The sequence below is a fragment of the Microtus pennsylvanicus genome, chromosome 1 (genome assembly GCF_037038515.1).
Source record: "Microtus pennsylvanicus isolate mMicPen1 chromosome 1, mMicPen1.hap1, whole genome shotgun sequence".
Lineage (NCBI taxonomy): Eukaryota > Metazoa > Chordata > Mammalia > Rodentia > Cricetidae > Microtus > Microtus pennsylvanicus.
The window spans coordinates 159,499,540-159,643,718 of NC_134579.1; positions in this window are offsets into that span (position 1 = coordinate 159,499,540).

Sequence of the window (144,179 nt, forward strand, 5' to 3'; positions counted from 1 at the left end):
TTTTGTAATGTGCTCAATATTTTGCTGCAACATAAGTATTAATGATTCATTTTCTTTCTAGCTGGGATCCACATGCAGGATCAGTTTTTCTCATTTTGTCCATTGTTTGCACATTTCACATTACAATTGTTTTAGAGTTCAGTAGTATAAATTATGCATATGCTTCATATTTTCATTTTCTATTAATCACTTGGCTTCTTCCATTTCACAGTTAATTTGAACAGAGCAACAATGAAGCTGGTTTTTTAGGCATTCTTCCTTTTGAGTATAGATTCCTTGTGCTTATGCCCATGAGTGGTACAGGTGGGTCAAAACTTTGCTTATTGGCATCCATTTAAGCCAAGGTTTATTTGTGCTTGATAGCATGTTCAGACATTAACATGTGTCCATGCACAGACACACATACCTAAGACACAAACATTCAAAATGACAAAATGTGAAGCAATATTTTAACAAAATTTTGCAAAAAAAAATCCAGAATGAGAAATAATATATTTCATAAATCAAGATGGTTTCAGCATTTTGGGTTCTCATTTTTAATAAAAGAAAATAAATTAAATAAGAAAGCTTGCTAACTTTACTAATTGTTAAAATTTCATTTTTAAATGAGAAAAATATTTTTCAACCTTCCTGATTTGGAGAAGCCAAAAGAGGTTAAGACACAAATTCCCTTTGTGGAATTCTGTAGGCAGAATCTTCTTATGGTAACTGAGGCATTTGATGCTCAGTTACTGTTGTGGACGGTATGAAGATGTTACTTATGCTTTCCTTTTTACTGTGTCTATAATAGTACCCTTTGAAATAGATTTTTGTTGTATTATAATGATTTACAATACAAAACTACTATAAAAATATTTCGTTAGAGTTTGAAAGAGATCCCAAGTTCCCTCTTAAAGAGTTAAAATATCACATTTCTCTATGTATCCCCATGTTACATTCCAAGCAGCATCATTCATGAATTGTCCTTTTCCTCTATACAAGCAACAGGAATATGAAGATTGTGTCAGATAATTAATTTCTGAGAATAAAAAAACCCAAGATTCTGGAAAGTTCATATTTGTCAATTTTCCACTTGTCTTTAGTTTTACAAACTCCTTAATAGGTTACCCCAAAATCTGAAGAAACATACTGCCGTAAGTTTTCTGTGACAAAACAGCATGGATAGGAACAACTTGGGGAGGAAAGAGCTTAATTTGGCTTATATTTCCATACTGCCTTTAATCAATCATTCAAGAAAGTTATTATTATCATAGGAACTCAAGGTAAGGAAGGAACCAAGGCAGGAACTGACACAGAGGAAATTTAAGAAGTCGGCTTACTGACTTGATTCTAATGTCTTGCTTATCCTGTTTTCATATAAAAGACAAATCAACTTGCTCATGGATGAAACTGACCACAGTGAGCATAGCTCTTGCACTTCAATAATCAATCAATAAATTTCTATGCACATTTGCCAATCCTGTATAGGCATTTTCTCAACAAAGATTTTTCTCTTCACAGATGATCCTAGATTATTTTATGTTTATGTAAAAACTAATCAGATATTATGTACTAAGATACTTTTTTGCCTCCAATGTGCTATTCAGAATGTCTTGTAAACACACTTCTTGAAAATTTTTTGTTTTTGTGAGACAGGGTTTTTCTCTAGCTTTGGAGCCTGCCCTGCCTGGGATTAACTCTTTTAGATCAAGTTGCCTCAAACTCACAGAGTTCTTCCTGCCTTGCCCTCCTTAGTGCTGTGTTGTGCACCACTGTCTGGATCAGTTCTTGGATTTTGGCTAGAAATTCTGCATAAATTGAGAAGAAATTTTAGGCATTCTCTGTGATTTTATGAATTTTATTTATATTTTTCCCAAGATCCATTCAGAGATTATGACCTCCTACCACAAAAAAATAGAGCTATGACTTGCCCCTCAAATGAAAAATTGATAAAGAAAGTGTGGCAATTTATATATTAGAGTACTACTCAGAAGTAAAAAAAAATGACATCTTGAATTTTCCATGAAAATGGATGGAATTAGAAAACACTATCCTGAGTGAGGTAACCCAGACCCAAAAAAGTGAATATTGTATGTGTTCCCTCATAAGAGGATATTAGCTATAAACAAAGGATATTGAGCCTATAATTCATGATCCTAGAGAAGCTAAGTAATAAGGTTAACTCAAAGAAAAACATATATAGACCCACCTGGGAACTGGAAACAGGCAAGATTGCCTGACATAATTTGGAGCATGGGGGCAGGGGGGGAGGAAGGGGAGAAGGGGAGGGTTGAGGAAAACTTGAGGGAATGAGATAGAGGAAGGACAGATATGAGAACAAGTAAAGAGATATCTTGCTTGAGGGAGCAATTATGGGGTTAGCAAGAAACCTGGCTCTAGAAAAATTCCCAGGAATCCACAAGGGTGACCCCAACTAAGACCCAAAGCAATAGAGGAGAGGGTGCCTGAACTGGCCTTGCACTGTAGTCAGATTGATGATTATCTTAAATATCATCATGGAACCTTGATCCAACAACAGATGGAAACAGAGGCAGAGAACCACATCAGAGCACTGGACTGAGCTTCCAAGGTCCAGTTGAAGAGTGGAAGGATTGAGAATATGAGCAAGGAGATCAAGATCCTGAGGGGTTCACCCACCGAAATAATGGGTGCTGAGCTAATTGGAGCTCACCAACTCCAACTGGACTTGGAGTGAACAAACATGGGATCAAACTAGTCCCTCTGAATGTGGTTGACAGTTGGGGCAAACGGAGGGACCACTGACAGTGACACTGTTATTTGTCTCTACTGCATGTCCTGGCTTTTTGGGATCCTATTCCCTTTGGATGTACACTTTGCTCAACCTAGATATAGTAGGGAGAGCCTTGGACTTTCCCTAGGACAGTGTGCCTTGCCCTCTCTTAGCATTGGAGGGGCTAGGGTTGGGAGGGTGTGTGGAGTGAGTGGGAGGAGGAGAGTGAGTCAGAATTTGGATTGGTAGGTATTTTTAAGTAATAAAATAATAATAATAATAAAATAGTATTTGCCATGAAATAACTTCATACACAAGGTTGCTTTTGAACTCCTAATTATCCTAGTCTCACATCCAAGTCCTGGGATTTCAAGAATGTGCCACTATGTCTGAATTGACTTTATCTATTTCAGCAGTTTTTCAACAGCAAGTTATTTTAATGTTTTCTATAATTCTCAGAACTTTTACAATACTAATATTGGTTTTGCTCTCATTTAAGGAGATAGATGCCTCAAGGCATATGAAAATGTGTTCTAATATGATCATATTTTCTCATTTATTTAATTATTTGAAATATATTTATGAATACATTCAACAATGAAATGGCAAACAATTGAAATTTTTATATGGAGATATTTGGTGTAAATCATTACTTTGGAATTTGAGAAAAAAGAGTGTATCCCATAATATTTAAACCTCATTGTCATTCAGATCATCTGGCATGCATGTCCTTCAGCCCATCTGTTAGGTTGTCATGGATCCATACTGAGGAAATGGTAAGCTAGTTTCAAGTAGACATAAATGCCAACAAAGGATTAATTTAGCAGGAGAGATTGTTAAGTGCAAAGTGACATCTCCTATAAGAGGAAACTCTTGACTAACAATGCCAAACTGGAGTCTGGTGTTGCATTGCATGTGAATGCATCTGTTGCCACTTGTAGGCCTAATGCCTTAGGAGAAAATTATTTCCACTCTGAAAGACACTATGGAGAATGTTAGTAACAGAGATAAATGTACAATTTGTGGAGGACAGACCTTACAGTTGCATATTGTGTAAAATTTCTAAATGGGATGTTTATGAAAAAATTGGATAAATTAATATACAATATTTCCCTAGAGGTACCAGTGTTTTATGGAGCTATGGTAGACCACAACACAAAAAAGTATATGATTAATGCTTTTTTAGACAAAAAGTTAATGGATAACATTATATATTCATATATGATCTTTTATAATTAAAATCAGTATGTCAAAACCAAGTACAAGACACATTGTGTAGGAGAAAGGGGTAACTGCAATACAACAACCTTCAAAATGTTTACAATGATTATGCAAATTGGAAGATAACTGCACCTTTCCATTTTCATTACTGAACATCAAGGTTTTACAATAATTTCAAAAACTAAACTTTTAAATAAATTCTTTCAGATTTTCTTAGATCAACCACACTACAGCAGTTATCACCAAGGTTTCTCTCATAATATATGGAGAAAGTGAAAGTGCTGGAAGATTTTTTAAACTTGTACAGGGTTTTCCACTTGATAATAGGTTCCAAACAAGGTAATCTGTGTTCATACACTAAAACTAAATTAAATCTTGAATGGTGTGAAACAAAAGTTTGTTAGCAGACTAAAATAAAAAGCTTGTGTATTTGAATGTATTAGTTAATTGGACACATAGGATAAATGAGAGGTTCAAATCAATATGAAAATTAAATCTATGATAATGAATTAGAGAAGAATTAGGAATTTATTTGGTAGGCTTTCTAGGAAGCTCACAACTGCCAGTAAATGGATCTCTAGTTGAATCATTTGCTTTTCTTCTTGCCTCTGAAGGTACTTATTCATGTATGGCTTATACTCAGATACATACATATACATTAAGAAAAATATCTAAAAAGAATAATATATATATACACTCATATATTTTTTAAATTATACTTCTATTTTAAATTAAAACCTAGTAACATGTGCATAGGACATTTTGATTTCATTGAAAAGTTATTTATCTCAGTCAAAAATTAGTTTTTCCTAATCACTGTATTTAGATAATAGATATTCTTTCACTATATTAATCATATAAGATACTTTTCTAGTAGGCATTTTTAGAGAACATGTTCAAAACTTGAATTGGGATCTACAGAAAGCAAAGCCCTAAATCTGACAGTAAGCCTAGTATTTTCATGCATGTAAGGTTTTCTGGATGCAAATATAAGTCTTCAAGAGCAAACTGATAAAATTCTGGACATTCAGTTATTTACATATTAAAAACAACACAAAGTCAAAATAAAAACTTCCTGAAACAAAAGAAGGATAAGCATATATTTTGGGGAATATAAACTGATGGGGGAAGGTCATTGGCTAATAAAGGAACTACCTTGGCCCTTTTTTTTGGTTAGGACATAGGTAGGTGGAGTAAACAGAACAGAATGCTGGGAGGAAGAGGAAGTGAGCTCAGACTCGACAGCTCTCCTCTCGGGAGCAGACACCTCAGTAGAGACGCCATGCCCCGCTCCTGGGCAGATGCATGCAATGAAGCTCCGACCCAGGATGGACATAGGCTAGAATCTTCCCGGTAAGCGCACCTAGGGGCGCGACACAGATGATTAGAAATGGGCTAAATTAATATGTGAGAATTAGCCTAGAAGAGGCTAGATAGGAATGGGCCAAAGCAGTGTTTAAATGAATACAGTTTGTGTGTTTTTATTTCGGGGCAAAAGCTAGCCGAGCAGGCGGCTGGGGTGTTGGGGGACGCAGCCCCACCGCCGCCCATATTACTACAATAAACAAGAATGCAATAAATTACATTTAAAAGAAAAATTAAATTTGGGAATGTACCTATTGTTATTTGGATTCTTAATGATGATCGGAGAAAATCTTTAATTCCTTCCATATAAGTCAATGATACTTAAAGAAGACTTTTTCCTTTAGAAATGTGAGGTAAGGTAATCATTTACCTTTTATATATACAAAGAAAGTATGGAATTTGCAAAGCATGCTTCATGGAATTATATATACAATGTCATTGAAAAATGAGAGAAAACAGAAAAATCAGATAGTTAAGGCATCAAAGAGGTTATTTTTCTTCAAATTGTGTTTTTCATTCCAGGCCACATACCAAAAAGCCAAATTTTATAAAAGAGCTTAGATGGGATATGAGAGTTAAATTTGTTTCAGTATTAGGAGCTATATCTAGAAAGCCTGTTAATAGCTTGAGTTGGGATCTATAAAGTGTTCAGTACTAAATTAACCTGTAAGTTTAATACCTGGTTCCCATCAAAGTTTGCAGGATACAAGCATAAGACTCAAAGAGAAAACTGATACAATCCAAGAATTCATTTACATTTTGAAAATAAATAGAAATATAAAAGAAAAGATCATCATAGAAAAGGGGGAACATACATAAGAAAATGTGAAGAGGCAAAATCATCTGTAGGATGAATAATGAATGAAGAGGACTGGTGCTATCTAACCAAAGGTTCTTCTGGAAACATGTGATTGACCACTGAAGAAAAGTTTGGAACAGCATGGAGAGTCTGCTTCCTCCTAAATTATCACTTCACATTTAAGCCTAATTCCTTAACACTGTCCTCAATAAAAACTGAAGGAATAAAAGTGATAATGTAGATTATGTGTCCTCTCTCTGGAATAGTTTGTATAAAACACATACAGTAATAATTCTGGAGTACTACCAAAGTAGATAAAATTATTTATCTTTTTCCTACTTTTTCAAGTTAGGCACAGACATAAAATGTGTATTTTTTCTAAAAATGGCATGTAATATGTGCTATTATGTGGTAAGTATACAAGTCTTAATGGTAAAGTCAGGTTAAATATATCATCTCAAGTATTTGTAATTTTAGAGAGAGATTACCAAATCACTTGCTTCTAGGTTCATGAAATATCCAGGGCATTATTACCGATACTCATAGAATTGTACAAAGGTAACTAAATATTTACACATGTGACACGGTTCTTGCCGTTCCATGACTGTATAATTTCACTTAACAGTATAATTTCTAGTTTCATGCATGTGATGATAATATCAATTTTTTCAGTCCTTCAATCTTTTATTAATGGTGTCCCTTCACACCAATAGATCAGTGACTAAATTATTTTGTGATAAATATGTTTAACCAGGGCTCTTTGTGTGACTATTGTTAAAAAATTATCCAATGGAAACTGATGTGACCACCAGTAGGGAAAGGGTTCACGTGACTTCCCTTACATGGGAATCAGAAGCAAATAGTTCAGCTCAAGGTGTAGAGTGTTTTGTGTACTTTCTGATGCATTATCTTGATGATTGGTTTAGTCTTTTGAAGGTACAATGAAGACAATAATAGTTGTTGATTACAATAATTATGTCAACCACAATTAATGTTCAGTTGTCACATATTACAGGACTCTCCCTGTCTCTAGGCAGAGATACTGTACATAGATCAGACCCGTTATCTTATGTCACACATATATTCACATAAGCTGCCACACTGGGTCCCACTTTCATCACGCAGCATACTCATCTGAGGTAATTCAGATTATAATTAAGTTACAAGGAGGGAATGTGTTTTGTCATGATATTGGAGATACTTCAAAGGTTCTACATAAAGATTTCTCTCTTCATGCTTGAACACCAATAATGAGTAACAAAAGTGGTTTAGACCTAAAGCAGGGCACAACTTAGATCGGTGGTAAAGATGGACCTGAATGCTGGGAGAAAAAAGGGTGGAGTCAGAGAGAATCCATAGAGCCACCACCAGAGAAACACACTAAGAAGCTTATCCGGTAAGCCACTGCCACATGGCGATACACAGATTAATGGAGATGGGTAAAATAAAGGTATAAGAGTTAGCCAATAAGAAGTTAGAACTAATGGTCCAAGCAGTGTTTTAAATAATATAATAATATGTTTTCTGTGTGATTATTTCAGGGCTGAGCAATCTGGAACTAACTAGTGGTCTCCTTACAACATATATAAGGCCATTCTTTGACACAAGATCGTCCAGGTTTAGGCTTCAGAAGAATACTGGAAAAATAGAGAAAAAAATGTTTAGGGCTACTCTTCTGCCCAACTTAGTAAATGGAGTAATGATTGATCAGTGTTCTATTTCTGGGAAGAGACAAAATGACCATAACTCTTATAGAAGAAGGCATTTAAGTGGGACTTGCTTAAAATTTTAGAGTTTCAATCCCTTATCTTCATGCTAGAGAGAATGGTGGCATGCAGGAAGGCACGGTGGTAGAGAAGGAGTTTTGAGTTATATCCTGTTCCAGTGGGTTAGAGACTACAGGCCTGGAATTGGGATTTGTAACATTAAAACCAATCCCCAGTGACACACATGCTCCAAAAAGGCCACACTCCCTAGTCCTTTGAAATAATATCACTCACTATGATATTCTAAGCTATGAACCTTGGGGGTTATGAGCCTATAGGTGCTATTTTTACTCAAATCACCAAAAGTTTAAGGTAAATCATTGGATATTTTTTGACACTAAATTGGGTTGTTAATTTCACAGCCCAAGTAATGAATACCGATAACTGTATATTAAGGCCTATGCATCAACTAAAGGTGCTAAAGTATAAAACATGATTCTACCGCATTCAGGCACTCTGTTTCTTGTTGAGAAGTTTGAAATACAATTTAAATACAATGTGAGTAAAAGAATTTTGTGTGTGAGGACAGGTATCAGAGACAATTGTTTTGAATCTTTCTATACTTATGAAATTCATACATTCATATAATGTATTTTGATCACATCTACCATTCGTCCTCCTCCCCCATTTTCTCTTCTTCCACTTTACTACTCTTACCTCAATATTCTTCTTTTTTCTTTTTAAAAGACTATTGAGTGATCTTAGTGCTGCCTGATATTTATGGACGTAAAGTTATCTACTGAGTAAGATTAACCTTTCAGGACTTCATTGGTGAAGGAACTTTACTGTCCCTCCAACAACTCTATCAGTTACCCCCATCCTCTCAGTAAGGGTGATATATCATAAACCATAACTATTGCTAATCTGAATCATTCTTGAACAAGGGATCAATACATTCTTGAGCTTAGGGTAGGTGTTTCCCAGGTCAATGTTATAACTGATATGGTTAAATCTCTGAAATGTTCTGAAGACATGCTGGACTCTTATGCCATAGCTCTCTTGGCTATTCATATGAGCTGTGACTCATGCAAAAAGTCTTCAAAGTGCTTCATCTTTCATGATGGGCCTAGTATGTTTTCTAAGACTAAAATTCATAATAGAATTCATACTCTGTTCCTAAACAACATGAAATTCTTGTTCTACTTTTTTTGTTGGAGGACCCTTCAGAATTCAGTCTAATATACTTTTATCTCTATAAAGTTTTGAATGTTCATCATGCTTTTAAAGAAAGTATATCAATTATTTTATTGTACAATGTACTTTATCCTTTGTCATGGTTTGTAATATAATTTATTTGTATAAATTATATTCAAAAAACATTTTGAGCTATGAACACACCTTACATCTTAAGAATCTTTAAATAAAGGCTTAGAGTGTGCAAAGAAAAGTGATGGAAAGACACTTCAAGAATGATCACATGTAGAGATTTCTGACAATAGTACATCATTTATGTTTGTCAAAATAATGCCTTGTACTTGACCATATGTTAAATGGTGCTCCATTTCATTTTAAATGAGATTTAAATATTATTTTTCTTACTTATATTAGTATGGATATTAGTCTTGTTTAATATATTCTTTCATTCTTTTTTATTATATTATTCATTCACTTTTATAGAAAGAGGACTCTTTTTGGTTTTCTTTTAAGTCAGGAGAAAACCGACATGAGTGAACCTTTTACTCTAGTCAGTTTATTGTGCTTATGATTGACATCTTAGATGTGCTAATTTCCAGTAAGCTTGTTTAAGTATCCATAGTCACCTGAGTATCTGAATGTAAGAGAACAGTTTATGATAATTTTACCAAATAATTTTAAGTATTTAATTTTATTTGTATTTGTTTTGTGTATATGCATGTGCGTATGTGTATTTTAGGTGTCTAAAAGAGTCCAGGAAGTCCAGAAGGCACCACTGTTTTACTTGTGTCTAGATTCAGAGATGGTGAACAGCTGAACATGAGTGCCTGGAAGTGAACTCAGTTCCTCTGCCAGAACAGTATAAGTTGTAGCTGCAGAGGCATTTATCCAGCTCCACAATAAACACTTTAAATATGTGCTCTTAATTCCTTACTATTTTCACTTACTTGCTTATCAATTCTCTCCATATTGCCTGACATTTTTGATGCAAATTTGCACTGTGCTAAGCAGTGCTCTTTAAATCCGTTAAAAGGAATTCCATGGCTACCTTGATCAAATTATTCCTGTTAAAAACAGGCTTGCTGCCTGATAGATTAAAATGTTTTAAACTGAGTTGTTGTGAGTTTGTATAGATGGAGAAACTGAATTTCTAGCTTCAACGTACTTCTTTAAATATCCTTTTCTTTTGGTTGCTTTCTACTGGAATAATAAATTTAATAAATGGTTATTATATGTTTGTTTCCAAAAGGTCCTTATCCAATAAAGATGATTGTTTTCATGTGCCTTCTCTAAGAACACTGTATTAAAATTATTTTTAAATAATGTTATTGCAATCTACTTATGTAAATTCTGTGGAAATTTGATGGCTGTATGTACTATTTCACTGCTATTATAATTTATTTTGTTTTTAATTAAAATTTAATTCCCTCGTTTTCCCCTTTCTATCCTTTATAACTTTTTCCTGTGACCCTTCAAATTTATTACCAGTTTTTCTTTGTCATTGTTTCATATATTTGATGAATGAATATATTATTTCATATTTAATTATTGTTTCATATATGTATAAATAAATTGCTGAGTCTGTTCAGAATTACATATTTGGGGCTTATCCCATGGGAGTGAATAGCCATTAAGAGGGCTCATCTCTAGGAGAGATTAATTCTCACATTTTCAGCCATCATAGACTGCCTGTAGATTTTCATCTAGGGATGGTACCACATGAAATTTCCTTTTTTTTTTCCCAGCTGCATCAGAATCTACTGCTATTTCAGCCAAGAATTGTGGCTCTGCTGTTACAGGCCTGCTTCTCAGGCAGCATCCTGGTAGGACTTTTATGTCCTGACTCCTGCTACTGCAGTAAATATAGTATTTGACTGAGTCTCTATCATTTTATTTATCAATAAAACTTGGGATTCAAAGTCTGGAGTGAAAGCATGCTAGCAAATAAATGTTGAGGAGCAGCTAAGCTGAACTTCCCTCTTCACCAGCATCTCGGAGAGACTATATCTTTCTAGTCCACCAAATTCAAAAAGTCGTACTCACTCTAAGTTGCTTCCTACTACTTCCAGGGCATCTCTCTGTCCAACTTCTAGATTCCTGTTCACTCTATGATTTTTTTCCTATAAATTAGGTGCTGGCTCTGACTCCTGACCCACAGTTGATTTTATTTCATTAATGAAGATGAATACAAGTTCAGAGTGTTATTGAAAATCCTTCAATGTTTTCCATTTATTGTTTATATAAAGTGATTAGTTTTTAACTTTAACACAGTAAAGCTATATAAAATAAGAAAAAATTATCTGTCCCAATTACTTTTGCATTTAGTTACTCTCAAGAAAGTACTCCATTATTTATTTGATCTTGGAGAGTCCAAAGTTTGATACCTAAACTGCTTTCAGTCATAACTTAAAATAACTACCGAAAAATATCTTTTTAGATCTTAAAGCATTTTTAGATAAACAATTTAAGCTTTTATGTCTTTCAAAATTTGCAAACTTTGCATTTCCTTTGTGAGTTGATGTTATGAATTTGCCAAAAAGGAAAACCACAAGAATGCAACTATGTAGTCTGCAGACCCATCAGAGACTAAAACGTAGAAATTATTACCTGAATAAATGGGAAGTACAGAACAAGCAAATTCCAGAACTAGGAAAATGTAAAACACTGATGACTGCCTGGGCAGTCTCCAAAGCTAACTCAAAAATATTGGGGCACCCATTCCTTGCCTACAGGCCTATACCAACTATCAATCTTTTATGTGAAGTAGAAATTTTGAAGGACTCTTCCACCTTGTTTTGGCAATGTTTGGCAATGGACTTTATTTGTGTCCTCCTTGTCCAATTTGGACAGAATACTGTCAGAAGTTGAGGGAAAGGTGGATTCATCCCCAGTGTTGGCTTTGCTACATTGAAAAGAAACTCTATATGGAAGTTCTTTAATGTCCATTACCATCTCTGAAGCAGATAAATGTTGCCAGGAGTAGTTATACCTCCATGCATGAACTGCCTTATGTTATCTAAACATCTTAAATGACATATTCTGTTCATCTAAGAGTGATTGAGGATCACCTATGTGCCTAAAATATATCTCATTTTAACTGTGAAACCATACCTAACAGGACTATATATTTTATAGTTATAGATGAATAACTACTAACCTAAATTTTTTTTTAATTATCCTAAACAGTTTTTGACAATAACCTTCAAGGATAAGAAGATTTATCACATATTTAAATGTGTTCCATAGATGCAATACTTTAGACAAGTAGAATACAGTGATATGTGTATTTTAGCAAAGTTCAGTGGTCAGTTTCCTGTGTTTCCTTCATATCCAACTGATACAACAAACCATTAAGCAATCCAGGCAAGAAAAACTTCTTGTGCAAATGTCTAGCCTTGCCACATTTAAATAAAGCTCCATAAATAGTCTCTTTGATTCCCATCATTTCTTAATTAAATTGGTGCTGCCTATAGCAAATGTGTTCATTGTCATGAAAAGCTTGAAATTACCAAAACATTTTAAATGTCATCTTCTGTAGGTCAATGAAAGTTTTGAATAACATCTATCTATCTATCTATCTATCTATCTATCTATCTATCTATCTATCTATCATCTATCTATCTATCTATCATCTATCTATCTACCTATCATCTATCTATCTAAAATATATATCTGTATGGTTTGAAAAATCATACCTAGCTTATCTAAAAAAAATTATTGTATAGATGACTAACTACTTGCCTGTTTTTCTTGATTATCCTAAATAGTTCATAATAATAACTTTCAAAAACTAGAATTTTACCTTATGATTTATAAAATTCTATGCTGTTAGAGGTGTGTTAAACCATTATGCCAAATTACTCTTTTTCTTGTTACATTTTCTCTTGGTGATTTTTCCTTCTTCTTCAGAGGTATCATTTGCTCAGAGTTCTTAAAATTCCTTAGCTAAATATTTCTATTGTCCTGGAAAGACAAAATCAAAACCCTTCCATAACTACAACTTGTGGAGTTCCTTAATATGGTAGGTTAGATTTTTGTTAAAGCAAGATGGTTTTTGGCAACAAAACAGAATTATTTTTAATTAAAATATTTTCTAAAATTAAGTGTACATTGGTTTGTGTAGATAAATATACCTATATTCCCCTTTCTTGAATGTATGAATTCAAGGTTAATGTGTACTTATTTTTAGATCACAAATGACATCTATTTTGAATTTTGAATATTCTAGTAATGCTAGAGAGGATTATTTTATATAATAATCTGTAAATATTGTTATATTGCTAGTATGCAAGCTTACCAAATAGGCACTGTGTCTGAATTTTTTCTCTGGGTGGTAGAATTAACAACATGTTTACTATATTCTATTATTTAAAATTTATAACTTATAGAGATCCATATGTCTTCACTGTTATTAAAGGAATGGGCTTTCATTGTCATGCTCAAATATTGTATCTTACCTCCAAATCATTCTAACTTTTTGAAATTAAAAAATAAGATTGAATTGTAGTAAACATTGGTATATAATTAAATATTGAAAATATTTTATCTGCATTTTTAATGCCAAAAAACAAAAATATGCTTTTTATTTAAAAAAGTAGTAGAAATTTGATGTCCATCCAAGGAGTTGTGGGCTATCTGGCAACATACAATTTAAAATTCTAATGTGAAATTAGAACATGTAGTTTAAGGAACACATTTTTCCTTCCATACTAGTAAGGCAATTATGCCTTTGGTAAATTATCATTCAAAATATTATTTTCTTTCCTTTTTTTCATACCTGATTAGATGAATGGCATTTGTCAGTCTGTCTCTGCCCCTTGTCACTGCCACAAACTGTCACTTTTGGCTTAATCATTATCTATTTATCAGTAAAACTCAGCGTTAGGGTATGGGGTAAAAGTCTGCTTTCTCAGAGAAGTTTAAAAGCTACTAAATGACCATCTCTCTTCCGCAGAATCACAGAAAGAAAGCAGCCTTCTGCTCTACCAAACTAAAAATAACTTCCAAACTCAAAGTTCCCCCCTACTATTTTATTTGCATCTTTCTGTTTCCCAGACTCTGAGATCATTTTCAGTTAGCTAGTTGCTGCTCCTGCTTGCTGACAAAATATTGATTCTATTTCATCAAAGCAAATGCAAACTCAGGCTTCACAGTGTGATCAAATATCCCACATCCATGTTGGCATAAACTTGTAGATCATCATTATGGTCTTTGCTGTTTCAGCAGTCATATTGATGAGATTTCAGGGGTTTACATTCTCTATTAGATAAATAAAATACAGTGATGCAGCCAATTTCCTGGTCTTAGGACTTAGATATTCTTCCTTCCCCTTTTTCTAATGTTTTATGAGTCTTAGGTGTATGGGTTTCTCATAAATCTATAAATTGGGGGTAGAAGCCCTATGATAATTTTTGCTCTGCTGCTTTACTCTGTCTTTTTCTAGTAGGCTCCATCTGCTGCTAAAAGAAATCAATTTGATGAGGCATGAGAGCTACACTTGTCTATAAATATAAAGATAAATATGTAGAATGAACATCATAGTGTGTTGATAAAGTGGTAATAGTAGGTTCAACGACAAACTCTTTAAATTCAGTGGTTATTGGTAGTTGTTGGGTATATTTTACCAGGCATGATTTACCTCCTAATATTTTATTTTTAGTCCAGTTAGACCACTGCTGATTACTGCCATGAAAAAATACCACTATTGTACCTTTACAGGTATCTTCCAGTGATGGTCATTGGGATGGCCCATAGTTATCACTGTTGGAAAGGAGTTTTGATTGCTTTTCTACTTTTCAGATTTCATAGTAATTTATAAGTACTATAAAATCTAGTTATGAGGCTGGGCGGTGGTGGCGCACGCCTTTAATCCCAGCACTCGGGAGGCAGAGGCAGGCGGATCTCTGTGAGTTCGAGGCCAGCCTGGTCTACAAGAGCTAGTTCCAGGACAGGAACCAAAACCACAGAGAAACCCTGTCTCGAAAAATCAAAAAAAAAAATCTAGTTATAAGGAAGAAGAGTTTTGTGTCAGTTTCAATTTGATTCCCTGGAGTCTTCAGGAAAAATATGTCTGTCTTCAAAAATAAGGATTTACTTTTAACTTCTGAGAAGCAATTAGGAGAAATAGCTATATTCAATATTGTTTGGAAGTCTTGTATTCACCTTACCAATATGTAAACATTAAGTTTCTTATACCTGGTATTGGGCTTTTATTGGTTTACAGATGTTGTAAATACACATATACCCAAAGTCATAAATTAATTTAATGACTATGTATGTATGGCCAGTATTTGATTACTTTTGTTTTGCTAATCTTAGTCATTCTTACTTGTAAAAATTAAATTGCAATGTTATTTTAATTTTTTAAATCTATTTGTTAAGAGTAATAAAGATGTTTGTGGTAATTCCTAAGACATTTTTCTTTCTTTTTCTTTCCCTCTTCTTAAAAATCGGTTAAGATCATTACCCCCCTATTTTCTTGACTGTTTGTTTTTTGACTCATTTATATACATTCTAAATAATAATCTCCTGTGATATTTATATATTGAAGAGACTAATCCTCACTCCTAATTAGGAGGGTTTTCTCTTACTCTGTTGACTGTTTCCTTAGTGTAAAGAGAATATTAAGTTTTTTGAACTCTCTTTATTCAATTGTTTGTCTTATTTTCAGGGGAAATTACATATTATTCAGATATTCTTCCCCTATACCTAAATAATACTGCCTGTATATTTTTAAAGACATTTCTGTGCTTTAGCTTTCACATTTAAAAAAAATTGATTTGGACATGTTTCTTTTCTGTTAGTAATAGATACATACAGGTATAATTTCAATCTTCCACATGTGAATATCCAAAATTTCTACTAACATTTGTTGAAGCTGTGATCAACAGCTTGCAACCAAAGGATATGAGGGTGCCCAGTGTAGTAATATGGAGCGGCGGCAGGGTTGCTTCCCCAATACCCCAGCCGCCCGGCTCCGGCTAGCTTATGGCCCGAAATAATTACACAGACACTGTATTCATTTAATCACTGCTTGGCCCTTAGCTCTAGCCCTTACTGGCTAATTCTGATATCCCAATCAACCCATCTCTAATAATCTGTGGCACCGGTCTTACCGGGAAGATTCTAGCCTAAGTCCATCCTGTGTCGGAGCTTCATAGCGTGCATCTTCCCTGGAGCAGGTAGCATGGCGTCTCTCCTGCGTCTGCTCTGGAGAGGAGAGCTGCGGAGTCTGACCTCACTTCCTCTTCCTCCCAGTGTTCTGTTCTGTTTACTCCACCCACCTAAGGGTGGGCCTATCCAACGGGCCTAGCAGTTTCTTTATTGCTTAGCCAATGAAATCAACAGATTGATATATGACACTCCCACATCACTTCCCCTTTTTCTGTTTAAACAAAAAAAGGAAGGCTTTAACCTTAACATAGCAAAATTACATATAACAAAACAGTTATCAAGTAAAAGTTACAATAATCTTTATCATAACTAAGGAAAACTATAACTATAACTAACTATTCTCAACTCCATCAAAGACTCCAGAAAGATACAATACTACATAAGCAAACAAGAAAAAAGCAACTTTTAAAACTCTAGAAATGACAGAGACATCTCGCTGCCTGGACAGTCACCCAAAGTTCCTCTGTACCGTTGGGGCATCCATCTTCAACCTTCAGGCCCATAGTATCCAGCAGACATTTCCATAAAGCAGGAAAATTCAAAGTCAATTCAGTCACTATCTGTTGTGTCCTGCAGAATGTCTCACAGACTCTTTCATGAATCAGGAACCCCGAAAGATCATCTCACCTTTAGGCGAGTTCAGTAGTCCTCTCTCTCTGGGTTCTCTGTGTCCAGTTTATGCAATAGTCCAGGCAAGAACAGTTTCTTGCCCAAATGGCTATCAAGCTCCATACCGATCCTCTTCGATGCCCATCTTCCTCTTGAAGTAGATTGGTGCTGCCAGGAGCAGAGTGTCTCATTGTCATGAAAAGTCCTCAGTTATTAAAACATTAAATGTCCTATTCTGTAATCTTCGAAAGACATGAAGAATGTCTATCTAAAATATATCTCTATATATATCTAGAAAATCTAACTAACATGACTACAAGCTTTACTATTATCGATGATTATCCATTAACAACCTATATTTCTTAATTATACAGTACATATTTAAATGAACTACACAATTACAATACTTTAATCAAAATCAGAAACACTTATACATATAACAAAATTGACCTTAAAATCATACCAATGCAAATTATTCATACCTATATCATATCCCCCTTTAAATGTAAAAGAACTTATAAACCATATTTGGGAACATGGGCGCAGTTTTTTCTCTCCAAACTGCTTCCTGCTGAATGGGGGCGTCGTTAATTAGGTCTTTCATGGTATAACCTGTGTGCCAGGGTCATCTCAGTTGGCAGTTGAGCAAAGCAATTTTCTGAAGATGTTCACAGCAACCCTTCAGGAGGACGTGGTCCATCATACCAAATCGGAATTGAAGAAATGAACAGGGTCTCATGCTCTACCGACTGAGCTAGCCGGGCTTTGTAGTAATATGGAGCGGCGGCAGGGTTGCTTCCCCAATACCCCAGCCGCCCGGCTCCGGCTAGCTTATGGCCCGAAATAATTACACAGACACTGTATTCATTTAATCACTGCTTGGCCCTTAGCTCTAGCCCTTACTGGCTAATTCTGATATCCCAATCAACCCATCTCTAATAATCTGTGGCACCGGTCTTACCGGGAAGATTCTAGCCTAAGTCCATCCTGTGTCGGAGCTTCATAGCGTGCATCTTCCCTGGAGCAGGTAGCATGGCGTCTCTCCTGCGTCTGCTCTGGAGAGGAGAGCTGCGGAGTCTGACCTCACTTCCTCTTCCTCCCAGCGTTCTGTTCTGTTTACTCCACCCACCTAAGGGTGGGCCTATCCAATGGGCCTAGCAGTTTCTTTATTGCTTAGCCAATGAAATCAACAGATTGATATATGACACTCCCACATCAGCCCAGGTCCGGGATACCACTTGTGGCCATATTGGTGTCTGATGATCATGCTGCTGCTGGGTTCATATTAATCTGTGTAGTTTCTGCCACCACCTCAGGCCATTGTGGTATCTGGAATAGAGCTGCAGCTGAGGTCATATCTGTGTCCATCGTAATACATAGCCGCCAGGGTCTATGTTGATGTCAGTAGTTCTTGTTACCTTTGAAGGCCATGAACATGCCTGGGTTCTGTTCTACCACATGGGTCCATACTGGTCTCTGAGGACCATACTGTGGTATAGGAGAATTGTCTGTATTCTGTCAATCATGTTTTAAATAAACACTGATTGGCCAGGCAAGAAGTATAGGTCGGTCAACCAGACAGGGAGTAGAGGTAGGGCGATGAGAACAGGAGTATTCTGGGAAGTAGGAAGCTCTCTGCACAGTTCTGCCCAGAACACCAAAGAGGCAAGATGTGAGCTACCCCACTGAGAAAGGTACCAAGCCATGTGGCTAACATAGATAAGAATAATGGGTTAATATAAGCTACAAGAGCTAATAAGTAGCTTGGGCTAATGGGCCAATCAGTTTTACAACTTATGGAGATCTCTTTGTGATTTTCTTTGGGGTTTGCCGGCTGTGGAGAACTGTCCCCTCATGTTACAATACTGTCATTGGCCACACTGAACTGAGTGGTCTGTGCCTCCACCTGAGGCTATGGTGACACTCAAGCCTGGCTGCTGTTAAGGATCATGCCTTGGTCCTTGATCATACAATAGTGGAGTTCTGTGTTGAAGTCCATGACTCATGTTTTCCCAAAACCCACGCAGATACCTATGGTTTAGGCTGAAACTTGTTTCCTTATTGGTTTCTGATGACCATGCTGATACTGAAGCCAGACTGATGTGAGTAGCCTGTGCTGTTACGTAAGGTCATGGCATTGGCCAGGCCTGAGCTCCAGCCAAGGGTCATGTCTGGTTCTGTGTCCTTATGGCAGCAAGGGTCTGAGTTGAAGTTTTTGGCCCCTAATACCACCAAAATCCATGAGGATGCCTGGTATCTGTATGCCACCTGAGACAATGTTGGTGGCAAAGTGTCATGGTGCTGCCAGTGCTATAATGAATTGTATTACCTGAGCTGCAGTATGGGTCATGGTGATATCACGGCCTGAGTTGATGATGACAGCCATGTCTGGGTCTATTTTCCTGTTGCAGTTTTCTATGTTGATATCAGTGACTTGTATTATGACAGAAGGACATGAGAACCATTAAATCAAGGGCCAGGCTGATTCTGCCCTGCCTTTTGCTGGCCTTGGGTAAAGGGACCCTGCCCTTACTGGACACTACAGCAAAAGAGCTGACTTGGAACCACATGGGAGAGATGGCCCCTGTATTCAGAAGAGCTGGCCCCAACATTCACCACAGGCATGTGTTGGAGCAGCTGGTACTGATAGCCTGTGCACAGGCAAACTGGCTCTACCCAGCTCCTGAGGGTGGTCTGACCAAATCAAATACAACTAGGCTCACGTCCAGGGCTTTGGCTTGGCTCAGCCTCACATCTATCCCACCAAGGGCCTACAAAACATGTGAAGAGACTGTCATACAGAATGATACTTGCAGTCTTTCCATGACTCAGATCTAGTAATGATGGTGTACCAGACACCAAAGGTCATTAAATAGATCAATGCCTTATTGTAATGAAAGTTTGTAGGTAGAACTGATAGGAACAAAGGGTATATTGTACAGTACACTGTGGCTTCCAATGCCTCTAAGATGAATGAAGAGGTGTTGGAGAGGCAAAAAAAGATGGAGGAGCAAAGTGGGTTTTGTTTTTGTTGTTTGTTTTGTCTTGTTATACTTTTCTTTTTTTGGGGGGGGGTTAACGCTGCAAGATTGAAGGTCAGATATGGAAGGATTAGGAAATGAGCAGAATTGGAGTGTATGATGTAAAACTCCAAAGAATAATTTAGAATTTAGGCTAAAAAACAAACAACAAAAAGAAAAACAAACAATCGAAAGTCCATTGTTTCTGGAGTGTGAGAGTTATCAAGAGAAAAGTTTGTAAAGAATGCCAGTCACTGTAGTAAAAAATCATAACAAAATAATAAAAAAAAATAGCATGGAGTACTTTGGTATTTAAATCTACAGAATATATTGGAGGAAAGTAGATATGATACAAATTAATCATCTAACTCTTATAAGTGGATTGGATAAAGAAATAGTGTGAAATATTTTGCTATATAATTCAGTCCTCCTAGTGAAAGATTTAATATATTTCTTTTTCACTTCCATTGCATTCAACATCTCATAATTCTCTATCTATCAGCTCTTAAATTGCCTCCATTTTCTCTTCAATGAGTATATATTCAATTTTAAATTTTTCTTCATCACATATAAAAATGTTCTCACATATAAATCTTGCATAGGGAGCAAATTCTCCATATTTTTTCTCTTCTTTCTTGTTCTTGTTAGTTTCTTAATTTTAAAATAGATTTAAATTATTTGAATAATTTCTTCTAGTTTGCAGCTTAATATGGGACATATTAGACTGCTCTAGAAATTTATCAATTATCTATTTTTTTCAAATAATTTTTTGTGTTTTATCATAATTTTTAGCTACTGCTTTTGGTAAAACCTTTGTTGCAATTGATGATAATTTTGGGCTAATATATCATTAAAATATAGTAATACATTATTATTAAATATATAATATATATTCTTATATATAAAATTGAAGTCATCATTTAATATTTGTTTTGACCATAAAAATAAAATAAGTTTCATCAATTAGGCTCGTTTCCTATGCAGACTTTGAAAAATTTATATAACTACGTATAATCATAATAACAAAAAGTACTTAAATATCTGACAGAAGTAGAGCTGGACATCCAGAAATCACATCAAGTTGTGTATCGTTTTCTTAATTTAACAACACAATAATGTTACAATGTGCACATTCTTTATCTTTTCTATTAAGACAATTTTAATTGAAGCACATATAATTAATTTCAGAAATATTTAACTTGTGAAAAACTGTACCATTTACAGGTTTTTCAAAAGATATTGGACCCATTAATTGTCTAAGTCCAAGACTGTCACATTTATATACAAATTTTTACAGTTAACATTATGCAGTATACTTACTATTTTAGGAAGAATAGGTTTGTTAATTAATCTGTGGGCTTAAATGATAAAAAAACACCTTAAAATATGTATGAATAAAAATGAGTTAAAAATCCTAAACAACACAGAGAAATTGTCTATTTTAATTTATTTTATATTTTAAGAACTATAAGAACCTACTTGGTCCAGTGAATGAGTAATGTGGATGATGTCATAGAGCTCTCAAAATATCTAATGTGCAGAATTATAGCTACTTTTAATAACTATGTGCATTAAATGACTGATTGAAAATACAGAAAATGTATTGTTGAAAGAGAAAAATAAAAGTTTTCATCCATTTACATTTCAGTAACTTTATAACTTGCCAGATTGTTTTGCATTTGTTAGTTTCTTTCTTGGTTGTTTGTTTCTTTTTCCTGGTAATCATCATTTGTTGTAGTTAGATATTCTTTTGTTTTTTCTCCTTGTTATCAGTACCAAAGATTTCATATATTTATGGTACCAACTAAATGCTCATGCATACTGCTCAGATTTCATTCTAAAAAAATTAAGTGATATTGACCACTCAAAATACTCAATAATTTTTATTAAATAACTTTTCCAACATTAGGCTGTTCAGGGATAATAAACCATCATGTTTAAAAATAATAATATATTCTAAAAAGACTTGTATTTTCTTTTCTCTGAAATCTTGGGAACATATGTCATACCATTTGTTTTTTCAAAGCCATTAACATATCAATACTTTATTCATATGACTGAGAAGGTCAATAACATATTACAAACTCAGAGAACATAGAAGATACAGAGTTAGGTATATATTACTTTAGTTAGATGGACTGTTGTAGAACAAAACCCTAAACTTCAGTGTTTTGATAAAGTAGAAACTCAGTTTCATGAGTTCACATGTTTCCTACAATAGTTCTTTCAGTGGACTAGAAGTCTTTATTCATTTGACTATACCATACTTAGAGTTCCTTGTTCTTCTATATTTATTTCTCACATTGATAGAAAATTTTGAGGACTATAAATATCTTAGGGACCTAAAATAACATAAAATTACTTAGCTCTAATTCTTGACCAGCATTCAATGACATGGTACTTGCTGAGTGTAAGGGAGACAGGAAAATATTGTTTGGTTCTGTGACTGAGTAGTAATGAAACAAACTTTGTGATCACTCCATGAGCTGTACTTCTATGCATAATTTTTTTTCAAATGGTCCCATCAGGCAGTATATTAAGGAGGTAAAACAAGAACTTGGTAAAAAAAAGCAGACAGCATAAAATTAATAGAAACTGGATATTGTGAAGGTGTGATCCTGGATGAGGCTCTGTATCTTTAGCTGTGAGCATCAATATCTGTGAGAAAGGCATTTGTTGTTATTATAATACACATGCATGAAAATCTGTTCTCAGGCAAGGGCCAGTCTGAGTTCTGTAAACTAAAGTTTCAAAAAATATGTGCAGGTTATCAGATATTTTTGTCCACAAGATATTGTGGATTTGACAAATCATAGTGGAAATAATTAAAACTGGAGGAAAATAAGTTTATGTTGAGAGAAAAACTTTCAATATCATATTAAGGAAACATGTTCAAGGTTGTCTCTAGCCTGTGGAACAATAACTATCAATATGATGAAGATGAGGTATTGAGCTTCAGAATGTGGTATATAAGAACCTTCTAGTGAAATAGTCTCTATATTATTTTTTATTTTTTAAATTGTTTTTAACGAGCTGTGAATTTTTCTGTTCCCCTCCATTGTCCCGCCCACTATGTCTAGCCATTTCAAAGGTCCCCATGATCCCAATTTACTCAGGATATCTTGTCTTTTTCTTTTTCCCATGTAGAGTAGATTTATGTAGGTCTCTATCAGAATCTTCTTTGGACAACAAGGCTTTTAAAAAAGTCTCTCAACTCCAAAAAATCAGTTGCCCTCCTATACACGAAGTATAAAGAAGCAGAGAGGGAAATCAGAGAAGCATCATCTTTCACGATAGCCACAAATAGCATAAAATATCTTGGGGTAACTCTAATCAAGGAAGTGAAAGATCTATTTGACAAGAACTTTAAGTCTTTGAAGAAAGAAATTGAAGAGGATACCAGAAAATGGAAGGATCTCTTTTGCTCTTGCATTGGGAGGATCAGCATAGTAAAAATGGAAATTCTACCAAAAGCAATCTATAGATTCAATGCAGTCCCCATCAAAATCCCATCAAAATTCTCCACAGACTTTGAGAAAGCAATAATCAACTTTATATGGAAAAACAAAAACCCAGGATAGCCAAAACAATCTTATACAATAAAGGAACTTCTGGAGGCAGTGCCCTCTGAATTAAAATTCCTGTAGGGGAATGCTTACAAGGTAATATGACAGAATGTACTTAAGCTTTGGATACACGTGATTCACTTGTAGCTTCTGAAATTTCTCTTCCTTCAAAGCCAATTCCCTCTCACCTTCCACTGATAATTTCCTTTAACTATTTAAGTCCTTGTCACCATCTAAGGTTTTGTTTAAATTAAACATGTCATCCAATTTTATCTCAATAGTGGGCCATATATGGAAAATGTCTCCTAACAATCTTTGAAAGTTATTAAGAGTCTGCAATTGCTCTCCCTAATTTACACCTTTTGCGTCTAATTTTTTGAAAATCTGTTTTATAAAATAAATAATTAATAGAATATCCTTTTTGTAGTTTTCAGGAGCAATTTCTAATCCCAAACGTGGCAATTTTTTTACTTCATCAAACATTATGTCTATTGTATCTACATTTAAATTCGCTAATAAGATGCCATCCATGCAATGAAAAATTATAAATTGAGGTAATTGCTTATTAATTATTTCCAGTGAATGACTTGAAAAATATTGGCAATGGTTGGAATTATTTAACATTTCCTGTTGGATAATATGCCATTGATGTCTCTTAAAGGGCTGAAAATTACTATAAACAGGAACTCTGAATGTAAATTTTTTGTATTTTTCTTGTAAAATAATAGTAAATAAACAGTCTAATAAATCGATTACTATAAGAGGCCACTTTTTAGGTAATAAAGGAAACAGAGGAATAACAGACTGTAGAGAACCAACTGGCTGAATCATCTTATTAACAGCGCTTAGATTTGTTACTATTTTCCTGATTTCCTTTTAACAATAAATACAGGAGAATTCCAAAGATTGGTTGATTCTTCAATACGCTGTGCATTTAACTGCTTCTGCACAAGCTGGGTTTTTTTTTGTTTGTTTGTTTTTGTTTTTGTTGTTATTTTGCTTTTGTTTTTCAAGATAGTGTTTCTCTGTATAACAGCCTTAGCTGTTCTGTAACTAGTTCTTATAGACCAGTCTGATGTGAACTCACCTATCTCTGCCTCCTGAGTGATGGGATTAACAGCTTTTGCTAACAGTGCCTAGAATGTACCAGCTTTTCTAAAACCTGCAGTTGTTCTGTTGCTAAAGGACATTGCACAACCGATATAGGTTTGTCCATCAACCATTTTTATGGTATGGCTGTTGGTGCCTTTTAGAGCTCAACAAATGTTTTGCCCTGTTCTTGTACAAGCTGAATGGTCAGTGACTGTTCTTTATAATACCTTCTAACATCATCCCCCGAAACGTATGTTAATTTATGGATTGTTCCTAAGATTCGGGGAAAGTTAATCTCAGCATTTCATTGCTATAGCAAATCACGTACACATAAGTTTATTGCTATGTTGGCCACAAATGCCTATAATTTAACTTTCTTACTTTCTGGTCTTTCAACCCACCTTGTGCTCTATTTTATCCAGAGAGAGAGAGAGAGAGAGAGAGAGAGAGAGAGAGAGAGAGAGAGAGATTTACCTCTGGAAGACACCAATTTGAATATCAGGATTCTGGTGAAATTATTGTGTTATCCTCACCTATGTCTAAAAGGCCTTCAATGGCAATGTCTTTTATTCATATTTTTAATTTTAGTCTTTTTTCTTTAATAGAAGTCTGTCAAAATATTTTCTTTATGCTTTCAACTGATTTTTTGTTTTCTCCTCTATATCATTTCTATCATCCAGAGCACTATAATTTCTTATTATAGACATTAGGCTTTTTAATTCCCCTGGAAGGTATTTTCACCATGGTTACAAGAAATGATTGAACCAGTTTTGGCACTGGGGCCTGTGAGAGGCCCTTCAAGGAGTTAACGAATGACATAGTATTACCTTGACTATCCTTTGTTGAGCTACATTCATTGGTCAAAAACCTGCCTGTTCCATAACTTCTGCATAATCTGGAAGTGAGACACATTCTGTCTAAACTATGCTTAGAAAAAAATTTTACTGTTTCTAAGAACACCCTGTTTTCAATCCCTTTTAAGGTGACCATATTTGCCAAAAATGAAACACTTGACATTAGGTGTGTGACACCATGCCCAGCTTCTGTGTTTCTTTTTAAAAGACTTTTCCTATCTTTTTTATCTTCTTCCACAAGCCTAAATATATTTCTAAACACACTGTAAACCATTTAGAGATTTGTTTTGTCTGAATCTGTCTTTGCTGTGTATGTGTAATTCTTTTCTGACAAGTAGCAAATTTTAAAATGCTAAGCAGGCATGGCTAGGACTCATCCTGTGGCCTTGCCTGTTGGTTCTACCCTATCCAACATGATGAAGGTATATTCACTACATCTGTAAGCCATGATTACTGTACTAGGTTCAGGGATACAACAGGTCTATATCACGATTAAGTACTTAATTGAATGCTGCTCACAAACTCCATTTAAATGCTCTGTTGCAGGACCTCCTGAAATAGTCAGAGCCATTCATACTGCCATCATGAACCATAGAGTTGTCTCTTAAGGAAAAATCACCTCTGCTCCCAGCCAGCAAACAGAGACTATGTGGAAAAATGTAGCAATAGAGAATCTGCACCATTTGTAGATTGAAACTGTATTTTCATTTCCTAAGCTGCCCAGACCCAAATAATCACACAGAAAATATACTAATTACCACTCTGATCAATGGCTCAGGCATATTTCTAGCTAGCTCTTACATCTTAAATTAACACATTTTATTAATCTATGTATTGCCATAAGGCTATGATTTACCAGTAATATTCTGGCATGTTTCTTCTTCATCAGCTACATGGTGTCTCCTTGACTTGGTCTAGTCTTTCTCTATGAGTCTATTAGAATTACTGCCTAACTTTACTCTGCTTAATCACTGGCTAAAACAGCTTTATCCATCAACCAATAAAAGCTACACAGATACAAAAGGATATTTCATACCATAAGATGGAATCTCAGTCATTTTGATTTGTTTTTCCATGCGGGCTAAGGATATTGAGCATCTCCCAAAGTCTTTCTCAGCCATTTGAGTATTTTTTTGTTAAGAATTATCAGTATACGCTCTTGCCAACCATAAAATGGCTCCCTTAATTAAGATATATACTTCCTTGCTCCCATATCCATCCTTCCATTATCCCAACCATCCCATTCCCCCAAGTTCTCCCTATCCTCCCCTTCTCACTTTTCTCTCCCCATCTCCCCTTTCCCCCATCCCACCCCACCCCACAGTTCCCAATTTTTTTCCCAGCAATCTTGACTACTTCCAATATCCAGGAGAGAATAACTGTATGTTTTTCTTTGTATTCACCTTTTTATTTATCTTCTCTAGGATCTAGTGAATTATAGGCTCAATGTCTTATATTTATGGCTAAAATCCAATTATGAGTGAGTACATCCCATGTTCATCTTTTTGGGTCTGGGTTACCTCACTCAGGATAATGTTTTCTATTTCCATCCATTTGCATGCAAAATTCAAGAACTCATTGTTTTTTACCGCTGAGTAGTACTCTAATATGTATATATTCCATACTTTCTTCTTCCATTCTTCCGTTGAAGGGCATCTAGGTTGTTTCCAGGTTCTGGCTATTACAAATAATGCTGCTTTGAACATAGTTGAACAAATACTTTTGTTGTATAATAGGGTATCTCTTGGGTATATTCCCAGGAGTGGTATTGCTGGGTCCTGGGGTAGGTTGATCCCAAATTTCCTGAGAGATGTACCCAACTACGTCCTTGGGCAGCTGAGGAGAGAGAGCCTGAAATGGCCCAATCCTATAGCAATACTAACGAATATCTTGCATATAACCACAGAACCTTCATCTGGCGATGGATGGAGATAGAGACAGAGACCCACATTGGAGCAATAGACTGAGCTCCCAAGGTCCAAATGAGGAACAGAAGAAGGGATAACATGATCAAGAAAGTCAAGACTGCGAGGGGGCACCCACCCACAGAGACGGTGGGGCTGATCTATTGGGAGATCACCAAGGCCAGCTGGATTGGGACTGAAAATGCATGGGATAAAACCAGACTCACTGAATATGGTGGACAATGAGGGCTGCTGAGAAGCCAAGGACAATGGCACTGAGTTTTGACCCTACTGCATGCACTGGCTTTGTGGGAGCCTAGCCAGTTTGGATGCTCACCTTCCTAGACCTGGATGGAGGGGGGAGGACCTTGGACTTCCCACAGGGCAGAGAACTCTGACTGCTCTTTGGACTGGAGAGGGAGTGGGAGGGGAGTGGGTTGTGGGGAGTGGGGGGATGGGGAGTGAAAAGGGAGGCGGGGAGGAGGCAGAAATTTTTAATTAAAAAAAATTTAATAATAAAAAAAGAATTATCCGTATAGATATGTACCCTTTTTAATTGGATTACTTGGTGTGTTGGTGTCTAGTTTCTTGAATGCTTTATAAATTTTGGAACTCAGTTCTGTGACAAATTCTTATACCCCTGTTGTTAGATTGTTAGTCTACCTAGAACATAGCCTGTAAGCCATTCTAATAAGCATACTGGGTAACTCTGGTTATATATTTTAAAGTATTCTCATGAAAATTTCTTCATTGTCCTCTTATCAAAAATATATTTCTTTTTGTACAAAGTATTCTAATTACAGTTTTCCCAAGACCATGAAAATATCTTTTGGAATCCTGGAATGTTCCATCTTCTATGCACTCTAAAAGAGTTAAATAGAGTTAAAATAAAGCCACACAAAGATAGAAAATACACATAGAATCTTGATACTGTATGCTGCTATGCTCTCTTTGAATTGTTTGAATGATGAGAAAAGAGCAAGAGCTGCTAAAAGATATTTGTTTATAAATGCTGTTGAACTAATCCAAGATAGATATTTTGAAAATGCCTTGACTTTGAAATTTGGATATAAGGACATGATGCTTTGGAAAGGAGTTTCTCATTTTGTTTTCACAGAGGGTGAGAGCCTGTGGTTCTATCCCAATATGGTATGATGGACCACACCCTCCTGAAGGGTTGCTGTTAACACCTTCAGAAAATTGCATTGCTCAACTGCCAACTGAGATGAAACCAGCACACAGGTTATACCATAAAAGACCTAATTAACGATGCCCCCATTCAGCAGTAAGCAGTTTGGAGAGAAAAAAACTGCGCCCATGTTCCCAAATATGGTTTATAAATGTTCTTTTACATTTAAAGGGGGATATGATGTAGGTATGAATAATTTATATTGATATGGATTTTTCTTTAGTGATTTAAATTTAAGGTCAATTTTGTTATATGTATATGTGCTTCTGATCTTGATTAAGGTATTGTGATTGTATAGTTCATTTAAAAATGTAATGTATATAGGTTGTTAATGGATAATCATTAATAATAGTCATGTCTATAGTTATGTTAGTTAGGTTTTCTAGATATATAGATATATCAGCTAGATAGGCATTTTTCATATCTTTCAAAGACTATGAAATATGCTATTTAATGTTTTAATAACAGGGTTTTTCATGACAATGAGATATGTCTGCTCCTGCAGCACCAATCTACTTCAAGAAGAAAATGGGCATCGAAGAGTATCCTTATGGAGTTTGATAGCCATTTGGGCAAGAAACTGCTCTTGCCTGGACTGTTGCATAAACTGGACACAAAGAACCCGCAGAGAGAGGACTGCTGAACTTGCCTAAAGGTGAGATGATCTTTCGGGGTTCCTGATTCATGAAGGAGTCTGCAAGACATTCTTCAGGACAAGCAGATATTGACTGCCTTTGAAATTTCCTGCTTCATGGAAATGTCTGCTGGCTACTATGGGCCTGTAGGCCGAAGATGGATGCCCCAGTGGTACGGAGGAACTTTGGGTGACTTTCCAGGCAGCGAGATGTCTCTGTCATTTCTAGAGTTTGAAAGTTGCTTATTTCTTGTTTCCTTAGGTAATATTGTATCTTTTTGGAGTCTTTGATGGAGTTGAAGAATAGTTAGTTATAGTTATAGTTTTCCTTAGTTATGATAAAGATTATTGTAACTTTTACTTGATAACTGTTTTGTTATATGTAATTTTGCTATGTTAAGTTAAAGCCTTCCTTTTTTGTTTTTGTTTAAACAGAAAAAAAGGAAATGATGGAGGAAGGTCATTGGTTAAAAAATAAAGAAACTGCTTGGCCCTCATATGTTAAAACATAGGTGGGAGGCATAAACAGAACAGAATGCTGGGAGGAAGAGGAAGTGAGCTCAGAGGCCATGTTCCCCTCTCCCAGGCAGACGCGATTGATGAAGCTCTGACCCGGGATGGACGTAGGCTAGAGACTTCCCGGTAAGCACACCTAGGGGTGCTACACACATTATTAGAAATGGGATAGTCCAGGTGCGAGAGTTAGCCGAGAAGAGGCTAGATAATGGGCCAAGCAGTGTTTAAGTGAATGCAATTTGTGTGTTGTTATTTCGGGTAAAGCTAGCCTGTGGCTGGAGCTGGGTGGCGGAATGCAACCTGCAGCTGCCACAACACTGGTCTAGTCTTGCCACCTAAGATTATTCTTCCCTCAACTGCTGGGTTCTAGCCAGGGCTCCATACCTTGCCAACAACATAGACCTCTCAGTCACACATTATAACCAACTTTTAAGTACAGCCAAGTATTTCTAGAGGCTACTCTACCCAGAAAACTGACCTTTCACTCAGATACTATTCTAAAATTATATATATTCATATATACTACCATAATGTCATAGATCTAGAGGCAGTGGGATCTGGAAGAATGGTGCCCATGAATAAGGTAGACTAAAATGGCATAAATAGCCAACTTCATTTAGAGCATCAGACAATTTATGATTTTAAAATTGAGAAAGGTAGTAGGAGTAAAACCATATGAAATGAGTTTATACTGTAAACATTCTAAATAACAACAGAGAACAAGAATGGGGAATTGGGAAGAAAAGCCACTCTGATGTTGGATGTCTCAGGAGAGAAACATCCATTTACAGCACTCCTATCAATTATACTTGGGAAGAATATGAAAACACATTCCAAGAACAATCAATCCTGTTTCTTGAAGGAACAGAAATATTAAGACTTGTCCTGTACTTTTGTAATGTTCTCCCAAGTACTCTAAATTCTCCTCACATAAATCAATTCTTAGAAACATCTGACATCTCATTCTAGCATGGGCTAGGATGTATATCATCTCTATCAGCTCACCCTTCTGAATCAAGCTGACACCAATCTACTTAAGACACAATAAAAGTTTCAGGCACAACATGTCCTATGAATCCTCTGCTCCGTTTATGCCTTCTGTGCCCCTAAAGTGCACAAAACTAACAAAGTTTTTCAAATGGCCAGATCTCTTCAGATGAATACAATCAGTACAAAACATCAGAGAAAATAAGAGGGCTTAAGTAAAACACAATGAATCATTCAGTGAACTTAAAGAGAATAAATGGCTGAGTGATTTCCCAGAAAACATAAACAAAATATTTAAAGGAATGACAAAGTTTTCAAAATAAGATTTTAAAAATGAATTCAATGAAAAAATGGTAAATTTGAAGAGATCTCAAGCTGAAATAAACATAGAATAGAAAAAAAAACATAATAAACTAAAGCAGGTTAGAGTAAATACCAGTAAATTTAGGGTAAATTCAGTAATTGAATCAAACTGAATTTTAAATATCATGATACAAAGATAAAGTACAGTAACTAGACCAAACAAGCCAAGAACTTATTAAAAAAAAACATAGGAAAGTAACATTCTTGAAAATATAGACTACAATAAAAATCCCAAATTTTTGAACTATAGAAAAAAAGTGTGGAATAAGTATCCTAACTAAATGGGATAGAATATATTCTCAACAAAGCATAGAGCAAAACATCCACAAACCAAAGAAAGATATAAATATAAAAGTACACAGAACACTAAGTAGACATGACTAGAAAACAAAATTCACAGAAAATATGTTTGATAAAACAGTAATAAAATAGAGCAATGATAGTGCATTGGAAGCTTCAAGAGAGTGAGAAAAAACATATCATATATAAAGAAAAACCCATTAGAATAATAGCTGGTTTTCCTGATTTGGTAAACATTGAAAGCCATAAGAATCTGGAGGAATGCTTTCTGTTTCATAGAATGTAACAGTGGACAAGCAAGACCACTGTGATAGTTTGGATGGGAATAATACAGATACACTAATGTGTTTAAATTATTGGCTTACAATTGGTGGGACTATTTAGGGTAAGATTAATAAATAGGTGGCCTTGTTGTTGGAAGAATGCCTTTGGGGGCAGGTTTTGAGGATTTGAAAGATGAGTCTCATTCCCAGTGTGCCTCTCTGACTACTCTTTGTGGATCAGGATGAGAATTCTCAGAAGCTATACATAACACACACACACACACACACACACACACACACACACACACACACACTTGGAATGAAAATTTGTTATTGGGCTGGAAATGCTTTTTCCTGAAATTTTAGATTATTTAAAAAATATCTCAGTTCTAAGTAAGAGAAATGATACATTACCTAAAGTTATTGATAAGAGTACCCAAAGATAGTTTAAAATATAGTGGTAATCTTTACTGTCTGTGAGAAAAGGGAACAGAAAGCTAAGTCAACATAGCGAAAGATAAGATGTATTTTTGACACAATACCTGGAGGATCTGAGCTACCACGGACTTGAAAACTTTTACTCATTAGCAGTAGCTATCATGGTACCAGAAAGTTTCAAATGAGAGAAGCAATATTTATTCCTACCAAACTTTGTTTCAAACATTTGAACTTCAACAACAATAAATATGGCATTGCAATACTAATATGCTAAATATGCACAATACCTACATCTATTTACCTGTACGTAAATATATATGTATATGTATAAACATATATATGTAGCAAAAATTAAATAGAAAATGCATGAAACTGAAAGAGAACAAAGGGAAAACTGGAAGGGATTAACAGAGAAAAGGAAGAGTGAAAGTGATGTAGCTGTATTATAATTTCAAAAACATATGAAATATTGCTTGAAAAGGAAGGCATTGCTCTTGCAATAGTAGAGCTCTTAATTTATTCAACATTAGAAAGGACAATGCAGAAAAATTGAGATATTTATCAAGAACAGAAAAAGTAACCCATGAAATCTATTTAGTACATAGTCTGATATTGGACATAGTCTGACATAGGACAACATTGTTTGAATATATTCATTAATAACAGATACCTATTAATAGCTTAAATTAGAAGTAAGTATTTATGTTGAAATAATTGTATGTACAAAAGTTATTGAGAGGTTGTTAGGGGTATATGCCAGTAGATGCTATACCAGGTTTGTATTGTATATTTATTTAAATACTTTGAGGGTTCTTTATGTTGTTTTAAGTGGCAGAGCTCTTGCATTGAGAGTATAAGGCATGTTTGATTCCCAGCTCCAGAAAACAGTTACGAAGTTTTGATATTTTTCTCCATTTGTGTCTTTGTCAGCAAGAGTTAAGCTTACTGAGTTAAATTTTCACTTGTGTAAATGTATATTGTAAATATCATTCATGATATACACATTTGTCATAAAACTTAACAATGCTTTAATATTAACTTCTGCACTGGAACTCTCAACATCCCTGAAGTCATATGGCTAATAATATATTCTGTTTAGATAAAGTCTAATCCTTCATATTGTCCTCTATATGTTGTAACCTTTTCCTTATGATAGTGATAATATGTTTGGTGGAAGGTTGTCTGAATGATTCTTAATTAACATTAGTTTCTATATTGCCAGTTTTTTATTTGTAGCATTTATTTACAAATAATGAAGAAAGCCGAGAGGAAAAAGTTAAATGCATATGTTCTTATAGTGAAAGACAGAAAAGATAAAATATACAAGCCTAACCCTGGCAGTTAAAGGTTGGCAGAGATCAATGAGCTTTAGACACTGGAGGACAGAACCTTGCTTTTGTGTTCTGAACACAGAGAGGCCCTGGGTGCATGAATATTATAAAGATAGATGTACTCTACTAAGTGCTGTGCACTCACATTTTTGATAGCCAGCACTCCAGATTAAATGTCCCTTAACAAAGAACAGTTCCATCTTCAGAGTAGATGATGAGAAAAACATGTCCATCTATGATAGGCAAAGTACAGCTGCTGCCACCTGCTTCTAACAGCATTTAAATTCTAACTTGACAGACCACCCACAGACAGATAGTGACTGAAATGTCTGAGTTATTCTATTTTTTAATTCATACTGTATTTTTAATTGATGTGAAGTCACTTGAAGTATTACTTTTCTTGCCAATTCTTCATAATGAGGGCTTAAGACTTGTTTATTTTCTTCCATTATATTGATCAAAATATTTGCTTCTCAATGTAAATATACATAAAATACTTTCCCAGTTTGGAAAATGATACACTTGGGATTTAGTGTTCTCTAATTATAATTTAAAAGGTATCATACTTCTTCTACAGAAAGGAATTAGTTATTATTTTTCTCTGTCTCTCCTGTGAATATAGAAAAGTTTCGAATTAGATTGTTTTTCATTAAGCTCTTTCTCATTCATACATATATGTGAATATATGTGATATATATGTTATACACCTATTGTGATATATATCAGATATATGGAAATATATGTCTAACATATACATATCAATATTACCTCTTTCTATATACCCAAAGATATTTCTATAATTATATATTTATGCTTACACATCTATATTAACTTTGTTTTCACCCACTTTGGTAATATCTGTGTGTGTGTGTGTGTATACACTTTTGTCTACCTCTAATTACAAACATATCTATATTTACGTCTCATCTTTATTTATATGTCATATAGCTATTTCTATCCAATAAAGTCAATATAAGCGATATAAAGAAAGCTTACTTAAATAAAAATGCTTACTTACATAAAAATGCTATATGCTTTTTCAGAGGAAACAAGTTCAATTCCCAGAAACTGGCATCCATCTATATATAAAACAAGTTTTAAGTCACACTCTGCATACTTCTATGGACACTGAACACATATAGTTCATAGACATACATACTTGGAAACTACCTAAACAAATAAATGATAGATAGGTAGATATAGATAGATAGATAGATAGATAGATAGATAGATAGATAGATAGATAGATAGATAATAGATAGATAGAAAGATAGATAGATAGATGATAGATAGATCTCAAAACTTTAAATCTCACAAACCTGATTTTTAGAAAATTTTAATATCATCTTCTAAAATTCCTGTGATTAATCAAAATTTTATTCCAAATAGCAGAAGGTACCTGATATCCCAGAACTACAAAAAGAAGAAACCATGATACAATCATTGTCAAACATTGAAATAAAATTCTTCATCCTCTGGAGGGATTTCAGACAGTATTTCTTTAAATAAAATACAAGTAAATCATAAGTTTTTTATGTCAGTGAGATTTTATGACATTCGTGCATAATTCAAAGAAAATTCTATATGGCATTCCAACAAAGTCCTCATTTCATTGTATAGTCATTAGCAAAATAATTGTCAATCTCTCACCCATTATCCATTTACAAAGACCCGTTTTGACTAGTAATTTAACATGAGTGAAATGCTACAGCTTTTAAGTATCTATTCATGCTTTTCTATCAAACAAAATGCTGTTAGAGTTAATGTTTCATGTCTCCATATTTGCTTGCATTTATACTAAATAATAATCAAATATTTAAAATGTTGTTTATTGTAGATGCTAACTAGTATCTATATGTTGTGATTTTTCCCAGTTCTTTAATGTAATAATGGGGCATTTAAAATTTCCAATAAATGGGATAAATCCGGACTAGCTGAACATAGCGGACAATGAGGACTACTGTGAACTCAAGAACAATGGCAGTGGGTTTTTGATCCTACTGCACATACTGGCTTTGGGGGAGCCTAGGCAGTTTGGATGCTCACCTTACTAGACCTGGATAGAGGTGAGCGGTCCTTGGGCTTTCCAAAGGTCAGGGAACCCTGATTGCTCTTCGAGCAGATGAGGGAGGGGGACTTGATTGGGGGAGGGTGAGGGAAATGGGAGGTGGTGGCGGAGAGGAGGCAGAATAAATAAATTAATTAATTAAAAAAATAAAATAAAATAAAATTTCCAATAAAGATTTTTAGATATTTTTTAAGAAGGTCAAATTAATTGACAATAGATAACAACAGTAGGCACTTAATTTTTAAATGAATTCTTTACATGTTTGGTTATAGCAGTTATACCATATTACATATAAAATAATTTTCAGTTCCAATTATTCAGTGTCCATCAATGTAATTGAGGTGTTTCAATTTACTATTTTTATTTTAGTTGAAAGAATACTCAATGTTGACTTTCATTTTGTTAATAATTAATCATGTTTCTTTGTGTTAAAGATTACGGAAACTGCCTAGATATTTATTGGTTGAAATATTGGGTCTATCTTCTTCTTCTTTTTTTGGGGGGGGGTCTATCTTCTTATATATATTTTAAAGCAAGACTCATATATGTAACCAATGTTTTTATTGACTTGGGAATCCATTGTACAGTCTGTGAAAACATTCTTTGTCCTATAAATATATGGCAAGATTTGTGATCTTTCCATTTTATTTTCCTCAGGGATAATGGGTATCACTGTTGTGCCTGCTGCCCCAGCTCCATATTGAAAGTTTTTCAGAAATAATCATTGGTATAAAGATCTAATTTATGTAAGATTCTATCCTTTTCTAAAATGATCTTTCTTCAGAAATAGTAGATGAAGGAATTCACAATAAAAAGGATTGCTAATCCCCAAGATTCAGGCAAGATTTTGCTATGCTTTACTATTTCAGTCAGCTTCTTTCCTGGGAATGCATGCTTTGATCTCTTCACTTCCCTTTTTATTAATTCAAACACTTGTAACTAAGCTTCCTATATATTTTATCTATTCCTGGTATATGTAATAGATGCCCAAAAGTATAAGACATGTCAACCGAAGCCAATAGGGAGTGAATAGATTTGAGTTACTTGACACATGGTTGGTAATTAAAATATATATATTAATTAAAGTCACTTAGATTTTCATTGGTAGAAGGTAAATTTGAAGATTAACTATTGCCAAATGGAATATTTGTTGACTGGAAAGGAAAGGATTCATTGGCATAGTAATTTTTCTGATTTGGAGGAAAATATAGCTATGACAGCAACTGCGTTGAGTGATGCAGTAGAGACAGTAATAAGTGATGTTTTCTTTGGAGAAATGTTACGTAATAAAACTGTGAGAGTCGTTTCTTCTTAACTGAAATGTAAATATGAAAACTGATCAGCTTAGAGAACAGAGCTTGTTAGTTCAGCTTTCTGAAATTTTACTTGTTGCTTCTTCAAAATACTAAGATGTAAGCAGAATATAAATTCTGTTTCATTGCATCATTCTTTCTTTACCTATCAAAGCATTGTTCTGCTATACCAGCCATATTATTGATCAATATGAAATTGCTAGTATGGATTATAGCATTCATTTAGTCAGTATGTGTTGCCAATAGATAAAATTATTTATTTAAACAACAAAGGTGTTAAAATTAAAGTTATAGTAAGATTTTATCATACTGCAGTAAGAATAGCTATCTTTAAAAAAACTAATATTTCAATAACATTTTAGTTACCTTCAGTCTAGTGGTGGATGAATGGATCAACATGATAGTCACAAATTACATGATATATTCAACTAATCAGATGTAGAAAAATCTTTGACAAATTCTAAGACGATTTTATGATAAAATACTGAAATATGCTAAAAATTGAAAGCAGCTATCTTAAATTAAGAGTTTTAAAGACTACATAGACAATAAATAGAAGCAAATATTGCATAAAAGCAAGTCATTAAACATTTGCTGTAGTCTTGATGAGAAATGTACCCTATAGGACACTTTAAACTCCTTGCCACCAGTTGAGAGTGCTGTATAGAGAGTGTACAAGGTGGTGCATCTTTCTGAAGGAAGTACAAAATTGGGGAGGACTTTAAGAATTTGAAATCTCACGACATTTTCTTATTTTCTCTTAGCTTAGTGCTTATGGTTCAGATGAGAAATTTCAGAGTCCTCCAGCTACATTCTTGATGCTTGTTCCATGCCTCCTCTCCAGCATAGAATCTTACTTTTCTGTAATTATATGCCAAAATAAACTCATTTATTCTTTAAAAATTAGGAATGCTATTATTCCAGCAATAGAAAATTAACTAGTATAACAGTGATGGTCGTAATGCAAGGTGTACAGCTATTATTGTATCCGTTACTTAAACTACCAATATACACAAAGAGGAAGATGGTAAAGCGACACAGTCTGAGACAATGAATGGGATTGGAACAAGTGGAGGAAGGTAGAATTGGATGGAGTAGGGAGCAGAAATGTTGAAAGTACATGATGTATCTGTTAAAAAATTATCTTCATGTAACAAGTCATTTTTTTGATGTTTGCCAGGTTTCTTTTAATGTCAACACCTTGAGCTCTACACCTCTGACTGACTTTAGTACCACCATGAAAAACACTGTCTCCATCATCAAGAGGATCCCCACATCTGCTTTACCCCATTCACAATCATTTTGTGCTCACACTGTCTCGATCATCAAGAGGATCTCCACATGTGCTTTATCCCATTCACAATCATTTTGTTCTCACACTGTCTCCATCATCAAGAGGATCCCCACATGTGCTTTATCCCATTCACAATCATTTTGTTCTCACACTGTCTCGATCATCAAGAGGATCCCCACATGTGCTTTATTCCATTCACAATCATTTTGTTCTCACACTGTCTCCATCATCAAGAGGATCCCCACATGTGCTTTATCCCATTCACAATCATTTTGTTCTCACACTGTCTCGATCATCAAGAGGATCCCCACATGTGCTTTACCCCATTCACAACCATTTTGTTCTCACACTGTCTCGATCATCAAGAGGATCCCCACATCTGCTTTACCCCATTCACAATCATTTTGTTCTCACACTGTCTCCATCATCAAGAGGATCCCCACATCTGCTTTACCCCATTCACAACCATTTTGTTCTCACACTGTCTCGATCATCAAGAGGATCCCCACATGTGCTTTATCCCATTCACAATCATTTTGTTCTCACACTGTCTCGATCATCAAGAGGATCCCCACATCTGCTTTACCCCATTCACAATCATTTTGTTCTCACACTGTCTCGATCATCAAGAGGATCCCAACATGTGCTTTATCCCATTCACAATCATCTTGTTCTCTACTTTTGCACATTTGCCATTTCAAGAAAGCTATATAAGTGAAACCAGGTCATTTAATATTTTGAATTTGGATGACTTTCCAGAAAATTATGCCAATGTGTTTTATTTCCTTGAATGGTATTTCAGGAAAAGTATATAATACAATTTACAGGTTACCCATTTACCCATGGAAGGACGTTTGGGTTGTCAGTCCCCCCCCTTGCTATTACAAATAACTCTTGCATAAATATCTATAAATAAGTTTTTGCATGAACATAAATATTCTTTGCTTTGAGATAGATATCCAGGAACAGGTCATATTATAGTTGCATGTCTAATTATTTAGAATAAACTGTCTATATTTTTCAAGAGTAGTTATTTTGCATTTTCAAGAACAGAGTGTGAGTGATTCAGTATTTCTACTAAACAAGTCATTTCTTTCAATGAACGCATACCCATTCAAGAGTAACAGTTTCTTACCCAGATAAAGAGGAGTGTTTATAAAAAAATATGGGAAAATATATTAGCAAAACCACTAGGGAAATCAGTCAAAAGCAAAAACAAAACAAAACAAAAAACCCATACCATTTTACAGTTTGTAACTGCTGGTTCCTAAATCAGCAAACCATAATATTCCTTATATATCTGGTCTTATTTACTCATGTCGCTAGAGAGCAACCAAGGTAGAAGAACAGATCAAGTGTCTATAAATAAGAATGATTAAAAGAAATTATATCTATATTCATTCATAAATATGTGCATATATATTCTTATTTTCTTTTTTGGTATCCATTAAAACATCTTTAATGAGAAGACAAACCAACAAACAACAACAAAAACAAAATAAAACTGATATTATATACAATGAGACAAGGTTATTTTTTTCAAAAGTACACAATAATCATAAAATTTATATAAATAATGATGAGTATGAACATAGTTATTTTAAAACTGTTTGAATTGGTCTTAACTCAGTAATTTGTTTGATATTAACATAGCCACTGTTGTTTTTAGTTGTCATAAGACATCATCTTAAATATGTTTTTATTTTAATTTATTAAAAAACCCTATTTTTTCTCATTTTACCTGTCAAATCCATTTCCCACTGCCTCCTCTCCTTCTGATTCCTCCACTTTGCCTCTCTTCCACCTCCATTCCACTCCCCATCCACTTCTCAGAGAGGGTAAAGCTTCCCATGGGGATGCAACAAAGTCTATCACATTTCTTTGAAGCAGTATCAGGCCCCTCCCTACTATATCTAGGCTGAACAAGGTATACCTCCAGCGAATGGGTTCCAAAAGGCAGAAAAGGCAGTAGGGATAAATTCTGGTCTTACTGTCGTGTCTCCACAGTCAACCCCAATCATACAACTATCACCCACATTCAGAGGGCCTAGTTTGGTTCTATGTTGGTTCCCTCACTGGAAGGTTTCCATTAAGTCGGGTAAGCTGTTTGAATGGATATCCCCATCATGGGCTTGACCTCTTTGCTCATATTCTCACTTCTCCCTCTCTTTGACTGGATTTTGGGATCTCAGCCCAATGTTTCACTGTGCTTCTCTGCATCTGCTTCCATCAGTTGCTGGATATAGGGTTTATGATGCCATTTAAAATAGTCATTAGTTTGACTAAAAGACAAGGCCAGTTTAGGCATCATCTCCACTATTACTTAGGGTCTTAGCTGGGGTCATCCTTTTGGATTTCTGGGAATTTCTCTAGTGCTGAGTTTCTAGGTAGCCTCATAATGGCTCCCTCAATCACGATATCTCTTTCCTTCCCCCATCTTGACCATCCCATTTCCTCTACTCCTTCTTCCACTTCTCTCCTCCTCCTCCCCTATCACCTTCCCTTCTACATCCACACTCAGCTCCTAATTTTCTCAGGAGATATTGTCTAGTTTCCCTTCCCAGGAAACTATGTATGCTTCCCTTTGTATTTTCCTAGTTACTTAGCTTCTCTGGGGTCATGCACCTATGAGTGGGTACAAACAATGTTCATCTTTCTGGTTCTGGGTTACCTTACTCAGGATGGTTTTTCTAGTTCCATCCATTTGCATGCAAATTTCAAACTATCATTTTTTTAAACTCATTTAAAAAAAATGTACCACATTTTTTTTTTTTATCCATTGTTTGATTGAGGGGCACTTAGGTTATTTCCAGGTTCTGGCTGTAACAAATAAAGCTGCCATGAACACAGTTGAATAAATGTCCTTGCAGTGTGGTTGAGCAACCTTTGGTTACATGCCCAAGTGGTATTAAGGTAGGTCGAATAGTTGCATGCATGGGGCTAGGTATGAATCTATTTGTATTATTCTACATTCTGACATCCAGTTCTTAGAGTACCATTTGTTGAAGATGCTTTCTTTTTTCATGTGTAATTTTAGCTTATTTTACCAAAAATCAGACATTCATAAGTGTGTGGATAAATATCTGTGTCCAATTCAATTCCAGTGGTCAGCCTGTCTATATTTATACCAAGACCAACTGTTTTCATTAATGTAGCTCTATAATAGAGCTTGATGTCAGAGATGGTGATGGCTCTGGAATTTTCTTGATTATACAGGATAGTTTTGGCTATCCTGAGTTTTGTTTTGTTTTGTTTTTCCATACAAAATTGGATATTTTTCTTTTGAGGTCTGTGAAGAATTGTATTGGGATATTAATGGAGATTGCTTTGACTCTGTAGATTACTTCTAGCAGGATTGCCATTTTTATTATGTTGATTGTACCTATCCAAGAGCATGGGTGATCTTTCCATTTTCAGATGTTTCCTTCAATTTCTTTCTGCAAAGACTGAAAGTTCTTATCAAACAGGTCTTTCATTTCTTTGGTTAGTGTTACCCCAAGATATGTTATATGTGGCTATTGTGAAGGTATTGTTTCTCTTATTTATTTCTCTCCTTATTTATCATTTGTATATAAGAGGGCTACTGATTTTTTTTTGAGTTGATCTCATATCCTGCCACATTACTGAAAGTGTTTATCAACTATAGGAGTTTCCTAGTAGAATTCTTGGAGTCACTTATGTATACTATCATAACATCTGCAAAAAGGAAAAGTTTGACTTCTTCCCAATTTGTATCCCTTTACTCCCCTTCTATTGTTTTATTGTTCTAGATAGACATTCAAGAACTAAGTTTAATAGGTATGGAGAGAGTGTGAAAATTTTTCCTGTTCCTGATTTTAGTAGAATTGCTTTGAGTTTTTCTCCATTCAATTTGATGTTGGCTGTCGACTTGCTGTATATTGTTTTCATTATGTTTAGATATGATCCTTATATCTCTAATCTCTCAAAAACAGTTAATATCTGTGTTTGAGGTGTGGTGTGTTTCATGTTTATCATGAAGGGGTGTTGGGTTTTGTCAAATGCTTTTTAAACATCTAACAAGATTATCATATGTTTTTTTCTTTTAGTTTATTTATGTAGTTAATTACATTGATAGATTTTCTTATGCCAAACCATCCCCACATCTCTGCAATGAAGTTGACTTGGTCATGGTGGATGATGTTTTTGATATTTTCTTAGATGTTATTTGCTAGTATGTAATTGAGCATTTCTGCATCAATGTTCATGAGGGAGATGGGTCTGCAATTCTCTTTCTTGGTTGAGTCTTTATGTGGTTTTGGTTTCAGGATAACTGTAACTTCATAGAAAAAGTTTGGCAATTTCCCTCTGTTTCTATTATGTGGAACAATTTGAGAAGTAAAGGTATTAACTCTTCATTGAAATTCTGAGAAGAATTGAAATTTCAGAGTCTGGTAAGGGAGAGTAATAGGACTATATGAATTTGATCTACAAAAAATGACACATACCATTTTATTTGGGAAATAAATAAATAATAAAAATGTACATTGATCCATGAATGATGTCTAAAACCTTTAATCCCAGTACTTGGGATGCAGAGGCAGGTAGATCCCTGTGTATTCAAAGTAGCCTCTTCTGTATAGTGAGTTTCAGGATAACCAAGGCTGTTATGCACAGAAGTAGTGTCTCAAAAAAGTACATTGTAAACACATGTATCTCAGGAAATAAGTGGATTTGTTATTCTTTTTGATTAGTAAATTCACAATCCTGTGGGCAACATGAAACAAATATCCTCTGTGTATAATATTTATTACATAAAGGGATAATCCACTGACTTAGGTGTAGATGCTACAGCCATAATAGGTGTATGGCTTTTTATAAATATAACATATGTTGAGATTTATGTGTGAAAATTTTTGGTTGTTATCTTTAAAAAGGTAATTTTCCAAAATCTATTAAAATGCACATAGCATGCTTAGTATTATATACTCAGAAATTGATGAATTATAGTAGAATGCCCTTGTTAATCTTTATTTAATACTTCTACCTAACCACATTTTTATGTGTAGGCATCAATATGATGCTATATTGCCTTAATTATGAGTAATGGTAATAATAATAAGGGTAACAATGGGCATTTCATTGCTTAGTGTAATCAAATACTGCATCTTTAAATCATCACTATTATTTTCCAATTAAAAAATGTAAATGGTGATGTTTCAAAGACTGAAGAGTGTTGAATAACTGTGTTGACAACAGATGGATCAGCAAATAACAGATGGTATATGAGCAGCTCTGTCATCTCGTGTTTAAAATGCTTCACATTTGAAAATTTGGCCTCTGCTCTCATGCAATCAACCTGCTATTAGGCACATTCTCTCTCTAAGTTTTGTGGGGATTTTTGTTTTGTTTTATTGTTGTTGTCTTCTTTGTTGTTGTTTTGCCAATTTTATTCCCAACATTCTCTGATTATCTTGGATAACCAATTACATCTTCTGCATTCACAAATATTCATACTTCTTTCTTTAGTAAAGAAAATATCTTATAAAAGGTATTTTCTTAGTTAACTAAATAAATTAAATTCCTGTTCAGTTTTTCATCCTTCTTAGTTTTATACTCATATTATAGTTCTAGTTTGTATATGTGTATTTTACTGAAATTTATTAATATACATAAACAGACAGATTTATAAAGTTTATTAACAACTTCTTTTTTGGGTGTTTTGAGATAGTTTTTCCTTGTTGTCACAGAATTAGCCATCCTGAAACTCATTGTGTAATACAGACTGGCCTCATCCTCACAGAGATCTGCCTGAGTGGTGGGATTTAAGATTTGAGTCACCATCATCTGGCTGCTCAACAGCTTTTAAAATGAAACACAGATTCCAATAGTATTATATTATATTTCAAACTTTTCTATTATTTATACATGCATTTACATATGTATACATGTCCTTGACTCAAAGTAGCATATAGCTACACACACACACACACACACACACACACACACACACACACACACACATATATATATATATTTACATATACATACATACATATGGGCTATGATTTTCACTGTTGTATCTAGTCTAGAATGTTAATACAATCTATAATCATCTTATTTAAAAGAAATGTGCACTTTATGAAATATTCTAATAATTATAATATGGTTTGCATTATCTTTATCTCTATTTTGACACTACTTATTCAAAGGAATTTAAATTTTCTTCACTGAAGGGTTATAGTGACAGTGACATGTGGCTGAGGGACTGTTGTCTTGATGCACACTTGTATAGGCTTGATCATTGAGAAAATTTGGATGGTATAGAGCTATTATTGAATAGCCCTAGTCAAGAAATTTTACCCGTTTGCCTTGTGTTGTGTAACGCTTTCATTGTAAAGATATGAACAAATATCTACTCAACTTAGATAGGAAAGCAATAAATAGGTATCGCCAAAGTTCAGCCTTGTGAACTGATAAGTTTCCTGCCATTAATTACAGAATTCAGGATTATAGGTTATTCTCATGAGCAGTTTTGAGGTATGGACTGTTCAAACAAAAGTTAGTAAATTTAACCTATGAGTAGTGTCAGAGAATTGTTCCCACCTATTGCAACAAAGAAGATTTAATGAAACTTCTCCATCATCTAAAGTTTCCAGTATTTACAAGAATAATTGAAATTTATGAATTTAAGTCTAAAGGGTTTCATTTTCATTCAGTTTTAACTCTGAAGTAAGCCATTTACATATTCTAATACCCTTCCATAAAATTCATCTTATTAATTTGAGCATTATTATACTCATATTTATACTTTATCTAATCAAGAATTTGTTTAGCTATGTGGAATAAGATACAGAAATAATACAGGCCACTTCCAAGGGTGGTCATTTATTTTTTTATTTTTTATTTTTGGTTTTTCGAGACAGGGTTTCTCTGTAGCATTTGGTGCTTGTCCTGGAACTAGCTCTTGTAGACCAGGCTGGCCTCGAACTCCCAGAGATCTGCCTGCCTCTGCCTCCCGAGTGCTGGGATTAAAGGCGTGCGTCACCACCGCCCGACAAGGGTGATCATTTATTGTTTCATCATTCTTGGGTGGTTATGACACTAGCCATTATTATATAATTAATAAAAAATATGGTTTGATTCTGTGTCTCAGCTGTCAATGCAGTTCAAATAACCATCATCTTATGATAGTCTATGACTATACCTTAATTTTATTATTCATTTTAGTATGTATTGAGTAAAAGTAAACTTAGATCACTTTCCTCTCTTCTCTTCACTACCTCTATCCTCTTGCGGCTAAACTCATACAACCACTATCAGGTCCTTTCCTCTTAAGCTGAAATTTTAATTTTATTATTATTATATACATATGTGCATATATGTCATATAACATATATACTTATATGCATATGTGATGTATAATATATATACAGTATATAATATATATACAGTATATATTCAGACTGAGCCTTCTGAATCTGTTTTTGGTGTTTGTGTTTATATGGTTTTAAAACTAAGCACTTTGCTTTAGTCGGTCAATAACCAGGTTCATCCTTTGGAGAGTCTACTTCTCCTCCCATTAGTAGATGGCTGACTATAATTCTTTGTCTAAGGGTAGATTCCAGTGAAAATTTTCTTCTGTGTCAACACATACTTTAATATTAGCATATTGTCATTGTTTTTATCTTGTTTCTGCAGTCATTTCTAGGAAATACTATTTTATAGAAGACATCCTAATATTCTGGCTCTTCAATCATTTTTTGTCCATCTTATTTATGAACAATTCATAATATTTGCTTATAATGAAATAATAGATACAATCATTGCTTTTTTATTTGTCTAACTTTGCCCAATATTAAGGAAGTAGAAGATAAATTAGAGAAAAATTTACCAGTCTCTATACATGGATGTTGCAGGGTTTATTGATATCAATAGTGTTATTTTAATAATCTCTTGTGAAAGAAACTAATTGGAAAGAAAGATTTAAACTTACTGAAGGAAAGAAAAACAACTCTCATAACGTTTTTAGTGTATTACACATTATCACAGCAGTTGTCTGCTTTTGTCAGAGCAAAGGAAGAGAAAAGGCTTTTGAATATGATATGGAAAAAGAAACCTTGCTGTATTACAATGTCATTCCTTCAATTACTACAATAATTCACCTTATTTTCTCTTTGCAATCTTAATCAATTTAATCACCTCCTCAAAGAAGTCTTCTAGAAAGTAAAAGATTACATTTTTGTAGTAGCCTTAGTAGTCACATTACTACAAATATATTCATTCTAGATTACCTCTCTCCCTACCTGACTCTGAATATCTATCTGTCTGTCTGTCTGTCTATCTATCTATCTATCTATCTATCTATCTATCTATCTATCATCTATCTATCTATCTATCTATCTATCATCTATCTATCATCTATCTATCTATCTATCATCTATCTATCTATCTATCTATCTATCTATCTATCTATCTATCTATCTATCATCTATCTATCTATTTATCTATCTATCTATCTATCATCTATCTATATCTATCTATATCTATCTATATCATCCATCTGTCTATCTATCATCTATCTATCTATCATCTATCTATCTATCATCATCTAGTCTCTCTTAGAAACCAAGCCTGATTGTCTCTCTTAGTCAGACAAGTGATGTCAACTTGAAGTACTCCTCTTGAAGTCCTGCTCTACCCCTTACAGCCTAGATCAAAATGAAATTTAGTCTTATTAAGAGTACCAAAATTGCTTCTAAAATGTAGGATAAGTCATCTATGGAATTAACCTATGTCACGACTCAAAACTTCTGAGTCAGAAACTCTGACTTTTCTATAGAATTTAGGATCCTCCCCCCACATGACCCTTCATGAAACATATGCTATAATGGTGTAATTCTCCGGATATCCTAAGAACTCAGTGGAAACTGATAAACTGAAAAATCTTTGTCCCAATAAGACCTCACCACAACTATCTATGGCCAGGATTCTCCCCCTCAGCCCATGGTCTGTTACTTCAGGGCCATGAGCCTATATTATTCCTATAAAGCTCTGGTGGACAGTACCTCAAATTCCTTTCTAGTCATTTAACCTTCAATAAAGTTACCCTCTAAAATTCTAAACCAATTAAATATGAATAACCACTTCAAGAAGATCCTCAAACTTGACCACCAGCATAAAAATCTTGACTACCTTAGAAAACACAGCCAAGAAATGAAGGCCTGATATTTATAAATATTCATGCAACTGGGAGATTACTATGGCCACTTCATATTCTACTTTCTATACCAAGAAATTAATCTATTTTGAAGCACAGTCACATTACTACATTTCTTCATTGTAGTTCCAATTTTACATTACAACATTTTACATATAATAGTATTATAAAAATAAGCCATCTTAATACAATTTTATAATTGATGTTATTTTCATGCACTGGCACAGCCTTTCAATTTTTGGAGATAAATTGGGTAAATCTAACATTTGAATACATTTCCTAGACTACTGTATGCACATATATAATCCAGGACTAAACAGTTTTATGGTCACTTCCATTCAACATATCTTTTAGGTCTTTTGCTTAGTCTTTGAAGTATATTTCACCTTGAAATCTTTCAAAATTTTAACTAAGAGCTAGGCTTGAACAAAGTAGAAGCAGAAATTATTAGATAAATGTTTACAAAATTCATTAGTTTGTAATAAAGATTATAAGGACAAATAGAAAATAAGCTAAAAGCACACATGGTGGGAACAGCTCTGATTCTAGTGTTCCAGTGCTTAAAACCCTTGGAATAAACAAAAAGTAATTTCGGAATCTGTCTAACACAATCAGCTGCTATGACGCTTCCTGAGGGCAACATATCTAATCAACATATTTACATAATATAGTGCATATCATTTAAGTCAGTGGAAAAGAGCTTTTAATATTAAATTTGAAGACATTTTATTATTGAACATATATATGAAAATCTGTATGCACATATTTCTTTTTCAAGCATTATAATACTTCATAATTCCATGGGGAGTTTCTAATTTCTCTAATTGATCATTTTCCACAACAGCTTTATGATTAAAATTCTATAAATCATCTTTTGGTGGTTGGTGCATGCACTTTAACATTTTATCTACAATAATGCAGCTCCTTTTGTAACATTATCCTATATTTGACATAAGATCTAATTCAAAATTCTAAGTAAAATTAAATGTTCTGATTTTGTTAAATGTACCACACAAGGTATGCCAAGGAATGTATAACCTTGCAGCAAATTTTGAGCATATATTTGAGCATTTTTTATCCCAAAAAATGGTGGTAGTGTATTGAGGGTGATCTTTCATTCTGAAAAATGATTACAGCTGTGCTGTCACTACAAATTGGCAGTGTACTGGCTGTTAAATAGCAAGAAATTCAATAAATTCTAATTGCATTATGCAAAATAATGAGATTACTAAGACTCTTCAATGGTTAATTTACATAGTAATTTTTCAGAAACAATTTTTAAGCAAAGTAATTTTTTAGTAAAAAGTAAAATACACAAATTATGAAATTTTTAAGATTGGAATTTGTTTAAAGAGACCAATGTCAGAAGATATTACAAGGTCTGATTCTGATATTAAAATTCTGAATATGTCTAGATAATTCTAGTCTAGGGCTGTTGCATATCATGAAATTTTAAAATTAATGTATAAATTAAAATAAATAATAAGTAAATGATATTACACAGATGAAGTGCTTCCAGAAATCTATGAGATAATATTGAATTATATGATATAGATGTTTTTCACAAATATCATATTCTTGATGATCAAGCATCTTCTATTCTTCTTCTTCTTCTTTCTTCTTCTTCTTCTCCTTTTTTTTTTTTTTTTTTTTTGGTTTTTAGAGACAGAGTTTCCTATGTAGCTTTGGAACCTGTCCTGGTACTCACATTGTAAACCAGGCTGCCCTCGAACTCACAGAGATCCACCTGCCTCTGCCTCCTGAGTGCTAGCATTTATGGTGATGCCACCATGGCACAACTGCATCTTCTGTTTTCAAACATGACAAAACAAAGGAATTTGTGACTTAATACCAACATCAAATTATGTTAAAATATTCATTGTGACAAGCTAGTGGGTATTATATAGTCTGAATATGCCATGTCTTCTATGGGCTCTGAATGTCTGGTTCCTCGCCTCTATTGGTATTTTTGGTGATAGATGGCTTTTTGAGATAAAGAATGTAAAGTCTTCTAGAAATAGAGCCAAAGTGGAAAACATTTGTTAATTTTTTGCTCTTTATGATACTAATTTATTTACTTTAGTTTTTTAAATAATTTTCACAAAAATGTTTCTTTTTAAATATTCTTTTATTTTGTTTATTGATTTTTCATTCCATGTAACATATTCAGATTAAAAAAAGGATAAGAAAGACATAATTTTATTTTATGAAACTCAAAAGCAATTTAGACAATTTTGTATATATTCACAAATCAAGGTAAGTTAGAACCTGAGATGATAGATATAACAAAAATGTATTGGAGTTAATTTTTAAATGAGTGGAATGCAGTAATGGGCATTTAGATATTTTTTATACTACCCATCTTATAAGAAAGAACATCAAAATATATTTGACTTTAGTTATGTTTTATATGGATTACAATTTTTAGTTTTCTTCCTCTCTACTAAGAAAAGATTCTTTTCTTATAAAATACATCCTGGTTATAGTTTCTTCTTCCTCTACTCCTCCCAATTACTTCCCACCTTCTCTCTCATTGTATCTACTCCCTTTCTGCTTCTAAGATATAATATTAAAAAATATACGAAAATAAAATGTAATTACTTAAATCAAAAACTATCACATTAATCTTTTATACTTTAAACAGACAGAAGTAAAATATCTCAATAGAAAACACAAGAATTAGAGACTTCTAACATACTAACATGTTCCACAAAAATCACTGGGTTGGAAGCCATAATAAATATGCAGAAGACTTGATCCAGACTCAGAAAGCCCTGTGTATGTTGCTGCAGTCTCTGTGAGTTCATATTAACTTTGCTCATGTTGACTTAGAACACCTTGCTTTCCTGATGTCTTTCATCCTTTTTGGCTATTACACTCCATCCATCTCTTCTTCCCTAGAGTTCCCTAAACTCTGAGTGGAGGGATTTGATGGAGACACACTATTTAGTGTTGAGTGTTCCAAAGTCTCTCACTTTCTTTGTAATGTCTGGCTATTGGTTTCTGTATTTCTTCCTATTTGCTGTAGGAGGCAGGTTCACTGATGATGACTGAATGAGCCACTGATATAGGAGTATAGAAGAATATCTTAAAAGTCATTTTATCACTGCATTTTTATTTTATTTAGTTTTCTTTTTTAATACCAGCATTATTTGGTATTAACCTAAGTTTCTGAATTATCTATTCCCTAGCTCTTGGTAAACAAACAATGTCACATCTGGATTCTATCTCACGGAATGGACTTTATGTCTAATCAGTTACTATTATTGGTTTATTACCACAAGGTTTGCCAACATTGCTCTAAAATATCTTTTAAAAAGTACAATATTATATGTCAAAATATTTTGCCTTACTTGAAGCTCACGTTTTTTTCAGTAAAGACTAGCTTCCCATATAAAAGATGCTATAAAATAAAAGTAAAGCTTCCTTGTGGGCAACTGTTTGACATCCCATGTGAGTTGTCTAGGAATTGTCTCCAGCAACAGTGCCTTGCTGGCAGTTTATGGTGAGAAACCTTTAGTCTTGGCAACTACTGGAGTATTTTTGGGTATTCCTGGGGGCCCCTTTTAGCAACAACGCAATTAGATGTAACCTAATCACTGGACTGGCAGCCCCCATGGTTACAAGTGATGTGCAGCTGTTACTCTGTCTCACCATTATTTGGTGATTTCTTTTAGATTGCCTTCATATCTATCTATCTATCTATCTATCTATCTATCTATCTATCTATCTATCTATCTATCTATCTATCTATCATCTATCTATCTTTCTATCTATATGTGTGTGAAACTTTTACACTGTAGTAAGTTTCCATACTACCCACCCAACAATGATGCTTAATTTGAATTATCTTGCCACACATTCCCTTAAAAAAAAACCCTCTTCAGTCTTTCTCCACACTAGACCCTCATATTCTAGCCATACACCTCTTTAATCCATAACTGTATATTCTATTTACGCTTACTAAGGAGATCTATTTGTTTCCTGTAGTCCCTTACTCTACCTACCCTCTGTGAGTCTATGGACTATAATATTGTTATGATTGATTTCAGAGTTATTATATATGTATAAGCAAATATATGTCCTATTTGTCTTTCTGAGTCTAAGATACCTCAAAGGGATTATTTTGTCTAGTTACATTAATTTGTCTGCATATTCTATAATGTCAATATTTTTACTAACTGAGTAGTACTCCACTGAATAAATGAATCATATTTCTGTTACCTATTATTATGTTGGGATACATCTAGTTTTGCTTTCAAATTTCAGGCTTTTATGAAGAGAGCAGGGATAAGTAAGTCCAAGTACAAGTGTCTCTGTGTCAGAGTGAAACAACCACTGGGTATATACCCAAACGTCATATGATTAGATATTTTGGTAGATTGATTCCCATCATCCTGAGAAACTATCACATTGATTTCCATCATAGCTTCACAAATTTGCACTCTAACTGCAAATCAATAAGTCTTCCCCCTACCTTAAATTCTTGCCAGAATAAGTTGTCACTTATGTTATTGATCTTAGCCATTCTGAATGACGTTAGATAAGATCTCAAAGTAGTTTTGAATTGCATTTCTCTGATGGCTAAAGATATTGAACATTTCTTTTTATTCTCAGCCTTTTGAGTTTCCTCTATAGAGATTTCCTTGTTTAGACTGGTATGTCATTTTTAAATGGTCTTCTTTGTTTGCTTAATGTGTAGTTTCCTCAGTTCTTAAATATGTTGAACATTAGCTGTCCCTCAGATGTGTGGTTGCTAAAATTTTTACCCACCTTCTAAGTTGTCAATTTGTTCAAATGACAGTGTCCTTTCCCATACAGAAATTTATTCCAGTACTAATGGAATAAAAAGTTCTCTATGGTGACTTCACACATAATCTGAGGGTCATGCTCTTTACTCCTGTGTTCTTTGCTGTTTTCTATTGGAACGTTTCTACTCTAATAATTCTGTGCTACTTCTAATTCTCCCTAGATTCTTTCAGCTTCTTTTTCCTCTTCAGATTTTTTTTGCATTCTTTTTTTTTAACATTTCTGCTAATTTCTCCCAGCTGCCCCATCCAGCTAGTACCTCTTTAGTCTTGTCTCTTAAAATCTCTCTTTCTCCAGAGGCTTGAAACAAGATTCACAGAGTTAGCTGTAGGGGAAATTGTGCCCAGTAAGCAATTAACACACTGTAGTAATGTTGGAAAAATCCCCAAACTCCAATGTGAGGAAAGAGCTCTTCACAAAGAAAATCTTCAATGAGGACAGCTAACATGTTCAGAAGGCAATATACCTTATCATCCTGCTAAATCAGGTATCTCCAGAAGATGTGCATCTCTTGCGACAGTATCACTTATAGCCTTGTTAAATAAGGTCTATCTCTATGAGATATACCTCTCTAATGATTGACTTCTTAAGTACTTGCTGAGTTCTCACTGCATAATTCTGCAGTCCAAAGCACATACCATTCTCTATTTATTACTATAATGTTTGAGTATAAGCTCAAATTTGGGATAGTGACACCTTCAACAGTTCCATTTTTAATGATTACCTTAGTTATCTTGAGTGTGTGTGTTTGTGTCTTTGTGTGTCTTTGCATCTGAAGCTGAAAAATGTCCTTTTAGGTTCTGTGGAGAATTGTGTTAAAATTTTGAAGGGGATTGCTTTGATTTTGAGTATTGATTTTGGTTGTGTGGACATATTTACTAATCTTTCTGATCTGTGATCAAAGTAAATCTTTCCTTCTGATAACTTCCTTAAATTTATTCTTTAATGACTTGAAGTTTTTATTATGCAAGTCTTTCATTTGCTTGGTAAAAGATGCCAAACATTATTTATATTATTTGAAGCTATTGTGAAAGTTTTGTTTCTAATTTCTTTCTCAGAATGTATGGTATGTATATTGGAAGGCTATTAATTTTTCTGAATTAATTTTGTATCCAATTACTTTCCTGAAAGTGTTCATCAGCTCTAGGAGTTTCCCAATAAAGTTTACAAGATCACTTTTGAAATGTAACCTATCATTCACAAATATATGTACTCTACTTGTTCCTTTCTAATTTATTTCTCCTTTACTTGCTATATCATATTGCTCTAGCTAAGATTGCAAAAAGTATTTTTAGTAGGTATAGAAACAGAGGGAAAAATTTTTTGTTCTTTATTTTAGTGGGATTCCTTTGAGTTTCTCTTCATTTAATTTGATGCTTGCTATGGAATTTCTTAGGTAAGTCCCTTGTGATTATAATTTCTCTAGGACTTTTATCATAAAGCAGTGATGGATATTTTCAAAGAACTTTTCTGCATTTAATGAGATGATAGTGTTTATTATCTTTCAGATTGTTTATATGGTGGATTACAATCATTGTTTTATGTATGTTGAACAACCCTAACATCTTTGGAATGAAGCCTACTTGATCATGGTGGATGATCTTTTTGATGTGTCATTTTATTGTGTTTAATAAGTATTTTATGGATTATTTTTTCACATATGTCTATTAGGAAAATTGGTCAAAATTTTTCTTTATTTTTTTCATTCTTTCATTCATTTTACATACCGACCAAAGTTTCCTCTTCCTCCCCTCTTCCACTTTCCCCTTCACCCTGTATATCCCATTCATTTCTCAGGGAGTAGAATTCTTCCTATAGGGGGTCAACAAAGTCTGGCATATCAAGTTCAGGCAGGATCAAGCCATCCCCACCCATATTAATTCTGAGAATGGTATACAACCATAGGGAATGGGCTCCAAAAAAACCTATTAATGCAGCAGGGATAAATCTTGGTCCAACTGTTAGGTGCTTCACAAAAAGAAAAGGCCATACAAAGGTTACCCAAATGCAATGAACCTAATTCAGTCCCATCCAGGCTCACCAGTTGTACTCTGGAGTCCAGGAGCCTGCAATAGCTAAAGTCAGCTCTCTTGGTGGATTTTCCAATGATGATCTTGAGTTATTTTCTCATATAATCCTTCCAACATCTCGTTAATTGGACTCTTTAAGCTTGACTCAGTCCTTGGCTATGGATTACTGCACCTGATTCTATTAGTTACTGAAAGAAGATTCTATAACAATTAGGGCAGTTACCAGTCTGATTACAGGAGGCCAGTTTATGTACCCTCTCCACTAATTATAGGAGTCTTAGATGGGGTCATCCTTCTAGGTTCCTGAGTGTTTCTGAAGCCCAGGTTTCTCCCTAACCCCATAATGGTTCCCTCTATAAATTAATCGCTTTCATTGTTCTCCCTCTCCGTTCTTCTCCCAACTTAAACAACCTATTCTCTCATGTTCTTATTCCCCTTCTCATACCCTCTCGAACCTCCTGCAGACAGTTTTCTCAAGGACATCTTATCTGTTTTCTCTTTCTCACCCCAAGTTCCCAGTTTTTGCCCGGCAATCTTGTCTACTTCCCATATCCCGGCGGATGACTATATGTTTTTCTTTGGGTTAACCTTATTATTTAGCTTCTCTAGGATCACAAATTATATGCTCTATGACCTTTATTTATGGCTAGAAACCAATTATGAGTGAGTATATCCCATGTTCATCTTTTTGGGTCTGGGATACCTCACTCAGGATAGTGTTTTCTATTTCCATCCATTTGCATGCAAAATTCATGAAGACATTGTTTTTTACTGCTGAGTAGTACTCTAATATGTATATATTCCACACTTTCTTCATCCATTCTTCCATTGAAGGGCATCTAGGTTGTTTCCAGGTTCTGGCTATTACAAATAATGCTGCTATGAACATAGTTGACCAAATGCTTTGGTCATATGACAGGGCATCTCTTGGGTATATTCCCAAGAGTGGTATTACTGGATCTTGGGGTAGGTTGATCCCAAATTTCCTGAGAAATCGCCACACTGATTTTGAAAGTGGTTGCACAAATTTGCATTCCCATCAGAAATGGATGAGTGTGCTCCATACTCCACAACCTCTCCAGCAAAGGCTATCATTGGTATTTTTGATTTAGCCATTCTGACAGGAGTAAGATGGGATCTCAAAGTAGTTTCAATTTGCATTTCCCTGATCACCAAGGAGGTTGAGCATAACCTTAAGTGTCTTCTGGCCATTCAAATTTATTCTGTTGAGAATTCTCTGTTCAGTTCAGTGCCCCATTTTCTAATTGTGTTAATTAGCATTTTAAAGTCTAGTTTCTTGAGTTCTTTATATATTTTGGAGATCAGACCTTTTTCTGTTGCAGGGTTGGTGAAGATCTTCTCCCAGTCAGTGGGTTGCCTTATTGTCTTAGTGATAGTGTCCTTTGCTTTACAGGAGCTTCTCAGTTTCAGGAGGTCCCATTTATTCAATGTTGTCCTTAATGTCTGTGCTGCTGGGGATATACGGAAGTCCAACCATGTTCCTCTTAGGGTATATGTTTTGAGCTATCTTCTTTGGGACTGTGGGTTGTTGTAAAGTTGTCCTTTGATTTAATTCTGTTATCAGCTTACAAGTGAGTACTTATCATGTTCTTCTTTCTGGGTCTGTCTTAACTCACCCAGGATGTTTTTTCCCATTCCTTCCATTTGCCTACAAATTTCATAATGTCATATTGTAAACCAGTGAGTAATACTCATTTGTGTAAATGTATCATAGTTCCTTTAGCCATTCTTCAGTTGAGGGGCATCTAGATTCTTTCCATGTTAGGGCTATTATGAATAATTCTGCTATGAACAGACTTTAGCAAACATCCTTGTCATATGATTGAGCATCATTTGGATATCTGCCCAAGAGTAGCATTGCTGGGTCTTAAGTTAAATTAATTTCCGAATTTCTGAGAAGTCACCATACTGATTTCCAAAGTGACCATACAAGTTTGCATTCTTAACAGCAGTGGAGGTTTGTTTTCCTTATTCAATATTCACTCCAAGATAAGTTTAGGCATCCTTGCCAATGTAAGATGGTATCCCAGAGTCGTTTTGGTTTGCAATTCCCTGATAACTAAAAGTGTTGAGCAATTTCTTAAAAGTCTTTTGGCCATTTGAGATTCTTCTGTTGAGAATTCTCAGAAATCTGCATCTCCTTTTTAAATTGGACTGTTTAGTATTTTGATGTCTAGTTACCTAAATTCCTTTTTTCACTTTGAAAATCAGTTTTCTATCAGATGTAGGGTTAGTGAAGATCTTGTCCCATTCTGAAGGTTGTTGTTTTGTCCTATTGACTTTGTTCTTTGCCTTACAAAAACTTCTCAGTTTCAGGAGATTACATTTTTTAATTGATGCTCTCAGTGTCTGTGTTACTGGTGTTATATTTACAAAGTGGACTCCTGTATCAGTGTTCAAAGGCACTTCCCATTTTCTCTTCTATCACAATCAGTGTACGTGGATTTATCTTTGAGATTTTTGATCCACTTGGTCTTGAGATTTCTGCATAGTGATAGATATGGATCTATTTACATTCTTCTACAGGTTAATATCCCATATCCATTTATGTCAGCAGCATTTGTTAAAGACTCTTTTATCCCTATTGTAAAATTTTGGCTTCTTTTTCAAAAATCATATGTTCATATTTATGTGGGTTAATGTCAGGGTCTTTGATTCGATTCCATTGAATCACATGTCTGCTTTTATGACAGTACTAAGTTGTTTTATGTCTATAGCTCTATAATAGAGCTTGAAGTCAGGACAGGTGATGCCTCCAAAAGTTCCTTTGTTCTACAGGATTGTATTGTTTATCCTGAGATTTTTTCCCCATATAATGTTGAGTATTGTTATTTCAGGGTCTGTGAAGAATTGTGTTTGGATTTTTATAGGGGTTGCATTAAATCTGTAGATTGCATTGGGTAAGATTTCCATTTTTACTGTTAATCATCTCTATTCAAGAGTATTTGAGTTTTTATAGATGGAAGCTGTTCATTTGTTTCCTGGCTGCCCATGACAAAATAATCACACAGAAACTATATAATTACAATACTATTAGACCATTAGCTTATTTGTATTTCTTGATAGCTCTTACATCTTGAATTAACTAATTTCTATTAATCTATGTATGCTATGATGCTATGGCCTACCATTAAATTATGATCTTGCATCTGTCTCATTCAGCAGCTATGTGGCATCTCTTGACTTCTCCTACTCCCTCTATATATCTCTGTTAAGATTTCCTGCCTAGTTTTACTCTGCTAAGCCATGGGATGGGTCCAAACAGCTTTACATATACAGCAACACATATACAGAAGGATACCCCAAATCATTTAAATTTTATGATATCTTCAATTTCTTTCTTCAGTGACTTACAGTTCTTGACAAACAGGCCTTTAACTTGTTCAGTTAGAGTTAAGCCAAGATACTTTATATTATTTGTCTCTATTGTAAAGGATGATGTTTCTCTGATTTCATTTTCAGCCCATTTATCATTGAATATAGGCGGGCTACTGAATTTTTTTAGTCACTTTACTGAAGGCGTTTATCAACTATAGGAGTTGCCTGATATAATTTTGGTGGTCACCTGTCTGTACTCTCACATCATCCGCAAATAGTAAAGTTTGACTTTTTTTTTTCAATATTTTTCTTCTGATCTTATTTTGTAGTCTTATTGCTCTAGCTAGAACAAGAGTAATATTGAATGGATATATAGAGAGGAGACAGTCCTGTCTTGTTCCTGACTTTAGTGGAATTGATATGACTTTCTTTTGATTTAGTTTGATGTTGTCTGTCTACTAGAGCTCATGGGAACTTTGTTAAAGAGAAGACTGATGTGGGAGTGTCATATATCAATCTGTTGATTTCATTGGTTAAGCAATAAAGAAACTGCTTAGTCCTCCTAGGTTAAAACATAGGTGGGAGGAGTAAACAGAACAGAAGGTGGGGAGAAAGAAGCTGAGTCAGGAGTCATCATGATTCTCCCACTCCAGACAGACGTAGACTCGAATCTCCCTGGTAAGTACAGATCATGGGCTACAACAGATTATTAGAAATGGGCTAGTCCAGGTGCGAGAGCTAGCCTAGAAGAGGCTAGATAGAAATGGGCCAAGCGGTGTTTAAAAGAATACAGTTTCCGTGTAATTATTTCGGGTAAAGCTAGCCGTGGGGGCAGCCGGGTGCTGGGGATGCAGCCCCGCCGCTTCTATTTCAACAGAAGACCAAAGACTGCAATGACCAGTGACAGTGGAAAACTACAAGGAAACAAGAACTACTAGACATAACTGAACTGATTAATGTACAAGTTAAAAGAGATCATGACAGTGTGCACAGGTCTAAACAAATTAGTATTCCAGTGCCAAGTGGGAGTTGACATAAGGTAACATTTTCAACACAAAATCTATCTCCAATGATAAACACTTACAAAGAAAAAATTAGTTTTTTTTCAATGGGGAATCTCAAGAGGCATACATTCCCAACATGTAGATGAACCACACAAAATAAATTGAATGTTGTTTATGTGTTTCTTTGTTTGTTTTTTGGTTTATTATTTTTGTCTAATTATGTTCTGTCTATTTTGTTTGTCTGTTTTTGTTTTGTTTGATTGGTTTATCTTACAAATCTTTTGCTGACATATTAAGGTTCCTGATTTTGTGTGCATGTATGTATGTGTTTTTAACTTAATTACTTTATTGATTGCTTAGGAATTTCACATCATGCATCCTAATATCACTGACCTCCTAATCCATCCATATCTTTCTCTCATGCCTACAGTGAAAATAAAAAAAAATCAAACCAAAACAAAGCAAACATCAAACAAAACAAAATAAAACTTCTTTGCTCTTTCCTCTTTCCTGCCTCACCAATACCTCTTCATTCATTCTTGTGCATTGGAAAAGGTGTGTCACATTTTAGACTCTTTTGGCTCAATCAGCTTTACTAGCAAGTGTTCACTGCAGTGAGTCACTAGTTTACTGCAAGGCCTTGGCTTTCTGATAAATCCTCATTACTGGATCCTTATCTATATTCTTCTTAGATATACCATGCTTTCCTTGAGTTAAAGAGACCCTGAATCTATTCCTAGTCACAAAAATCCTGTAGGTATGAACACTAGTCCTTTCAGGAGCTCCAGCAGGTCCTAGATGGGGTAAATGTTAGGGTGGGTCAACCCAAGGTCCTGGATGTGGCCTGGCTGGTAGCTAAGCTGGTTAGTGTAGGCCACTGGTTCCACCTAATTCATGTGGAGGTGGTGGGGCTTACCAGCTCCCCTATGCCCTTGCTATCAGGATCATTCTCCTTCCCCTGGTAGTGAGGGATGGGAACCTGTATCCTAGGAGCTGGGGTGGGTAGCAGTTGTTCTGTGATGCTTAGGGCCAGCTGTCTTGCTGCAGAGGTTTTGTGTCTGTATATGTGTCAGTATGTGTTTCATCAACTTTTTTTTTTTTTTTTGGATATTTCTTTTCTGTTAGTTTTGTCTTATATTCTGATTATTTTCTTTTTCCTTGTATGGTTGTTTTCCTTCTGTTTTCTAATGAGAAAGAAAGAGTTGTGCTTTGTTGATTGGGGACTATCTAGGAGTGTTTGAAGGAGAAGAAATCTTGGACACATATAGCATATATCTTTTATAACAACATTCCATATTGTATGAAAAAGTTATTATCATTAAAGAACATGTAAAATAGTTTCTTCTTGATTTTTGAAACATGCAGTATATTTTATTAGATTTGCCCTTCTGTGCAATAATGCTGCAGGGCTCCTTGTTTTTACCTAGATTTCACCCATTGATTTTTATCCTTCTCATCCTACTGACCCTGCATGGTTTTCCCTCTAAACTTCTATGAGGGCAACATTTTGTGAGACTACACCAGGGTAATCATGAATTACATTGACAGAACCACTTGAAATATACCATAATTTTTCTTATTGTTAACCAGGTACATTTATATGCCACTATAATTTTAAGTTTAAAAAAGACAACTTTTAATAATATATTGTTACTACAGTACTCATACTGTTGTTTTTCACTCAAAATAACTTAAAGATTCCAATCCTGAACCTGTATTTCATTTGATTTCTTACTATCTTTGGAATATCTCATTATTGTCAACAGAAATGGTACAAATGTTGACAGTGATATTTTGGCTCATTTTATCATAGTTTCATATCATATCTGATGCCCTAAAGACTGTATATATATCTCCCTGTCAGCAGATTGCTAAGCCACTGACACTTCAGCATAAGTAATTTGAAGAATACTACATGACCACAGAAAATAATTCTACACACCATGTATGCACAGATCAACCAATTTGTTCAGATTGAAATGCAATCAGCAAGGAAACGAGAAACTTCTGAGAAAATGAGAAACAGAGTTATGTAATCATTTTAAAATACATGCGAAGTAGTTGCAAACCATCAAAGCAATGCACTGCATTTTCTAGGTAAAATAGTAATTATAAAAAAAAATATGAGAGTTATATTCATTTTGTTCAATCCCATTCCATCTATTTTTGGTATTTAAGATGTTTTAGAAAATTACAACAAATGTTTTTTTTTCTCACATATTTGTAATTTCATATCAATATATCAAGTTTCCTATAATAACTATATTAAAATCCTTTCAACCAAAACACACAGAGAGACAAAACCAACTCTCCTAATTAACAGAAAGAATAAAATCACTCCTTCAAACACCTTTCGATTGAAATTCAAAATAAAATGTAATTTTACTATATTTTTTTCTAGTGGAGAGTTTACAGGACAAGTCATTATAAACCACATTTTCAGAGAAAGTGCAGTTAAGCAACATTAATTACATATAGGTAAGCAAAATACCTTTATTGATTTTTTAATAAATACATGGGACAATCCTTATTGTGAAAATCAATTGGATAGAAAAACAAGGTTACATAGCTGGGCGGAAGTGACACACGCGTTTAATCTCAGCATTTGGGAGGCAGAGGCAGGCAGATCTTTGTGAGTTGAAGGCCAACCTGGTCTACAAGAGCTAGTTCCAGGACAGGCTCCAAAGCTACAGAGAAACCCTGTCTCAAAAAAAACAAAAAACAAAAAAAAAAAAAAACAAAAAAAAGGCTACAAAATACTGTTTTATGTTTAAATTATGCTAAACTGTTACCTAGACTGATCTAGAGTATATAAGAAAATTTGTTTTTTTTTCTCTCCTTTTATCAATAAAAAAAGAAAATATTCATAATCTTTAAAAATATGTAAGTATGAAATTATTGTTAGCAAGATGATGTATTTTACTTCTTATAGTATCTTACTGTAAAAATATTATATTAGAAGCCAAGTGGTGGTGTGACACACCTTTTATCCCAGCATTTGGGAGGTATTGATAAGCAGAATACAGTGAGTTTAAGGCCAGCCTGGCCTACAAGAGCTATTTCAAGGAAAGCTAGGGCTGTTACACAGAGAATCCCTGTCTTTAAAAAATTATATCTATTTATCTATCCATCTATCCATCCATCTATCTATCTATCTATCTATCTATCTATCTATCTATCTATCTATCTATCTATCTATGAATTTCAAGCGATATCACCTTCAGCACATGAAAGACTCAAGTAATTTTTAAAGGCAGTAGGTATTTCTTTGTATGATAAGGATAAAAATTTAGAGCATTTGTTCATCAAAGATATTGGGCCAAAAAAGAGAATAGTAAGTTGCATGATGTTTTTTCTTGTATTTATTTGTGTTGTTTGTTTAACCTTTTGGGTAATAGAATATTTATAAGGATAAAATATCAATTAAGTGACAATTTTTCCAAATTCCTAGTCATCCTCACAAAATAAATTAGTATGAAGGGTTAAATATCCAAACTAGCATGAGAAAAATTTAATACATTTATAAAAGAAGGATTGTAAAGGAGTTGTTATTTCATATTATTTTTGAGATATTTGAAAATATGCCTCAATTAATAAAATCAGTTTTCTTCCTATGATGGACAGTAAAATATGTGACTTTAATTTCAGTAAAATGCATTTTTAAAATCTAAATTTTTCTAATTATGTTTACCCCAACATTAATGAGAGTGTTGTCCAGTGCACTAGTATGGCAATCTGTATTTGGAATATCTTTTATGCCTGCATGCATCATGCTCTGTGAAATCACAGTAATGCTACATGATTAGAGCTGTCAACATTTTATGGGCCCTTTGGAATTTATAATTTTCCCTTTTTAACTTGACAAGTGATGATTCTTTTACATATCCTTAAGACATTGCTGAAAATATTTATATATTAACAAAATCCCACACTCGCTCACACATTTCACAAATGATGAGTACACAAAAGTGACACCATGTTTGAAGTCACACATCACAGCAGTTGATTCAGCTCTCAGCCCTTGTCTTGACAGGTGCTGATGGTTTGTTAGCTATCTTGGTAACTGCTGCAAGCTGTCACATCTCCTTCCAATTAATATAGATCTGTTACAGACCAGCAGCTCTAACAAATGCAAAATTACAACATATTTCTTCAAATTTCACTTATCAGGTGTTGCTATGGTTTCCCATTTAGCAAAAAAAAAAATGCCACACAGCATATGTTGACAGGTCTATTGTCAATTATTAGCCTTACATGTTCTGCTCATTGACAAGGGGTTTCCACATAAAAGCAGGACTCTGGTCTTTGGTGAAACACATTTTAAAACGGCCGGTATAAATTTGTAAACATACATTATTTTTCATGGCTAGATAAACATGTAAGTTGATTTTTGTAAAGTTCTTGTTTTTTAATGTATTATCCATTCTAGATTTTTGGATTTTTAGTTATTTCCTCTAGTTTTGAACTTACAATGCATTTCCATCATTTATGACTATTTTGACCACTCTCTAAAATCCTTCCATATGTTCCTGTTTTCTCAGTCATGTTTGTTGCTGCTTTTTTCCACTACAGCTAGAAAATGGAAACACCCAAAATGTCCGAAACATGTGTATATATAATTAAAATGTCATAGATTTATACTACAAAATAATATCTGCTTAAAAATTGAAATCATGAGGCAAGAAGTGGTGGCACATGCCTTTAAACCCATCACTCAGGAGGCAGAGACAGGCAGATCTTTGTGAGTTTGAGGCCGACCTGGTCTACAAGAGCTAGTTCCAGGACAGGCTACAAAGCTACATGCAAACTCTGTCTCAAAACAACAAAAATAAATAAATAAAATCATGAGATTTAAAGGCAAATGAGATGAATTATAAAAGACAACAATAAAAGAGTTTATTCAGAAAAACATCACATGAGGTTCTAACTCCCAAATTTCATATGTGAGCAACATTAGAAACAAAAAAAACTTTCTTTTGTTTGAAACTTTGAGATTTGAGGAAAAATGTCATATTTTCACAATTTATAATAACTATACATTTAAAACACTAAGACAGAACTAAAGAGATAACTCAGTGGTAAGGAGAATATATTGTTCTTCCAGAGGACCAGAGTTTTGATTCCAAAAGAACACATGTCAGATATTTCAGACACTGCCATAGGATCTGACAAATTTTCATGGTCTCCAAGACTGTACATAGACACAGAGACAGACACAGAGGAACAGGCAAAGACACAGACACAGGCCCTGGTACTCGTACAGGCAATCACACAGACACAGGCACAGGTATAGCCATAGGCATAGGAACAGACATAGGCAAAGACACAGGCACAGATACAGACACAGGTGCAGATAAAGACCCAGGCGCAGATACAGACACAGGTGCAGATACAGACACAGGTGCAGATACAGACACAGGTGCAGATACAGACACAGGCGCAGATACAGACACAGGCGCAGATACAGACACAGGTGCAGATACAGACACAGGTGCAGATAAAGACCCAGGCGCAGATACAGACACAGGCGCAGATACAGACACAGGTGCAGATACAGACACAGGTGCAGATACAGACACAGGCGCAGATACAGACACAGGCGCAGATACAGACACAGGCGCAGATACAGACACAGGTGCAGATACAGACACAGGTGCAGATACAGACACAGGCGCAGATACAGACACAGACGCAGATACAGACACAGGTGCAGATACAGACACAGGCACATCACAGACACAGGTGGAGACACAGGTGCAGATACAGACACAAGCTCAGATACAGACACAGGTGCAGACACAGACACAGGCACAGATACAGACACAGGCGCAGATACAGACACAGGCGCAGATACAGACACAAGTTCAGATACAGACACAGGCGCAGATACAGAAACAGGCGCAGATACAGAAACAGGCGCAGATACAGAAACAGGCGCATCACAGCCACAGGCACAACCACAGGCACAGACAGTGGCACAGACAGAGGTAAAGGCACAGACACAGTCATAGGCACAGGTATATCCATAGGCACAAGCACAGACATAGGCAAAGACACAGGCGCAGATACAGACACAGGTGAAGACACAGGCACATCACAATCACAGGAATAGACACAGGCCCAAGCACAGACACAGTTAAAGGCACAGACACAGGCCCTGGCAATAGTAGGGGCAATGGACACAGGCATATGTACAGGTATATCCATAGGCACAAGCACAGACATAGGCAAAGACACAGGCGCAGATACAGACACAGGTGAAGACACAGGCACATCACAATCACAGGAATAGACACAGGCCCAAGCACAGACACAGTTAAAGGCACAGACACAGGCCCTGGCAATAGTAGGGGCAATGGACACAGGCATATGTACAGGTATATCCATAGGCACAGGCACAGACATAGGCACAACTATTGACACAGACACATCACAGCACAGCTATAAACAAACACACAGCCAGAGGCACAGACACAGGCACAGACACAGGCACAGCTATAAAGAAACACACAGACACAGGCACAGCTATAAAGAAACACACAGACACAGGCACAGCTATAAAGAAACACACAGACACAGGCACAGGACATGTACAGGCACAGCACAGGCATAGCTATAAATAAACACACAGCCAGAGGCACAGACACAGGCACAGCTATAAAGAAACACACAGACACAGACAGAGGGCATGTACAGGCACAGCACAGGCATAGCTATAAATAAACACACAGACACAAACACAGGCACAGCTCTAGACAGACACAGGCATAGACAAAAGCACAGACACAGACAAAGGCTCAGGCACAGGTACAGGCACAGCTATATCCACAGGAACAGTTACAGACAAAAACAGAGACAGGAACAACTCTAGATACATGCACAGGCAAAGACACAGGCAGAGTCACAGTACAGACACAGGCACACATGCAGACACAGAAACAGGCATAGGTACAGACACAAACACAGGAGCAGACACAGAAACAGGCATAGGTACAGTCACAGACAAAGGCAGATGCTATAGACAAAGGCATAGAGAGAAACACAGGCATTGACACAGGTACAGTTATAGGCATAAGCACAGGTACAGGCATAGGCAAAAACACAGGAAGCGATATAGATATAGACACAGGCTCAGGTACAGGCACAGACACAGAAACTGACAGAGGCACAGACGCAGACACATCCACAGACAACAGACACAGTCAAACAGTCACAGCACAGACACAGGTAAAAGCACAGACAGTCATAAGTGCACACAAGTCAACATGGACTGAAACAGACAGACAATGATACTGACAGACAAAGGAACATACATAGACAGGCAAATTCATAGATAGACACATACACATAACTACACACATACTTAATAGGATTTTGTAAATATATATTAAGATCTATTACAATGCTGAAGCTATTAAATTTGAACTATCATGAATTCAATATTAACTAAAGTTATCAGGGATAAATAGCTATAAGAATAAAATTTTGTTAGTTTTTAAGGTTTACAATAATATCCTAAGAAAAACTATATAAGTATGTTTAGATTCTATATATTTATGCACATACAGTTTCAATATTTTCTAATGAGCAGATTCTTTTTATAATTCTTAAATCACTGTGAATGTCGGGCGAGTTTCTTCAATTACTGACTAAAATCCTTAGAATTATAATGAAGAGGTCTGAAAAATTTAGATGAAAATGACAGTCTCTGTATTCATTTTAAAACTAATTATTCATTTTAATATTTTAATGAAAGGTGACCAAAGTCCATAATGGACAGTTTTGACATATTTGTGTCTGTAAACAATGGAGAAAGATGGAATGGTCTGATTCACTGAAAAACAAGAGAAGCCCAGAAAAATACTAATTAAATTTGTCTTCCCCTGGTGTCAGAATCAGCAGATAAGCAGAAATAACTCTGTAGGAGACAAGTTTCTGTCGGTTAGGTCACCTAAGTATGTGAAACTTTGAAAGATAATGTCTAGGTTTTCTGTACAGTTTTGTAATTGACAATATTTGATTAGACAAATAAATTAAAAGTGAAAGAATACATTGAATATGAAGAGAATGGAGATAGAGGAGAATGGTCATAAGAAAAAAGTGAATGTGGATCAGAAAATTATGAATGTAGATATTTTTAATTAAGAAAAGTGATATAAGTTTTGTTCTGACTGAATCTCTTCCATGGTTTGTGTAACAAAGTGAACTTAACTCAAGTGGTGGGCAGCTTAGACACATTGAGTGTGTGCTTCTTACTTCTCTTTTTAGAAGCATTTTAAGACAGAACTATATGACAAGGCCCATGAGTAACACTGTGCCAAGTGGCATCAGAATCTAAATAACAACTCTACTCATTTATCCAAAAGTGGCATAAATTCAATTCTAGTATACACATTTTGGAAGGAGGAATCAAGGCTATTATAATATACACATTTTGGAAGGAGGAATCAAGGCTATTATTAGAATATCAACCTTTCATGTTAAAATGCTTAAGAGGTATTGAGAAGTATGAAGGGGTAAGACAGAGCATTAACTTTAAAAATTGTATTTCTTTTACTACCTTATATATAATTACATGATTCTTGCTTCCTCTTTTACTATTCCTTCAGGTCCATGAACATGAGCAAACCAAGGCAAACAGAAATAGGCATGCTAACTTGGACTATGGGAAGCCCTATATTCTTAGCTTTTAAGCATTGTTGACTGTTTAATGTTCTGCTTTCTCAAATGGCTAAATTCTTTCATGGGTAAATAGATACATGGACTTATGAGTTTTTGGAAAAGGTGTTATTTATAAAAGTGACTCTGTCCTGAGACTTCTATATATTAACCTTTGATGCCTTTAAACCTTTCTGTAATGATTTAATGAGCATGAATTTTCTCACGAAATAAAATCCCTAAACTATGACCTTCATTGCCTCAATAACTGTAGTATAATTCATTAAAATGATCAAGCCTGATGTTTAGTAATATCAAAATAACAATTGTAATGAAATAATAAAACAAGAAAATTAAAGTGTAAAAGACTATGTTTTAATACTGAGAGGAAAATGTTGATTATGTATGCTAAGAAATAATGGAGAATATTAACTGGGGTATTGGAAAACATAACAGTGGCTTCTTTCTCAAAGAATGATATTCTATTCCTTGGCAATAGCAAATAGTCAATATCTCTTTAGTATGGAAGAGGACCTTAAAATCATGGCCTCAGTGTATCACAAATAATAAGAACCCAGAGACAGATATGGGGTTCAAGCTGAGCATAAGGAAAGCAAAATCACCAAGTCACTAAAGAGTTATTAACTCTTCCAAACTCAAAAAAACAAAGGGATAATCATGTCCTTATCATGACTGGAGACTTGTATGCTTTTCACCAGATCTCAGACTGCAATGTGCTTTTATCACTTCCTATCTGATATACCTCTCTCTATGCAGCCATATAACTCCTGTCACCACCTCCCTAGTGCTGGGGTTAAAGACATATGACTCCAGAGTGCTGACCATACCTTTGTGAGATGTCTATTTCTCTTTTTAGACAGAGTCAATCTCATGTAGTACAGGGTAGTCTTGAGTCTTGGGATTAAATGTGTGTGCTACCTCTGCCTGAATGCTAGTGTCTTAACTCTGCATGCTGATATTCAAGCAAGTTTTATTTACTAAAACACACGTAAAATACCACTGCATTTCCTTGTTTTCTTATCTAAAATAAAAAAGAAGGCTAAAACTCATTTAAGAAAAAATATACAATATATACAGACAATAAGTAATCAACAAAGTCTAGTCCATTTGCATTTGACAAATTCAGAGAAAATACTCCATTATCTTATCTTGGTGAGTTCAAAGTCTGACTCTTAATTTAATTTCTATCATAACTTGCATTACCACCCAAAACTATTTTTTGATATCTCTCAGCCTTCTGCACTTTACAATTCTGCAGTGAAATTCTTTACTGTGTCATTCAAACAAGGGAAACTATAGCAATAACCTCAATAAGCTCAACTACCTGAGAGACACAAGTGGAAAATATTATTAACTGAGTATGCTGAACGTTCGGACAAGGAACATCCAAAAATATGAGAAATGATAGAAGCAGCTGACTGTCTGGACAGTCAAGCAAAGTTCCTCTCCAATATTGGTGCATTCATCTTCATGCTAAAGTCTTAAAACATTTCACAGATTTTTATATGAAGCAAGAATTTTGAAGGATTATTCTGCCTTGTCTTGACAAGGTTTGGCAGTCACTCTCTTCTGTGTCTTGTTTGTCCAATTAGTACAGTATACTGTCAACAATCAATGCAGGGGCGTTCTGGTGCCATGTGGCTTATTTTCGCCACAAAGAAGGTAAACTCCATATGGAGTTTCTTCAATGCCCATTATCTTCTCCAAAGTAGATTGGTGCTGCCAAAAGCAGACATGTTTCATTGTCATTAAAAAAAATACTGATGCTTTTAAAACATCTTAAATGACATATTCTGCAGATCTCTTAAGTGTTTGAAAATGAAATGCTATTAAAAATATATCTGATAGACTTTAAAAACATACCTAAGGGAACTAAGTATAAGTTTAATTGTAGTAGGTGGCTAATTACTAACCTGTATTTCCTTATTATACTAAACAGTTGGTAAAAATTACTTAGAAGAACTATAAATTTTCATTACATTGTTAAATGAGATGTATAGGTACAATACCTTGAACAAAATTATAAATGAATATGTAGTATATCTTTACAAGTTCATTCTCAAATTTCTATTAATATACAAAATTTGTTTACAATTGCTTTTAAGGTGACCTTGTTTGCCATAATTATAGCACTTGACATTTTGATTCTTCCTCAAATCTCTGGAAGTCACCTCTCCTATACAAGTATCATTCTGGTTATGAGATTCAATATTGATTGTATCTTATAGCAATCATTCAAGGATACTGATTTTTCCTTTACAATCCTAATTTTCTTTTGCATTGAGAATTAGGATATTGAAAAGTTATAGATTCTATTACTATTTGTCTATTTTAAAAATTTGATATCATTCTATTTACCATTGAATTTAATCTTTGTAAGTAATGCAGGAAGGCTTTCTTTGGGCCATGTATAACTTTAACCATTGTCTCAATTTTCTTTCCTACTTCTCCAATTCTTTTCCCAGCCCTCAAGGCTGCTGTGCATAATAAAGCCAGGGTGTGGTCATCATATAAATATTGCCTTTCAGTAGTAGCATAATCTCCTTCTCCAGGAAGATTTTCATAGATTTCTGCAGATTTCTCTAGCTTTACACCATTGTTCAATAGTCTTAGCCTCTTCTCTACCCGGTACTCCCTTTTAATTGTCTACCAGACTCTAAAACTGCTTTAGCCTAATCTATCCAGCCTTTTAGGTTAATTCTATTACGTGAGTTTAACAATTCACAGAAGTGAATGTATGTCATATGAAAAAATCCCTTCCTTGAATCTCCTTAAATCTAACGCTGGCACAGGATTTCATTTAGCCCTTAGAAAGCTTTTATCATTTGACAATTCCTGTAAGGTTACTGGATATACTAAGGTTGTTTGTTTGAAACCTTAGGCTGGTCTTCTCTAACTTTGTAATGCAAAGCTCAAAATGGTTCTCCTTTAAATTCCTCTGTCTGTATCATAATATCTCTATGATCTCTTTTATTAAGTTTTTCTACGGTCTGTATCTTGGCAGTCAAACAAAACAACTTCTTAAGAGATAAACCAAAAAATATCAAAACAGCAACAAGGATTATCAAAATGTTAATTAACAGTGCATAAGTACCAGTTAAGTTGATTATCTCTTCATTTAGTGTTTCCATTTTTAAACCATGCATTACATAATAATACAGACACCTAACTCCATCTTGCGTTTCCCATTTTTTAACATGGGAACTTATTCTCTCTTTCTAATTTCTTCCTTAATTATTCCTCATTTTTCTCACCAAATCTTTCCCTGTTGATGATGAAGATATGTGGTTTACTGTTGCCTCAAAGAGCAGCAAAGGACTGATAAACTTCAAGGAAGCTACCTAGTTTGTCAGAAGCCCAAAAAGGGGGTTCATGGAAAGCCCACCAGGAGAAAAGAAAGGAAAGCAAAACCAGAACGGGAGTGATGCCAGCTGTATGTAAGTCTGGCCTATGCCAGTGGCTGTAAACCACAGGCAAATTCCATTTTCATGAATTCATACCACAAAAGTTCGGCACCAGAAAGAGCGTGAATAATAAAAAAAAAAAGACAGATATTGGGTTCAAGGTGAATATCAGAAAATCAAAGCAGCCAAGCCACTAGAGAATTTTTACCTCTACCAAAGCTCAGACAAAAAATGGACAATCCTGTCCTCAGTGCAACTGTAGACTGAAATGCTCTCCAGCAAATCTCAGACTAAACTGAGCTCTTGTTTCAATCTGCTTTATGTACTTCTCCCTGTCCAGCCATATTCATATTACTCATGTCTCTACCTCCCTAGCACTGGGAATAAAGATATGTGATGCCTGAGAGCTGGGAGCACCTTTGTATGAGTTTTATTTCTCTTTTTAGAGAGATTCACTCTCCTGTTTCCTGGGGTGGACTTGAGTAATGGGGTTAAAGGTGTGTGTCAGCACTTCCTGCCCTCTAGTGACTTAGCTCTGCTCTCTGCTCTTCAGGCAAGTTTTATTTATTAAAACACAAATAAAATACTATATTGCAACTATGCCTGAATTTTGGTTTGGTATAATATAGGTTAATATAGTTGGTGTGAGTTCATGAGACCAGTAGCCCTTCGTGTCCAAAAGACAGCATTTTAAAGCTTTTTTCTAAATCTTTCTTCTGCTGGTCTTTCTGCCTTCTCTCCCAAGTTGGTCTCTGAAGTTTGCAGATTTGGAATGTAGCAGTTTCTCAATCAAAAGATAACAGACTAATAAATTGAATAAAAATCAGAAATTGTCTATTACCTCAAAGAAACACTCTTTCTATAAAACAGAACTATACAGTTTTATAGCAACTAAACTCTGATTAAAGAATGAAAACTATGTCTCAAGTAAATCAAACTAGGAAACAAACATGTGCTGTTGTTCTGTTATCTGGACAGACAAGCAATACAAAAAAGGAAATTACTGCAGACGTTTGCCAAAACAATATAGGCCAGAACTGCAAAGTTCCTGCTTCACAGAAAAGTTTGTCAGATCTTCTAGACATGAAGGCTGAATATGGATGCTCTATTGTTGCAGAGGAATCTTGGATGATGTAAGATTCCCCTCTGTACGCTATGATTTTCATTGATTAATAAAGAACTGCTTTGAGCCTATGGCAGGGCAGAACAGAACTAGGTGGGTAAGCTAGGCTGTATGCAGGGAGAAAAGGGGCAGAGTCCAGGTGAAGCCATATAGCCCCACTGGAGACAGACACTGGAAATAGTTTATAGTAATTCACAGCCCTGTATTGATACACAGATTAATGGAGATGGATTAATATATGTGTTAGTCAGAAATACGCTTAAGATATTGGACAAAAAAAAAGAAAAAATAAAAAAAAAGAAAAACCAAACAAACAAAAAAAGATTTTGACCAAACAGTATGGCAAATAATATGGTTTCTGTGTAATTAATTTGAGGTTGAGCAGCCAAAAACTAGAGGCCTCCTACAACAGATGACTATACAGGCAGCCAACTGTCTGTCATTTCTAAAGTGTAGTAGTAGGAGCGGCGGGCTGAGTCCCCACACCCGGCCGCTTGAACGGCTAGCTTTACCCAAAATAATTACACGGAAACTGTATTCTTTTAAACACTGCCTGACCCATTAGTTTCAGTTTCTTATATATTGGCTAGCTTTTACATATTGATCTAACCCATTTCTATTAATCTGTGTAGCCCACAAGCTGGCTTACCAGGAATGATCTTAACCTGCGTCTGTCTGGAGTGGGAGAACCATGGCGACTCCTTGACTTAGCTTCTTTCTCCCAGCATTCCATTCTGTTTACTCCGCCTACCTAAGGGTTGGCCTATCAAATGGGTCTAGGCAGTTTCTTTATTAATAAGAAATCACTCCCACATCATTTCCCCTTTTTCTGTTTAAACAAAAAAGAAAGGCTTTAACTTTAACATAATAAAATTACAGATAGCAAAACAGTTATTAAGCAAGAATCACAGTTACAATATTTATATCTATTTTATCTTTTATCATAACAATGGAAAACTATAACTACCTATCCATTCTTCAAGTCCATCAAAGACTCCAGAAGGATATAATATTACCTAAGTAAACAAGAAAATGACATAGACATCTCGCTGCCTGTACAGTCACCCAAAGTTCCTCTGTACCAGTGGGGCATCCATCTTCAGCCTTCAGGCCCATAGTATCCAGGAGACATTTCCATGAAGCAGGCAATTTCAAAGACAGTTTAGTCATTATCTGCTGTGTCCTGCAGAATGTCTCGCAGACTCTTTCATGAGTCATGAGCCCCAAAAGACTGTGTCACCTTTAGGCAAGTTCAGCAGTCCTCTCTCTGCGGGTTCTCTGTGTCCATTTTATGCAACAGTCCAGGCAAGAGCAGTTTCTTGCCCAAATGGCTATCAAACTCCATAAGGATCCTCTTCGATGCCCATCTTCTTCTTGAAGTACATTGGTGCTACCAGGAGCAGAGTGTCTCATTGTCATGAAAAGTCCTAAGTTATTAAAATATTTTAAATGCCATATTCTGCAGTCTTTGAAAGAAATGAAGAATGCCTATCTGAAATATATTTCTATATATCTAGAAAATCTAACTAACATGACTACAAGCTTGACTATTACTGATGATTATCCATTAACCTATATTTCTTAATTATACATTACATTTTAAAAATGAACTACACAATCACACCTTATTTAAGATCAAAAATACATATACATATAACAAAATTGACCTTAAAATCCATACCAATGCAAATTATTTATACCTATATCATATCCCCCTTTAAATGTAAAAGAACATTTATAAACAATTTTTGGGAATATGGGCGCAGTTTTTTCTCTCCAAACTGCTTTCTGCTGAATGGGGGCGTTGTTAATTAGGTCTTTCATGGTATAACCTGTGTGCTAGTTTCATCTCAGTTGGCAGTTGAGCGAAGCAATTTTTTGAAGATGTCACAACAATCTTTCAGGAGGGCGTGGTCTATCATACCAAATTGTAATAGAAGAAATCCATAGGGTCTGGTCCTCTGTGAAAACAAAAGAAGACCCTCTCCAAAGCATCATATTCTTAGACCCAAATTTTGAAATCGTAATACCCTTATATCCATTCTGGTTTAGCTTGGCAGCCCATGTAATGAAATGTCTCTCTGTAGTTAGCTCCTTTAGAGTCAAAAATTTTAAAGAAAGCACAATGTACATAATCCAGACTCTCTGTGAATTTTTTATTTTTACGTGGCTTATTTTTCTTTATTTCTTTTAATCTCTTAACTATCTGTACTCTGTCTCTTTAAAGACTTTACCTTTTTTTTTTAAACCATTAACTTAATTCTCTATATTCTTTTTCTTCTCTTTCTCAAGCCTACGTACATTTATCCAACAGTATGGTCTTTTATGTCTGAATTTGTTTTATTGTGAATCTGTAACATTTTTTTTACTATCCAGGAGCATTTCTTAAAATGTTAAGCAGTTCTTAAAAACTTAAGTTGCACCATGTACAGGTAATACGGTACAGCCTGTTTCCTGCCCAGTCTAAACCTTAACTGCGCTGTTTTTATGGTAATTACGGTAGTTCCTACCTGAGACCAGCACAGTTCAGCATGGCGGAGCTGAGCAGCTCCTGCCTCAGAGCCATTTGGTGCCCCTGAGCCACACACAGTTCCAGGCACACAGCAGTCCACATTGCCATCAACCAAGCCATAGAGCTTTATTCCAAATGCTCCATTCAAAAGCTCTGTCTCCCACAGGGGCCAGACAGAGATCGCAATGGCGGCACAGCCCAGAAAGCCGTCATTTTAAAACAGCCAGTTTTTTTCCTGCTGCTGTGTCAGGACAATTTCTTTGCGGCGCGCAACCCACAAACAGCAAAAAGCTGTCTTAAATTCTCTCTCTCTCTCTCTCTCTCTCTCTCTCTCTCTCTCTCTCTCCTTTTTAAGCCCTCTCAGGTTTTACGTGGAGTTCATTAGCACGTTGGGTGCCACTCTGTAGTAGTAAGAGCGGCGGGCTGAGTCCCCACACCCGGCCGCTTGAACGGCTAGCTTTACCCAAAATAATTACACGGAAACTGTATTCTTTTAAACACTGCCTGACCCATTAGTTTCAGTTTCTTATATATTGGCTAGCTTTTACATATTGATCTAACCCATTTCTATTAATCTGTGTAGCCCACAAGCTGGCTTACCAGGAATGATCTTAACCTGCGTCTGTCTGGAATGGGAGAACCATGGCGACTCCTTGACTTAGCTTCTTTCTCCCAGCATTCCATTCTGTTTACTCCGCCTACCTAAGGGTTGGCCTATCAAATGGGTCTAGGCAGTTTCTTTATTAATAAGAAATCACTCCCACATCACTAAAGGTTTGTGAGTTGCTTGTATTGTGCTTTGTGTTTAGTCAGGTAATATTTTATAAATATCAGTTCTCTGTTATCACTGAAGGCTGAACAGTTATAGACTTGTAATTATATTTGTTATAAAATTTAGAAAAGAAGCTTCTCAGTATATACTCAAGACATTTATACCTTAATAGAGTGATGTTCACTGGTCCACACTGATTCCTGTTTTATCTACATTTAGGAAATAGACTACATTAGATATATATCATCTAACTAATAGACAATATAAATATGATGCATATACACAAAATACGTCTATTCAGGACTAAAGAAAAACTGAACTCTATGCAAAAAATTTAATTGGAAAATATCAAAAAAAATCCAGATACAGAAGGACAGTATGGTAGTCTCTCATTCTGATATTCCAGCTTTGAATTTTTCAATTTGTTTAATTTATTTGGAGAGAATTTAAGTGGTAAAGAGCAAGATAAAAGCCAGGCGATGGTGGCACATGCCTTTAATCTCAGCACTCGGGAGGCAGAGTCAGGCGGATCTCTGTGAGTTCGAGACCAGCCTGGTCTACAGAGCTAGTTCCAGGACAGGCTCCAAAGCCACAGAGAAACCCTGTCTCAAAAAAACAAACAAAAAAAAAGAGCAAGATAAGAAATGTTGGATATGGATAAAGAAGATGTCTTTAGTTTTACATAGAAAGGGGTGATCAATATTAGATTATATGTGACTTAAGAAACATATATGTTGAGACTATATGTGATATGAAAAGAGTGAAAGGCTGTCTTGTTTGACAAAGCTAGGCAGAGATGTATTGAAAGATAAGAGCAAGGTGAAGAGACCAAAGAATTTAACCCAAATCAAGGACACATAAGAAAACTTGTATTTGTGACCACAAACATCATGAGTTAAATTTAAAAACTGAGTATTAAATATGGTGAGAAATATCAGTGCTACTTATACACTTTTGCATTTTTCTGCATGGAAATTTCCTATACTCTTCTTTATTTGTTATTTCAAATTTTGATACAAGTTACAAATATCTGCTAATGTATATCTAAGAATTAATTCTGCCACCTAGGGTGTCTTAAAAATCATTCTAAGACTATTTTCATAGCCCCCAGAGATTGGGGGTTAGATTTGAGTCACATATCTCGATTGCAACCTTGTTTCTTTTTAAATTTTTACACTTCATTATTTATTGTTAGTATTAAAAAGTGATATTGATTTCTAATGTGTGAAAACTAAAATAGAATGATATCAAGAATAATCTTTGTCCAATATTTGTTTTTTTAGAAACTTTTGCTTTTCTATTATTAAGAATGAACAATTGTCACCATCTCTCTGTAACTGACCCTCATTTACATTATTTTCCACTCCCTCTTACTCTAAGATCAGCATTGTTCACCTCATTACCTCTTCAATGTCTTAGAGGGTCATCTCAAAAAAGCCTAGCCAGAACATCTCTACAAAATTAAAAATCTCTGTCGATTTACAGAGTTCCAAAATCATTTAGGTTTTTCTGTTTTCAATAGAACATTGCTTATCTAGTATATAACATAATTTAGTTATTTACTACATTTATGATTTATCATCTGTAGTATTCTACTAGAGTGTAAATTCTATATATTCTGAATATTCCCTCTTTCTGTTAAAAGTCACTTATAATGATGGTTAATAAAACTTTAATAGATAGTCTTTTGAGCTTGTAGGTTTTTTATACAGCCATTATATCACATGGAAAACAGAAAGGGAAAAGAATGAATTTGTCAAATATAATGACAAATAATATCGAAAGTACAGTAATGTGATTGCTGCTATGATGTTTCTGCATTTAATGCTTTAAATTTATCATACTGAAATAATTTTCAGTATTTGTTTACTCTGCATTGATAGCTTATATTGTTACATTAATTATTTATTTATTGACTTCAAATAATAAAGCTTATGATGGCATATCTGATCAATGGATAAAAGTTACTGACATATTCTATGAATAAGTATCAAAATTATACTGTTGCACAATTCACTGGAGCATGTTCTATTGAGCAAATAGAGTAGTTAGAAAATATGAATTTGGTGTACTTTTGTTTTACAAAGTAAATGGGTCTTTGAAAAATCAATACAAATTGAAATATATAATTTATGATAGAAGAAAATATTTTGCATCTTCTTAGACAACCCTAAATAATAGTTAAAATTTTACTCTCCTTTTTCAATAGAATAAATAATTGTTATTAAAACTGCCATGAAAAATTTTCTTTGCATTTTTACAATTTTTTTTTAAATTTTGATTACAATCATTTATTTATGATAATATATTGTCACTTATTTATTGGTAAACATATAGGTTTATGCTTACTTAACATAATGATATATTTTATCCAAAATAAAAATTAATAAATACAAATAATGTACATTTTTAAAATCAAAGGAACAAAATAAACTCTCCTTTTAAAAAAATATTTCTTCTTTTTTAATGATGACTAAGGTCATATAGTCCATGTGCAATCTTTTTCAAATATATAATATTTTTAAAAATAAGAAGTTCTGTAAATTGCAAGTGCTAGATTTAACCAAAAAGTTGAATGAAGACTTTTACTCTCACTGTTGTGAGGAAAGAATCCCAAATGAGTTCAGTTTTGCCCTAAGCTTTATTTCAGAATTTTAATGTTTGGAGGTTGTAGAAAATCTTGGGAAATTTTTGCCTTTGTAAGAAATCTTTTGAAATCCCATGTACTTTTGGAGATTCTATGGCATGCGTAAGTTAGGAATTTGGAAGAAGTAACAACACTTTAAATTTGTTAAACTTGAAAAATCTTTGATGTTTCAAATTATAAAATCATTAAAATTTTAATATTTAATTCAACAGCTCACTTGGAAACATTGACATTTAGTCAAAGAAAAAATCTAAAGTGTTTTCAATTTGTGCTTCATTTATTAGATGAGCACACGGTTGTGTGTAAGTTTGCATGTATGTGTGTCTGTGTGTATGCATGTGTGAACATGTGCATAAAAATCAAGTATAGATTAGGTAAAACTGTATGGGAAGCACAAATTTGGCTCAATGGCTTAAAGAATATTATGACCCAAAGTTCACAGGAGTAAAAGCAGAGGTAAATCTGGAGGGAGAAAAAATTTTTTAAAATTTAGTTTTTTTATTTTTATTTATTATTATTACAAATTTTCACCTCCTCCCATTTCCCTCTCCCTCCCCACCATTCCCCTTTCCTCCTCCCCCTCCTTCTCCCTCTCCAGTCCAAAAAGCAGTCAGGGTTTCCTGCCCTGTGGGAAATCCAATGTTGTCCCCCCTCCATCCAGGTCTAGGAAGGTGAGGATCCCAACAATTTAGGTTCCCCACAAAGCCAGTACATGGAGTACAATCAAAACCCTGTGTCATTGTCCTTGGCTTTTCAGTCAGCCCTCAATGTCAGCCACGTTCAGAGAGTCCGGTTTGATCACATGCTCCATCAGTTTCAGTCCAGCTGGTCTTGCTGAGCTCCCAATAGATCAACCCTACCTTCACAGTGGATGGCTGTACCCCTGGTGGCCCTGACTTCCTTGCTCATGTTCTCTCTCCTTCTGTTCCTCATTTGGACCTTGGGAGCTCAGTCCAGTGCTCCAATCTGGGTCTCTGTCTCTATCTCCATCCATCGCCAGATGAAGGTTCTATGGTGATATGCAAGATATTCATCAGAGTGGCTATAGTTTAGGGCCAGTTCAGGCACCCTCTTCTCAGCTGCTCAAGGAACAAGCTGGGGACATCTCTTTTGTGTTTTACTTGTCCAATAAGACAACATACTGTGAGAAGTAGAGGCAAGGGCATTTTCTTTCCAAGAGGCTTACTTTTACCACAAAGAAAATAATCCCCAAGTGAAGTAGATTAATGCTGCTACTAGTAGAAATATTACATTTTCATTAATAGTAGCGTATATTATAAAAACATCTTAAATTCCATATTCTGTTTATCTCTGAAGTGTTTGAAGATGACCTTTCTATATATAATATATCTTTGTTTGACTTTGAAAACATACCGGTGCTCCAGTGTGGGTCTCTGTCTCTATCTCCATCCATTGCCAGATGGAGGTTCTATGGTGATATGCAAGATATTCGTCAGTATTGCTATAGGATAGGATCATTTCAGGTTCCCTATCCTCAGCTGCCCCAGGAACTAACTGGGGACCTCGCCTCGGGCACCTGGGAGCCCCTCTAGGTCCAAGTCTCTTGCCAACCCTAAGATGGCTCCCTTAATTGAGATATGTGCTTCCCTGCTCCCCTATCCAAACTTCCTTTATCCCAATCATCCCATTTTTCCAAGTTCTCCCCATCCTACCCTTCTCACTTTTCTCTCCCCATCTCCCCTTACCCCCCTCCCACCCCCAAGATCCCAATTTTTTGCCCGGTAATCTTGTCTACTTCCCATAACCAGGAGGATAGCTATATGTTTTTCTTTGGGTTCACCTTCTTATTTAGCTTCTTTAGGATATCAAATTATAGACTCACTGACCTTTATTTATGGCTAGAACCCAATTATGAGTGACTACATCCCATGTTCATATTTTTGGGTCTGGGTTACCTCACTCAGGATAGTGTATTCTATTCCCATCCATTTGCATGCAAAATTTGAGAAGTCATTGTTTTTTACCGCAGCATAATACTCTACTGTGTATAAATTCCACACTTTCTGCATTCATTCTTCCATTGAAGGACATCTAGGTTGTTTCCAAGTTCTGGCTATTACAAATAATGCTGCAATGAACATAGTTGAACAAATGCCCTTGTCATATGATCGGGCATCTCTTGGGTATATTCCCAAGAGCGGCATTGCTGGGCCCAGGGGTAGGTTGATCCCAAATTTCCTGAGAAACTGAAACACTGCTTTCCAAAGTGGTTGCACATGTTTGCATTCCCAACAGCAATGGATGAGTGTACCCCTTCCTCCACAACCTGTCTAGCAAAGGCTATCATTGGTGTTTTTGATTTTAGCCAATCTGACAGGTGTAAGATGATATCTCAAAGTTGTTTTGATTTGCATTTCCCCTATCGCTAAGGAGGTTGAGCATGACCTTATAATTCTCTCTAGTTCTGGGATTAATGGCATGCACCACTACTGCCTGGTTTCTATGGCAAGTTAGTGTAGCTTCTATGATTAAAGGTGTTTCATTGTTACCTGCTCTGTAAGTCTTACCAGAGTGGTTGTTTTACCTTCTGATATTCAGATAAACTTTATTTACTAAAATACAAAGGAAATGCCACTACAACTACTGGTTTCTCTTTCAGAGACCCCGGGTCAGACTTCCAGCTCCTATTTTATGTATCTTGGCTATATTCAATTTCAAGTCTCAGTGAATCTGTCAACTCTCTCAGCTTCTGGAGTACTATACAGACATTGTGCATGGATATATATGCACGTCATAATCTCATATACATAAAATAAATATAAATAATATCAAATATATTTGTATTATACTAAATATGATTCACTAATAAATCAAACAATACCACCCAGATTACCCTAAATTGAAATGAAGTGAACATGCTCTCACTAAGACCAGAAAAGGGTACTAGGCATTCTGAAGCTTTGGTTACAGACTTTGATGATCTCCTTAGTGTGGGTTCTAATATGAGCCCTACAAGTTATCCTCTACTTCCAGAATTTACATTTCTAAGATTTATTTATTTATTATTTTGTATGCTATTTGCCTTAATATATTTGTAAGTACAAAATAGTTTCCTGGTATTCAGTAAGACCTGAGTATGGCATTCAGTTCCCTAGAGTTGGTTGTTCAGGTCTGATGGAGGAAGGTCATTGGTTAAAAAATAAAAAGAAAAAACTGCTTGGCCCTCATAGGTGGGAGGAGTAAACAGGACAGAATTCTGGGAGGAAGAGGAAGTGAGCTTAGACGCAATGCTTCCCCTCTCCCTGGCAGACGCAATGAAGCTCAGACCCAGAATGGACATAGGCTAGAATCTTCCTGGTAAGCACACCTTGGGGTGCTACACAAATTATTAGAAATGGGCTAGTCCAGGTGTAAGAGTTAGTCGAGAAGAGGCTAGATATAATGGGCCAAGCAGTGTTTAAAAGAATACAATTTGTGTGTTGTTATTTCAGGGCATAAGCTAGCCAGGTGACCAAGAGCTGGGGTGGCAGGAATGCAACCCACAGCTCCCACTACACAGGTCTTTCTTCACCACTGACCTGTTTTCCCCAGTCTTCAGAATTTATTTCTTTTCTGACATTCTGAATTTTCTTGTACATATTCCATAATTTCTTTGTCTTGTGGTCAGATATCACTGTAATTCTGGGCTGTTTATGAAGTGAATTAAAGAAAATGACAAGTTAGAAATTTACAGCAAGTATATATAAGTTCTGACGTTATAGGATATTCTAGAAACAGATTGAGATTAAAAAATATTTCAATGAAGCACTTTCCTAATTGCTCTTAGTAATAAAGCCTTGAGTCAGATAATGGGGTAAAAGCTAAAAGATCAGAGAAGTAAATTAAGACCAGCCACTATCACCTTTTACCTCTCAAACTCCTCTGACTGAGAAGTGTCAAGTTCCTGACTCTGCCATACTTTATTACTTCATCTCTCTGACAAGCCTTATCACTTGCTTTCTGTCTTTACAGAATTAGGAACATCTACAGTTAAATACTGACTAGCTCCACCCTCTAATCTCCATGAAAGTTTTATTTATTGGAACACAAGCAAAATGCCACACTATTTCAAGCTCTTATTTCCATTTTAAATCTTCAATATATATGCATTTCTATAAGCATCCTGGGAGTTAAATCTCTATGAGTCTCAGAGTTCTTTATAAAATATTATTTCCCTGAGTTAGAATTATTTATTTCTTCAAACATAAAGGAGTTTTGAATTGAAAATGCAATGCCAAATTAATTTTATAATAAATTACTGAAAATAAGAGGATATATAATCTGAAAAGGGATATCAACTTGAAAGTACAATAAAACAGAAACCTGTACCGATTTTAAAGATGAATAGAAGAATTTCATCAGGGTTGCATTTTATGCTGCACCTATTCTAAAATTGACAATTTCCCATCTGAATAAAAAATTGAAACAATGATTGAGCATTTATTATTTTGAGGTAATTCAGCATTACATTTTAGATGGTAAATGTCTCCTACAGATTTATGATTTGAGTACTTGGTGCACAACTTCAAATGTTTTAGATGTGGCAATAGGTCACCAAATTGGGTTTCATTATAGCTTACAGCAATGGAATTATAGGTTATGACTCATTTGCCAAAACTCTCTCTCCAAAATATTACAATTCATACTAGTAGTGAAATTAGAGTCAGAAACTTGAAATGAATATGTTTGTGGTTGAAATGAAGATCACCATGACATGAGGAATTGTATTAAATGGTCACACAGCATTAGCAAGATTGAGGAACACTAGGTTCCAGCCCTTTTCTACTTTTGTCCTGAACTCCCTATTTTCTTCCCCATAGAAAGAAACATGGACCAGCGTGTACATGACTCTTCTGACATGAAGCCCCCTGTTTTCAAGTGTTCTCTATCACAATATACTCGATCTTGTTAGATCAGTGGCTAAAGTAGCTTATTCTTGATGTGGGATTCCCCTCTGTATGCTGTGAATACCATTGGTTAATAAAGAAACTGTTTTGGCGTTACACAGCAAATAGAGGTAGGTAGGGAAAACTAAGCTGAATGCTGGATGAAAGGAGGCAGAGGCAGCTCTGTTGGAAACAGAAGTAGCTCTGTTGGAAATGGTTGCTGAAACTTTACCTGGTAAGCCACAGCCACCTGGCAATAAACAGATTACTAGAAATGGGTTAAATTAATATGTAAGAGCTAGCCATTAAGAAGTTAGAGTTAATAGGCCAAGCAGTGATTTAATTAATACAGTTTCCATGTGATTATTTCCAGGTTAAGCTGGTGGAAACTAACTAGGGGCCTAATTCACCATATTTTCCCTTAAAGTTGATTTATACTGAATACTTGGTAACAACATTGTAAAAGGAAAATATTATGAAACACTGGTACTAAAATTTGGGTCATCAGCCATGTAGTGGTGGTGCACATCTTTAATCCCAGAACTTAGGAGTTCAAGGTCAGCCTGATCTATAAGAGCTTCTTCCAGGACAGGGTTAGGGGAATTCTGTCTCAAAAAGTCCTTTGATTCCACTGCTAACAGTAAGCATTTCCAATTCAGTATAATCCAGACAAGCAAGATTCTGCAACTGGTTTTTAGGAAGAAGAAGAGAGAAGTGTTTGTAACTGAGAGGTGTAGAAGTCAAGAATTCTATAAATATCTTCTAATGAGCCATTCTGGTAGATTTGTTGAGGATCAGAAGGTGGCAAATATGTACCATTAGGACTAACCCCAGAGTTTCAAAAGAAAGCAGTCATTTAAGTTACATCATTATTGTGGGATTTCAATCCATTTAGCAATAACTTCTGTGACAAAAAAAAAAAAAAAACCTAGGGTGTGGTCATGTTTGTGTGCAATACCAATTAAGAGCTGAAGGAGAGGGGTCACACTCTCTCTTCCCCTCCCCTGCCCCCATCTCTTTGTTTTAGGTGGTCAGAGCAAGGAGAAGTTGGTCCCTATTTCCCCTGGGCAGAGTAACAGGACACAGCAGCTGGACTGCTGTGGTGTCTAATCTGTTTTGTATCAGTGAGTGTTTTCCACAATATTATAACTAAATAAATTTATGAGACCTTTTAAGAGACTCTCATGGATTAATGTAACAAGAGTAACCAAATGTACTTGAGTCCAATGGTCTATAACTAGTCCATGTACTTGGTTGGTTATAAGTTGCTTTAGGCTTGGGCACTGCATAACTAAAATTAGACTCAGGAATTTAATTTAGTATAGATAAACAGAAATTAGATGAGATAGGATAATATGGTAGATTATTTTATCTGCTTATTAACTAAATTAACAGCTATTAGTTTTAGATAGTTTGCATTGGTATGGAATATTTTATACTGCTACAAATATAAACTTATTTTTCTATTGATGTTTAAGATAATCTGCATACTGGTACAAAATCAAAATTATATTTTTAATATTGTGTGTGTTTTTATATCTATTTTCAACATTTTTATATTAATAAAAATGTCAAATTAATTTGCCATGCTGTATGTGTTTCAACTTCTACTTAAGATATTTTGTGTATTGATGCAAATTAAGCATATTATTGTCATACTTCACTATACCATTTATTACAATATTTTTTATATTGTCACAATTTTGAAATTATTATCCTTCTGATGTATATCTGTTTGGAGATTTTTTTTATTTTTATAGTGTGATGCTTTAGTCATTTAGCTACATAGAATATTAAAAATTACAAGTTAATAGTCACCCATGTTTGTCATACTCAGGGTTATGTTAATTAGGTTAGCTACATGTACAAGGAAGTATTGCATGTGGAAAGGCATTCTTAAAATATTTCAAAGACCTATAGAAGATGGTATTTAAAAGTTATATTAGCTTAGAATTCTACAGACGTAATATGAATATTTCTGGCAACACCAATCTATTTCTGAGAGGACATTGGGCACTGAAGACTCTCCATATTGAGTTTGTTTTCTTCTTGGAAACACTGGCCTATTTGGCAAAGAACTGCCTTTGACTCCATTGTTGACAGTAAGCATGTTGAATGCTATCTAATCCAGACAGCAGGATTCTGTTGTGGGGAGACTGCATGTTCATTCCTTGCTGGTTAGCCCCAAAATAATCACACAGAAACTGTATTAATTAAATCACTGCTTGGTCCATTATCTCTAGCTTCTTATTCGCTAACTCTTACATATTAATTTAACTCCAGTTCAATTAATCTGTGTATTGCCACATGGCTGTGGCTTACCAGCTAAAGTTCCGGCATCTGTCTCCAGTGAGGGCTACATGGAGTCTCTCTTGCTCCAGGTAAATAGTCTATGAGGCCACACCCCTGTAGGTGGATAGTTGTTATCTATACACCTTCCCATAGCACATAGTTTCCAAAAAACTTTTCCATGAAGCAGGAAATTTCAAAGGGAGTTCTGCCAATATTGGCAGTTTTTCAGTCACTTTTTTTCTGTGTCCTGCCAAATGTCTAGCAGACTCTTTCATAAAGCAGGAACCCTGAAGGATCATTTCAAATTTAGTCAAGTTCAACAATCATTTCTATTTGGGCCCTGCATGTCCAGTTCATCAAACAGTAAGGGAAAGAGCAGTTTCTTGCCCAAATGGCTAACCAACTCCATAAGGAGCTTCTTCAATGCCCATCTTCCACTTGAAGTATTTGGTCCTGCTACGAATAGATGTGTCTCATTGTCATGAAAAGTTTCAAGCTCTTAAAACATTTTAAATGTCATATTCTGAAGGTCTCTGAAAGATTTGAAGAATACCTATTTACTGAAATACATTTATATATCTAGAATTCCTAACATGACAACAAGCTTGACTATTATAAATGGCTATTTATTAACCTATCTCTCTTAATTATATGTTACATTTTTAAATGAGGTACACACAATAGCTTAATCAAGAGCAAAATAGACATATAATAGAATTGACCTTAAATTTTTATCAACAAACCAAAATCCATACAATGAATATCTCTATAGAATATCTCCCTTTAAATGTAAATAAACATTTATAAACAATATTTGGGAATATGGGCATAGTTTTCTCCACACTGCTTCCTGTTGTATAAAATTTTTAGGGGGTGTTCAAAGTCACCTTTCAGGTGGTCTTGGTCTATCAAATCACATTATCCTGGAATTTATTCACAAGTTCTCATCCTCTGTGGAAGCAAAAAAAAAAAAAAAAGAACCTCTTTTCCAAAGCTACATATCCTTAGACCCATATTTTGAATTCAAGATACCTTTAAAATATATATGTTTGTTTCGCTTAGCAGTCCATACAATGAGATGTCTCTCTGTAGTTAGCTACTTCACAGTCAAAAAATTCAAAGGAAGCATAATAATATACATAATCCAGACTCTCTGTGTATATTCCATCTTTAGGTGGCTTATTTATTTTTACTCTATTACATTTTAATATTCATTTTATTATTTTTACTTATTTAATTTATGATTGTCTGTACTCTGTCTCTTTAATTTTTTTTTAAAAAATAATATTTACTTCCTTTTATAACTCTCTATACTCTAGTTCTTCTATCTCTCAAGCCTATCTGTATTTATCCAACACTGTGACCCATATAGTGTTTTTATCTGAATTTTTCTTTATTGTGTATCTTTAATACTTTTCTAACTCAAAGGCTTTTTAAAATGCTAAGCACTTCTTATGAACTTAATAAGCAGAATTATTAGGGTATGTGTGGTACTTCCTGCTTGCCCTGAACAGTTCAACATGGTGGAAGTCCATTCCCCACCTCTACAAGCTGTGCACGTTGCTCCAGTTCCAAATATGCAGTGTCTCTGTGTTGAGCCATTAAGCAGTTTGTAATAAGTTGCTTACAAATCCCATTTAAGTGCTAGGTCTCCTGAAAGAACCAGAGGTCGTGCTGGTAGTATAACCCAGAAAGCAGGCATTTCAAAGTGGTGCAGCATTATTTCTGCTACTGCTAAGTCAGAAATACTTCTCTTGAAAATTCTGCAGCATGTTGCCAGCAAGCAAAGCCCATAAGGGAGAAAAACTGCTGCTAAACTTTGTTTTTTAGTGTCTAGAATTTCTTTGCAAACCCTCTCAGGTTTTATGTTTATTTAATTGGACATGTGGGCACCAATTTGTTGTGGTAGGCCGTTTGTTCATTCCAAGCCAATTATCCCTGAAATAATCAAGCAGAAATTATATTAATTAAATCACTGCTTGGCCCATTAGCTCTAGTTTCTTATTAGCTAATTTTTCACATTAATTTAATCCATTTCTATTAATTTGTGTATTGCCACATGGTTGTGGTTTATCAGCTAAAGTTCCAGCATCTTTCTCCAGTGGAGGCTACATGGCTTTTCTTTTACTTGACCCTTCTTTTTCCCAGCATTTAGTTTAGTTTTTCTCACCTAGCTCTCTTCCCTTATAGCTCTGCTATAGGCCCAAAGCAGTTTCTTTATTGACCAATGATATTTGCAGCATACAAAATGGAATCCCTCATCAGAATTTAAGGAAGAACACCTGCTGAATCTTTCCAAAACAGGATAGGGCAGTCTTTCAAATTTTCATACTTCTGAAAATAGTCTGACAGATATGGTAGACCTACAGACAAAGTTTGTTGCCCCATCATTGTAGAGAGACTCTGTGTGATTGTCCAACCATCCAGATGTTTCTTTCATTTCTTCAATCTTTTAGAAGTCACTTGCTTGCACTTCTTTCTTACTCAGGTAACTGTTGTAATATGGAGAGGCGGCGGGGCTGCATCCCCAACACCCCAGCCGCCTGCCCGGCTAGCTTATGCCCCGAAATAATTACACGGACACTGTATTCTTTTAAAGACTGCTTGGCCCTTTGCTCTAGCCCTTACTGGCTAATTCTGGTATCCCTATCAACCCATTTCTAATAAACTGTAGCACCAGTCTTACCGGGAATATTCTAGTTCAGAGCTTCATCGTGTGTGTCTGCCCGGGAGCAGAGCATGGCGTCTCTGCTGAGGCGTCTGCTCCTGAGAGGAGAGCTGTCGAGTCTGACCTCACTTCCTCTTCCTCCCGACATTCTGTTCTGTTTACTCCACCTACCTATGTCCTAACCAATAAAAAAGGGCCAAGGCAGTTCCTTTATTAGCCAATGACCTTCCTCCATCAGGTAACATTGTTCTCCTTCTCAGGTCTTTGATGGGGTTCAAGATTAGATACTTGCAGCTATAATCCTGTCAATTCTTATTGAAGGCATATTAGGTACATGACATAGACTCTCTAGAATAGGACAGCTATTGCAATAATCTCTGTAATTTACAAATTACCTATGATCTGGCCATTTACAATGTGTTTTTTGTTTGATGTTCTTGTTAGTTATAGTTTTATCTTTGATTATATTATTTCTTTTTCTATTTTGAAAAAAACTTGAGTTTTTCTTATTATAGAAAATTTTATGATTAAAACCTTCTTATTTACAAAAAAGGCAAGTTTTATGATATTTTGATCCTTTTTGACTATGATTTCTGAGCTAACAAGTCCTAGGAAATGATCGTGTCTGCCTACATGACCACTTCAGAGCTGAAGGAAAGGGGTCATGCTCTCTCACTCTATCTCTCTTATACTCTCAGAACCAAGCAAGAAGTGATTGGTGCCTATCTCCCCTGCACAGAAGGGCAGGGCACAGTAGCTGAATTGCAATGGCATCTAACCTGTTGTATCAGTGAGTGTTTTCACCTGTTTTATATGTGAATAAATTTTGAGACTCTTTATCAGATTCTCATGAATTCAAATATGATGTGGGAGTCCCCTCTATGTACTGTGATTACCACTAATGAATAAAGAAACTGCTTTGGATATATAGCAGGGCAGAACTTAAGTAGGCAGAGAAGACAAAACTGAATGCTGGGAGAAAGAAGGCAGAGTCAGAGAGATGCTATGGAACTGCTACCAGAGTCAGACATGCTGAAGCTTTGCTGGTAAGCCACTGTCACAGGTTGATATACATGTCAATAATAGAAATGGGTTAAATTAATAGAAGAGTTAACCAAAAAGAAGCTAGAGTTAATGGTCCAAGCAGTGTTTTAATTAATACAGTTTCTGTGTGGTTATTTCAGTTCTGGGAGGCTGGGACAAAGAAGCATCTCTTTCTTACTACACATAGTAGTAATTATGACTTGTCATTTGGCTTCACGGTATATCTGTCATGAAAGTTGGTTAGATCTTGGAATAAAAAACAATTAATTTGTTTGTTAGGAAAGATTTTAAGAGAGATTGGTGTGTGGGCTGTGGTTTGGATATTATTTACTGCTTATACCTGAATTTATATGGGGAGATACTAGAAAGTAAAGTACAATAGAAAGACATAAAGATTTACAGTTTGTTAGGAAATAAAATATGAACTTCATTAAACCTGAGGCCATTGTGAGGTAGACAAAGCTGCTGTACTTGTCTCAAAGAGTATCACAATTCAGGCTCAAACCCACAGTTTACATGTAAGCAGTTGATACAAACAACCAATATATAAAGGATACAAAATCTTCAAAATACAAATTCATTTTAAATCAGATTGCCAGGACAAAAATAACCCTGCAGAATTCTATTCTTTTACAAAACAATCTTTTACGAGAGTATTTCCCCAAGTTCACCTGCCCTGGTGTGTGAGGCTGCTGAGATTATGATCAGATGGTCCAGGCTATAGAGCAAGCTCACAATAAAATCTGGCTGGCTCACTTGTTAAGCACTGATTTTGAAGGCAAGAACAACACAATAATGAGGTGGTAATTTGTTCTTTTCCAAGGATACTTAAAGGGAAGGTGACTACTAAGTATGTATCATGATTGTATTCCCTGTGCAGGGGTACAAAGTAAGCTGTGAAAGAAGCTCTGTAGGTCACGCATTAGTTATAATACAAATTTTAATATGCCAATATATTGAAGGCAGGCATTGAGGAAAGATACAGGTGAAAGATAGATCGGTAGGCCACATGTGATGCAGACAACAGGATTCAAGCAACAGGAATAAGCAAACCAAATGGAGGAGATTGCACCAGATAACTTGGATGCTAGACATGAAGCTGTAAGATGTGATGTTGGTCTTGCTGGATTCTGGAATTCTTAATCTTAATGTTTTTGTCTCCATCTTTTAGCTTTTTTGGAATGCAGACTTTTAATCTTCATCACTGTCTGCTGGAAGTTTTACAATGTGCGGTATTTATACAGTGGTTCACAGAAATTTACTTCATTACCATAAGATGTATCAAATGTCCAAACTTAATGGAAACTTTTGAAGCGGTAGTGAATTTTGTGATATTATTTTGAGCTTTTGGGGACAATGTTGTGGTTTAAGTGTGAAATAACTCCCACAGAATCATGTTTGAACACATGATTCTCCAACCGGCAACATTGTTTTGAGAGGTTCTAAAACATTTAGATTTGGATCAATTACATGGGAAGTGAGCTGGTTGATTGTGGGTTGGTTGTATTTCCTCATGTATCTTTTTACTTTGTAACTGCCAAAAGAGCAACGAGCTTCTTCAAGTTGCATTTGATCTATGTGTAAGCCATTCACACAGCTTTGTTTTACCTTGCATAATAAATTCTATCCTTCATACTATTAGTCAGAATAAAAATTATCCCTTAAGTGATTCTGTTGGGAATCTATTCATACATACCACTGAGAAAATTGACTAAGATAATCAGTGTTGGCAAGTCTATCTGTATTTAGAAGCCAGGCAAGTTTTATTTATTGAAACACAAATAAAATACCACTATGTACCACAACACAAACCAAGATGTTCCAATGACTCTTTGTGTATGACCATAATTGTAATTTTTGAATTGCACTAGCCCTAGGCTTTGTGACATGTGCACTACATTATGTTAAGGTTAATGTGGTTTGCAGGTTGAATTTAGCTTCTGTTCCTAATCTCCTTTTAGGAATTGATCACAACATCAAAAATAATTCAGGTATGGTAAAATACTGACATACACTTCCATATTAAAGGAAATAGGGCATAAACTTTATTGTATTTTGCAAATCTGAAGACTAAGACTTCTCTTCTGGGAAAAGATGATCTTATATTAGATACAGAAAGAAAGCAAACAAAATAACAGTTGGAAAAAACATCAGTTATTCACACTGTCATATGATCTTTTACATCAATTAAAGTTTGAACTGGATAGATTATGTGAATCTGCTAAGACTGAATGAAGTACAGAGACACTGATGAGCCACTGCTATTATATTTTTGAGCCTCTTATCTCCCCACGAGGGACTGCTATTGGAAGAAAATAGCTTCAAATATTTTAATGTGATTTATGTAACCAGAATTCCAATCACTCTCAAGCAACAAAACTACTCTTAGCTATGTTCCTAAGAAAATCCATCGCATAATAAGAGGAACTTAGAAGACAATACTCTGCTGCCCATGTCATTTGTCTGGAGTTCCAGTGCTAGTGTAGAAGGCTGCAGAAACAGTCAATCTTCTGCTTTGACATGGGATAATCTGTGTCAAAATCGAATTTGTATCACATGTATTCCTTGCTGGATTTTAGAAACTCAACACCAAATTTTCTGAAACTATTCCATAAATTTAAAAAGAAAAAGCTTTACAACTAGTTCTACAAAGTCACTGATGTCCAATTACAACTTTTGACAAATACTAATCAACCAGGAGAAAAAACAATACAAAATAATGCTGGAGTTCATGCCTAAATAAAATCCTCTTGAAATCAAAACCAAACTTGAGTAAAAGAAACATACTGGAGTCCTCCTAATTTCTAATTCAAAACACACTCCAGAGACTTAGTTGGAAGTTCATGTTGTTGTCAAAGCACAATACAAAGACTACTGTAGAAGATTATAAAAGCAGACCGTATCTCACATAAACACTGGGACAAAGTAAAGAGTGTAGAAAATTTCAAGCCTCAGCAATTAACTGATTCCCCATAATGCTGGGAAATGCATATTAGACAATGGAAAGACACCTGATATATGTGAACCAGTTAGGACTTCTATTGATGTGAAGAGACACCTTTACCATGACAACTTATATAAAGTAAGAAACTCAATTCAGGCTGACTTAGAGTTTCAGAGTTTTGATCCATTATCATCATTGTTTTATAAAGGCAGACAAAGTTTTGGAGAATGAGGGGATAGTTTTTCATCTCTGGAAAACAGGAACTGAATTGAGGGCAACACTGTGAATACCTTGAGCATAGGAGACCTCAAAGCCCATCTCCACAGTGATATACTTCATTGAACAAAGTCATTTCAACTCCAACAAAGTAGAACCTCCTGATAGTACTACTCCTGATGGAAGCAGTTTCCTTTCAAATCACAAATGATGTTATGAAAGCTGGGCTTTAATATGTAGAATCCAAAATTTAGAGTGCAATTTCATCCAACATAGAAAACAGTTCAAAATGAATCAAAGCCCCTAAGGAAATACCTGTATCTTTGAAAATAATAGAGGAAAATATAATGGTGTGTTTCAAGATATTTTTTCAGGTAGTTTCCTAGCTAGTATTGATATACTTCATTACATATATAATGGGGTAGCAATTAATCAAAATACTTCTGAAAAATAAGAATGTAATCAAGATTGAATGCAAAAAAACATAAAATGATTAAATACCCATTAAAATACAAAATATATTAGTTACTTTATGTAGCGGCGTAAATGAATGCAGACAGATTGTAATAATATATACAGCTTTAATGGGGAAATAGACTTACAGAACCACAGGTTCCCGTGGAGAACAGGAAAGCAGAAGCGGCAGTTGGGAGCACGCCCGCAATCTTTATAAGTAAAAAATATCCTCGTGGGACCTCGCCCCCTGCTTGCAAGGTGATTGGCTGGGTCTCTCCTACAACTTTCTATCTTGATTTGATAAAATATTAGACTAAATTAGCTTAAAGGAGGAAGGGTATACTTTTGCTCACAGTGTTATGGTACCATTCCTCATGGTCTGTAAGGCATGGAAGGGGAAGCTTGAAACAGCCACTTATATGATATTCGAATTCAAGAGCAAAGAGGGATCCTGAGTGTTGACTCTCTTTCACTTTGATTGAGTAAAGATACAGAACACTAGTCTATGGAACAGTGCTGCTCACATTTATAAATAGCTTCTCTTCCTTATTTACTCTATTTATTAAACTCTACATATACATTTCTCCCTAAGGTATTCTAGATCCTACCAAGTTAACAATATTCACTTAACAATGTGCAACAACGTCAACAATAAATAAACAATTGATATACCAAGCAAATTATTGAACAGATACATTACATAAGAGGCAATACAAATTTTATAATACACATAAGAAAATATTCAGTAAAAGGTGAAAATAAAAACTATATTAAATTCAAACCTACTAAATTTGGAATTAAAGTTATCAAAGCAAAAAGTCTTTTTGTTTTCTACTAACTCTCTGAAATAGCTTTACTTAATTCATAAAATCTAACTGGTCAAAGCAGTCTCAAAAGTGACATAGTCTTCTAGGAAGTCATGAGCAACACAATATGCTTATGCTATCGTAACGAATTCCAAACTGTGTGTTCTGTCAAGAGTCAATGTAAGGGATATTTTATATCTTAATAGTATCTGATTCTCAAAATGCCTATTAACAATTGTTTAAAGAATAGAAATAGACCTTCTAGGTCATTATTAGCGTCTGAGTAACTTAATGATTTACTCTTACTCAAAGCAGTCCATCAAAAACACCAGAAAGGCCCTTAGTAGATATTGTAATCTCACTTTCCTTTCAACATGTACATTTATTTTGTCCCTTAATTCTGATTATGTTGATTGTTTTGGTATTAAGTTAGTTCTAGAACAATTTTATACATGAATATAATAATGCATTCTGGCTGTTCTCTCACACTATCCCATCTCATCTCTATTTGGATCCTGTTAATATCCACTTTCTTGTTTCTTTATCAGATCCATGAGCTTTGGTTTTGTTTTGTTATATATTTAGGTGACTTAATGTGACTATTGTATTGGCAGTATTCACAAGAACCTGTGGAGTTACCAGTCAATACACAAATAAAGAGAATATCTTTATCTTTCCATGAATCTTTCTGTAAGAAAATTTTAAATCAGAAATGAATAATATGGGTTCTGCAAAACCTCCTCTGTCCTTTTCTAACTGTTGATAAATCTATGATTGAGCACATTCATTACTATCATCTGAATTTTTTAAGTGTTTGTGATTGCCATGCCTATCTGTAATTGACCACAAATGGCTTTTCACACCCTTACTGTACCTTTATGCTCCTTTATTTTTTTTTTATTTTTCTATTGTGCAATGCTCAGTATGGCTTGGAGGGCCTGTCAGTCATTTAGTATCAGAAAGCTCTAAGACTTTTGCAGTTGCCATAAAAAAAAATCTAGGAATAGATTTGTTGCATCTTTCAAAGTCTTTGAATTTTAGTATTTCATAATATTACAGAAAAACTTGTTTTTGCATGTCATCCTGGGAAACAAACTAAGACCTATATCCACAGGTATGTAAGGATTTTTTTTATTAAGAGAAATGAATTTAATAAACCTATGTATTGAATATTATAATTGTCATCCTATTACTGTTAAGATATTCACAAACGAAACAAGTCTGTAAAGACTTATATCATTTATTTTTCATTATTTTCAGCTTCAATGTCAAATAGTTCATAACAAAAACTGGCCTATTCCGTTTAACTGGATATAAACATATGTTTTTGTTGCAGTGTCATTAATATCCTGAGTGAGGACGAACATGTTTTTTTTTTGAAAATACATGAGAAAAAATAATTTGCTTTGAGAATAAAAAATGGAAGGTAATGAATAACTTACTCATTTACAATGCAAATTTAGATGCCTATAATCTTCATTTGCATATTTGCAATGCTAAAATATTTTTATGTATTTGATGAGGATGACTAAGAATCATTTGACATAGAAAAGCATCTGCTGCACATACACAGTGATATCACTCAAACCGAACAAAAATTACTATATGCATCAAGTTGACATTGCACAGGCTGTAACACAACAAATAATAAGATATTATTGAGTAAATTATATTTGTTCAAATACACTTCAAATGATAAATGTAGTGCTGTATAAAGGAGTTAGCTCGTTTGTATTTCTCTCAATTTGCATACATTTCATATACTTTATATTTCATGTTTGCAATTTAAAATGGAAAAAAGACAAGAAATCAGAGAACTTTTTTCAATTAAATTGGTCTTTTATATTTTTGAACATGTCTTTTATTTCTTAATGCGCCAGTCTTTATTTCTAAGTCTCATTCTGCCTATAATTGTAGAATCTGTAGACTATTTGCCCAACAATTGTCTAACAACAATTTCTTCAAATCTAGGAAAACATCTATCACATGGAAAAAATTGAAATGAACCTGAAAGAAATACCAAATAACAGAAAAACTCCTTTATATTCACTGAAAAGAAATTTCATAAGTTAAATGACCAATTTAAACTTTTTTTCCAGATTATTTTTTCAATTACTTCAGTAATGTTAAGTTGATCCATCTGCCTAAATTGCTTACAACAGCATGGATGATTTATCTTCACACACTACATAGGCAATATGTCTAAATAAATAGAACATGGAAACAGTGATAGAACATACAAAAGTGTACATTCTAAACAAAGGTGCAATACTATCAACAATCTTGAAAAAGGAGGAGTCCTTGAGAATAGGATTGACTTGTTTTTGTTTGTATTGTTTGGGTTTTGTTTTATTTTTATAATTAAAAATGAATATAATTTTAGTTTCAAGTTTTAGATACACAGTGCTTTTGTTCTTCAATCTAGTGTAGTATATTTAAATAGGAAATACCCTAGGAGAGATATTCTGTTCATAACTATCCCACTGTTGCATATGTGGACGTCAATGGAATGTATTATCTAGGTTTCTCCTAAGGGTAATTTGTATCACCTCACCTGGTTTCTCTGTAAGTGATTAACCTCAACTGCACCTCTTAAGGTAATGTTTTCCTACATGGTTCATTTTCTAATAATGAACCCACAGTGTGTATCCTAATTTAGGGCGACCCAGTAGGATGCTGTGAGCTAGAGATTCTATTTGGTCAGAGTTGGGCTCATCCCACATTCTGTGTTGCTCCCTCAGTACCCATCTGAAATTTTAATCTCCTATTGATTCCCAGTGTGACAAGCACTATCTCCAATCAACCTTCCTTAGAAACAGGTAAAATCAGTTTTTGCAGTAAAGCAGAAAATGCCGTATCTTAGCTTAATCTCTTTATAGTTTACTCAAAATTAAGAGCCTTCATCGATGTCAAGTCAAATATTTTGACACCCTATCATAGAGTTGTGGGGTATATTTTCATAATTCTCAAAGATAAGGAATTGGCACAACTTAACCTTTCAAAGGAGTGTGTTACATAATGCTCTCAATGAAATATCTGAAAGGCACAGGAAAATTATAAATAAATATAAAGTTACCTGATTATTTCATTGTTGTAGAGTAATGCTAATATCTTGGAAAGAAATGGTGTCAAGCCATTTGGAATGAATAGAAATGTGAAAAATATATAATATCCAAAGGGTTTTTGTGCAGCACTCAAAGTTTTCCTCTTCTACACCTGAAGGGCAGGCAGTGTGGTAAGAATAGATTTTTAATCAACTATATTTTCAAATTTCCAAAATGATTAAAAAAAAACAAAATCAAAGTAGATCTGCTGGGGAGATATAGAACTCTCAATGGTATGCATTCTGACTGTACAAAATTGGTGTAGGAGGTTCTTCTGTTCATGTCTTGCTTTCATTGGTTAATAAATAAAGAAACTGCTTTGGGCCTGATAGGACAGGACTTAGGTAGTGGGGAAGACAGAACTGAATTCTGGGAAGAAGGGCAGAGTGAGAGATGCCATGGATCTCTTTCCTGAGATGGATCCTCATTAGAATCTTGCCAGTAAGCCACAGTAATGTGCTGATACACAGATTAATAGAAATGGGTTAAATTAAGACATAATATTTAGCCAATAAGAAGCTAGAGCTAATGGTCAAGCAGTGTTTTAATGAATGGAGTTTCTGTGTGGTTATTTTGGGGGCAAGATAGCCAGGTGGTTGGGAAGAAAAATGGGACCCTCCTTGTAACATAAAATTTTTAGGAATTATTCAGCCCTCTCTTAAGGAAATGACAATCCTCTGTTTGAAGGCAATGATAAACATCTCAAATAGCTACTACACAACATAAATTCTTATAATTAGCGATTTCAGCTCCAAATGTGATGCCAAAATATCTGAAAATATGCCATGAGAAGAAATAGACACAACACAGTGAAAATTGAAGGTGTAGCAATAGGTTTTGCTTTCTATTTCTACCACTTACTATTTGATGTATACTTATTTGTATAAGGGTATTGAAATTCTAATGTGTGTTACAACATAGATGAGCCGCGAGATCATTGATTAAATAAAAGAAGTTATTCACAAAATTTTTGCAGACAAGTGGCTTAATTCATCTGAAATTTATAGACAGATTGAGAAGAGGAAATTCATAACTCTTAGTGAATATGGAGATTCTTTTCTGGGTAATAAAATGTTCTAAAGTTTTTAATTCAGTGTGCAATTCTGAGAGTTTCCTAAATTTTATTATATTACATAATGAGTCCTAATGTGCCTCTGTATCTGGCACCCACAATGTTTATAATCCTACCAGATTTATCATTATGTCTCTGTAGTCATTGCTCAAACACCTTTCTGTTGTCCCACACTTTCTAGCCCCCACAATATAGGGAGTCCATTATTGAACTCATAATTGATCACGTAACTTCCTCTCTACTTTTGCTATCTACTATCCTTCTCAGAATTTAGACAAAAGGGAGTTTAACCTGGAAATCATGGATCAAAATCTAAATCCCATGAGCAATCTATAAAATACCTAAGGAAACAGAGCTAATCCTTTAAGCCTACACATTATTTACTACTAAACTCAGAAGCCTCACTTATCCCAATTAAGCAGAACTTTCTTCTGATACTCAATTTCCACAAAAGTGGACCAATATCAAACATGTGATACATATGATTTATCTGATTTAAAACTTCACAAGTTGAAGTAATTACAGAAAGGACAAAATCACATAACGATGACGAGACAGATAGCCATACCAATAAACACAATGTCTAATTACAGATACATCAGTTTAATAAACAAAATCTAAAACAATATAAATAACTAACACTTTGTCTCCTTCAGGAACTCACAACCAGATTTTATTTTTCTCTAACAAAAACTTTGTGTATGAGACAATTATTTCATAACAGCAATTGAAAGTATGATCAAGAACAAAAAAACTATATGAAATGAATAATTACCCAAAGGATGCCTGTGAAAACATAAAATTGATAGAATTGATAAAAATAATTCAAAGTATGGCTAGATGGTGTCTATGCATAACCTTAGTCTCAGAACTTGTAAGGAAGAGACAGATAGATCTCTGTGAGTTTGAGGTCAGCCTGGTCTACAAGATCTAGTTACAGGGAAGACTCCAAAGCTACAGAGAAACTTGTCTCTAAAAAACAAAAAGAAAAAATCAAAATATGAAAATGGAATTTAGTGAAAGTGACAGAATCTTGCCAGAAAAAAATGAAATAAACTTCAAAATATAAAGCTAAAAATCATCTAACAAAAGTCACAGAAGAAAATATCATAAGCAGATTTGGTCAAGTGGAATAAAAAGCATAAGGTCTCTAAGACACATAAAGAAAATAAATCACTCTATCAGAGAAAATGTCAAAACTAAAATAAACCCAGGAGCAGAACATTTACAGAATTTTCTGAATATCTGAGATTTTATTAAAAAAAAACAAAAACATATAAAAAACAGTTATATAAAAAGAAAAAGAAACCCAGGTTATATTCAAAGAAAAGTGTTCAAATAATTTAAAAAAAAGCCCAAGAAGATTCTGTAAATATAGAAAGAGATCCCCATTTAGGTTCAAGAGGCACACAGAACATTAAATAAACAAAATCAGAAATAAAACAACTCCTCACATTGTATTATAATAGAAATACTAACTGTAAAAACCAAAAGGGATATTAGGATTGGCAAAAAAGAAAATCAAGCCACATATAAAATCATTAAAACAGCACATGTATTTTCAATGTATATGTTAAAAGCCTAAGGGGTAGGACAACCACCTTTCTGCATATTAAAAATAACTAAAACGTTTGTCTGAAACTATTATAATCAAAAATATTATCAACCATATTTATGGTTGAAATGGAGAAAATAATATGGTTTCAAGTAAAAATAAACCAGGGTTATTAGCTTACATCCATAATATTATATACATAGAAGATATTAGAAAGAACACTTTTATCTAAATAAAAAATTAAAAATACTTTACAGAGAATAAGAAATATATAATTACGGAACAGTTAGCCAAAATATTTTTTAAAAAAACACCACTGAAATAACAAAATAACAGAAATAAAGATCATTATTCAAGAAAAAAATTTAATGTCAATAATCTCAGTTCCTAAAAAAAGAAACAGGCCAATAGATTAATAAGGAAAGAAGATTCTTTTTGATACCTCCAAGAAACAAACTTCATTACCAAGGTCAGACAAAACCATTAGGCAAAAGGATGGAAAAATCAATCCAAATAAGTGGAATAAAGAACCAAGCACGAAAAACCACTCTAATAACTAAAAAAGTATACTTTTTGATCAAGACTAATAACTATAAATGGGAAAAGACTTTTTTTATTATTCTTGAAAAAATTCAATTAGGGTACTATACTGTTTTCAACAATTATGCACAAAACTCAGGGCACTAATTTTCTAAGAATAACAATGTTAATGTTAAAAATTATATTTTGGCCACAAGAGAGTAACAGTGAATTTTACAAATATTATATAGAGAAGACAGGAATTAAATGACATAATAAATCAAAAGCTATTTAAATATTTCATCCTTGTACTAAATAATACATTTTCTTTTTGGCAGTCTATGTGCCATTCTTAAAAATCTGTTACATATGATGTATCAAAACAAGTGTCTCAAAAATGACAAAATACACAAACAATGGAAGGTAAACAACACACTACTGAGTATGAATTGGATCAAGACATAAATCAAGAAGAAAATAAAAAATACATAGAACTAAATAAAAATAAAAGTACAACATTCAAATTATATGGGACAAAATGCTAGAAAAGTCTGTGGTAAAAAGTTCTCACATTTAAAAAATGAAGGTATCACACATTAATATTTCCAAAGCTAAAAGTTTTGAAAATGTAATCTAAAGCAATACTTAAAGACATAATAAAATCATGGCTTATTTTAATAAAATACAAACAACAATATCCAATACTAAGATCAAATATACAAGCAATTCAACTCATGAAAAGCTTAATAAAGGTGTATAAAACTTTAGAGAAAAAAAAGAAAGACCAAAATTAATTACAGTAAGAAGGAAGAAAGCATTATATTATAGTAAATATTGAGGATTTGGAGAGTAAAATATGTATAAATATCTATAATCTATAAACTAGAAATTTTAAAAGAAATGGACAAATTCCTTGATTTATATGACATCTAAAAATTAGATAGTTCTGAAGTAAATAATTTAATGAAATCATAATGGACAGTGAATATAAGCAATAATTATAAAACTTCCAGCTGTAAAATCTCAATAATTCTCAAATAATAACATATAACACCATGGATGTGAAGAAATGGGAATGTTGATTTACTGAGGGTGGTTGTGAAATCAACACTCTGAAAATCAGCTGGAATCTCCCCAAATTACTAAAAACAGATCTAAAACATAGGAGAAAAATTTTCACCATTAAAAAAAAGATATTAAAATATTTACAGGTAAATGAATGTAACTAGGAAAAAATAATTCTGAGTAAAGTAACTGAGATACACAAAGGCAAATGTGTCATGTTTTCCCTTATTTCTGGATATTAATTTCAAATATTCAGATATGTGATTCTCATTTGTAATAATCCACAGTAGTCAAAAATTTCTAAGAATCTTTAGACAGGGGCACTTTCAAAATGGGGGATGGAACTTAGTGGTATAAAGGGCTAATGGTAGAAAATAGAAAGGAAGAGTCTAATTAGGATGAAAAATAAGAAAAATTAGTGGAATAGGGACAGGGATAAAAAATTACTATGACCCTTCTCTAAAGACATATTAAAAGATTATTTTGGAAGACCACTAAAACACAAATACACACATATAAAAAGAAGTTCAATGGTGTTAGGTAGTATAACAGCAAAAGAAATATATATATATATATATATATATATATATATATATATATATATATATATATATATATCACAAATAGAATTCTAGTTCCATAAATGAATTAATAGATTTCTTGTTTTTGTATATGTTATTCAATGGTGTCTCTAAAATCTCTAAGCTTTATAAGCTATTGCCAGTATCCTTGAATATCCACTGGAACTTGAAGATAAGACACTGTTCTTGAAGACATCATATATTTGATTCATATAGTATCAACAAACAAAGCTAGTCTAGTACTCCCCTATAAATATCATTCCTATGACCAGTTCTCATGCTGCTATACATTAATATGCACCCTGCTGAGGAATAGGATTAATTCACAATTCCACATCTCTTTGATCCTTGAAAACTACAATGACTGTCCTGACATTACAGGTGCATAGTGGTACAAATGTTATGGTCATAACCAATTATTTACATTCTTGTTCGATTTAAGGTCCATTTGAAACCCATATATTAAACCATTATATGTAACAAGGACCTACGGCTGTATAGGTCATAAGTCTTATGGAAAATCCAAAATTATTTTTCTCCTAAATGAACCTAGTATTATAAGGATTCCTAATAACATTGCTATACCATAGATCAAAGCATCTCTCAAGCCTCAGCAGAGAATCTACTCTTTACAGTAGACTGTAGTTACCAAAGAAGCCCTTAAATAAGCAATGTGGAGAAAATAAGAGACTGTTTCATGTTCAGCACTAAATAGAACCTATTGCTGGTGTTTGTACTAGCTAGTACAGCCCCTTTGGATATCAGTATGGCAAATTTGTTGTTGGACGAAGGTTTTATTGTGATATTTAAAATAATCATCAGTCTGATGACAGGATGAGGCCAATTCAGACACCCTCTCCTCTATCGCTTAGGGTCTTAGCTAGGGTCATCCCTATGGGTTCGTGGGCATTATACTAGAGCCACGTTTCTTGCTACTTCCCTAATGGCTCCCTCAATCAAGATATCTCTTTCCTTGATCTCATATCTGTTCTTTCTCCTTGATTATCCCATTCCATCAAGTTCTCAACCCCCCCTTCTTCACTTCCTCCTACCCCTTGCCCCCATGCTCCCAAATTTTTCTCTGTTTCCAATCTTCAGGAGGGTCTATATATGTTTTTATTTGAGTTCACCTTATTGTTTATTTTTTCTAGGATCATGAACTATAGGCTCAACGTCCTTGATTTATACCTAGTATCCACTTATGAGTGAGTACATACCATATTCATTTTTGGGGGCTGGGTTACCTCATTCAGGATAGTGCTTTCTAATTCCATCCATTTGTATGCAAAATTCAAGATGTCATTATTTTTTTTACCACTGAGTAGTATTCTAATGTGTAGATTTGCCACACTTTCTTTACCCATTCTTCAGTTGTGATGGCTGAATCCCAGCACACCTTTAATCCCAGCACTCAGGAGGCAGAGGCATGTGTATCTCTGTAAGTTGGAGGCCAGCTTGGTCTACAAGAGAAAGTTCCAGGATAGACTCCAAATCTACAGAGAAACACTGTCTCAAAAATACCAAAAAAATAAGAAAAAGGAAAAATAAAATAAGTCCAAAATAAATAGGGAAAAAAGCAAACAAATGGAAGAAAAAGAGCCAAAGAAAAAGTTGGAAAAAAATTATATACATAGAGACACATGTTTACTCATACAGAAATACCATAAAACACAAATAAAAAAGTTATAATATGGATAGAAAGATTAAAAATTCTCTAGTACCACAATATGAGATAAAGAATGTCTAAAGATGTCATTATGTTTGTGTTGTTCATCTTCTGTTGGGCATGGGATCTACCCTAAAGAGTCGTCTCACTGAGAATACATTAGAAAAACTTAAGTTTTTACTTACAATTTGACATTACTTACGGGTTAGGAATGTGAGCACATCTACTTCTCAGCTCTAGGATCTAATCTAGTGCAGGTTTACGTGGGTCATGTGCCCTTCTTCAGTCTGTGAGTTTTGAGGCCTTTGTTGCATTGGTGTCCTTCATCCTCTTTTACTCTTATATTTTTTCTGTCTCCACATTTGCATATTCCCTGAACCCCATGGGGAGAGATTTAATAAAGAAAACCCATTTAAGGGAGAGGGTTTCAAGGTGTCTCACTCTGTTCATATTGTCTAGTTGTCTAATGGTGTTCATTAGAAGGGTCTCATCATCAGTGCCTTTTCAGCTCCCACTGTGTTTCTCTGTACAGGCCACTCTCTTTAATAATTATATTTTCTTTTCTTTTTGTTCAATTGTAAAATTTTTGCTTCTTTGTCAAAAATCAGGTGTTTGTAGATGTGTGGATTAATATCTGGGTCTCCTATCCAATTCCATTTGTCGATGTCTCTGTTTTTATGCCAATCCCAAGCTGTTTCCTTACTGTGACTCTATAATAGAGCTTGGTGTCAGGGATGTTAATGCCTCTAGAAGTTCCTTTATTGTATAAGATCGTTTTGGCTGTCCTGAGTTTTTGTTTTTCCATATGAAGTTGACTATTGTTCTTTCAATGTCTGTGACTATTGTCTTTCAAGGTTGGAATTTTGATGGGGATTGCATTGAATCTATAGATTGCCTCTGGTAAGATTGCCATTTTTACTATGTTGATCCTTAATATTCAAAAACATGGGAGATCTTTCCATTTTCTAATATCTTCTTCAATTTCTTTCTTCAAAGACTTAAAGTTTTTTGTCAAATAGGTCTTTCACATCCTTTGTTAGTGTTACTCCAAGATATTTTATGTGATTTGTGGCTATTATGAAAGATGATGTTTCTCTGATTTTCCTCTCCACTTCTTTACCCTTTGTGTATAGCAGGGCTTCTGATTTTTTTGAGTTGATCTTGTATCCTGATATATCACTGAGGGTATTTATCAGCCGTAGGAGTTCTCTGGTAGAATTTTTGGGGTCACTTATATACACTATCATATCATCTACAAATAAGAAAAGTTTGACTTCTTCCTTTCCAAATTGAATTCCCTTGATATCCTTATGTTGTCTTATTGCTATTGCTAAAACTTCAAGAATTATGTTGAAGAGATATGACGAGAGCAGACAACTTTTTCTTGTTCCTGTCAATTTAATTCGATGTTAGCTGTTGACTTGTTAATATTGCTTTTATTATATTTAGATATGATCCTTGTATCTCTAATCTCTCCATGAAGGGGATTTGAATTTTGTCAAATGCTTTTTCCACATCTAATGAAATGATCATGTGGTATTTTTTCTTTCAGTTTCTTTATAAAATGGATTAAATTGTTAGATTTTTGTAGGTGGAGCCAGCCCTGTGTTTCCAGGATTAAGCCTACTTGATCATGATGAATGATTTTTTTGATGTGTACTTGTATTCTATTTGCTAGTATTTTATTGAGGATTTTTGCATCCATATTCATTAGTGATATTGGTCTGTAATTCTCTTTCTTAATTGAGTCTTTGTGCAGTATTGGTATCAGGGTGACTGTAGCTTCATAATAAGAGTTTGGCAATAAGCCTTCTCAAGAACACTTTGAGGAGTATAGGTATTATCTGTTCTTTAAAGTTCTTTAGAATTCTGCTTCTTAAATATGTTTAATCAAAATAGGAATATTTTTATAAACTTTCTTTCTGTTCATATATTGAAAAATTTGAAATCTAAATTAAAGAAGAAAAATACTTTTCATTATCAGAGTAGTTTTTCTAAAACCATGAAATTGTTCAAGTCTCTCTGGAAACTGATTGGTTTATAAGCATAGTTTAAGCAATTCTATATAAACATTAGTACAGAATGAACATCTCTGTTATTTCAGTGATGTTTGCACAGAATAATCCAATTGATTGTATTTAATTTTGACACCTACTTAGTGGTCGCATTTGATCTCAAAGGTAAGGAGCCAGTCTCATAAGAATGTCCTGATTTTAAATCATAATGATGAATTCAGGCTTTCCAATTTTCTCTTAAATGAGCAATTAATCAGAGGGCTCCTTCAGAAAGGGCTTAGGTGTGTTGATTTCTATGGTGACTGTTAAATTCAGTGAATTAAAATGCTGACAGGTTATTTTAAAGGGCAATACCATGAATCCAGTTGAATGACTAGAATGACAAGCACCAGTGTTTTTTGCCCTTTGCACGTACCTCTCTTCTCTTCACTTGTTCTCCATAAGCCTCATCTTTCACGCATTTTTTTCAGGAATCACTAAGAAATTATGACAGATTAACCACATTTCTTTGTCTTCTCTCATTCCTCGAATGTGATGAGGTTGAGTGTTGTGAATATCTAATTAACTTTTGCTTGGCATTTCTGGTGACCAGACCTCATTCTGCTTATGTCCAAGAATCTATCATAAACTATCATTTGTTTCTAAGAGAAGCCCCATGTCTCAAAATGCATCCAGTGGTAGAATTTAAAAACATACGATGGTGAGAGCTCCCTGTTTGCACTGAGATCACAAATATTTTAGAATCACAGCACCAGGAACTAGGATAAAAGTTTAAATTTGGATTTTTATCATATATATGAAATAAAATGACCTCAATTCTTAAATTCCATGTATGTATATGATAACACATAGAATTTAATTCTGTAAAATATGATACAATTGGGCTCATTTTTAAATTTATATTTTATGTTTATGGATGTTTTATTTTCATTTATATGTTCAATGCAAGTATACCTAGTGTTCATGCAAGCTATAGATCTCTTTCAGCTATAGTTACAGAGAGTTGTGTACAGCAATGTGGGTTCTGAGAATTAAACAAAAGTCCGTGGAATTGCAGGTAGTACTCCTAAATGCTGAGCCATCTTTTAAAACTTTGAGATTGTTTTCTTGATTTAATCCTTATGATTCATAAGATTTTAAGGTAATTGTTTAATTTTCATCTGAATGTATATGATATATGTATATGTATATTTTCATATATTTCTTGTATGTGTACATACAGGGACATGTGTAAACATGTATGGGTATATATGGAGGCCAGTAATCATGCCAAGTTTTCAATTTTTTTATACACACACACATATGAGTTTCAAGGACCTTCTTATCTCTGTTTCCAGAGCTCCAATAACATATGTGTCCCACCATTATTCCCCTTTTAAATAAGTGCTGGGATCTAAAGAGCAAAGACTTTATTAATTGTGCCATTTATATAGCCTAGTCATTATTTTAAATCTTACCATTCACCTATGGATTCTATTAGATAATTATTCAAATAGGATGTGTATATTATGTATATAATATAAATGTATCTATATATTCTATATGTAGACATACATTCTGCATATATACATATACATTTGTTCAAATGGAATTTATATAGATTCCATTTGAATAAATTTCTAATATACATATATATTTAATGAAAAATTTCATATACACACACACACACACAATTATACATGTGAAGAAAATAATTTTCTGCCACGGTGTTGTTCAAGTATTTTTTCTATAACTGTTATATGAGTCATATGATTAGAAATATTTTTCCTATTCTGATTTTCTTTTCTTTTTTAAATAGAGGAGAAGAAGTGATGGAATGAATTTTCTTGGTTTACATTTTCAAGTTACAATACATTTTGGGGAGTCAAAACAGAATCTCAAGAAGCTAGTCACATGACATCCACTGTCAATCCCAAAGAGAATAAACATATACTTGATTGCTTGCTCTCATCATGCTTTTGCAATTTCCTTTTCATTCTCTATTCCTTGCCTCTTGAATGGTGTCACCCACAGTTATAGGGGTATTTTTATAACATTTTCCAAAAATAATTCAGAGTTATACATTTTCCCCTGAATTAATTTTAATACAGTAAATTAAATAATAGATTTTAAAAATAAAAATTCATGAAAAAATGTATCTGTAAATGTATATCCTCTGTCATTTATAAAGAGAAGCATACAGTTTTGTTTATTCATACACAACTGTATCTACAAACAGGTAATAGTTTAACATTTTTAGGGAATCTTTATCTGTGATATATTGTTTCATTGATTATTAATATAGTTAAAACTTCAATTATTTCCTAAAATTACATCCAAATAATCATTTCAAATAAAACTTATTTTTATTACATTTTTTTTAAAAAAATAGTAATCCAATGTCACATTCCTTCCCCTCCTCCCATTCCCTTCATATACCCTACCAACCCACCTCCACCTAATCTGTCCTTCCTTCATCTGGACTTTCCCATTCCCTCAAGTCCTCTTCAACCCTCCATTTCTCCTCTCTTCTTCCCCTTTTCTCCTTCTTTCCAACCCCACTCCCATGCTCCCAATTTTGTCAGGAGATATTGACATTTTCCAATTTCTCGGTGGGTCTATATGTTTTTCTTTGGTTCACCTTATTACTAATCTTCTCTAGGATTGTGAACTACAGGTTCAATGTCCTTTGTTTATAGTTAGTATTCACTTATTAGTGAGTACATACCATATTCATTTTGGAGGGTCTGGATTACCTCACTCAGGATAATGTTTTCTAATTCTATCAATTTGCATGCAAAATTCAAGATGTCATTATTTATCACTGCTGAGTAGTACTCTAAAGTATAAATGTGCCACACTTTCTTTATCCATTCCTTAGTTGAGGGGCATCTAGGTTGGTTCCAGGTTCTGGTTATTACAAATAGTGCTGCTATGAACATAGTTGAACAGATGCTTTTGTAATATGATTGAGCATCTTTTAGGTATATTCCCAAGAGTGGTTTTGCTGGATCCTGAGGTAGGTTGATTCCCAATTTTCTGAGTAGCGCCATACTGATTTCTAAAGTGGTTATACATGTTGAAATTCCCACCAGCAATAGATGAGTGTTCCCCTTGCACCACATCCTCACCAGCATGAGCTATCATTGGTGTTTTTGATTATGGGCATTCAGACAGGTGTAAGATAGTATCTCATAACTGTTTGATTTGCATTTCCTTGATATCAAAAAAGTTGAACATTTCCTTAAGTATCTCTTGGCCATTTGAAATTCTTTTGTTGAGAATTCTCTATTAGTACTCCATTTTTAAATCGGGTTATTTAGAATTTTAATGCCTAATTTCTTGAGTTCTTTATATATTTTGGAGATCAACCCTAAGTCTAATGTGGGATTCCCATTTAGTAGGCTGCCTATTTGTCTTATTGACTGTCCCCTTTGCTATACAGAAGCTTCTCAGTTTCAGGAGGCCCCATTTATTTATAGTTTCTCTTAGTGACTGTGCTACTGGAGTTATATTTAGGGAGTAGTGTCCTGTGCCCATGCATTGAAAGCTACTTCCCACTTTCTCTTCTATCAGGTTCAGAGTGGTCAGATTTATATTGAGGTCTTTAGTCCATTTGGACTTGAGTTAGTGCATAGCAATAGGTATCGATCTAGTTTCATTTTTCTACATGTTCACATACAGTTATGACATCACCATTTGTTAAAGATTATTTCTTTTTTTCATTATATAATTTTAGCTTCTTTGTAAAAAATCAGGCGTTTATAGATATGTGGATTAATATACAGGTCTTCAATTTGATTCTATTGGTCAACGTTTGTGGTTTTTTTTTTTTGCGAATACCAAGCTATTTTGATTAATGTTGCTATGTAATAGAGCTTGATGGCAGGGATGATAATGCCTGTGGCAGTTCCTTTTCTGTATAGGATTGTTTTGGCTATCCTGGGTTTTTTGTTTTTCCATATGAAGTTGACTATTTTTCTTTCAAGGTCTGTGACAATTGGGTTTGGATTTTGATGGGGATTGCGTTGAATCTATAGATTGCTTTTGGTAGGATTGCCATTTTTACTATGTTGATCCTTAATATTCAAGAACATGGGAGTTCTTTCCATTTTCTGTTACCTTCTTCAATTTCTTTCTTCAAAGACATAAACTTCTTGTCAAATAGGTCTTTCACATTCTTTGTTAATGTTACCTCAAGAAATTTTATGTGATTTGGGGCTGTTGTGCAAGGTGATGTTTCTCTGATTTCCCTCTCAGCTTCTTTAGCCTTTGTATATAGGATGGCTACTGATTTTTTTTGAGTTGATCTTGTATCCTGCACATCACTGGAGGAATTTATCAGCTATAGGAATTCTCTGGTAGATTTTTGGGTGTCACTTATATACACTATCATATCCTCTGCAAATAACAAAGTTTGACTTCTTCCTTTCCAAATTAAATCCCCTTGATCGCCTTTTGTTGTCTTTTTTATTTTTTTTATTTATTTTTTTTACTTATAAATGCCTGGTCTTAACTTGGTTTATTTCTTGTCAGCTCTTCTTATCTTAAATTATTCTATCTATTTTTTGCCTTTGAACTTTTATCTTTCTATTTTTTTGTTTGTTTTTTATCTTTTTTATTTGCTTTTTTTCCTTCTCTCCTCCCATTCCCCTCCTGTTCCCTCACTCCCCCTTTTCTCTCCCCCTCCCTCTTTAACAGAAGGCAGGGGATGCTGCAAATGCTGCCCTGTGGGAAGTCCAAGGCTCTCCCTGCTACATCCACACCTAGGAAGCTTTGCATCCAAATAGACTAGGGTCCCAAAAAGCCAGTACATGCAGTAGAAACAAGTTACATTTAAAATCATTTTCTTCTACTTCTTCTGGGTTAGGCTGATCAAGTCTTTCTGTTGTGTGTCTGCTGGTTTCTGTTGTTACCATGTTGCTTTTTATGCTGCTGGAGGAATTCTTGCATTAGCTCCTACTCACCATCTCTTCCTTCAAATGAGGCCAGCAGTGTCTTTGTGTCTTTTTCCAATCCTTGCTGTGGCTGTCTGAATATTTGGGAATTTTCCTTGGTCTGCCCTTACTGTCAATGTCTGTCTCAGAAAGCCCCTGTGGCCTCTATACACATTCTTTCTTGGTCTTTTCTCCTGTTTTGCTCTCTTGGTGCTCTCTCTTAGCGGCCTCAGTTTTGTAGCATGCTCTTGGTTCCCTTAATATTATAGTAAGCTCTCAGCTCTTAGGCAAGGTGTGGTTAGTAGCTTGGGGGGTCTGGTGAATGGGTTTGGGTTTCAGGGGAGCCTAGCCACCGGAAACTCACTGCTGGCTGGCTAGAGAAGCCCCTGGATTTTAACCCACTGGGGAGTTCCTAAAGAGTGGGACATCTGGCCATGTGGCTATCATTTACCTCAGTATTGAAGCAAGCTGTGTTTCACAGTTCCAAGGAGATTGCAGGCAGACAGGTGTGTTTGGGGTTGTGTGTAGCTAGTACTTTGTATGGTGACTGGATGGGTTGGGGAGTAGCCTCGCCACAGGAAATTTTCCTGTTGGCTGGCTATAAAAGCCTAGGAAGTTGTGGAAGGCCCCTGAGTTTTGTCACACTGGGGAGGTCTTGGAGAGTGGGGCATCAAGCCATGTGGCTATTCACTCACCTTAATTTTTTTTATCTTTTGACATTATAATACAATTACAACATCATTGTTTGTATGTTCCACTTTATTTATTTACTTAATATTCTCTGATTCACAGTTTTGCAATCTTTGCTCCATCAAATTCACTTTAATTACATCCCATAATTTGTGTGATATTTTCACCAGAATTGGTATTTTTACCAGAATTGGTAAAGTAATAATAAACTAAGGATTAAGTCTAAATTCTCATTTTCTTTTATTTTAATTGAGCTATTAATTTGTGAAGGATGAAATCTGCCTAACAATATGGCTCAATTAATAAAATATATCTGCCATTCAAGAAAGCAAATTGAGTTCCAATTTTTGGAATTCTTGTTAGAAAATAGACGGTCTAGCAGCCAACATTTTAATCCAAGAATTGCATAGGTGAGGAAGCAACAGGAGGAACACTTCCCAGGGCTGTTGGTCAGCCAGTTTCACTGAAACAATGACATCCAGGAGACTTCATCCCTACTAAATGCCATGCAGAGAGCTCAGGTTATTGATAAATACAGTGCCTGCTGTAAATGTGTGAGGACATGGATTCAGTTTCTCAAACGTATAGAAGAGTTTGGAGTTTTAATCCACCGTTATAACATTATTGTGGGAATGGAGAAGACAGCTGGATTTGAATAGGAATTCCCTAAATGATGTGTTCATATTCAGTGAAATACATTTGTCTCAATAGTAATGAGAAGGTAACTGAAGAAAACACACAATGTCAATATTTGGTACACACAGGAAGATGCATACCTGCATATATGACATACATTCTCACACACAGAAAATACATATAAAAGAATAAAAAAAATATAGTAACTACAGAAGATACTTCTGGCTTCCTACTGCACAGAAAGCACACACACACACACATACACACATTCATGCCTAACTGTACACACACACACACACACACACACACACACACACACCAAAGAATATGACTTAATGAATTAATTTTTTTTTCTTTATTATATTTTCACATATAGGTCTGTGTAAATATTTTGAAGGTATAATATACTTAGTCAACATGAAAATATAGAGGGAAAAAGTAATTTATGGATCATTTCTAGTTTTGTATGTCTACAAAAATACATTGTTTTCTGTATTTTTAAATAGTTGTGTTTGGAAATTTTGCATGTAACTGAATTTTTGACACATACTTTTCTCCAGTAAAGTTATAATTTAGGTAACTTGCAATCATATTTTGTGGATCTAGAAATATATTACTGTGTTATATTTTATAGATAGTGAAATATCTTGGGGTCATTTCCAGTGCTACAACAAAAAATCTGTTTGGGATTGTAGAATTTTATGCTTTATGAAATATTCATTTAGTTTATGCTCATTTTTTTATTTTCACCTTTGTTTCACACTGGCATCAGCTAAATAATAACATTTTATGTTTATAGTTTATTGAGTGTGTGATTTGGTTTTCATTTTATTTTCATTTCAAATGTTAACTTTAAAATAAAATGAGCCTTTTAATGTAACCTCATAATTGGACCTGACTTCTTTCCACCTGGCAATTTTCTATTTAATTAAAATGATTAGTCACTTAAAGCAATTACTTATAATTTTCTGTTGGTCTTCCATCTTAACAAGTGATGTCAAACATTGAGACAAGAGAAGAGTTCTTTTAACACATTACCCCTCCACTTTGCTGTGGTGAAATTGTTCCAAGTGTAACCTGCTGTGACCTTTTGTGTCATTCACTGTCTAACTGATCTCTCTTTTAATGAACCACTGGTGCTTCTATTTCACTGTTAATTAAAAAAGTGCTTAGCTAAGATTTTCAGACTTTTGATAAAAAAGGTAACAAGAAATTGAGAAGCCAACTCCAGGACAGTACACTTACTACCATTTCTGAATAGAAGCTTATTTAATGATCTTAGAACAAGGGACATGGCAAAGCTTTTCAGAGATTATTGCATTAATCTATGATAATTTTTATTACTATATATATCATAATGAAATGGTTCTGATAATTTTAAATTTGTTGCATTGAATATACTAACAAAGATAGAAATGGCATGTGGAAAATATTCAATATGACTCATCAGTCTGGTTACAGGGCAAGGCCAGTTCAGGCACCCTCTTCCTTATTTCTTAGGATTTTACCTGAGGCCCTCCTTGTGGATTCATGGTTATTTCTGTAGTGTCATGTTTCTTGCTAGCCCCATAATGGTGACCTCAATCAAAATATCTTTTTCCTTGCTCTCATCTCTGTCCTTCCATCTCAATTATCCTGTTCCCTCTAAGTGTCCTCCTCCCTTCCCGATCTTAGAGAAGCGATCTTAGAATTCATGTTCTTAGAGAAGCTAAGTAACAAGATAAACCCTAAGAAAAACATAAAGAAATTCACCTGGAAAGGGGAAATATACAACATGGCCTGAAAAAAATGGGAGCATGGGAATTGGGGGAGAGAGGATGGCAAATGTACAGATCTTAAACCAACATGTCTGTATTAAGACAGAAGCTCTATGGTGCAATATTTGCTCAGAAGCAAATGTCTGCTAAAAGATCAAACAAGTTACTCTGCACACTATTGTGATATTTAGTTAAAACAATTTGAATAAGTATACACAGTATTAAGTATTGTAATGCCATTTGCAAATAAAAAATATTACAGTTGAGTCTCTGATCTTTTCAAACTCATATTCTCTGCTTCTCTTTTCTTTTCCCTCCATCTTTTATTTTTTCTTTATCTTTGTCTTCATTTAGGTTTCATTTCTGTTTCAGCTTTTTACTTTCACCCCTTTCTATAATACATTTCTGTGTCTCCTTTAATGTATTGTCTACATTTTTGTTTTAATAATGGTTATATAACTTTATTTATATATATATAAATACTATAAACCAAAATCAGCACAGAAAGAGAACTTGCAGTTCTTCTGTTGAGTTTGGGAAATTTCATATTTTATTTTCCAGATCCATTTAGTTTTCTTGAAGTAAATTTTATAACTTGTCTTTATTATTAATCTGATTAAAATTCCAGTGTATACATCTACAATAGTTGCACTACCCAGTACTTTATGATTGAATATCTATGCTGTTCTAACTTTTGTTATCATGAATAGTGCAAAGTAAACATAAATTTGTAGATATGGTCTATATCAAGGTAAAGAGAACTTTAGAGTGAGTGGTCTGGGCCATGTGGTGGTTCTATCTATAGTGTTTTGAAAATTCTGCATACTTTTTTCTATGTAAATTTTACTAGTTTGCACGCTTTTCAATCTCCATTTTCAAAAATGGGAATGCTCCCAAGAACCTCAGGTGTGTCCTGCACGTGATGATGTCAAAGGAGAAATTAGTTCCTTGGATATCCTTGCCTCAACAGGCTTTACACTGGCACAAGTAGTGGAGGGGAAGCTTCTCATTCTAATGGCTTGACTCTGACTATACAGAGGCTGATGTGTTTAGCTATGTCTTATGTTTTTGCAATCACAAAAGATAAAACCAAAAAAGAAATAAATGGAGACAATTTACAAAATAGAAACTTAATGAAAAAAGTTACATTTATAGCAGCTAACATTTGCTAGCCTAAGCACCTTTGCAAAAATTTAAATGTTAAAAACCTTAAGTTTGTTAACTTAAAATGTTATAGTGTATAGTCAGTAGGTAAAATAACTTGCCATAAAATGTGAGGATTTGAGTTTGAGTCTCCAGAACGGAGAAAATTGGGATCTTGGGGGTGGGGTGGGATGGGGGTAAGGGGAGATGGGGAGAGAAAAGGGAGAAGGGGAGGATGGTGGGAACTTGGGGAAAAAGGAGGATTGGGATAAAGGAAGGTTGGATAGGGGAGCACGGAAGCACAATTCTTAGTTAAGGGAGCCACCTTAGGGTTGGCAAGAGACTTGAACCTAGAGTGGCTCCCAGGAGCCCAAGCCGAGGTCCCCAGTTAGTTCCTTGGGCAGCTGAGGATAGGAAACCTGAAATGACCCTATCCTATAGCAATACTGACGAATATCTTGCATATCACCATAGAACCTTCATCTGGTGATGGTTGGAGATAGAGACAGAGACCCACACTGGAGCACTGGACTGAGCTCCCAAGATCCCAATGAGGAGCAGAAGGAGGGAGAACAAGAGCAAAGAAGTCGGGACCACGAGGGGTACACCCACCCACTGAGACAGTGGAGCTGATCTATTGGGAGCTCACCAAGGCCAGCTGGACTGTGACTGAAAAAGCATGGGATAAAACTGGACTCTCTGAACATGGCGAACATTGAGGGCTGATGAGAAGCCAAGGACAATGGCACGGGGTTTTGATCCTACGTATTGTGCTGGCTTTGTGGGAGCCTAGCCAGTTTTGATGTTCACCTTCCTAGATATGGACGGAAGGGGGAGGACCTAGGACTTACCACAGGGCAGGGAACCCTGACTGCTCTTTGGACTGGAGAGGGAGGGGGAGAGGAGTGGGTGGAGGGGAAAAGGGTGGGAGGGGGGGAGAAGGGTGGGAGGAGGGGGAGGGAAATGGGAGGCTGGGAGGAGGTGGAAACTTGTTTTTTTTTTTCCTTTTCTCAATAATAATAATAATAATATTAAAACGATCAGAGACCAAATTGATAGGCTACTTTTATCCTTCAAAACTTCAAAATGGTAAGCAACAGAAAATAATCTAGCATATGTAGTTATCATAGCACACTGGGGTTTGGAGATGCAGTAATATTTTCTGTTGTACAAGTTTGTGCAGTCATAGCATCTCTGTTCATCCCTAAAATATTTTTGAAACTAAAATTTTGTCTTGATAAAAGCAGATGAGGGCTAGGCACATGTCACTTTGTCAGTTACGTCATGAGCCTCAGAACTGTGACATCACAGTGCTCTGTCACCTTGACTACTGCAAACTCCTTAGACTTCAGTAGTTGGTCTGCCAACTGCTGTAGCTATCTGTGGTGTTTAGTGCCAAGGAGAGAATTTCAAGTCCATTGAAAGACTTTCCCTTCCAGGCTCTGCTGAAAAGGTATGCTAATACCCACTTTGATCCTTAGGATGGACTGGTGTTCTCAGGAGATGTTGTCTTCTTCCTCCAGATTATGTGAACTAATTCTTACACTTCGGCTCCAGCTTTACAGAAGTCTACTTAGAATAATAATGTTAAGTGCTGTCCCCTAAAGAAAGGAGACATTACATGTCAGGGGACGAATGCTCTACTAAATGAACTATACTGCATAGATTAATGGTATCTTTCAGGTAGTAATTCATCCTCTTCCAAGTTATGTATGGATGTACGTTTTCATTCCCTGATTTTAATGATGTCTGCAAATTTGTAACTCATACCTAATTAAAGAATTTTCCTAGTTCAAAAAAAAACTTGGATGCCAACTTGGTTGTGTAATTAAAGTCTTCCCACAAATAGATGGGAAATGGAAACTCAAGAATCTGCAGAATAGCATGGGTTGGTTAGCTTAACATATGCTGTCATGAACAAAAGATTCTGTTTTGAATTCTCAGCAGTTAAGATAACTTACTTCCCTGGCAGAAAACCATGCTTCAATTCTACCCACATCAGACAGTTCACAAATGCATGCTTCCAGTACAGGAAATCTGATCCCTTTCCCTTCAAAGACACAAGTATACTTGAGATCATGCCCCCAAGCAGAAATGCACACATAAACAGAAATAAAAATAAAGTCAGTATTTAAAATAGAGACCCTAAACTCAAGTTAAAATGCCAAGACCAACACCTGGATTTGTCATTCAACCCATACACATGAGCAGTGGCATGGTACACCTGCACTCACACACAAGAGCATGAACACAACACACACACTTACATGCCATGCACATATCATATACAAATACAAAGATTTTAAGATATATTTAGCTATTGTTAACTTATTAAGAAAGAAAAAATATTATTACCTGAATATACAGTTTCTATAAATTCTACGACAGTACAAAATGCAATAATTTTTCACCCCTCCCTCATTAAATCTCTTGGTGTTTCCTGTAAGCTGACTATCACTGTCCATGGTGTACAAGATAATTTTTAAGTAATGTATATCTCCTGATTCTTTCACAGATTTGCATACTTAAATGCTTACCATTGGGTATCAGCTGGGTTTGTGGATGAGCCCTCCCTCTGTGATAAGATCACTTAATGATGGCATTCTTTAAAAATTATTTCTATTATTCTGTCAAGCATAGATTATTTCTATTATTAAGTCAAGCATGACTGTATGTAAAAATGTGTGTGTGCATGTGTTTTGTGTATAGATGTCATCAACACATCTGTGGATCTGTATTTTAAATGGGTTTAGGACTCTGCAAAGCAATGACTGTTCATCCAGCCGTTTTCAGTTATGTTCTATGAATGGACTGAAGCATGGTCTTTTTCCCTTCATGCTGTTCTTCCTCCATCTCTTGATAATGATGTGAGAACTGCTTTCTCAATCACGATGTGATTATTTCCTTTAGTAGCAGCTGGATTAACTTGGCAGGGTTTTTTTACAACTATAAAATTCATCTTTTTTTGTCTAATCAAGAATTTAATGACATTTACCAGTTCTTCGTTGATCTTTCAGTGAGTATTGTGATCTGTTGATATCAAGCCAACACACTAATAGCACTATTTCAAACTTCTGAATTTTAATAATTCTACCCTCTCTATTTTGAAGCACAATTAATAAAAGCTCAAGGCCGGAAATTGGGATCAACCTGAAGATCTGAAAAAGTAAAACAACCAGCCATTGACTCGTACCTCGACCTCAGTCTGAAAAGGTATTAATGCCTTCCGGAATCTCAGAATGAGACTGTGTGTCTAAGAGTTCTTTCTTTCCATTATTTAATCCTCCCTAGGGCTGGGATTAAAGGCATAGCAGTTTTTGTCTCAGCTTCCTTATTTATATGATTTTCTCACTTGCTGGTCACCTCCTTATATCTTCTTGGAAAATCCTAGTTGAGATGTAAGCTCACATCCACAAAATATGTAACAGTATACTCTGAAGTCTGTTGAAAATAGTTAGCTAAAGAATCTTCCATTTTGAAAAATAAAAGTTTTAGAAAGTATAGCCAACTTCCTGAATTTCAGTTTTTCTTACACTCTTCTTATATTTAAAAGTTCAGAATGAAACAAATACATTGCTTATAAACTTTAAATCTATAAATAGTTTTCACAGAGAAAAGCCTCAATGATAATTATTCTCTTTCCAAATAGGCCACCTAATTTCTATAGTCTTAAAATTGAGAGTTCTATATTCTGATATAAAGTTATTAATTCTGTGTACTATCTAGTATTTGATACTTTTCTTGGTGTAAGAAAGCCAATTGTTCATTTCTCGACTGTCCAGACTCCCAAAATAACCACATAGCAATTGTATTAATTAAATTACTACATGGTCCTTTAGCTCCAGCTTTTTATTGGCTAACTCTTACATATTAATTTAACCTATCTCCATTAATCTGTGCATCACCGTGAGGTCATGGCCTACCAGCAAGTTTCAGTATGTCCGTTCTCCAGTGTCAGCCCCATGGCTTCCTCCTGACTCCACCTCCTTTCTCTCAGTGATCAGTTTAGTTTTTCCCACCTAGCTTTATTCTTTTGCACTATCACAGGCCTAAGACAGTTCCTTTATTAACCAATGGCATTCATAACATATAAAGGGGCGTCCCATATCACCTCCCCTTTCTTATTTAATTAAAAAAGTTTTAACTTAACATAGTAAAATTATATATACCAAAACAATTATCAATAAAACATTACAGTTACAATATTTAGATATACTTTATATTTATTATAACTAAGGAAAACTATAATTATCAATTGTTCAACTCCATCAAAGACTCCAGAAGTATTAAATATTACCTAAGGAAACAGGAAGTGCATTGTAAGCAATTTCGAAAACTCTAGAATTGACAGAGACACCTCACTGCCTGGACAGTCACCAAAAGTTCTTTTTTATTATTGGGGCATCCATCTCAGCCCATAGACCCATAGTATCCAGCAGACTTTTCCGTGAAACAGGAAATTTCAAAGACTGTTCTGCCTATATTGGCAGTTTGCAAATGACTTTCTTTTGTGTCCTGCGAAATGTCTAGCAGACTCTTTCATGAAGCAGGAACCCCGAAGAATCATGTCACCTTTAGGCAAGTTCAGCATTCATTTTTCTACACTTCCTGCATGTCCAGTTCATCAAGCAGTCCAAGCAAGGGCGATCACCTACTCAAAGGGCCAGCAAACTCCATAAGGAGCCTCTTCAATGCCCATCTTCCTCTTGAAGTAATTGGTGATGTCAGGAACAGATGAGTCTCACTAACATGAAAATTCCTAAATTCTTTTTTTTTTTTTTTTTTTTTTTTTGGTTTTTCGAGACAGGGTTTCTCTGTGGTTTTGGAGCCTGTCCTGGAACTAGCTCTTATAGAACAGGCTGGCCTCGAACTCACAGAGATCCGCCTGCCTCTGCCTCCCAAGTGCTGGGATTAAAGGCGTGCGCCACCACCGCCCGGCTAAATTCCTAAATTCTTAAACTGTCTTCATCAAATCACTGCTTAGCCCATTACCTCTATCTTCTTATTGGCTATCTCTTACATATTAATTTAACCCATCTCCATTAATCTGTATATCACAATGAGGTCATAACCTACCAGCAAAACTACTGCACCTCCGTCTCTATTGGCAGCTTATGGCTTCGTTCTGCCTCCACCTCTTTTCTCTCAGCATTCAGTTTACTTTTTCCCACCTAGCTCTATTCTTTTGCCCTATCACAGGCCCATCACAGTTTCTTTATTAACCTATGGAATTCACAGCATACAGAGGGGAATCCCTACATAATTTTCTGTAAGAAATGGACCAGGTTGACTTTAAAATATAATCAGTAGAATTGATCAGTACTAGCATAAGTATCTATGCAAACCATGATTTTCTTCTATCAGCATGCTTCTGTGACACGGTAAACTGACTTCAGAAGTTTCATGTTGTATCATTGTTGTTTAATTGTATGGACAAGCCATTAAGCATTCACAATAATAAATGATAATACAAAGTATGCACCTAAATTTATAATAGAAATAGAAACATACACATAATGTTCCTATTGATAATTGAATGTTAGCAATGAAAAACTGAATGGTTCCAAATATGCCCCTGATTATATATGATCATCCTTTATTGAACTTTAAAAATTTCTAGTTATATATAAACATATTAACCAGGCATAACTAGAAAATTATCATGAACTGAATCCTTATTATTATCAATAAGAAAGCAAGTTTTAAGTGTAAAATGCATGCTTGAAAATTCTACCTTAATAGAAAGAAGTCTTAGACTTATCTAGCTCAAACATAACCCTTAATAAGCCAGAAACTCTCCCCTTCCCAATTTGTAACATACAAGTCTGATAATCTCCTATTAGCTTGTTTTGACTGATGGTGACTTCTGATGTTAATGTTAAACTTTAATGGTTCCCTTTAAGTAGAGTGATTAAATAATAACAATAAATTGTCCTTACCAATGGTCCAGTCCCTTAAATTTATTAGTTTAGGTAACTAGCTCATATTCTCTCTCCCCTTCCATCTGTTATAGTATGTGAAGTCAGGTATTTAGAGTAATCACAATGGAAGTACAGATTAGATATCTCAAATACTGAATCTGTCAGTTCCTTAATTGTGGACTCTCTAGTCTTCATAGCTGTGATATGAAAATTATAACACTTATATTACCTGAACTCAGTTGACTGATTTTGTTTCTGATATTATGTATAAAGCACCTATGCTTTGCTTACCCTGAATATACACAACACTATAACTAAGGCACAGTTATACATTTTATTTTCTGTGAGTGCTACATATACATCTTAGGAACATAGAAGAGTAAGAAGAAAAGGAAAATGCTATGGGCAAGTGTCTTTTATCTTGTAACTTGTATAATTTTTAATAAAATCCTGATTGGTGAGTAGCCAGGTGATACACAGAGAAACCCTGTCTCAAAAAGCCAAAAATTAAAAATAAAAAATAAAGTTTAAAATATAACTATGTAAAAATAAAAAACACACAAAAACTGGAGACTGTATGTTATTAGTTTCTCTTTAAATTGTTTATATGCTGAAAAAGAATCAACAGCTGCTAAAAGATATTTGTTTATAAATGCTGTTAAATTAATCCAAAATAGGTATTTTCAAAATACTTTGACTTCAAATTGAAGTAAAAAAAGTATACTTTGAAAAAGAGATTTTTCTTTGGTTTCCACAAAAAAATTAGTGGTTGTGGGTTCATTCCCGGTTAAAATAAAATTAGGTTTAATTAAAAAAGACCCCTTAAAAATCACCAGTAGGAACAGATGGCCCAAATATCTGAATTCTACATCCAAAACAGATTAAAGACTGCTGCCTATGATGGTCAAGCCTCACAGGATACTCCAGCTATGACTTGATCATAATTCTAAATTTGCTATACGTCCTTATAAGATTATCAGCATCCCCAATCAACAAAAAGTATACTAAAAACTACGCCTTCACAGGGTGACCAAGCATGAAGTAGAGGTGGGACAATAAGAATTCTGGGAAGAGGGAAGCACAGTCTACAAGTCGTGACACAGATGCAGAGGATGCAAGATGTGACTGCCTCACCAAAAATGGCTATCACAGACAAGAATTATGTACTAACATAAATTTTAACAGTTAATAAAAATTTAGAGATACTAGTCAAACCAGTGTATAACTAATGTAATTTCTTTGGGACTTAACAACTGCCGAAAGTGGACAGAATCAAAAACTTAGTCAACAGGGAAATCACTGTGGGTGTTCATAGAATCAAATGATTTCCCACAAATATACTGCTATTCCTTTCTATACTCCCATACATATGACCTTGGATGCTAGAAGAAGGTATTCATGATTTTGTTTACAACCTAGTCATCTACCCTATGGCCCATAAGATATATGAACCACAAGATGACTATGAATGCAGTCGAACATAAAATTGTCAACTTAAAATAAGGGGTTTTTTTTGTAATTTTTTACCTTTTAATGTTCAGATTACCTTTTACAAGTGGTAATCACTTATTAATTCATTGTATATCTGTCTATATAGAGTTAGTTATCTGTGTGTGTGTGTGTGTCTTACTGAATACATGGAACTGGAATAAAAAGTACTTGGAATATATTCTTCCCTTTCAGCTTTTTTGCATTAGATGTGCTCTTGTTTCTGTCACTGCCTTGAATACTCCAGGTTAGCTGTCATTGAGCTTTAAGCTGTTTCTCCTGTTGTTATTTTCTCATATTGCCTTAGGAGTGCTGTGATTATAGATGTATCCCCACTGAATCCAGTTCCTCAGTTTATTTCTGGAGGACTATATCAGGATTTAAAGGTTGCATAGTAAATGTTCTTATTCACTTAATCATCTCCTCTGTAAGTGTATAATTCTTAAGAACAAACTGTGTAGATTACAACATCATGGGACAATGCTAAAAGATTCAAAATGCTTATAAGAAACTAGAGGACAAGGAGGAACATAAACATACATGAATTTTCAAGATTACTTTGAATAGTATCACATCACATAAACGGAAATTGTATATTCAATAATATTGTTGAATAACAACCTAGATATGTAACATGAAGGCTGGGCCCATTGGGGTTACTGTCTTGCCTGGTCCCTTAGCCATTTAGTCCCAGAGAAAAATCACACAGAGATCTCCATAAGTTATAAAACTGATAGGCCCATTATCTCAGTCTACTTATTAGCTCTTGTAGCTTATATTAACCCATTATTCTTACCTATGTTAGCCACATGGCTCAGTACCTTTTTTAGCTGGCAGGGTATATCTTACTTCTCTGTGGTCTGGGCTGGAATGGGAGGAATGGGATTCCTCCTTTCCTGCATTTTCCTGTTCTCATCGTCCCGCCTCTACTTCCTGTCTGGCCAATCAGCATTTATTTAAAACATGGTTGACAGATTACAGACAACTCTCCCATACCATAGATAGATGATTAGTCATTCATATGATGCTTCCTTGTACTTGTATGCATATTATCTTGTTATCTATTAAAATAAAGTAAAGCAAACATATGTAATGTACAGTTCTTATTGTCTGATTTTAATGCTTATTAGGACACTTCGGTAGAGTGGTAAAATTTTTATTTTCTCATGTATCCTATGCACACTGCTGCATATTTATGAACATATTTCAGTAATAAAATATATCTGGAGAAATGATAAACAGTATTTTCCCACCTTAAGCATATTAAATCTATTAACATTTGTTTATACAATTAGGTGTCTATGAATATGTTTTGATGCAACATTAATAAAGGAATTTTAAATAAACTCATCAATATGTCAAAAGAAACAATGGTACTTAAGTCTGAATAGGCAAAGAAGAAAGTTGTTTTCTGATAAATGTAAACTTTAATTTCTGAAAAATGATTAAATCTTTGTGTCTATTCTCTAACCTTCTACCTATTTTGAACAATACTGTAAACATATAAAAGGAGTATGATCTAAGGAATGTTTTAGTTCAACTAATTAATGATGAAACAAAGACATTGTCCCAGAAGATGCAGTTCTGGAGAGGCAAACCATCTTTATTCCCTAGGCTGTAAGTGAGCAGTCATATTACTCTAGCCTTACTACTTTGATTCTCTGAACTTCATTTTCCATATGTACAGAAATAGTACAGAGAAATCTTGCATTGAAGATTTGCCATGGGACTTAGAACTAGTTTAGTAGTAAGCACAAAGTGAGTGCTTGACATGAGATAGTTAATAACTTTAAAGAAAATATATTATATTTTATAAAAACAAACATAACAGTCAGTAAAAAAATCTTCTTAATGTACTCATTTAAACACTGCATCTCAATCATCTACAAAGAAATTTTTGAGGAATTACCACTCATTGATTTACTTGTGTCTTCTCTATTTATATTACAGCAAAAATAAACAACTGGAAGACTTGGTTTCCATAGAACATATTAGAGTCAGAAGTTCACAATCCTTCCCCTTAGAGAGTTCATAACATCCCATGGAAGAAACACAGATCATTACATTCAACTAACTCCACTTAATGGAGGCTTCATAGTTCTGCCCAGAGGCAGCTCTGGGATCCACAGCCTTGGGGAAATGTAAAGTCCTAGAGATGAAGTGATTCTAGCAACATTCATGCTGGATACAAGAAAATCGATTTTTAGAAAAGCAACACTGCTGCAGAGAAATATTTTGAAGACTAATCTCAGTGTCTGGGAACTGAAAGCAGAAAGTGAAAAGAACAGTGAGGGGAATGCTGAAGTGCCAAGGAGGCAGCTTTCATAGAGGATTTCCTACACCATGTTAAATTCAAATCATACTATAGATAACAGAATAATGATGTTTTAAGAATAGCTTATGTATTTAAATGTAAATGTTACATGAAAAATATTGAAAGATTTTAAGCAAGGAAATTTATGTGCTGGATTTGATGTGTAGACACTTGAATTATACATTGTATAATGATCAAAGCAGGACCATTACTATTCTATGTCCAACAATTCAAAAATTCATCATTTCAAATGAAGAACTCATAATCCTCCCTTGTAACATCTAGAGTCATATAAGATATTGTAATCTACATTCACTATACTTTGCAATACAACACCAACATTTATACCATTTGTCAAATCTACAACAATACTCACTAACCAACAACTCTCTCACAATTCTTTTACTATCCTAACATCCAAGTAATTATTCTTGTATTCTGATTTTATTAAAGCAAATTTTTGAAGGAGTAGTTCATCCCCAATTATGTAAAATCATTTGATATTTTTGATCTTGCTAGGATTTCATTTAAGATTGTGTCATCTTAATATTCCTAGCCACTATGTATGAACAGATGTATTTTGTTCTTTTTTTACACCGATATCTTGGTCTTTTTCTTTGTCCAGATGATAGAGCTTAAGCAGGGGAGTTGTCTAAGGTTTACTATTCTTATGATAAACACCATAACAAAGAGCAACTAGGGAAGAAAAGGTTTTATTTGATTCATATACACTAAGTTAGAGTTCAATGAAGAAAGCCAAAGTAGAAACTCAAAATGGGCAGGAAGCTAGAATCAGGAATTGATGAGCTGATGGAAAAGCCATTGTAGAGTTGTGCTCAATCACTTCCTTCTATGGCTATGTCAGACTACTTCTTTATCGCACCCTAAAGTAACAGCACAGGGGTGAGAACCCTGAGTATGGGTTGGGACATCCTGTAACACTGATTAAGAAAGTATTCTACAGATTTGCCTACAGCCAGATTTCATGGAATCAATATCTCAATTATAGCTCTGTCTACTAATGCCTGTGTCAAGCTGACAGTGAATTAGCCAGCACAATATTTAAATTACTTGGCTGGATGCTGGATTCCTTAGAATAGGTTGTATTAGTCAGCATTCTCTAAAAGAATATAAATGAGAGAAATACATGTATGTGTGTGTATGAGTGTATACATACAAACACATATATACACATATATGTCATTCATCATTTTATTAGACCAATCAGCACCTTAGACAGGCAGGATAACACATCTTTGCATTATTAAATAAATGCAACTTAAACAAATGTAAAGGCTATCATTAGTGTTTTTGAGGGGCTGATCTACTGGGAGCTCACCAAGGCGAGCAGGACTGTGACTGAAAAAGCATGGGATAAAACTGGACTCTCTGAGCATGGCGAACAATGAGGGCTGATGAGAAGCCAAGGACAATGGCTCGGGGTTTTGATCCTACTACATGTTCTGGCTTTGTGGGAGCCTAGCCAGTTTGGATGTTCACCTTCCTAGACATGGACGGAGGGGGGAGGACCTTGGAATTTCCACAGGGCAGGGAACCCTGACTGCTCTTTGGACTGGAGAGGGAGGGGGAGAGGAGTGGGGGACGGGGAGAAGGGTGGGAGGAGGGGGAGGGAAATGGGATGCTGGGAGGAGGGGGAAAGTTTTTTTCTTTTTTTTTCCTTTTCTCAATAAAAAAAATAAAAATAAAACAAATGTAAAACCTCTTTACCTAGTTAAAGTAACATTTTACAACAATGAAGGCCATTCTAATTCAAACCAGAACAATATCTTACAGTATTGTATACTATATTGAGCATTTCTTTTTATTTATTTAAGGCTTAAGAACTTGAATTAATATTGTGTGTATGTATGTATGATCCCCTATGTGGAATGATATTCCTGTATGTTTTTGCGATATGTATCACTATTGAAAGGGAAAAAATGCAGTAAATATTCAGTTCCAGAGATTAGATTTCTCTGCTGCACCATTCTAATGTTGGAATCTGTGTCTCCCTTAGAATCCTGAAGTTATATTTAATAGTGGTCATAGCAACAGGATAGATGCACTTGCTAGAGGCAGAGATGTAAAACAGGGGAAAACAAAAATTTTCTTCTTCCATGACCTTCTATGTAGATTGAGATTAGATGAGTGACCCATGTTTAATGTGGGCCTTCTAACTTCAAATAATGTAACCAAAAAAAATCCCTCAGAAATATGCCCATCAACTTGACTTTTTTTTTTGGATTTTCAAGACAGGGTTTCTCCATAGATTCTGGTTCCAGTCCTGGAGCTAGCTATTGTAGACCAGGCTAGCCTCGAACTCACAGAGATCCACCTGCCTCTGCCTCCCGAGTGCTGAGATTAAAGGCGTGTGCCGCCACTGCCTGGCCTTATCAACTTGACTTTTAGTTGAATCCAGATGTAGTTAACAATTATGATCAGTTATGCTATGAATAATCTAATAGATGTAAATAATTTTATTTTTTTTCAAATTTTACTTATTATGAAACCGTTAAAAAATAAATTTAATTAAAAATTTTAAGGCAGTCCACATGGTATGGTTGGAATAGAAAACACTTAAGAGTCCCTTGCCTGGAGTTATACATCATATGCTAGGACCCAAAATGAGACAAAAACGAGGTTTCTTCCTAACACTGTGAAGCATGGATTGGGAAGGCACCAATACAACAAATAAGAATGTGGTGAAGAGAAAGAAAATCAAGACAGTAACTCTATGATAAAAAGAGGTAGATCTAGAGATGAAAGGGTGGGTAGAAACAGTGATGTGGGATACCCCTCTGTATGTTGTGAATAAGTTTTTATTATCATTGGTTAATAAAGAAGATTCTTTTTCCTATGGCTGTGCAGAATATAGATAGGCTGAAAAAGTTATAGAGATACAGATTAGGCAGAGTCAAAGAACATCATGTAAATGTTGAAGGGTAAGGACTCTCACTGGAATCTTACCGGTTTGCCCCAGTCTTGTAGTGATGCACAGATTAATAGAAATGGGTTAATTAATGATGTAAGAGTTACTTAATAAGAAGCCTGAGGTAATAAGCCAAGCATTGTTGTAATTAATATAGTTTTGTATGATTATTCAGGACTGGGCAGCTGGGAAACAAACCAACAGTCTCTGATTACAAAATGATTCCCAGCATTTGACAATATACAGCCTTATAAAGCTTAACAAAGATTTAAAAATGGGGGGGTGGTGGCATCTAGACCCAAAAGAATAGGAACCACATGCAGTTTCTTGATAGCTGCATCTTTTTTTCAGATAGTTTATCTTTAAGAGCAGTAAGTAGAGGTGCAGCTCCTTTAAGAGAAGGCTTTCTGATTCAGCACTAGCAGCCAAAAATGCATGGCTCCTTTAAAAGCCAGCTTCTGGGTTTGTGCTGAGAGAAAGAACTCTGGCTCCTTTGGGAGGTCCTGCACTTAAATAGTGTTTGTGAGCAGTGTGCTACTAGTTACTTAATAGCAACATAAACATGCTGCATACTTGGAGCTGGGTCAGTGAACATGGCTCACAGAGCTGTCAGTGAATGCACATCTTGGGTACATTGGATGGGGTGGAGCCAATAGACAGACCAGAGAGTTGGTTCTAGCCATGCCCACTTAGCATGTTTTGTTTTGTATTTTATCTATCTATCTATCTATCTATCTATCTATCTATCTATCTATCTATCTATCTATCTATCTATCTATTTATATTGAAAATTGCCACCTCCTCTCCTCCTCTCCTGTCCAAGGAGCAGTCAGGGTTCCCTACCCTATGTGAATTCCTAGGTCGTCCCTGCTCCCCCCAGGTCCAGGAAGGTGAGCATCCAAAAAGACTAGGCTCCCACAAAGCCCATCCATGCAGTAAAAAAAAAAAAAAAAAAAAAAAAAAAAAAACAGCTCCATCGTTCTTGGCTTTTCAGTTGGCCTCAACAGTTAGCCACATTCAGAGAGTGTGGTTAGTCATTTTAGCTAGGTTTTCTAAATATACAGAGATATATTTTAGTTAGGCAGCTCAAGAAGATTCCAACTTGACTAACTGATAGTGGTGCACCTTTTTACAATGTTCTGGCCAGAACTTCAAATAAAAATTTCTATAAAAAAAAAAAAAACCCTCTACTGACTACTCAGAGACTATTTGAAATTCAAGTAATCTTTTATCTTAACCATTATTTCAAGTTTTACAAGATCCCATAAAATAACACCATCTTCTTGACAGCTGGAGGTAGTTCTAGAAAATGATAATATCCCCTTTCCCATCAATATTTGCCTTCAGGGTTAAGGACATCTATTAGGGTTTGTCTATAAGTGGTATGGGATTGGGGGTGAAAATGTAGCAGGCTCAGGGATCTTTTCTAAAAAAAAAAATAAAAGGGACTGTATGGAATGGGATAATAGGTAGATTATTGTGAGCTTACTCATACTAATAATAGTGAGTAATAGTAAGACTACTTGTGAGCTATTGTTTATAGACAAGTTACACTGGTATAGATTTTTATATATTGATAAATTAAAATTTTATTTGTTATACTGAATATGTGCTTATTTCTGTTTACAATGTATGTACGCCTAAGTGAAGTTATTTTTATGATATTGTATATATTTCTATCTCTGAACAAGATACTTATGTTGGGGACCCTTCCCCAACTACCTTAGTTATGGATAACCCTGGGTAGCATCACAGAAATCAGGACACAGGGGATGCAAAATAGGAGATACAACTTCATACTTTATTGCAAAGCCAGTATTCTTTTATGATACTCAAATTACAATTCAAACTAGGTTCCCATAACACTTGAAAATAGTTACATAAACTAATAACTTTGTTACAAATAATTTCAAGAGCTTTGTGCCTTAGTTAATCTAAACAAAAAGCCTGATGTTATGGGAATAACCTTTGCTGTCATATAATATGTAAAAACACCTCAGCAGAAGACATCCTATTAGAGTCTTTGAACTACAGTGCACATCTGCATTCTCAATGACTATTGGCAAGGCATTCTACTGATGGGAGAGGTTTGCCTTCTCCTGACTTGGTTTGCCAATCCTGTCAGCAAGAATGTACCTCAAGTCACCCTTGCACAGAGTTTCTCAGTAGTTCAAAACTGGCCCTCCACATACTTATATATTGTTTATGTTTTGAGGTCATTGTCATCATTTGCTGCATATTGTTTTAAAGATTGTTTTATTTTTAATATGAAGTCTTATTCTTTAATCTATATAGGTGTTAAGAATTGTAAGTTAATAGTTATCCATGTTAGTCAAACTTATAGTTAGACTAATGAGTTTCTTTAGATGCATAGAGATTGTATTCCACATAGATAGGTAATCTTCAACCACTTCAAAGAACTGTAGAATATGGCATTTAAATAACTCAGAATTCTGATGATGGGAGACATGTTTGTTCCTGGTAGTACCAATGAAATCCTGAGAGAATGTTGGGCACTGAAGAAATTCCTCTTGCAGCTTGTTTTCTTCTTGGAAAAAACTGGTATTTGGGCCAAGAACTGCCCCTGCCACTACTACTGATAAAATTCATTGTATCCAAACTGGAAAAGCAGGATACAAGCAATAAGAGTACCAAACCTTGCCGAGAGAGGGTAAGAAAAAATTTTAAATTTTCCTGCCTCTGATAATGGTTTGTCAGATTCTCAAGGCCTTAGCCAAAGTTGGTTTTCCCAGTGTTAAAAATGAAACTTTATGTGACTGTCTAGGAAGAGAAATGTCTCTGCCAATTCTAGAGTTTTGGATGTTTCTTACAATGTACTTCCTATTTATTTAGATAATATTCTATAGTTCTAGAGTCTGATGACATTGAAGACAGATGCATTACCAACACCCAGTGCATCTACATGGATTCTTATATTTCAACCAAGTAGATATCCATAAATATTGTATCTGGAACTATATGCTATTCAATGGAACTTAGATTTTTGGAGATACTCAAGTACACAGTATAGACAGACATGGAACCTGTAACAGTGAAAATGAATACTTAGGAAGATAAAAAGAAAAAAAATCAAAGAGGCCCATAAAGTAATGGTTAAAAAAAAAACCCAACCACTGAGACGTTGGGGCTGATCTAATGGGAGCTTACCAATACCAGCTGAACTGGGACTGATGGAGCATGTGATCAAACCATACTCCCTGAACCTGGCGGACAATGAGTGCTGACTGAAAGGGAGCCTAGTCTGTTTGGATGCTCACCTCCCTAGACCTGGATGGAGTGGGGAGGACCTTGGACTTCACACAGGGCAGGGAACGCTGACTGCTTTTTGGACTGGAGAGGGAGAGGGAAGGGAAGTGGAAAGATGGGGGAGGGAAATGGGAGGAGGTAGAAATTTTTAATAATAATAAAAAAACTATGAATGCCTGGTCATAGTAGAACTGAGTGAAGACCATTCAGAGTGTCCTTATTTGTGAATAAAAAGGGAAGATTTTTTAATATCTCATTATTTAAGTTTTTATTGAAAATAGATTTTTTTTCTCACATAATATAGACTGGCTATGGTTTTCTTTTCCTCCACGTGTCCAAGTTCTCCCCTATCTCTCCTGTCATCTGTATGAATCTTTTTCTGTCTCTCATTTGCAAACAAACAGGCTTCTAAAGGAATATCATTCTATACTATATTCAAGTACTATACTCTACTGTATCATGTGCACTATGGGACAGTTCGTGAGTCAGACAAGGGGCTGGAGATTTAAAAACACACAGAGACAAGGGTCACTCTTGAAACAAGAATGCCAATTTTATTGTATTCCAGGGCAGCTTATATAGGTTTCTCCTTAAATAATGACCATGCTTGCAGCTCTTGGGATTTTCAGCTGTATACCTAACAGAAACCACTCCCCTGACATCAGAAACTCATGAGGGTCTTGTGCTCAGAGCAGCTCTATGCACAGGAAAACAAGCTGTTCACTCTGGCAGGCAAAGAGTTCCAGAAAGTTCAGGGTCTGAGGGTCTGAAGTCCTCAAGAGCTCCCCATTTTCTATATAATTATCCCAGGCCTTTCTTGGGTTGCAGAAGTGTAAATTCACATCTTACCCATCATCAAGAAGATTTGCCTCAGCATGCAAGGCCTCTATCTTAGGTTGATTTTGACAGGCTCGTGTCTTAACAGTCTCTGGATTACTGGTCTTTCCATAATATGCTGACCTGTACTGCATTTGGAGGAAGACAACTCACTTGGGCAAGCATCGGAGATATGACATTGCTGCTGCTCCTGCTGCTGCTGCTGCTGACATCTGTTGTAGAGGCAGAGCAATAGAAACTCTCCAGATACGAGAGTTCCTGTGATGACAGTCCCAGAGCAGCTTTTCAGCAAGCCTGGGCCATAAAGAATGCCCTGAGTTAGAGAATCTATGGAAGTCGCTGTACTAGCATAGGTGTGGCACAAATATGACAAAAGGAAGAGGAGCAAATCCCATAAAAAATATAACTGTTCTCGTAAAAATATGGTCAACAGCGCTAGCTACAAAAGCTGTCTGGTTGATGGCAATTCTGGTTTTCACAGAGGCTGCAGCAAATGATCCAGAATTCTCGGCAGGGATGGCTCAGCACCAGCTGATTCACTGGGATGGGTACCAAACCTGGAATCAGGACCACAGCGGCAGTTGTGTCATTTGCCCAACAGATGTTTAAATGACATAAAACTTGAGAGCAGTTAAGGGCAGAATCATTCAAGGAATGGTTAATTAAAAGAAAGAGAAGTGGCCCTGACATATAGGCAACTGCCTGAAAAGTCTTATTATGACTCGGGTTAATTGCAAGGTATATTTCATCTTGATGTGCCATTAAACAAGGTACAACCCTAGACAGCCAATGGTGCAAAATTAAGACAGTCATGAGGTCCACATAGGTACCATCCTATGAAGGTAGGCAGTATATCAAATTAGGCTGGATTCCGGAAACGAAACTCCTAAGAATCCTTGGTAGCATTCTTGTAAGGTGGTCATGGGTCCCATAAGCTATATCTACTTCTTTTAGTTGTTTAATGTCTTTAAAAGCTTTAATGTGCTGCGTGATCTGGATCTGCTGTTTTTGTGGATCAATAACACCATGATAGGATAATTTTATCCATTTCTACTTAGATTATTTAGTCTATCTTAGAGTTCTAGGATTTCTGCCTCTAAGTAAATAGAGGTGGAATCGTCAGCAAAAGGATTTGAAGCAGCAAGGAATTGATTATGCCGCAAGGGTCTTATGGAGACATCCCTGTTTGCTTCCTTCCTTTCTTCTTCTTCCTCTTCCGTTTCTTGTACTTTTAACTTCTCCCTCCTCAAAGTTCTTAATAGACATCACAGATTCTTTGTCCTGTATATCCTCAAAAGTTTTGGCTAAATTCTCTAGTTGTTCTTTCACTTCTATACTATCTCTGGGAAGAGTGCCTTTGAATAACACCTTAGAGAAAATGTCGCTAAGGAAAAGTCTTCTGGTCATCACCCTTTCAAAGACTTTTGAAGGTCAGCTTTTACCTGCTCTCACCCAGGAACATTAAAGTCCCCTGCTTGTGGAAACCAGAGAATAAACTATGAAACTGTCTAATGAACTCTTGTGCTGCCTTAGTTTTAATAGCAGTGTCTTGCTTCTCTAAAAGAACCATATATTGGCCAGTCAATACTGGAACATAATTATTAGCACCTATATTGAAAATATCTTACCTGCTGCCCAGCTTTCCAAGGGTGATCTCTCAGGAGTCCCTACTTCCTGATATTACTGGGATCTTAAACTGTAATGCCTGCACTATGAATGGTTTGCAACTTTGGCAAGGGACTGGAGATTGAAAAATACACAGAGACACCAGTCATTCTTGAAACAAGAATGCCAATGTTATTGTGTTCCAAGGTAGCTTATATAGGGCTCTTTTTAACTAATAGCCATGCTATAGCTCTTGGGATTTTCAGCTGCAAACCCACCAGAAACCACTCCCCTGCCATCAGGAACTCATGAGGGTCTCACGCTGAGATCAGCTGCAAGCACAAGAAAACAAGATGTTCTCTCTGTCAGGCAAAGGGTCATAGAAAGTTCAGGGTCTGAGGGTCTGCAGTCCCCAACACTATACTATATTACAGAGTAACGCATTGGAATTGGACAAAATAAACAAATGGAAAGAAGAGATTGGAAGAGAAGACATAAAAAATTAAACCTACTAATTCACACACTAAAAACTTTTATAAAAACATTAAATTCTAATTCATAATCTAAATGCAAAGGAACTGGTGCAGACCCAGGTAGGCCCTGTGCATTCTGCCTCAGTCTCTGAGTTGAAATCTGCTTTGAGCACACTGATTTAGAGAGACTTGTTTTCTTGCTGTCCTTTGCCAAGTCTCACTCTTACAATCTTTCTGCCTTCTCTTCATCAGAGTTTATTATGCACTGAGAGGAAATCTAATGGAGATATCCCATTTAAAGTTGAATGTTCTAAGATCACCCAATCTTTTCATAATTTCTGACTGTTGGTATCTACATTTTTTTCCCTTCTGGATCTCTGTATTTGTTTCCATGTGATATAGGAAGAAACTCCTCTGATAATGACTGTGTAGCATATTGATTTGTAAGTAAAGTAGAAGATCATTATAGGTCATTTAGTTGCTATTTATTTTTTAAAGAAGAGTAGTATTGGGCTTTATCTTAGTTCTCCAGACTATATATTCTCAGGTTTCTAGTCACCCAAGCACTTTTGGTTTAGTGATGTGAATAGGAATGGCCACCAAAGGCTCATATGTTTGAATACATGGTCACCAATAAAGCACAATCCTTGGAAAAGGCTTGGTATTGTGATCTTGTTGGAATACATGCATATTCATTAGAGGGAGTGGGGCATGGTGGCTTTGAGGTTTCAAAAGCCAAAACTAATCTTAGTGTCTTTCTCTTCCTGATACCAATGGATTTAGATGTAGATTTCTCAGCTACTTCTGCCTGGATGACACCACGCTCCCTGCCATGATGATAATGGAATAAACCTCTAAAGTGTAATGAAAACGTAATTATATTATTTTCTTTTTGAGAGTTGTCATGGTATCTCTTCACAGCAATAAAAACTAAGAAAGTCAGTTATGAGTCCCATCTCATGGACTGGGCCTTGGTTCAAATTATATATTAATTTCTACCACAAGCTTTCTGTTGCTATTGCAGTAGCATATCTTAGAGGCAGTACAGTATCTCAAACTCTATTGAAATACCACATTTTATTAGTGAGAACATTCAATGACTATCCTTGTTCTCAGGAGAACAAATAAACTGTTTATGCTAGTAGTTTTCATGTGAAATCGAAAGAAAAATACTGAGAAATTTAGAAAAAACTTGTTCCCAAGATGAGACATGAGAATGATGAGAAAATAAGAGATAGAAGGGGAGGCAAAAAATGGGAGAACATTAGTTTCACAAATAGAAAAAAACAATTTTGTCAATTTTTTAGTGTTCATATAAAACACAATCATACAAAAACAACACAATTCCAGAGTCTTAAAAAGTGAACGCTCATGTCACCCACCTGCAGAGAAGGAAGCTAGCAAAAGTGAGGATCCATGCACCCACTTCTGTATCTTTTCACGTCAAAACTGTCTGCTTGAAAAATCACAGTTCTTGACTAAAGAGCAAATTCATTTACTTAATTATGAATATTACAGTTACAGAAAATGATAACAGACAAAGCTTGGTACAAATACTTTTTACCATTACAGCTTTTACTATTAACATTTAATAATAACATCAATTTCTATGTTATTTTTAAATGCTCATACAATATATTTGTTTTTAGTTTTTAATTTTTTTGGTTTGCTGTATTTTCAGTAAAGAACAGCTAGTACACTTAAATGATCACTACAGTCAACCTGTAAAAGTATCAAATGTGCTTTAGAGCTCTGGACAAATTAAAGCATATAGAATTTTAATAAGAAATGTAGAATCTGTGGTTTTTTAATTTTGAAATATGATATGTTTTATTGCAAATTTGTCATAATAAAATGTTTTTAGGAACTCTATTGGAACAAAACTCCCTTGTAGAAACATGATATGTCAAACATATTAATGATAAAAATTGTTAACAGCCTTACGTGAGTATAGATTTGTTCTTACAGAATTTACAAAATTTACATACTTTTAGAATGGAGGTAGTATTTTAAAATAAGAGAATTTAAGTTTCCTCAGAAATCTACCTTCCAAAAGCAATTTGGCTTATCTTCACTTTCAGTTGTTTCAAAAATAATTTTATACAAGCACACATACATACAGAGAGGGACAGAAGGAGAGGGAGAGAGAAAAAGAGAGAAAGATATGCTTTACTAGTATTTTGATATAATTTTTTTTAGTGTCAAAAAAGTACTTTGCGAATGCACAATACATATTAGACATTTAGAAGGGCTGATATTTCTTTAAAGTTCCCCCTTACAGGTTTCTCTTTTAAAATTTAGATACTTTTTGCTTTTCCAATAGATATCAGACAAAGCCATTGCATGAAGCATGTGGCATCCAGTCTGTCACTCAGTTTTGCTGTCATTTCTGACATTCTCATTTTTAGGTATGATCATTCCAAAAACAGGGGAAAATGATTTACAACCTGGATACAACCCATAGTACAATGGCATTCTACATTCCAAGAGTTGTCCTGTAAGTGGTCATTTGATTCAGTCGTTGGCTACATGAATACTGCATGATTATTTTTTTAAAAGTATATATATATATATGTATATATATATAATAGTAAATATTTTGAAGTTAAAAAAAAATTGAAAATCTGCCTGATTGCATTTGTCTAAACAGATTGGAGACTCTAAAAAGACATAAACTCTTGTCTTTACACACTGTCTGTCATTGACCTGATTTACAGACACATTCATAGTAAAACTGCCAAATGTGACTTTAATATTAAAATTTTTTTGTCTGTTCTGCAACTTCAAAATAACACAGTGAACTGTGTTTAACCTTTACAATGAGTGACTGTCTCTTTCAAAGCAAATGTTTTTCTTTTCAGTAAGAATAACAGCAAAATGATATACTTACAAAACCTTATGCTTTTATTTTTGTGTGCCAAATAAAGTCATAATGCATAATCATTTTAGAAATATTCTAAGAACAAAGAAAAGTATATAAATATTTTCATCTAGTGACTGAATATGTTTTCTTTTTGTTTTCGATTTTACTTTGGCTCCAATGGCTAAGCAGCAAGAAGCAGAAAAAAAATGTCCACAGAAATTCTTTTTACCCACCTTGTAAGAAAACTAAGAATTTATGATAACACTAAAAGCTAAATTAACTTTTACTAAATGAGTAATTTGGAGGAAGTAGAAGATAGATATAAGAAATTAAAATAATGAAAATACTTGCTACATACACATGCTCTCAGAGAAAAGTATTTTGAGATCTCTTTATTATCTGAAAGGGATATGTGACATTTTGGGGGAGTAAGATTTTAAAGACACCTTACTTGAGATTAAAATTATACTGGTAAAATATTTTGTCCATAGGTTGTTCTACTAATTGTCTGCTTGCAACCAGACTTTTAGACTAAGCAGAACCTGGGAAACAGAATGAATTTTCATCACTTACATTGTCAACAGGCCCTGAGTTACTACCTCAGACATGCTAGTAGCATGGACAGACAGCCCTGCAGTGATCCCATTGGTGAATTCCAGGGAGAATCTCATAACCTAGAGCTGTGTTTTCTGTTTTAAATGTTGAAGTTAAAACCTAGGCTAACCACTGCTGTATATTCTAGGAGGGAGATTTAGAAAACCTTCACACAGCAGCACATGTTTTCTTGAAGTAATATTGTGGAAGTAGAGGGTATAATACTTTATATGAAATTAGTCTAAAAATTAGTGAACTTCAGATTCATTAAAGACACTGGCTTAAAAAAAAAGTGGCGACACTTAAGGAAGGAATGTGAAGCCAACTTTTATCCACGCACAGACATGTGGTCAAACACAAACATGTACATACATTTAACTATATATAAACAGATTATATACATATATATAATATATTTTGTAAAATGATATGTCCTAAATGCTATTAAATTTCCTGTTTAGATAAATGTTTAATTTAGACAAAATATTGTTTTCTGATAGTCAGCAGTATTTATCAAAACCAAGAATACAGCTGATGTATCATGTCTACAAGATAATAAACTATAGATCAGAAACAATTTTGTAAATATCTGAATCAATTATGATATAAACTATAAAAAGTGATGAACTATGACCATAATCATATGAAAGACTTGGTGTAGTTCTAACTTCAAATTTAATTGTAATTTCATTCATGTTTAAATCACTGGCAATAGAATTGGAACCTCTTAATTCTAAATATAATCATTTCAATACTTTAAAATTTTGCATATATCTTTTATATCACTTTCAAATCTCAATGTGCATGTCAAAATCCATACAAACAAAGAAAATGATTACTTTTACTATTGATTTAAGAAGGAAATACTATATGATCAAAAATAATGCTGATAGGATACTGGGAACTCATTTTATAACTAAGTTAAGGTTTGGATATACTCAAAAGGTATGTGGTGTTTGTAATAAACTGTATAGAACTTATACTAAATCTCAGTGAGAAACTAAAATTTGAGGAACATGGATAAAGTAGCAAAAAGCAAAAGGGGTATTGACTTCACAGTTGATGGAATATACTGATGAATGAATCAAGAAGAAATTTTGTTCCACATCATTTTGTTTTTGGAACTACATTAAGAGAACACTTAGTTTGTACTTTCCATTTGCCTAAACCATCAATCATGTATATGACTGCTGCTATGTAATGCTTTTAATACATTATTTTGTCTCCCAGAAACTCTAATTTTCTAAAATTTATAATTAAACATATGACACTCTCCTTTAATAAAAATTAGCTTCTGCATAGTGGTGGAATAAAACATAAATGTTCAGAGGCCAGAGATACATAGTATCTTTCTTGCTTATTTCTGTACTATCTTTCTTGAACAGGGTCCATTGCTGGAAGAGAACCTCAGTGATTTAACTCAATTAGATATCCAATAAGCCCCAGGCATCTTTCTTTCTTCACCTTCACAGTGCTTATTACAAGCCTGTGGACCCTTCTTAGATTTTTTAAATAGTTTCTCAGGATCTGAGTTCAGAAAATCTTATTCATAGAGAAAGCATTATATTGGTTAGCCCATCTTCCCAGTCTTAATTTGGCTCCTTTTATCTCTTCTATTTAAAAATCTACTCTATAATTATATTCTTTGTTTTATAGTATCTTCCATAATTATGCCTTGCATGTTTTAGTGTTTGTAATTTCTGTCATATAAAGATTAATAAATCAGATAACCACAAAAAGAAATAGAAGGAAATATAAGGTGGAGTATTTTCTTGTTTTATTAAATGCATTGATAAACTCAATTTACTGTACTAATCAGGCATGGTTAAATGTGCTTTTCATTAGAAGAAAGTTCACATCTGTGGGACTGAAGATAGTTATAAGAAATCTAGCAGGAGAGATAGAATTCAGATGTCAGACAAAAATCAATGAGGTCACCAGTTCAGACACATGGGACACGGCACTCTTCAGCTGTATCATTTTAGGGCAAAATGTTCAAGTCACTATGACTTCAAGTTAAAAATCTCTTCTAATATAAAGTCTATAAAAGCATTTCTGGGAAATACAGAAATAGGATTGATTAAATATTAGTTCAAATATTATACACATTAGCACCTCCTAAAAGTTTATGCAAGTTGTTAGAACAGGCTCACTACATTATGAAACTAAATTTTGTTTCATTGAATTTCATGATCTTATCTGAAAAAAATACAAAACCCTTTTATTATTTACAAAATGATAGTCATAATTCATTTCAATCTAGATTTCAATCTATATTTATAGAGAACATGCAAATACTTACAACATCACAAGCTGGTATATACATAGGTTCCAAAAAATACACAGGAAAGCCATATATAGCTTTCCTAACTTAAAATTCAAATATTCAAATTCAAAATAAAATTCAAAGATGATGATAGAAGTATCTAGTAATGGTACAGAATCCACTAATAATTTGACCTATACCTGGTCTGTTTGCTATATTTTTCATAAATATTTCAGTCATTGATATTTTGTTTAAATTTTTTGTTTATTGTTCATCTTGGTTGGAAACTAGTTACTAATATTTTAGTGAGATTGTCTCTTACAATCAGCATTCACCAGAAACCTTGTCACTGTAAGAACTCAGCCAATTAAAGTTATATTTGTTGGGCTAGTTTGTCAGTGTCTCACAATCAGACATCAAACTTTTTCTGTCTCTTCATATTTGAAATGAGGATCAGAAACTGGAGGTCTTCCTAATAATGGAACTGAATCTCAGAAACAAGGTCTGACAAGGACTGAAGAAATCTGAAGCAAGAGTTACTACAGAGGAAGAAGAAAAAGAAGGGAAGAAAGGAAAGAACAAAGAAGATACATCATAGTTAGCAATAAACTATCAGTCTGAGGAAATATGTAATTTGACTTTTATTCTTTTTATTTCTTTCACTCAAATATTTCTCAATTAACTTTCTTTTCCTATCAGAAGAAAGAAACCACCTATCTTGCAGTACCTTTAGCAAGAGCTTCAGAACCAGAGTCAAAGTTTAAAACACTCAAAAAACTTTCACATGCTAAGGACTTCTGATAAATTTTCATGCCAAGTGGATAGTGTTAGGTGACATTAAAATCTTGAGGAAAACTGTCAACTGCTCAGGGAGTTCTACATCCCTCAGCAGCTTTAGCAGAAATGTGGACCTATGGTGGGAAAAGATCTAACTCTGGATAAGGCTCACATTCTTGTGCTAGATTTATGTTTAAGTTTGGTTGGCTTAATAAAGACCCAAATGCCCAAATGATCTATAGTTAGATTGGAAGAAAATAGGTGTGACCTCTGGAGATAGAGAAAACTCAGGGAGGAAGATAGAGCCACCAGACAGAAACAGAGGAAGCAGGAAAGCAGGACATAGAGGAGGAGAAGTAAAAGCCATGAGCAATTTATCAGCAAGTATTTTAGTAAAAATGGGTTAATTTAAATTATAAGAGCTAATGAGAAACAAATAAGCTAAGACCAAGCTTAACTAGTTCATAGTAAGTCTCCATTTTATTGATTGTGAATTAGAGACCCAAAGAAAAAACTGCCTACATTTGGCATCCAACATGGAGGCTCAAATATGAAATCATAATGTTTGTCAAAATTTAGGGGTGAGGGGTTGGTTCCAAAGTGTTACTGGTAATAGTCAGGAAAATGCTAAACAAAGAAGATTAGATTCAAGGATCTTTTTCTGAAGGAAAAAAAAGAAGATATAGTATAGAAATAGTGGGATAAAAGATTGCTAAATCTACTTTTAAGTCACTACTGATCTTTATTCACCAATTACAGAATATAGACACCAATGGAGTCCTATCAACATGGCTGCACAAACAAACTGAATGAAGGCAGCACAAATGGACATTGTCGTTGTCACTATTCTACGGCTGTAGAATAATTAATACCAAGGCAACTCTTGTAAAAGAACTTAATCGGGGGCTTTCTTGGAGTTCTGGATATTTATTATACTATCATCATGGTCTGGAGCAGGCAAATTAAAAGTCATTGAAGTTATAGTCCTGGAGAAATAGGTCTATATCCTATTGTGCATTGGCTTTTGAAACCCTGAAGCATACATCCAACAAGGCAACAAATACTTTCTACTTTTTGAATATGTACACTCCCTAGTGACTAAACATTCAAATATAAGCTTAAAGGAATCACTTCTATTCAAATCCTCATATTCTACTCCCTGGCACCTTTGGCCTGGTAGTCATATCATAGTGAAAAGATGCATTTAGTTCAACTTTCAAAGTCACCATTGTCTTTCACAGACAACACAATTTAAAAGTCAAAGTTCTCAACTGTAATACTCTGAAAATCAAAATTATTATAAAACTACATAATACCAACATAAATTGTGATAGAATATGCATCACTGTCCATAAAGAAAGGAAAGAACACAGTGTGGAAATACTGTGTCAAAGCACAAACACAACCAATAGGAAAAACTCTCTGTTCCGTGTCTTATGTCTGATGTAAAACAGCTTTTCAAATCTAAAATTCCTCCTAGTCATGTTAACATAAAACACTTTACCTTCTTGGTTCATTTATACTCACTCAATATAAATTTTCATTGCAGGTTTCCCATGGATCTGCATCTGAAGCATCTTGAGGTCTCTAAGACAACTCTGGCTTCTCTGGGCCTCTGTGTAGGGAAAACCCTGACACATTCCTGAGCAAAGTAGCTTACATTAGCCGAGGAGGGAGACTCTATAACTTCTTTCTTCTATCCTTCACTCTAGAGCCAGAGCACCATGTCTGAAGTTGTCAAGTTCTCCTGCTTGCTGAGGGTGGGATATGGTCCTCTCTTTTCATTATGTTTTCTTTTTTTTCCTGATATTGATGGTTCCACTTGAAGCTTAAACTTTCCATTAATACCTTTTTACAAGTTAGGAGCTTATGGCTGGGCAGGGTCTTCCTCTGACATCACAACTCCTCTAATTCCATTTATCTTAGTTATTTAAAAATTTTGTATGTTATTGAGCATAGGATGCTGTGGGAGCACATTCTGCTCCTTCAACCAATAGCCTTTAAGATAACAGCCCACTTGGGGCATGGTCTCTTAAACTTTAAAAAAGCAGCAGGAACTGTGCTCCCTCTCCCTTGCTTCTGGCTCCCATTCCGGCTGCTAGACTCTCTGTTTCCTGTTTGTGATGAGAGGACTGTTGTTTGGTGGTGATCTGTAAGATTTCCCCCTCAAATAAATAACCTTTTTAATTATCCATAATCCATAACTTGTGTGGGATTGTTTTTCAGCTTCAATAGGACTTGGGTTCAACTTCAACTTTCCTGTGCTCCTTTTTCTCCCCACATTGCATGGTTTAATATTTCTCTTTGCCTCATTTGCTTCTTTTTCATTGTAGACATGCATAAAGATTAATTCTAATGACCAAGTGACACAGTCAATACTGGGCAGTCTTGAAATTCCCTCTGATAATACCATTAATCAATTACTCTTCAATTTAGCCACAGGCAGAATTTTAGGATAAGGCAAGAAGCAGTTACATTCATTGAGAAAATATCACAATTGGTTTCTTGGCTACATACTATTATTCCTTTTCTCTGAACTCCCAGAGTTAAAAAAAAAAAAACTCTCAGCACTCTCTGATATGCATTGACTAGGATTACCCCCTAACCTGCTTGAAGTGTTCAACTAATTTTCTTGTGGAAGTCCCCAAGTTTTCCTAATTTATCACATAAGCAGGATACCATTTCTGTCACAGTAATACCACACTCCCTGGCACTAATTTCTATCTTTGTTTCTATTCTTTTGCCATGAAGAGTCACCATGACCACAGAAATTTGTATAAAAGAAAGTGTTTCATTGGCAGTTTGCTTAAAATAGCATAGGTTTATTCTATTATAATCATGGAAGGAAGCATGCCAGAAAGCATAGAAGGCATGTTTCTAGAGAAGTAGTTGAGAGCTACAACCAGATCCTCAGGCAGTATAACAAGAGTGCTAATGGACCTGTCAGAAGTTGTTGAAACTAGAATGTAAAAATCCACCCCAAGTGAAACATTTCCTACAGCAAGGCCACACCTCACCCAATAAGGCCATAAATCCTAAACCTTATAATCATTTCAAATATTTCATGTTCTAGAGACTAAAAAATCAAATATATGGACATATGGTGGGTCCTTCTAATTGAAACAATGGTAGACATGCTTACATAAAAGGAAACAGCTCATAAGTCCCCAACTATAGACAAATCAACACTGGCAAATAAAGAATGTTGAGAGTGTAAAATAGAGTCTTCCTGAAGGACAGGCCCCAGATTGGTATCTTTTATATTTTTAGAGGTATTAGACATAAAATTAGCTTCTTAATTTATCTTCCAGTTAATTTGTTGCTGTGATTTAGGCATAATAATGTTTTTTGTATGTTTATTTTATGTCCTACAATTTCAATATTATAGTCAACATCAATCTATGTTTTAATAGAATCTTTTGGTTTTTATTTGTATAAGATAATGTATCATAAAGAGACACAATTTTAAATCACTCTTTTAATGCAAATGAGTCATATATTCCATTCTACTGTTTAGTTTCTAGTGCTAGAAATTGTAATTTATGTAGCATAAGAAAATGTGAGTATTCACATCCCTATCATGTGCTGCAAAGAGAACTAGTTGCAACTATGCATTCATCAATATCAGGTCTGATGCAGTTTTCTCATGTATGAAGATTGCTGTGTTGATGTATGATGCTTCTATATAAATACTTGAAAGTTTTTAGCATGATGGGATATTTGATTTTAATGAATTTATTTTTCTTCATCCAAATGTGATCAACATATGCTTTTTGTTCTTCTCTTATGAAGCATTTTTGTTAAGCAAAAACTGATTAATTCTGGCATCCATGGGATAAATTTGGCTTGTATATTTTCATTTTGATGTGCTAATTTGCAAGTGTTAAATTTTTAAAAACATTTTTATTCATTTTACATAGCAACCACAGTTTCCTCTCTCTCCCCTCCTCACATTTCCAACCTTCTCCCACCACAACACCTCATTCTATCCACTCCTCACTCTTATCAGAGGATAAGGCCTCCCATAGGAAGTCAACAAAGTCTGGCATATCAAGTTGAAGCAGGACCACATCACTGCTCCCTACATCAAGGCTGGATAAGGCATAGGAAATGGGCTGCAAAAATCTGTCTCATACTTGAGAGATAGATCCTGGTTCCATTGCCAGGGATGCCACAAACAGTCCAAGATACACAACTGTCACCCACATGCAGAGAGCCTAGTTCAGTCCCATACAGATGGCCCAGCCTTCTGGCCCAAATCCCTGAGCTCCCACTAGCTCAGGTCAGTTATGTCTATGGGGTTTCCCATTATTATCTTTACCCTCTGCCACTCATATAACCTCCCCTTCCTCTTCTCAAATGGAACCCCTAGTGTTGGCCCGGTGCCTGACCTTGGATCTCTGCACTGCTTTTATGAGTTCCTGGATGAAGATTCTATGATGACTGTTTAGGGTAGTCACAAATCTGAATCCAAAAGAAGGTCAATTCAGGCAGCCTCGCTACTACTGCTAGGAGTCTTAGCTGAGGTCATTCTTGTGGATTCCTGGGAAATTCCCTAACACCATGTATCTTCTCAACCACATAATGGCTTCCATTGTCAAGATATTTCTTTCATGGCTCTCTGTCTCCATCACTCTTCCAACTCAATTATCTTGATCTCTCATATTATCAATCACTTCTACTCCTCTCTTCCCTCCCCAGCCCAGTTTACCCAGGAGATCTTATCTAGTTCCCCTTCCTAGGATGATCCATGTGGGGCACTCTTTGGGTCCTTCTTGTTCACTAACTTCTCTGGGACTATGGGTTGTAGTCTGATTATCATTTGCTTTAATATCCATTTATGAGTGAGGACATACCGTGTTTTTGTTTCTGGGTCTAATTTATCTGACTCAAGATGAAATTTTAGTTCCATCCATTTGCTACAAATTACACAATGTCATTTTTTACAAATGAGAAATATTCCATTGTGTAAATGTATCTCATTTTCTTTATCCATTCTTCAGTTGAGGGGCATTTAGACTGCCTTTTTAGATTCTGAATATTATAAGTAATAATGCTGTTATGAACATAATTGATCTAATGTTCTTTATAAAATATTGAGGATCTTTTCGGTATAATTCCAAGAGTGGTATTGTAGGGTCTTAACATAGACTGATTCCCAATTATCTGAGACACCAAAGTACTCACTTCCAAAGTGGCTGTACAAGTTTGCATTCCCACTAGCAAAGGAGTAGTGTTTTTGGCTTCAGATACTCTCCAATATAAGCTGTCATCAGTGTTTTGTGTCTTTGCCATGGTGAAAGGTATAAGTTTGTATCTCAGAGTTGTTTTTATTTCCATTTCCCTGATAACCAAGGGTTTTGAGCAATTCCTTAAATGTCTTTTAG